This window comes from Mus caroli, unplaced genomic scaffold (genome assembly GCF_978045245.1).
Source record: "Mus caroli unplaced genomic scaffold, Mus_caroli_1 scaffold_7, whole genome shotgun sequence".
In the NCBI taxonomy this organism is placed as follows: Eukaryota; Metazoa; Chordata; class Mammalia; order Rodentia; family Muridae; genus Mus; species Mus caroli.
Window position 1 is genome coordinate 34,238,303 of NW_028227262.1, and position 144,179 is coordinate 34,382,481.

Sequence of the window (144,179 nt, forward strand, 5' to 3'; positions counted from 1 at the left end):
TAGATTCTTCCTTTTTTGTCCTGGAGGCTCATGTGGTCGGACTGCTGGGCTGACAGCAGCTCCAGTGGACAAGGACTTGATGGAGCAGGGACTCTCCCTCGGGCTGAGCCCAATTCAGGCTTCGGATTATTCCTAGAGGCCCTACCAGCCCACCAATCCCCCGCTAACACAACAACCCGATGTACATGGGGAAGCTGGGGACATTTGTGAAGAACCAGGATGGCGAAGGGCCATCCGAATTGGCCTTTGGGGCCGGGGGGGACAGGGAAGGCCTCCGGGCAGCGGTCTCAGTCAGGCACAGGTAGAAAGCAAGACCCACCGCTCCTCTGAGCCCTCGTCTTGCTGTGTCACCAAAGGATAGGGTCATCCTTACACTGTTTTTGCCAGATAGGGGGCTCAGGAGGATGCAGCATTCCTGCCTCCCTACAGGCTCTCCACACCCCAAGATCAAGGCCCTTCCTGCACTGCTCCAAACCTGCAGAACTTTGGCGCCACGCCCTCTTGTGACCCAGCTGTGCAGATGGTCCATGGAGCAAGGCTAGCCAGGGCTACCCAGGGAGCCCCGCTCTCCTTCCCTTAAAGGGAAGGCAAAAGCCTTGCCCAGGCCCTGCGCCTGCATGGCAGCCTCTCAGCTTACCCAGCACTGAAGGCGGACAGGCAGGCCTAAGTTGAAGAGCCTCGGTGCCAGAGGGACTTGCTGCTTCCACAGAGGCCTTCTAGTCCCCGGGCAGCCCTGCATTGCCTTCAACTATGATTGACCCCATCTGCCTGGGTCCCTGCAAAGCCTACATCCCAGGTGGGAGTCCCCTAGCTGAGCTGGAAGGCTCTGCTTTCTTTTTCAAATGTGGGCTCTTGGTCTTGCGCATGCGCACAGGCGCCTGGGAAAAATGAGTCCCTAGACCTAGCTGAGAGGGGTGTAACTCCAGCCTGCTGCAGTCTCTGGCTCAGGCTTCTCAGGAAGGGGCTGCAGTCCTGCTAGCGACCCCAGAGGACCCCAGCATGACTGCCTTCGGGACCGACGGTCTCTGCAGTGTCCTGCGCACCTTCTGGAAGACGTTGAGCCCTTTCTTGTTCCCTGACTCGACCGTTCCTGGGGGTCTTCTTTCTCCCGTGACCGGTTCCCGCGGGAAATCAGGATGGTCCTAGGCCTCCATGAGGCCTGCACCTCACAGGGGGTCACCTTCCTCATCGTCCCCGGGATGGGAACCAAGGCACACACCTCCTGGGGACGTCCAACTCCTCCAGGATGCTCCCAAGAGGGACTTGGAGAGAGTGAGAGAGAGAGACAGGCCAGGCCAGACAGTGTCTGTCCACTGTGCCCCCTTTCCTGGAGCCACACAGCCACTGACTGCACTCATGTCAAACCGAGTGGAGAATCAATGTTGAGGACCTACTATGGGACTGATGGCCGGCCCACACTGTGCCTCGGAAGAAGTGCCCTGTCCTGGGTGGCCAGCACTAAGCTGAGAACAAGAGGGCACCTGTCAGCACCCTTTTCTCTGGTCCCGGCTCGCAGAGAAATACAGGGATTCACACCTTGAGAATGCACCGTCCAGCTCAGTCTCCAGGTTTTTCTTGCCAGAGGTGACTTCAGCACAGCTCCAGGGAGCACAGCCATTGTCCCAAGAAGAGCAAGGATTCCTGGACCCACTTTCCCTTCTCTTCTGGCATCTCCAATCCAAGCAAGAATTCCCAGAAGCCAGCTTCCCGGTATACTAGAGTCAGAACAGGGCTCTGCCAAAAAGCCCCATAGAGACAGACAGGTGGCTAGCTGCATGAGCAAAGGCCTTGAAGCCAAGGTGGGTGCCAGGGAAACCTCTGGCTCTGACCCAGCAGGAGGCACAACAGACTCAGGGAGAAGGCTTCAGGCCAGACAGGAGCAGTGGGAACTTACTGTATTCTGAAAACACCTGAACTACACTGAGAGAGAGAGACAGAGACAGAGACAGAGACGGAGAGAGAGTGAGAGTGACGTATCAGGACACAAGCTGGCTACACACATTTAAGTCCCAGAGGTCATCAACCCATCTGAGACCAGCAAGAGGATCCTGAGGAGGTGTGTGTGTGTGTGTGTGTGTGTGTGTGTGTTTGTGTGTGTTTGTGTGTTCGCGTTTGTGTGTGTGACTGTGTTTGTGTGTGTGTGTGTGTGTGTGTGTGTGTGTGTGTGTGCGCACGCCTTAGGGCGTGTGCTTATGTGCCTGTAAATTTCGGGGAGAACTAAGTGTGTGGATTTGGGAGCCTCTGTGTGATTTGGTGGCAGTTCCCAGGGGTCTTGACCTGAGGAGGAAGGCAGCAGTTGAGGGGGGACATCACAAGGGAGAAGAGGGTGGCCATTTCCAAAGGTAGATTCTTCCTTTTTTGTCCTGGAGGCTCATGTGGTCGGACTGCTGGGCTGACAGCAGCTCCAGTGGACAAGGACTTGATGGAGCAGGGACTCTCCCTCGGACTGAGCCCAATTCAGGCTTCGGATTATTCCTAGAGGCCCTACCAGCCCACCAATCCCCCGCTAACACAACTACCCGATGTACATGGGGAAGCTGGGGACATTTGTGAAGAACCAGGATGGCGAAGGGCCATCCGAATTGGCCTTTGGGGCCGGGGGGGACAGGGAAGGCCTCCGGGCAGCGGTCTCAGTCAGGCACAGGTAGAAAGCAAGACCCACCGCTCCTCTGAGCCCTCGTCTTGCTGTGTCACCAAAGGATAGGGTCATCCTTACACTGTTTTTGCCAGATAGGGGGCTCAGGAGGATGCAGCATTCCTGCCTCCCTACAGGCTCTCCACACCCCAAGATCAAGGCCCTTCCTGCACTGCTCCAAACCTGCAGAACTTTGGCGCCACGCCCTCTTGTGACCCAGCTGTGCAGATGGTCCATGGAGCAAGGCTAGCCAGGGCTACCCAGGGAGCCCCGCTCTCCTTCCCTTAAAGGGAAGGCAAAAGCCTTGCCCAGGCCCTGCGCCTGCATGGCAGCCTCTCAGCTTACCCAGCACTGAAGGCGGACAGGCAGGCCTAAGTTGAAGAGCCTCGGTGCCAGAGGGACTTGCTGCTTCCACAGAGGCCTTCTAGTCCCCGGGCAGCCCTGCATTGCCTTCAACTATGATTGACCCCATCTGCCTGGGTCCCTGCAAAGCCTACATCCCAGGCGGGAGTCCCCTAGCTGAGCTGGAAGGCTCTGCTTTCTTTTTCAAATGTGGGCTCTTGGTCTTGCGCATGCGCACAGGCGCCTGGGAAAAATGAGTCCCTAGCACCTAGCTGAGAGGGGTGTAACTCCAGCCTGCTGCAGTCTCTGGCTCAGGCTTCTCAGGAAGGGGCTGCAGTCCTGCTAGCGACCCCAGAGGACCCCAGCATGACTGCCTTCGGGACCGAAGGTCTCTGCAGTGTCCTGCGCACCTTCTGGAAGACGTTGAGCCCTTTCTTGTTCCCTGACTCGACCGTTCCTGGGGGTCTTCTTTCTCCCGTGACCGGTTCCCGCGGGAAATCAGGATGGTCCTAGGCCTCCATGAGGCCTGCACCTCACAGGGGGTCACCTTCCTCATCGTCCCCGGGATGGGAACCAAGGCACACACCTCCTGGGGACGTCCAACTCCTCCAGGATGCTCCCAAGAGGGACTTGGAGAGAGTGAGAGAGAGAGACAGGCCAGGCCAGACAGTGTCTGTCCACTGTGCCCCCTTTCCTGGAGCCACACAGCCACTGACTGCACTCATGTCAAACCGAGTGGAGAATCAATGTTGAGGACCTACTATGGGACTGATGGCCGGCCCACACTGTGCCTCGGAAGAAGTGCCCTGTCCTGGGTGGCCAGCACTAAGCTGAGAACAAGAGGGCACCTGTCAGCACCCTTTTCTCTGGTCCCGGCTCGCAGAGAAATACAGGGATGCACACCTCGAGAATGCACCGTCCAGCTCAGTCTCCAGGTTTTTCTTGCCAGAGGTGACTTCAGCACAGCTCCAGGGAGCACAGCCATTGTCCCAAGAAGAGCAAGGATTCCTGGACCCACTTTCCCTTCTCTTCTGGCATCTCCAATCCAAGCAAGAATTCCCAGAAGCCAGCTTCCCGGTATACTAGAGTCAGAACAGGGCTCTGCCAAAAAGCCCCATAGAGACAGACAGGTGGCTAGCTGCATGAGCAAAGGCCTTGAAGCCAAGGTGGGTGCCAGGGAAACCTCTGGCTCTGACCCAGCAGGAGGCACAACAGACTCAGGGAGAAGGCTTCAGGCCAGACAGGAGCAGTGGGAACTTACTGTATTCTGAAAACACCTGAACTACACTGAGAGAGAGAGACAGAGACAGAGACAGAGACGGAGAGAGAGTGAGAGTGACGTATCAGGACACAAGCTGGCTACACACATTTAAGTCCCAGAGGTCATCAACCCATCTGAGACCAGCAAGAGGATCCTGAGGAGGTGTGTGTGTGTGTGTGTGTGTGTGTGTGTGTTTGTGTGTGTTTGTGTGTTCGCGTTTGTGTGTGTGACTGTGTTTGTGTGTGTGTGTGTGTGTGTGTGTGTGTGTGTGTGTGCGCACGCCTTAGGGCGTGTGCTTATGTGCCTGTAAATTTCGGGGAGAACTAAGTGTGTGGATTTGGGAGCCTCTGTGTGATTTGGTGGCAGTTCCCAGGGGTCTTGACCTGAGGAGGAAGGCAGCAGTTGAGGGGGGACATCACAAGGGAGAAGAGGGTGGCCATTTCCAAAGGTAGATTCTTCCTTTTTTGTCCTGGAGGCTCATGTGGTCGGACTGCTGGGCTGACAGCAGCTCCAGTGGACAAGGACTTGATGGAGCAGGGACTCTCCCTCGGACTGAGCCCAATTCAGGCTTCGGATTATTCCTAGAGGCCCTACCAGCCCACCAATCCCCCGCTAACACAACTACCCGATGTACATGGGGAAGCTGGGGACATTTGTGAAGAACCAGGATGGCGAAGGGCCATCCGAATTGGCCTTTGGGGCCGGGGGGGACAGGGAAGGCCTCCGGGCAGCGGTCTCAGTCAGGCACAGGTAGAAAGCAAGACCCACCGCTCCTCTGAGCCCTCGTCTTGCTGTGTCACCAAAGGATAGGGTCATCCTTACACTGTTTTTGCCAGATAGGGGGCTCAGGAGGATGCAGCATTCCTGCCTCCCTACAGGCTCTCCACACCCCAAGATCAAGGCCCTTCCTGCACTGCTCCAAACCTGCAGAACTTTGGCGCCACGCCCTCTTGTGACCCAGCTGTGCAGATGGTCCATGGAGCAAGGCTAGCCAGGGCTACCCAGGGAGCCCCGCTCTCCTTCCCTTAAAGGGAAGGCAAAAGCCTTGCCCAGGCCCTGCGCCTGCATGGCAGCCTCTCAGCTTACCCAGCACTGAAGGCGGACAGGCAGGCCTAAGTTGAAGAGCCTCGGTGCCAGAGGGACTTGCTGCTTCCACAGAGGCCTTCTAGTCCCCGGGCAGCCCTGCATTGCCTTCAACTATGATTGACCCCATCTGCCTGGGTCCCTGCAAAGCCTACATCCCAGGCGGGAGTCCCCTAGCTGAGCTGGAAGGCTCTGCTTTCTTTTTCAAATGTGGGCTCTTGGTCTTGCGCATGCGCACAGGCGCCTGGGAAAAATGAGTCCCTAGCACCTAGCTGAGAGGGGTGTAACTCCAGCCTGCTGCAGTCTCTGGCTCAGGCTTCTCAGGAAGGGGCTGCAGTCCTGCTAGCGACCCCAGAGGACCCCAGCATGACTGCCTTCGGGACCGAAGGTCTCTGCAGTGTCCTGCGCACCTTCTGGAAGACGTTGAGCCCTTTCTTGTTCCCTGACTCGACCGTTCCTGGGGGTCTTCTTTCTCCCGTGACCGGTTCCCGCGGGAAATCAGGATGGTCCTAGGCCTCCATGAGGCCTGCACCGCACAGGGGGTCACCTTCCTCATCGTCCCCGGGATGGGAACCAAGGAATACACCTCCTGGGGACGTCCAACTCCTCCAGGACGCTCCCAAGAGGGACTTGGAGAGAGTGAGAGAGAGAGACAGGCCAGGCCAGACAGTGTCTGTCCACTGTGCCCCCTTTTTGGAGCCACACAGCCACTGACCGCACTCATGTCAAACCGAGTGGAGAATCAATGTTGAGGACCTAGTATGGGACTGATGGCCGGCCCACACTGTGCCTCGGAAGAAGTGCCCTGTCCTGGGTGGCCAGCAGTAAGCTGAGAACAAGAGGGCACCTGTCAGCACCCTTTTCTCTGGTCCCGGCTCGCAGAGAAATACAGGGATGCACACCTCGAGAATGCACCGTCCAGCTCAGTCTCCAGGTTTTTCTTGCCAGAGGTGACTTCAGCACAGCTCCAGGGAGCACAGCCATTGTCCCAAGAAGAGCAAGGATTCCTGGACCCACTTTCCCTTCTCTTCTGGCATCTCCAATCCAAGCAAGAATTCCCAGAAGCCAGCTTCCCGGTATACTAGAGTCAGAACAGGGCTCTGCCCAAAAGCCCCATAGAGACAGACAGGTGGCTAGCTGCATGAGCAAAGGCCTTGAAGCCAAGGTGGGTGCCAGGGAAACCTCTGGCTCTGACCCAGCAGGAGGCACTACAGACTCAGGGAGAAGGCTTCAGGCCAGACAGGAGCAGTGGGAACTTACTGTATTCTGGAAAACACCTGAACTACACTGAGAGAGACAGAGACAGAGACAGAGACGGAGAGAGAGTGAGAGTGATGTATCAGGACACAAGCTGGCTACACACATTTAAGTCCCAGAGGTCATCAACCCATCTGAGACCAGCAAGAGGATCCTGCGGAGGTGTGTGTGTGTGTGTGTGTGTGTGTGTGTGTTTGTTTGTGTGTTCGCGCGTGTGCGTGTTTGTGTGCGTGACTGTGTGTGTGTGCTCGCGCCTTAGGGCGTGTGCTTATGTACCTGTAAATTTCGGGGAGACCTTAGTGTGTGGATATGGGAGCCCCTGTGTTATTTGGTGGCAGTTCCCAGGGGTCTTGACCTGAGGAGGAAGGCAGCAGTTGAGTGGGGACATCACAAGTGAGAAGAGGGTGGCCATTTCTAAAGGTAGACTCTTCCTTTTTTGTCCTGGAGGCTCATGTGGTCGGACTGCTGGGCTGACAGCAGCTCCAGTTGAGAAGATCTTAATGGAGCAGGGACTCTCCTGCACGCTGAGCCCAATTCAGGCCTCAGATTATTCCTAGCGGCTCTACCACCCCACCAATCCCCAGATAACACAACACCTTAATGTACATGGGGAAGCTGGGGACATTTGTGAAGAACCAGGAATGCGAAGGGCCATCCGAATTGGCCTTTGGGGCCTGAGGAGCACGATTGGGGACTGGACGGCCTCCGGGCAGCAGTCTCAGTCAGGCACAGGCAGAAAGCAAGACCTACTGCTCCTCTGAGCCCTCGTCTTGCTGTGTCACCAAAGGATAGGGTCATCCTTACACTGTTTTTCCCAGATAGGGGGTTCAGGACAATGCAGCATTCCTGCCTCCCTGGAGGCTCTCCACACCCCAAGATCAAGGCCCATCCTGCACTGCTCCAATCCTGCAGAACTTTGGCGCCACGCCCTCTTGTGACCCAGCTGTGCAGATGGTCCACCGAGCAAGGCTAGCCAGGGCTACCCAGGGAGGCCCGCTCTCCCTCCCGTAAAGGGAAGGCAAAAGTCCTGCCCAGGCCCTGTGCCTGCATGGCAGCCTCTCAGCTTACCCAGCACTGAAGGCGGACAGGCAGGCCTACCTTTAAGAGCCTCGGTGCCAGAGGGACTTGCTGCTGCCACAGAGGCCTTCCATTCCCCGGGCAGCCCTGCATTGCCTTCAACTAGGATCGACCCCATCTGTTGGGTCCCTGCAAAGCCTAGATCCCAGGAGGGAGTCGCCTCACTGAGCTGGAAGGCTCTGTTTTCCTTTTCAAATGTGGGCTCTTGGTCGTGTGCATGAGCATAGGCGCCACGGAAATTGGGTCCCTAGCACCTAGCTGAGAGGGGTGTAACTCCAGCCTGCTGCAGCCTCTGGCTCAGGCTTCTTAGGAAGGGGCTGCAGTCCTGTTAGCGACCCCAGAGGACCCCAGCATGACTGTCTTCGGGACCGACGGTCTCTGCAGTGTCCTGCGCACCTTCTGGAAGACGTTGAGCCCTTTCTTGCTCCCTGACTCGTCCGTTCCTGGGGCTCTTCTTTCTCCCGTGACCGGTTCCCGGGGGAAATCAGGATTGTCCAAGGCCTCCACGAGGCCTGCACCTCACAGGGGGTCACCTTCTTCATCCTCCCCGGGATGGGATCCAAGGCACACACCTCCTGGCGACGTCCAACTCCTCTATGATGCTCCCAAGAGGGACTGAGAGAAAGGGAGAGAGAGAGAGGCGCCAGGCCAGACAGTGTCCACTGTTCCCTTTTCCTGGAGCCACATAGCCACTGACTGCACTCATGTCAAACTGAGTGGAGAATCAATTTTAAGGACCTACAATGGGACTTATGGGCAGCCCACACTGTGCCTAGGAAGAAATGCCCTGTCCTGTGAGGCCAACACTTCACAGAGCCTCCTACTCTGGGAACAAGTGGTCACCTTTCAGCATCCATTTCTCTGTTCCTGTCTTTTCTTGACATACAGGGATGCAGACCGCTAGGATGTACAAAGTCTCTAGTTGTTGGCACCTGTTCATGGGGGTGGCTGTGGCAGTGGTCTTTGTGTTTTTGTGTGTTTGTTTGTCCCCAAAGTCAATGTTTGGTGTCTTCCTGTGTCCATCTTCAGCTTAGTTTTTGAGACAGGGTCACTTGCTTAATCTTGTCCTTGCAGACACAGCTAAATAAGCTGGGATACTGAATGCTAAGGACCCACAGTGTTGTCTCTCCAGCACTGGAATTACAGTTGCACCCTGCCACACTTATTTTTATATTTTTTTATGTATATGAGTGTTTTCCTGTTTTTCTTGTATGTATGTGCACTGTGTGTGTGTGTGTGTGTGTGTGTGTGTGTGTGTGTGTGTGTGTGTGTGTGTTGCTCACAGGGCCAGAAGTGGGCATCTGATCCTCAGGGACTGGTGTGAGCTCTCATGTGTGTGCTAAAGCCATACCTGGATCTTCTGAGAGAGCAACCAGGGTTCGTAACTACTGAGCTATCTCTCCAATCCCAACTTTACCTTTTATATTTATTTCATGTGTGTGTGTGTGTGTTTGTTACCTTTAGGTATGCATGTATAGCAACTGTGTGCCTTGTTCCTTAGGAGACTAGAAGAAGGGGTTGGGTCCCCTGGAACTAGTGTTTTAAATGCTTGTGAGTTGCTATGTAGGAGGTGGGAACTGAACCCACGTCCTCTATATGATTAAGCAATGCTCTTAACCACCAAGCCATCACCCTAGGCCAATGTCTTTATTTTTAGGTTCATGTGAAAGCCTCCTCTGTAAGAGTTGGAAACTCTGAGCATTGTCACAGGGCATCATATGTTCCTTAGTGGAAGACTTGTATTCACTGATCCCTCTTTGTCCTTGTCAGACCCAAGTCAAAGCTCCTTTCTCAGCATAGCCCTAAGACCCCCCAAGCTTGAGCATAAAGAGTGTCCCCAGGATGCAAGAAGGAGTAAGATGCTACTTAGACCACCACCAGGGGCAGAAGCTGAGGGCTGGCCATGGCCATCCCGTACAAAAGTCCTTTTAAAGGACATTTATAAATTTGAGTAGAAACCAGAGAGAAATCCTTGTCTGGCTTTCCTTTCCACCTGTTCCCCCAGCCTGTGAGACTCAGAAAAGTAGACAGAAAGCAACCCTGTAACAGTATCCTTCCGAATGTCATGTTTTAGGTAAGCAAAAATATCTCATTTGGACAGATCATGCAAACAGGAACACAGACACAAAAGACCAGCTTTTACAGGGGTTCCTACTTGTGACACACATAGATGTTTAACATTACATTTTAAACCACAAATCACAACCCAACTGTGGCATAAATAAAACCGGACACTCCCATGCCTTCAACAGGATTCACTTAGCATGTGTGACTAGAAGCCACACAGTCTCACAGAGAAAAGCACATGTGTCCCTTCTGAAGGTCACCCTCTGTGGACAGATGTGCTTCGTGCCAGTCACTTCTCCTGGGGAACATTGTGAGTACATGACAGGGGGCATTTCTTCCTTTTTGGAGAAGACGAGTGACAAGGAGTTGGGGCCATACAAAGTTCTCATCCCAAGTTTCTGAGTGTCAAATGATCCCAGGAACCTCCTTTTCCCTCGGCTGTTACCCGCTTCTCACGGGAGGCCTGGAGTGAGAGCGCCCTGGTGGAGTCTTAAGAAACAAGGCTCTCTTGCCTCACCTTTGCTTAAAATACAACCATGGAGAAACCACTTCCTCCCCCTCTTGACACTTGAGGACAGGTTTTGTTACTGTGCCACCATTTTAAAAGCCAAAAGAACTAAGGGTTGAAAATGATGGACTTACAAGCTGCCTAATTTCCTAGCAACTCTGAAAGACGGGTAAGGCAGGTTCCACGGTGGGGCAGACAGCTCCGGACAAAGCTCTAAGAGAGGCGAGGCTCAGAAGGACTGTGTTTTAAGAAGTGCGGCTGCAATGGAATAGCTGCTATACCTCTCCAGGTGACCACTGGAAGGGGACGGCATCCGTATACCTGCCTCTGCAGTCACATAGCTTTCGTTCAGGAAGTCTGAGTCCAGGCTAACTCTCCAGAAGAACTGTAGCCACACATTCCCACTTCGGTTACTAAGGAACTTTAAATCAGAGACTTTGACTTCCAAGGAGTATCTGAGACTCCCACAGTCCCTGAGGGCCAGGCGTCCTCAGCCTGGGTCTCTTTCAGATGCTCTGTTTTCTACCCAGGGCACAATCGCTCTGCTGCCTGCTTTCCTTCTGACAGACCCTGGGAATGCCTTCACAGTGCTCAGCCCAGGACCTTCGATTCCACTTCCTAATGCTCAGGGGTCTAGTGACGCCCATGCTTTCTTCCTCTGGCTCCCTCTTGGTCATCAGACGTTGTCTATCCACCATGTGGCATCCTTTTGACATGCCCTTAGGAACGAATGTGCAGAATTTTCTTGAATGTCTTCTTGAAGTTCTCGTTGCACAGCGGGTAGATGAGGGGGTTCAGCGTGGAGTTGATGTAGCCCAGCCAAATGGTGAACATGTGCACAGGTTCGCTGCAGCAGCTGTTGCAGAAGGCAATGACCATGAAGAAGATGGAATAGGGAATCCAGCAGAGAATGAATGCTGCCATGATAAAACCCAACTGCTTGGCTGCCTTCCGCTCTCGGTTCAAGTGCAACCCGGACACATACTGTCTGGAATGTGAGCGGAGCCTCTTCCAGGTGACTTTGATGTAGTCCAGGCCACTGTTAGACCTGCTTCTCGCTTTGACTTTGCCCAGCCCTGGCTCTATGCTGGTGTCTGAGTCTGTGGTTCGGGAGAAGGACTGTCGATCCACCAAGGTCTGGTCCTCTGATGTCTCACTGATCCGCCGACAAGTACTCAGGCTCTGCTCATCCATTTTGGGCTGGCTCAAGGTCTGGTCATTGGCCTTTGAGCCCCTGGCATCTCCCTCAGGCACAGACTGTGTCTGCATGACGTCAAGACGGAAACAGGGGCGTGTGACTGTTTCCCCTTCCCCCTCTTGGCTGAAGACAGTCGGAGAGGTCATCTTGGGGTCTTCAGATGTTGACTTCTGATCCAGCCCTCCGATAGGGTCTCTTGACGGCCTCTTCGGGACCCCCCAGGGAGACTCTTTCCCAGGTTTCTTGGCACCCTCCTTGGCATCCTCTGACCTCAGCTTGATTTCTAAAAAGGTAGGGAGGGACCCATTGGTGAGCTGGCGGTGCTGACAGTGTCGCCGCACAGCCTTGTAGATCTTCACATAGAACCACAGCATGAGCAAAGTGGGAAGGTAGAAGTTGATGATGGCGGTCATGATCTTGAACCAAGTGACATTGTAGAAATCTGTCTCACACTTATCTTCCCGAAGCTCTGGGGCCAGGGGCGTGAAGTGATGCCAGCCAAGTATGGGTATAACCCACAGGAAGGAGAAAAACCAGGCCCCCAGGATGGTAGCTGAAGCACGGGTCTTGGTTCGATACCTCAGGTACCGGAGGGGTTGCTGGACAGAACGGTAGCGATCAATACACAGGATGAAGACACTAAAGATGGATGCCGTGCTGGCCACGTAATCCATAGAGAGCCAAAAGAGGCAGAGGGGGCGGCCCAGGGACCACTTGGTCATGATGAGATAGAGGATGTTCATGGGCATGACAACTGCCCCTACAATCAGGTCTGCTACCGACAGGCTGACAATGTACAGGTTGCCCACGGTGTGTAGCTTGCGCTCACTGCGCACTGCGTACAGCACCAGCAGGTTGAGGCCCACTGTGACCAGGGAGATACTACTTAGAACCACCACCAGGGGCAGCAGCTGAGGGCTGGCCATGGCTGTCCTGTTCCCCTCACACATCTTGTCTTCAGAGACAGAGGAGCTGTTGGGAAGGCTCATTGGCACAAGGGCAGCCTCCAGTGATGGCTCCCTCCCTGGGAGAAAAGACACAAGATCAGGGTCAGAGGTCAAGTCACCCATGATGAGCATCATGGTGGTCAGACTGGGAGTGAAGCGGCTGGGGACAGTGGACACCCACCCCACCGTCAGGACCATGTATTCACTCCTGCGTTCCTACGGTCCTCACACTCCGCCAGGGACTAGTTGCTGGATTCCTGGCATTATTTTTTGATATCAGAGATACCACCATGGACAAACCAGAGAAAAAAACTCTGATCTTGTGGAGTTTAGATACCAGAGTTTAACCAGATCAGGGTGATCAGCACCTTGTACAAGTCTTATTTCAAACATGTCCTGAACACCCTGAGCAGTCTCATCATCTGGGTCCTCTTTGATGGCCCTGAGCCAAAAATGTGGCCAGAAAGAGGCTGTGGGGCTCAAAAGCATTCTCCCTCTGTGACAAAGATGCCAAGCGATGAAAATCACCCTTTCCCTCTACCCTACTCCTGAAAGGAAGTAAGGAAGGGGTGTTTGTGGTATGATGGTAGTTTGGAGGTAGTTAGGAATGTCAAGAAAACCCCAGAGGCTGCAGTTTAAGGTTCTGTGGTCATGCAGCTGCTGAAGTAATTCTGCAATCTTGCTCGTATCGTAGCTAAATGTGTTCTTTGCTTAAGTCACTGCCCAAGAATTGTTGTTGGAAGCGGGGCAGCTGCTGGAAGGGAGCAGTTGGGAAGGAGCTGATGGGGTGGAGCTGTTGGGAAGTCCTTGGAAAGAAAGCCCTGTGCCCAGCCCCGCACAGTGAGGCCAGAGGAATGCCTGCAGTTCCATGGAAGTGGAAAAGCCTTGGGGAACTCTGTGAGCCGGCTGTGAGCCCAGAAAGAAATGGCCACACAGGGAGCTCAGCAAACAGCACAGGCCTGAGAAAGGCTGCTGCAATTCCAAGAAAGGAGGGGGAGCCTTAGGGCCAGGCCTGAGGGAATGCTGGGGACTTCCCGAGAAAAAGGAGATGCCTCAGGGACCTGTGGGTTCTACGCCTGGAGTGTATGGTCACACACAGAGAACTGCAGAGGGCCCATGAGAGAGATCTCCCCCACTCCATGCCCCACACAGGGCCAGCTACTTTAAAATAAAAGAAAACAAAATACCAAAGTACTAATAAAGAGCCTGCACCTTCTGAAAAAATAAGAAAAAAGAAAAAATAAGAAAAAAAATAAAAACAGGAAAAATGTTTTCCAATGCTAGAAATCAAATCTAAAGCGTCACCCTCCCCAAACAAGTGCTCTGTCACCAAGCCACACAGCCTTAAATAAAAGTGTCCAAATGATCAGGAATTTGGTGTCAGGAGTTGCAGAGCACCCCAGTATCTGAGGACCCTTCTGAGCAGCTATAGGGTTACAGGGCCACAGTGGTTGGTAAGTACCTGTGCTGTATCCAACCCTTAGGCAGGACCTAGGCAAGAAATAAGAAGCCAGTGTGCTCTGCCCTCCTTTCGGATCAGCAGTTTGAAGAGCAGACCCACAACAGTTTCTAAAATAGGGCCAGGTGCTTGTGGCGAGAGGGGGAGGCATGCCAACACAGACCCCACCCCATCAGGCTTCACGGCCCACAGAGACTACAGAGAAAAATGAGGACAAGACCCTGTCCAGTCTCACTTCTCACCAGAGACTGTGAAAAGGTGGGGGCACACAGAGACTAGGACCCCCACTTGGCCTCGTATCCCAGCGGTGACTGACTAGAACACGGGAGACACGGGCTCCCATCTGACCTCACATAACACAGGCATCTGAAAGGAAAGGTGGAGGCATGTAGAGACAGGGGCCTGCAGAGAGGATGAGGGTGGGGACATGGATCCCTTCAGCCTCATACACTCTCCTGGTCCCCAGCAGACTGAGCAGCCTAGATTCTGGCAAGATAGCCTTATATCAAAAGCAGAAAATGTCTCCTTCCCTCCCTCCCCCTCCCTTCCTTCTCCTCTCTCTCCCTCCCCCTCCCTCCTCCCTCCCCTCCCTCCCTCCCTGTCCCTCCCTACTCCCTTCCATCCCTCCCTTCCTTCCTCCCTCCATGCTAGAAGGCCAACATCCTTCTGAATTACAGTGATGGATACAAACCAAAGCCACAGACCAAAGCCATCAGAAGGTGCAGGCTCTTTAGTAATTACAAATAGTAAAATCCAATCAAGCTCAAGTACCATGAAACAAGCCCAAGGTCAATGTTCCTTCCACATTCTGGACCACAGACAGTAAGAAGCCAAACCCCGGGCATCTCTCACACATCTGTTACAGTAATCTGAGCACCCCCACACTCAGAGATGCCAAGAATTTTACTCAAAGCCACACAGCTCAAGAGTGTTTGCCAAGACCATGGTTGAGGAATACTCCCTTTGGGTCTCTCACCTGAGTACCACTGGCATCTGGTAGATGCCTTACTCTGGGTGGGGTCTGACCTGTGCCTGGTCTGTGCAAACATCCCCAGCTTCTGTGCATGGGGCACCAGTAGCAGAAACATCCCAGAGTGACAACTGCATATCTGATGTCAGATATTCCCTGGAGTACAGAAGAAAGTGTTCCCATGGCAATGGCACATTTGTCAAGCCTAGGGCACAACAGGCATCTCATAGTAAGGTGGGCTTGCTTGTGCTGTGGGTTTAAACAGGAGGTGTGTGTGTGTGTCCATGCATCTGTGGGTCCGTGTGTCTGTGCATCTGTGCGCCCGTGTGTCCGTGCAGGTACTCTCAGAGGCTCGGAGAGCCCGTTGGATGCCAGGAAGCTGGCAGTATGAGTAGCTGAAGACTGCTGGGCTGGGGTGCTGGGATCATCTGCAAGAGCAGTTCACGCTCTGACACAGAGCCATTTCTTCAGTCCTTGATTTGGTTTTGGAGACAGGGGCTCATGTAACCCAGGCGAGCCTCCAACTCAAACTCCCTATAGAGCTAAGGATGACCCTGAACTTCTGATCCTTTTGTCTCCATCTCCTGAATTCTGGGGTGAGGGGCATGTGCCGCCATGCCCAGTTTTATGCAGTCCTAGGGACAGATCCCATGGCCTCCTGAATGCTAGGCGATTTCCCGAGTGCTGCCAACTGAGCCACATCCCCACGCCCAGCATGGATTCTTCACCAGTCAGATCTTATCTGGTAAAGCCAGGAGTTACCTGAGAAATTTAAGCTCTTTTTTCATAGGAAGCACATAACAAGAGGTAGCTTCCACATCATCTAAATCAAATGCCATCCATCCTTCTCAAAGGTAATGATCTGACAAAAACCTGACAAAATGGTGGCTTCAGATGTAGCATTCAAGGCACTTAGTACTGTGCCTGGCATAGAGCAGGTGCTCGGTTGTTTTAACTGCCATATTTTCCAACAGCCATAGCTGCCTTAGTCCAGCTAAAGAGGCCACCTTGTCTTCTTATTGCCTTGGCTTGCTTTCATTTACTTGTTTGCTCACTTGTTTGTTTGTTTGTTTAGACGGGGTTTTAATATGTAGACCAGGATGGCCTCAAACTCATAGAGATCTGCCTGTCTCCCAAGTGCCGGGATTAAAGGCACATGCCAGCAGTAACTTGGTGATGAGTACTGTTCCATGCCATTTAGACAACTTGCCTTGCCTCCCTTGGAAGCTTCAGAGTTAGTAAAATCTTTCATAGTAATCTGAAACATGAAAAAAGATGTAGACCCAAGGTGGGTAATCTCAAAAGGTCATCTCTGGCCTCTAATGACCTCAAAAAAAAAAAAAAAAAACCACAACAAAACAAATAAACAGATCTCCACTGTGTGAGTCCCCAAGAAGACTGACCTGCAGGTGTGCAGTTTGTATGTGGATGCAGACGAGTCTAGAAGGGCTTCTAGTCACCATCATGGGAGGGGCCTCATGGGTCCTCCAACCCACTAAGGGACTGCTCATCTTGGGATCAAGGTAGACCTTCAAGTCTTGGAGGAACCATTGATACTGACACCTGAACCTGACTCCGGGCTCTCTCTGGCTTCCTGTTTCACATGCTATGGCCATTGTCTTCTACACGTGCGCCAAAGCAGTGCCATTGGAGGCTACTGCACTGGGAATGTCCAAACTTGGCTTTTCGATCACCTGAATTCTGAGCTGCATCAATCTTTTGTTCTTTATACTTAGCCTGCTTTGGGCCTTTTGTTACAGTAACAGAGAGTGAGGGTCACTAAAGCAGAGACTATCATCTTAGACCACTCATGACAATATAGGAAAATTTGAAGACAAAATTAAATCTTCAAGGTGTTGTTTGTACATGTTGGTGCCAACTCTACTGACCAAAAGGCTCTGAGAGAGGGTGGACCTCTGCTACACTCATGGCTCTCTCTGGGCTGTGAAAAACATTATCTTTAATATTTCCCAAAGTGTCAAGAAATGAGATTTGACTTAATTTAATGATAGGAAAAATAGTACATCAACCACATTTGTTTTAAAAAACACAATAAAAATAAATTTCATTTGAAAATAATAAAACAATGTGCTGTATTTTTAAAAAAAACAGGTTTATTTTCTCTAGAAAGAATGAGAATTCAGGATTCCATTTGGGCACATTCTGAACGGATCCCCATTCCAGCCTACGCTATTCATTTGCATAGATGACACTTCTAGTTGAGTAAGTAAAAACATTAATTTCTTGGCTCCCATTCCAAGTAAAAAGCACCACGGGCAAGGCTGTGCCAAGGATGGCAAAGCCTCCTCATGTCTGGGAGGGCATAATTTGCACAACACCCTAAGCTTGGCAGTGCCACCTTCTGTGTGCACAGGGCAGATGCTGGTGGCAGGAGACCGCTTGAACTCTGCTGCAGAGGTCAGTCCCAGTGAAAGAAGCAGTTGGCAGGTGACCTTGAGCTTGGGCACAGGTCCTCAGAGATCTTCCGGAGGTGCAGGTCAACATCCTGGTGTCTAGGGGCTAGAAAAATAGCTCAGTAGTAAGAATGTTTACTGCTCTCAAAGAGGACCTTGGTTCAGTTCCCAGCATCCACATGACAGCTCAAAACCACCTGTAACTCCAGTTCCCGGGGGATCCAACATCTTCTGACTCTGACAGCTCCAGGCTTATCCACAGCACACATGCATACACTAAGGCAAAACAAGCATACACATACACACATGCACATAACAAAAAAAGGCATACCCATAAAATTAAAACAAATACATTTTAAAACAAAGTATGTTTCTTAGATATGATACTAAAGGTTCAAGCCTGAAAGGAGTAGTTGGTAAACCAGACTTAGAGCCTAGCATGGTGTGGGGTGTAATCCGGTACTCACGAGGCCGAGGCAGGAGGATCAGCATGAGTTCAAGGTCAGCCTGAGCTACACAGTGTGTGGCGGGGCAGCCTTGGAAACATAAGGAGATCTTGTCTCAAACAAACACCATGGGAAACTTGTGTTTCAAAAGGAAGCATAGGGCTGTGGAAGGCAGAGGATCCTTTGTTCTGTATTTGATCTGTATGTGCTATATCCAGGATATGCCCACAATGCACTGCAGCTGTGACTGGGATCATGTAGGAGTGTGTGGACAAAACGACAGTGTTGACCACATTGGGTAAACATACCATACTCACATGAATGAAACAGTCTGATAAAGACTTTCTAGGACATAGCATCATCAGGAAGGGGCCTGTGACTACAGAAAGAACTCCTCCCACACAACCATGAGAAGATGAGAAGTGGCTCCCTTTAACAAGCAGGAAAGGATCTGAACAGACATTTTACCAAAAAGACAGAAAAGATAGGAAATGCCTTCCAACTCCAGGAAAATATTTGCAATAGTGTGGATCTCTAGGGAAGTGCAAATCACTACCACAGTGACACACCACTTCGTGTCTACTGGGCTGATTAATAATTAAGAAAGAACAATAGCCAGTGCTGGATGTAGACAAGTTAGCCTCAAGGGCTGCTGGGAAAATATGAAGTGGCACAGGTGCTGTGGGAGGCAGTGCAGGTTCTTCAGATGTCTAAATATAGTCTCCTTTGGAGCTGAAATCACATGCCTAGATGCTATCCACACACCAGAGAACCAAGAACGTGCGTCCACAGGAGACAGGCATGCAAACAGCATTGTTCACAATGGCCTAGAGAAATCCAAGACAGCAGCTGGTGACTGTATCCTAACTACACAGTCTATTACTGAAAGGGTCACTGGACGCCAATCAGTGAGAAGGAACAAAGTACTGACAGGCTGAGTCACGCATGGTGCTGCGTGCCTTTAATCCAACGCTTGTGTGGCAGAAGCAGGCAGGTCTGCTTGTAAGCTTAAAGACAGTCTGATCTACACAAAAACAAAACAAAATCACACACACACACACACAAAACTCCACACAATGAAACACAAAGGCAGCAATGATCCAGAACCAGCGAATCAGAGAGAGACAGGCAAACAGATACACAGACAGATAGACTGACAGTTTGTAATGACTCAGAGTGGTTCAAGAACAGGAGGAACCTTTGGGGGAATGACAGAATGTGCTGCAGTTGATGTGTGTGCGTGTGTGTGTGTGTGTGTGTATGTGTGTGTGTGTGTGTGTGTGTGTATGTGTGTTGCCTGCATGTATAGATACGCTCCCTGTTTGAGCTTGGGACTTGGGGAGGTTAGAAGAGCACACCTTAAAGGATGGTGTGAGCTGCCATGCAGGTGCTGGGAACTGAACCTGGGTCCTCTACAAGGCAGTCAGCACTCTCAACCACTGAGCCATCACTCAGGCCCTTAGCATTTGAATCATATGACTCACGGTATAAATGACTGAACCTTATAGTATATAAAATATGCTTCAATAAAGTTGTTGAAGTTTTTATTTTTAATTCCTCCAAAGTAGAAGGATTGTAAGTTCAAGGTCAGCTTGGGCTGTGTAGTAAATCCCTACCTCAAAATCACAAGCAAACCCAAATAATATATTAAAATTTCAGTGCATTAAGAAAGAGGCTGCAGGGCCAGGTGGAGGGGCATGGGGCAGGAGGCAGAAGCTGCCCAGGGCTCTGGATCTCTGTATCTGTTAAAATCATCTTCTGTGTACTAGTGTGGGAAACAGAGTGGATTCCAAGATTCTTAGGACCATTGATTTATTTCTTTTCTTAAAAATATTAAATTTACATGTTTATGTGTGTGGGTGCCTAGGACTGTGTGTGTGCGCTGGGCTTGGGAAGGTCAGAAGAGGATGTTGGGGGAGGCTGGAGTTATAGATGACTGTGAGCATCATGTGAGTGCTACGAACCAGACCTGGACCCTCTGCAAGAATAGACAGTGCTGTTAACTGCCGAGCCAACTCTCCAGCTTCAGTGCCATCTACATGACAGCAAGCCAGCTGACTAACAAAACAATAGCTTCAGCCAGTACCAAGACTTAACTGTTGCATGGGTAGTGGTTAAAGCACAAGCCAGGCATGTGTGCATGTGTGAGGCTCTAAGTTTAATCAAACAAATAAAGTAAGTATGTACACACACACACACACACACACACATGCACACACATGTACACACACATGCAAGCATGCACACACACACCTCATTAATCTTTCTTGGTGAGGGTACAGAGTGAGTTGTCACTGCTAACTTCTGAGTTAGTCATCAGAACTCCCCCAGTATCCCCATGTTACCATGGTATAAGGTTTTAGGACAGTGGCTCTCAACTTTCTAACGCTGTGACCCTTTAACGCAATTCTTCGTGTTGTGGTGACCCCTGATGATAAAATTCTTTTCATTACTACTTTATATTTGTAATTTGTTTACTGTTATGAATCATAACATAACTATCTGATATTTGACCCTGTGAAAGGATCATTTGACCCACAGGGAGGGGGACATCAAGATCCACAGGTTGAGTACCACTGGCTTAGGAGATCATAACTGTTTAATTATCTGGACCACCTCCGTGGAGACAGATGGATGCAGGAAAGGAGTGCCTAGGGGTACATGGTCCCTAAAAGAAATATATGGAAAGTTAAACTCAGCTGTCTCTTCCCTCTGGCTTTGGACATCAGCGATGAGAAGGTGCCTCAATCTGGGAGAGGTCCTTCCTCCCACCCGTCATACCACTAGTGGCTTCCCCTAAATCAAAGATGTAGAACTGAGGCCTACAGAGCTTGACACCAACACTATGAGACCCAAGGTGGGGTGACAATGGACTGGGGTGTGACTTGGTGACAGAGCGTTTGCTGAGTGTGGGGGCCCTGGGGTCCAGCCTCAGGCTTCATAAACACAGTCCCACAGCCATGAGCGTAAGCTGCACTTGAAGAGCCACACCCCAGCACACTGACTTCCCGGACCTTCCAGCGACCTTTGCCCCTCCTAGCTCCCAGCTTTCCTCTTCACTGGAAGAGAGGGAAGAAAATAAATGCTTTAAATTAAAATGTCAGCCAGGCAGTAGTGGCGCATGCCTTTAATCCCAGCACTTGGGAGGCAGAGGCAGGTGGATTTCTGAGTTCGAGACCAGCCTGGTCTACAGAGTGAGTTTCAGGACAGCCAGGAATGCACAGAGAAGCCCTGTCTCGAAAAACCAATAAAAAAAGTCAGGAAATGGAAAATATGAACATCAATGCTAAGGTTAGACAGAACTAGTCAACGCAACTCCCAACCCAGCATGTGAGTGTCATTTCAGGATATGAGGAGTGAAGTTTCCTTCTTTCCTCAAATCCCTGAAGATTCAGCTTTGAGAAACACTTCCAAAAACCAGTGTTACCCAGGATGTTCTCTGCTTCAGGGAGGGAAAAAAAAAGATTTACAAAACTGCAGTGAACAAAAGAGAGAAGAGGTGGGCAGTGTGGGTGAGTGCACCTGGAATTGGGTGCTCCCTCATCTATCTCCCCGAGCCAAGTAGCCTGGGGTCCAACAGGCTGTCACCCTGCTCTCACACTCAGGGATCCTCAACACCACCGTGTTTGTCTCAAAACCAAAAGCATGCAAAAATGGGAACCAGTATGCCTGTGGGTGCCATCTGATGTTCCTTCACTCAGTTTTGCATTCATCCATCTGTCCATTCATTCTGTCTTCACTCATTCATTCATTCATTCACCAAGTCTTTATTGAAGGAAATCCTCCTTGTGAATAGATATAAGGACAGGGCCCAGCCCCTGCTGTCCTGCAGTGGGCAGTGGGCAGCTCTTACCAGCAGGTCTCACCCTTGCCTTCCCAGACTGCATCTCAGTGATCTGTACCTTCTACTTCCTAGTGATGGGATGGGCATGGTTTGTTTTCTATTCTTTACTAAACACAACTGGAACCCTTGGGCATACCTGCAATGTTCCTATAGTCCCAGCTACCTGGAGGGCTGAGGCAGGAGGATAACTTGAGCCCAGTAGTGTGAGAAACTTGGAGTTCACGAGACTCAATTTCAAAAGCAAATAAGCAAATGGACCAATCCCTAGAAAGTACTCTGGATTTTTATTCTTAACTGTGTGTAAGAGTGTATGGGGGGATGTGAACCTAGGTACAGTTGCTCAAGGAAGCCTGAAGGAGGCACTGGATACCCTGGAGCTGCACTTGCACGTGGTTCTGAGTTGTCTGGTGTAGTTGCTAGGAATTGAACTTGAGTCCTCTGCAAGGCCGTTCTTATTCTTAGCTACTGAGCCACCTCTCCAGCTCCAAACACTGTTTTTGTTTTCATAAGACAGGGTCTCACTATTTTGCCCTGGCTATCCTAAAACTTGCTACGTAGGTCAGGGTATCCTTGGATTCACAAGACCTGCTACCTCTGCCTCCAGAGTGCTGAGATTAAAGGTGTTCAATAGTATACCCAGACCAGACATTATTCTTAAGATAATCACAAGGCTGACAGGTCTTGGAGATGCAGAGGCCAACTCGCCATGTAACTTGGAAGCCCAAGAATGATCTGAATAGGGGCTGGAGAGATGACCCAGTGGTTAAGAGCATTGACTGCTCTTCCAGAGGTCTGGAGTTCAATTCTCAGCAATCACATGGTGGTTCACAGCCATCTGTAATGGGATCCGATGCCCTCTTCTGGTGCGTCTGAAGACAGTGTGCAGTGTACTCACATACATGAAATGAATAAATGTAAAAAAAAAAAAAGATTAAAAAAAAAAGGAGAATGATCTGAAGATGCATTTCCTGGGATCTTTCTTGGCCACATGAGGTACAGGGAGGAACCAGGAGCGCAGACAGAAAGAGAATCCTCAAGCAAAGCCCACTGTGTCTAGTTAAAGGCCCAGAAAGTAGTAGCCTGGGAAAAAATGGCAGCCTTTCGGTCTTAAATGGCTGTACTCCAGCCAAGTCCTGCAGAAGGCCCTAACTTTCTTGTCAGCAAAGACACAACCCTGCTCAGGAGTCTCTCTTCCTGCCCCCTGTGGATCTGAGTCTAGAACTCTCAGCTACTTCTCCAGCACCTGTCTACCTACATGCCACCGTGGTCCCCTCCACAGACTAAACCTCTGAAACTGTAAGCCAGCTCCAACTAAGTGCTTTACTTTATAAGAGTTGTGTGGTCATGGTAATAGAACACTGACTGAGACACCCACAGACACCACAAGAGAGCAGGTCTCTGGTTCCCTTTACTCCCCCAGTGATGGACTTGGGGAGTGGGAATCCCCAGCCTCTTCTAGTGCCAGCAGAAGCTGAGTGGGGTATCTTGACTTCACTCCTATCTGGAGCTAACGATGCAACACATCTCCCAATAATGACTCCTCCTTCTACCCTAGCAGGGACAATAGAAGCCTGAAACATGACCCAGGGTCCCCTAACATAGTCTATAAAAGTGCCTACATTTCCATAAGAAGTCACATGTGTTATAAAATGGGCATGCTATAAATAAAAATGTAAAAGGTACGGGCTTGAGAGATGGCTCAAACAGTTAAGAGTCATTCGTGCTCCTGCAGAGGACCCAGGTTTGGTTTCCAGCACGTACACGAGATAAACTATAAATGGCTGTTGTTCCAGCTCCAGGAGATGTGATGCCTCTGCTGACTTCTGTGGGTACCAGTCATGCACATAATGGAGTTAGGCATATATGCAAAATGCATACACAAAAGTTAAAACAAACAGACCTTTCTTTCTTTCTATTTTTAAGGACAACCCCCCCCCAAATATATCTTTCTTTCTAATTTTTTAAGGACATGTGCTGAGAACACAGCTTAGTTGTTCAAATGCTTCCCTAGCATCTGAGTCCTGGGATTGATCCTAGCGCTATATAAACCTGTTGTGGTGGTGCAGGCCTGCCATCCCAGCATTCCAGAGGGGGAGGCAGGATAGAAAGTTTGAATTTCAGGTCATCCATGGCCTATCCAAGGCTAACCTGGGATACAAGAGACTCTCTCAAAAACAAACAAAAATGGGGGCTAGAGGGATAGCTAAATGGCCGAGATGCTTGCTAGACCTTCAGAGAACCCAAGTTCCCTTCCTAGCACCCATGTGGGGCAGCTCACATTAACTCTAGTTCTAGTTCCAGGGGATCTGACATCCTCTTTCAATTCCAATTCCTTTCAGGAACCTGCATACATGTTCTCATTCTCTCTCTCTCTCTCTCTCTCTCTCTCTCTCTCTCTCTCTCTCTCTCTCTCTCCAAAAATAAAGTATTAAAAAGGTTAAAGACACAATAAACAAACAACAGCAACAAAAACTAGTGGTAATATACAACGGTCTCCCAATAGTTTAAATGATTTTTTTTGAAGAATTGCTATAAAGCATTTCAGAGGTCAAAAGTAGATGTGCTTGAGATAAGTGAAAACAATCGAAAGTCTCAGGAAAAACAGAAGATATAAGGAGGAGCTGAATGGAAACTTTAGGATAAAAATAATAACAGTTGAAATGAAAACTCCGTAGATGAGATCAAGAGTTGAAGGAAGGCAGGTAAACTGGTTGAGTAGCCATGTCTACAAACCCAACACGTAAGAAACAGAGGCAGGGGGATTGCCACAAGTCCAGGATCAGTCTAGTCTACCACAGTGAACAACAACAACAACAACTAAAACAAAAAGAGAGAGTGAACTCGAAGATTAATCAAAGGAAATTACTCAATTCCAACACCAGAGGGAAACAGTCTAGATTTAAAATAATTAAGCAAGCGCCAAGAAGCTATGGGACTAATAAAATGAATTTAATATTCATGTAATAATGCCAGAAGGATGCAAGATAGCAAGGATAAAAATATACTGGAGGGAGGTGCTAGATTCTCCTAAAGTCGACTCGTTCCTTTTTACCATTGCTGTGACCGAGTGACTGTCAGAAACAACCAATGCAACAAAGGCTTATTCTGGCTACTGGTTTCAGTGGGATTTCAGTACCTCAGAGGAGGGGGAGATGAGCGTGGTGGGGCAGCTCCCTGGAGGGGATCACCCCAGCTCATTCATGTGATCATGGATCAGTGGTCTTTCCCCCTAGCCCCGAGTCAGGCTCTATCTCCTAAGGTTTTCAGAGCTGCACTTGAGGGACAAGCATTCACTGCCTGAGTTTATGGAGGACATTTTTTACCTATGAGCCCATGAGGGACACTTCAAACCATCACACCATGGACCCAGCGAATTCAGAACCAACCGAATTATAGATGAGTTACAGCTCTGGTAACTCTTCGCCGAGACACATGATAATTAAATCACTGACAACTAAGGACAAAGGAAAAGATGTGGGAAGCAGCTCAAAGACAATATCTTACAATAATGAGAACATCTCTTCTCGTGAGAAAACACAGGCAGAGAAAGAAGTGGGTAGGGACACTCAGAGGCTCACAGAGACCAACAAGTTCTCAGGTAAAGAAGTTAAACAGGACTTGTATGCTGGAAACAACTACTCAGGGATTAAATAAATAAATAAAGCTGGGCGTGATGGCGCATGTCTTTAATCCCAGCACTTGGGAGGCAGAGGCAGGCGGATTTCTGGGTTTGAGGCCAGCCTGGTCTACAGAGTGAGATCCAGGACAGCCAGGGCTATGCAGAGAAACCCTGTCTCGAAAACAAAAAAATAAATAAAAGGTGGACGTGACTGGAGACATCCAGAGCTCACATCACAGACCATGAGGCTCAGCACAGTGAATAGTTCCTCAGTGAGATATAGATTCCAGAAGCCTTACATATATGAGTAAGAATGTTGTAGGGATGGAGAAACAGTTCCTTGGTTAACATTGCACACTTCTCTTTCAGAGGATGGGTATTTGGCTCTCTGCAACCAGGTCAGGCTGCTCACAACTGCCTGTAAGTCCACTCCAGGAGATCTGATGCCCTCTTCTGGTCTCAGGAGGCACTGCAGTCATGCATATATAACCACACACACACACACACACACACACACACACACGCACGCACGCACGCACGCACGCACGCACGCGCACACAATTAAAAATTAAAATTCAATGAAAAATTATCCTAACATGTATGTAAAAATGCAAAAGAACTAGAATAATAAAGACACCAAAACTTTAATTATACTGTTTTTGTTTTTGCAGCTAGAGGGCCTGGGTATGCCACAGCATGTGTGGAAGCTCCATTAGTCAGTCTTGGCATCAGTTGTCTTTACCCACTGAGCCATCTCACTAGCCTGGTTTGATGTTAAGACAGGGTTTCATGCAGCCCAAGCTGGCCGTGAACTCACTATGCAGCCTTGGCTGACCTTGAACTCCTTCACCAGCCACCTGCCGAGTGCTGGTGTTCCAGGAGTATGTGCTGTATGTGCTGCCACACCTAGAGTGGCATTGAAACATTCTGAAAAACAACAACAACAACAATAACAACAACAACAGAATCCTGCTCACCCAGTTTCGAGATGTCACTAACAGCTCTTGGCGGCTTGGGGGTGGCCATGAACAAACCGAGTAGAATGACAACTAGCAAGCAGTTCTCAGACATAGTAGAGTGTCTGGGCCCTTTACAGAAGAGCAGAAAGACTTTAGTTAATGGCACTGAAGCATCCCTGAGCCCTCAGGCAAAATAAGCATAACCCAAGCCTCATGCTGGCTTACATACTAAACTGTAAAATATGACACTATAAAACCTTTACGGGCTGGTGAGATGGCTCAGTGGGTAAGAGCACCCGACTGCTCTTCCAAAGGTCCGGAGTTCAAATCCCATCAACCACATGGTGGCTCACAACCATCCATAACGAGATCTGACTCCCTCTTCTGGAGTGTCTGAAGACAGCTGCAATGTACTTACATATAATCAATAAATAAATCTTAAAAAAAAACCTTTACAAACCTCCAAGCTTCAGGGCTTGTCCAGAGCTAGGACATCTCAGACTTGAGGCCAAAAGTCAAGCACAAAAGGAGAAAAAATGTCCATGTGGATTTCATCAAAATGCTAAACCTTGCAATAGAGCTTGCTAAGAGGAAGAAAAGGCAAGAAGGGCCTATGTGCAAGGGCCAACCACGAAGGACTAACATCCAGTGCACATAGAGAGCTCTTGCCAGGCACGGTGGTTCATGACTATTGGCCAGTACTGGGGAAGTAGAGGCAGGAGGATTGGAAGTTCAAGGTCACTGTGAGCTTGAGGTCAGTCTAGGTTACATGATATCCTCCCTCACAAGCCAAACCAAACCAAAACCAAAACCAAAACACCAAACCAAAACCAAAACACCAAACCCTCAAAACTCAGCAGTAAAGACCAAACAATCCAATCAGGAGTCAAGGGAGTGTCATGAAGAGACATTTCACCAGGACACACACACACACACACACACACACACAAAACGCCACGGGCCACAAGGGAAATGAAGATGGAAAGCATAGCAGACACTGCTGCACACATACTGTGTGTTTGAAATAAAGAACAGTGGCAGGAACACCCAAGAACTTGCAGAGACTGCGCCATGCTCTTTGCACACTCCCAATGACAACCAGAAACCACACGGACACACAGAAGAGAGTACAGCTGTGACCTAGAGTCCTAAACATGTGCTCCCTACAGCTCAGCAATGCACCCCTGATCATCTGTCCCGGAGAAAGGAAAGTGGTGTTCACACAAGAGCTCACTGGTGGGTCACCCAGTTGCTGTACGCTCGCAGCCCCCAAATGTAGCACAGGACAGAATACCACTCGGCAATAAAAGAGGAGCAAAATGGAGCCTCTGGTGTAGCTCAGTGGTCACCTGTGTGTTTAGCCTCCAAGAAGCCCTGGCTGCCATTCTGCAGCCCAAGAGGACAGGCTGCCAACAGGCACAGAGCATCTTGACAAGAGAAGCCCAGCTCAAAAGGCTGCTTACTACATGATTCTGTTTATGCAGAAACCTTGAAAGAATCAAGCTAAAGATATAGACAATAGATGAGTGATCATCAGAGGCAAGGGATGCTGGGATGCCGCCCCCTGGAAGCAGTGATGCCATCATGCTGACTGTGATGCTGGCCAAGAGCTTTGCGGGATGCTCCAATGGAAGGAAACTGAAGAAAGAGGCATGAGGTTATCCTACATGCTTTCTTTGCTCTGTATTAGTTAACTAATTGGATACTGAGCCTCATGTAGCACAGGCTGGCCTCAAACTCTTTGAACTTCTGATCCTCCTGTCTCCACACCCTAAGCACTGGAATGACAGGTGTGTACTAGCAGGCTGGCTTAAGTTAGTTCTCTGAGTATCTTACCACACACATGTATTTTTGGGGGCTCAAGTTAAAATGTATGAGGCAGCATGTGGGGTGCTGCGTTTGTAGCAGGCTCCCCACTGACACCCGTGATGCTGGGTCACCTTACAGCCAGAGCTTCTGCACAAAGCTTGTATTTAGATTGAGATCATAAGAATTGCCAAGGAAGCCGGGCGTGGTGGTACATGCCTTTAATCCCAGCACTCGGGAGGCGGAGGCAGGTGAATTTCTGAGCTCGAGGCCAGCCTGGTCTACAAAGTGAGTTCCAGGACAGCCAGGGCTATGCAGAGAAACCCTGTCACGAAAAAACCAAAAAAAAAAAAATGAATTGCCAAGGAAACGTCAATGGATGGAGAGATGAAAGAAGTAATGTACACACATAGTGAAATACTATTTAATCATAAAAAAGAACAATGTCCTATGGCTTGCCGTAACAGAGGGGGTGGGCACTGGAGATATGAAGCAAATACCCCAGACACAAAAAGGACCAAAGCTGCATGTTATCCAGCATGTGCTAAAACCAATTGGAATGCCAGGCAGGGATTACTCTGGGAGGGACAAGAGGAGGGACAGGGAGGCTGTACACTCCATAAGAGGCCCAGTTCTTCCAGGGCAGCTTAGGGGGTAGACTGGCTCATAAAGACCAGTGTGCTCTCTACTTTAAGAGTCACTACAGAGAGGAGCCTGGAGGCTCTAACACAGCCACAGAAAGAAGGAAACAGGAGTGATGTTACGTACCTGTGGTGAGAATGTCACACTGTGCCATGAGAGTGTGTAGCTACTATCTGGAAAGGCGTAGACTTCATTTAGGGAGATGGGACTCCTCACTGCCCTGACTGAATCGAGACACATTATATATGTGGGTTCCTTTGTTATTCTCTGGCCCAACAATATGCCTGAGTACGCTGATGATAAAAATAAATCTTCATCTTGAAAGATGACAATAAATTGAGAGAAAAGAATACCAGAGCAACTATGAAAAGATACATCGGGCCAAATTCTGGAGAAGAGTCCAGAAGGTCTGGCCTGGGGTTTAGGAATCCAGTCTTTAATCCCTTGCCCCTTAGCCAGGTTTGGGGCCAAGCAGTCAGGTGTGCTCTTGATCCCCAGTTTCCCTGGGAACAAGCTCCCTGTGGCCCCAGGGTAATAACTGAGCCCACAGCTTCCTGTCTTCATTTCCAGTGATTTCTTTGCCTAAACATCAGAATTGGGCACCAAGGCCAGTATCTTCGTCTGCTGATGGGCTTTTCTGTGGCTCCTGCCAGTGCCACCTCCTGGGGCTCAGCTCCAGGTCCTCCGGCAATTCTTGGATGCTGACCACTCACCCATTTCCTTCCCCTGCATGAAGGCTGCTGGGTCCAGGCTCAGATACAAACTCAAGTTCTCTCTCAGGCCACTGCAAAGGTTCCAGCACAGTGGCCTGCTTCTTGTCTCACATCTGCCAGCCCCCACATTTACCAATCAAAAAGCAATTTCTTGGAGGCTGGAGAGAATGCTCAGCGGTTAAGAGCACTAGCTACTCTTGCAGAGGATCTGAGTTCTATTTCCAGTATCAACATGACAGCTCACAACCATCTGCAACTACTGTTCCGGGGGAATCTGACGCCATCTTCTGGCCTGTGTAAGTATTGCATGCACATGTTGTACAGACACATAAAAAGAAATAAAATAAAAAGCAATTTTCCTACATCTATACCTCTCTCTGTCCTTCCATCGCCTCCATCACTACCCCTTTTACTAGAGCTGTGTGGTTCCTAGCCCACCATTTGTTTACTTTATGCATGTTGTAAAGAACCTACTTTCAAAAAGCACTTCCATTTATTTCACTGATAGAAAGCTACAGAAACACAAAGACTCTATGATGTCACTTCTTTGAGGCATCTGAAGACACTACCAACAGAGGTGGGGAGGAGAGGGGAGGCTCGAACAGGCTGTGGAGGAAGGGCAGGAGTGGAGGGGACTTGCTTCCAGGCACAGCCTCATACTGAGTGGATATCTCTGTACACAGCCAGGTAGCTGTGCTTAATGAGATTGAGCAGAACATCCCCAAAACAGCTGGATACAAGGATTCTGGGTGCCGAGAACCTCAGAAGGGTGGGTGATAAACTGACAAGATGGCAGACATGCTACTTAGCATATCAAAATATCATCTTCTACCCTAAATATGCACCGTTGTTAGATGCCAATTAGAAAAACATGCATGCAAAGCCCGGGCATGGTTTTGTGTTCTGTGGAAGCTTTCCATAGCCTTGAACGTGTTGAGAATAGTTGAATGGAACTGAGTTCTAGAGGGCTCTAGCTAGCAACGGTGAAGAAGACTCAGCCTTGAGGAAGGGAAGCTAAGCCCGTGTAAGACAAGCATCAGAGCCCCCCTCCCACCCACTCCAGAGCTTTGATTGGATGCTCCTGAAGGTAAAGGGATGGCCGGGACACACACAAGCACAGAGCAGGGCAACACTGAACACCACCACGCCAACCCAGACGCCCTCAGCTGTGGGAGCATTTGAAATCTCGTCACAGAACCGCTATTCTCATCCAAGAAGGAAGACATCTAAGCGCGTCTGAGCACTCCAGGGGCAGTCAAAGCGAAGCCCATCCATAGCTGCAGAGCTTGGGAGGCTGAGGCAGGAGGATCTCAAGTTCAGAGTGGATCTATACAATGTGGTAAGGCAGAGCCTCAAAAAAAATCTCTTTTCAAGATTCGTTTATTTTATTGTATGTGTATGAGTGTTTTTGTCTACATGGGTATTTGGGCACTGTGTGCATGCAGTATCCAGAGAGGTCAGAAGAGGGTAGCAGATCCCTTGAAATTAGATTCCCAGTTTGTTGTGAAGAGCCTTGTGGGTACTGGGAATTGAACTCAGGATTTCTGCAAAAGCAACCAGTGTTCTTAACCAGAGTCGGGAACACTTTACCAGTATGCATGAAACTCTAGGTTAGAACCCCAGTACTGAGAGAAAGGGAAGGGAGGGTCAGGGAGGGCAGGGGAGGGGAGGGGAGGGGAAGGGAGGGCAGGGGAGGGCAGGGGAGAGGAGGGGAGGGGAGGGGAAGACTGCTTGCTACTGAAGTTAAGAAACTGAGTTGAGACCCCAAACACCCATGTTAAAAAGCCAAGTGTGACTGCGCAACCCGAGTACGGAGTGTGAGAGCAAGCTGAGACAGAACAAGTACTGTGGCCTACTGGCCAGCTAGGCTAGTGGGGGCGGGGGGAGGTGAGTGAGCTCCAAGTTCAGTGAGAGACCATCTCAAAGGGACAAGATGGAGAGCAGGACACCTGGTTCCCTCCTTTGGCTTCAGCACAGGGGCACACTCGTGAGGTTCCCTGCACACATGAGCAAGTATATTCACGCATGCGTGCATGCACACTCATACACCACTCACAGAACAATATAAAAACGATTAGTAGTAATAAAGGGTTCAGGAATAATCCGATAGAAGATTGCTTGCCCAGCATGTGGGTGCCTGACTCCATGCTCCAGTGCTGGAGGGGTAAGATGGCAGGAGAAGGAGGAAGAGTGAGAGATTCAGAAGATGTCAGCGGGCTTCTACATATCCTACGAAGCCCATCTTATTAAATGTTTCCATTCATTTATTTGATTTATTTGATGAATGTGTATGGTGTGTGTGTGTGTGTGTTATAGCACATGCGTACATCAGTTCTTTCCTTCTACTGTGGGGTCCCATAGATTGAACCTACGTTGCCGCGCCTGACAGCCAAGTGTCTTCACTTGCTGACCCATCCTGACAGCCACTCACAAAGCTCATCTCCAACGTTCCTTTCTCTTCCAAGCTTTTCTGTGTCCTTCAGCAGGCTCTGAAGTCGGCTCAGACAGCGACAGACGTAAGCTACGGAAGTGAACTTTTCCTTTCTGGGGGTTCTCATGATAAGAGTCTCAAAACTCAAGTGAGAGTCCTGAGTACTAACCACTCTGAGATGGAATTTCAAGTCTCTATTCAGGTTTCTAACATTCTGCTGGGATGAATGACTGAGTGAGTGAGTGAATGAATGAATGAATGAATGAAGTCACGTGTACTTTTGTCCTCACATGAGCCTGGAAAATGAGACATTTACCTGATCTCCAGCATCTGGCTGAGTGGCTTTCAGCCTTGGCCACTCTTAATGTCACACAGGGAACTTGAAAGACTGTGGCATGAGTCCCACCTAGGACACAATTCTGACTTAACTGGCCGAGGGTATAGTCTTGACAACTCTCCACATGACCTCAATGTAGCCTAAGATTGTAATCTGCCACCCTAACCCAACACCCAGCAGACGGAGCAGCTGCATTGCCTCACCCAGCTCAGACCTGCTGGGTTCATGTTATGCTAATTCATTAATATATTCGGGAACTATTAATTAAGCAGTAACATGGTAGCAGGTGCTATGCTTGGCTGAGCTGCTGGAGATGGGGCCATAAACAAGACGCCCACCTCTCTCCCTGGTCCCTTGAGAGTTAGGGAGCATGGGGGGGCATGTGCCACCAGCTCTTCTAAGAACTTTCTGTCCTGCTGGCTAATTGGTCAGGCTCACCAGCCATCATTTCTCTGGCTGCAGGCAGTCGACCTCACTCCGTTTGGACTGTTTCCTGTAGTAAAGGTTATGTAAGGATAGATCGTATTCACTTAAGGAGACAGGGACTTCCAAAGACAGAGTGGCCTCACCTCGACGGCCCCACAAGCTGCAGTAAGACAGGCAAGTCAGGTGGGCCATTGCAGCTCCGTGCAACCAATGTGGTGGGTTTACACAAAGCAATGGAAAAGCCCCCAACAAAAGCCCCAGCTTGTAATTGTTGGAAGATATTCCTAGCAGCTACTGTCTCGGCACTCTTTCCTGGAAACTCTCTACATAAGCTGGGGGCAGCACACACCCCTGAGCCCAGAATGTTGGGCGGAAGGAAGAACCAAGAGCGTCTCAAGTTTCAAACGAGTCTCCATAGGGAGGAAACCTTGCCTCAAAAAATAAACCAAACCATACACACTGGAGGAGAGCAGAGAGGCCGATGCCTGGCCCTCACTGCCCACTGAGAGCAAAGTCTCCCCTCAAACCCTCAGCTGCTTCCTCGCTGGCCTGCCTCTTCCATCCTTCCTCCATACAGAAGCCAGACAACGTCCTCTCAGCCACGACACCAGTCACCTCTGTGCCCAGCTCCAAGCTCTGCTGGAGGATTATTGCTGTCAGATTATAATGGAACCCGGCTATACATAAACGAAGGTGAGCGCCCGTGAGACGTGAGGCTGCATCTGCCTGCCACCCAGGACATTACAGCCGGCATCAAGTTATAAATATGCACACAGAGGGAGACGCATATTTGTAGTTATAGACACAGGTGCATTATCTGAAGTCACTGAAAGCTCTCTTGGAGGGCTGAAGAGCTGCTCGGCAGGGAGGATCATGAACCTGTAACTCCAGCTCCAGGGGACCCAGTGCCATCTTTTGCCCTCGGCAAGCACCTGCACTCCCTCCCACATGCATGTATCCCCTCCACAGACTCACACACACACATGTGATTTAAACAAAAACATAAATCTTAAAGACCTATTTTTAAAACCCTACTGGGGTCTTACAGAGGCAGGGTCCCAATGTTCCATGAGTACCGCGCCACAGTGCCATTGGCTCTGACATCTGCCTGCCCTCAAATCTCCCTCCCTTCTCCCCAAACCTCCAGTCTGCCTCAGTGTGGCCTTTTCCTCTCCTTCCTCTTCCCTTCCCCACCACAGCCACTCTGTGACTGATCCTTGGAAGGATACCAAGTCATTCATGCGATGAATCAACCTGGCTTTCCCCAAGAGTCTCTTTCCTGCTCCCTACTCCCACTAGAGACATCAAGACAAGCACATGGAGGGGCCCAGGGCCCAGACAGAGGCTGCTCCCCCACAAACACCTTAGGACACCTAAGCTTCCATACCCAGTCCCGTCAAGCGCACCTCGCCACCTACCTGTGTCTATGCTATTCTCTCTGCCAGGAAATGCCAAGGCCTTCCCTTGGCTCCTAACGCCCAGCTCTGACATCACTTCCTGTTGGGTATTCCTTGACCTCACAAGGCAAGTTCACCTACTTCCTTCTCTGGGGTTTTCTCAGTTCTGTATACTTCAGTTCTAAGCCTTATCAAGCTGGGCTGTAATTGCTTAATTGCCAGGCAGACTTGCTCAGACTGGGGGTGTTGACTGGAGAGGGCTGAGTCATGTCTGGGTCTTTGGTGCCAAGAGCTTGGGATGCTCTTCCTAGGGTATTCAGAGGCTTCAGAGGCTGCCTGTATCCTGCAAGATGGTCCTTGTCCTCTCTTCCCTGCTTGTCCTCTGAAGGAGCCCAGGTCTGACCCTGGGGCCTTGCAGGCCCGCTTTTCAAGTGGTTCTGAACAGTCTGGCACCTCAGGAAGAAAAGGCAGCTTCCAGACAGGAAAGGTGGGAATTGTATCGTCCTCAGACCGCACCTGACCCTGTCCATGACTTCAAGGGACCTGTGGAATTCTGCTGACCCTAACCAAGTGAACTCCAGGGTCCTGGACTTGGGACAGCCCCCAAAGGCCTTGGAGGTACAGATCTGATTCTGGCACAGTTTGATGACATTTTTAAGTGCTGCATCTCTCATGTAGCTCTGAACACCAGCAGCCACTGGGCCCTTCCACGCCATCCTCACCTTATCTCAGTGTTCCTAGGAACAGTCACACTAGGAAGGCAGATTCTGCCCCCAAGCCTCACTCCCACCTCAGCCTTATCCTTGGCCCTGTACCATCTCTGACTTAGCTAACCCTCAGCCACATTTTTAGAGGAGGTGCCACCCCTTGTCTCTACTCAGTTACAATGTGGAGCCTCTGTGAACTGAAGCAGGATCTGAAGACACCTCTATACCATTGCCTCTGACAGACACATCCTTAACCTAAAATAGGCCAGAGAGGCGCCGAGCCTGTTCTTCTGCCTGGGTGAGATGCCTCCTTTCTCCCTGACCTAAACCACAGGATGGGAAGTGATCAGGTCCCTGACCACAGGCAGTACCAATTTCCACTAGCTCAAGAACACTGGCCTTGGCCAGCCAGAGGACCCAGCACTAACCAGCCTCACACTGAAAGAGCTCAGAAAAGATGATGGCAGAGGGACATGACTCCTTTCTTTTGCCTGCACTTATTTGGGGTATGTGTGTGTGTGTATAAACAGAGGTGGGGAGATGTCTCAGTCTTTACTCTCAGAGCCTCATGGGCCCCCTATTGCCTCATAATTTTATCCCCTTCTTCCAACTTCTTTGTCAAGCAAGGCTAGAGAGTTTTTCACCCACTTCCCTCTGTTTGGGTAGTGCTACTGCTGATTCCTGTTGGTCTTTCTCTAAAACAGATCAAGGAGAACTGTTGCGCTCAGAGGGTCCAAAGCCCCATGTTCTGGCTCCTCCCCATCTTCCTTGCTCCGTGATCCCCCAGAGAGCACTCAGAGCAACGTGGAGAAGGGCTTCAACATCCCCCAGCTCAGAGGGCGGCTCCCAGGAACATCTGCACTGCCGTGAACAGCCTGGAAGTGGGAGCTCTCCCAGACACACTTGGACATCAGTGACTGAGCCTCGAAGTGCTTAAAGGGAGGCAGGCAAGGCAGCTTGCTGAGAAACAACAGGCTGGACCGACTCAGGATGGAGAGAGGATTTCCCCGGTGCCTCCAGCCACACTTGAGCAGGGGGTCTCTTGCTCTGTCTTCTCTTTGAGTGGCATCTGGCTACAGAGTCCGTTGCAGTCAGCAAATTGAGCCGCTGTCCCTTCCTGTCTGCAGCTTTTGAAACAGGCTCCCCAACTTTTCTCCATCCCCCCCCCCCGTGCCTTACGCTTTCCAGAATTCATGCAGCAGTTAGAATCGCACAGTGAACTCCCTTGGAGAGGTCAGAGCTGGGCAGAAGAACGGTAGGCCAGCAGCCCTTATTTGGATGTTTTAGTTAAAACTCAACAGGACACAACAACTGTTTGGCTTCTCAGGGAAGTGGTTGCAGATGCTGGGAAGTAGAAAGCAATCAAGAATGGCTCCCAGGAGAGCCTCCCAGAGCAGGGAGGTTACCACTTCAAATATTCAGGATGTTATGACCCCCTGTCCCAGCCCAGCCCTGCTGCCCTCATACAGACCCTGAGTCCAGCTATCTTGGAACTTTCTAGTCTCTGAGCCAGGGGTGGGGCTCGGAGAAGCTGCCAGCTGACTGGAGCACCTCCTTGAGATGTTTCCCTGGAACATCAGGTTACATAAGGGTAACAGGATGGTTCTCTGAGGCTTCGCAGATAGGGAAGGACTCTATCACACAGCCACAGCTTTGGACCCTGTCAGAGGAAAGTCATGTATACTATAGCATCCATTCACAACAGCCAGATGGAGAAACGGCCCACGAGTCACAAGAGACAAGAGTGGTCACAGTGTGGTTCCAACATACAAGATGTGATGGTTAACACTGACTGCCGCTTCACAAGATGCAGAAACACTTTAGGAGGCAGACATCTGGGCACATCTGTCAGGGAGTTTCTAGATTAGCTTATCATATGTAGAAAGTCCCATCTTAACTGTGTGTGTCACCATCTTATGGACCGGAGCCCCAGACTGGATAAAGAGGGACAGACAGCTGGGTACCAGCCTTTGCCTCTCTCCACTTCCGGATTGCAGATGCACTGTGACCAGCTGCTCCATGCTCCTGCTGCTGTGTCTGCCATCACTGCCACGATGCACTGTATCCTCAAAGAGAGCTGAAAATAAAGCCTCCCTTCCTTGAGCTGGTTTTTGTCAGGTGCTGGGTCAGAGAAAAGTACCTCACAGCGGAATGCTATTTGGTCTTACAAGAGCATCACAAGGTATTCTGCCATGTGCTATACAACATGACATGCAGGGGCAGTTTCACAGATAGCCTAGTGACAGAGTACCTGCTTAGCACATGCAAAGCCTGAGGTTTATCCCTTGCAGCGACCAAAAGATGGTCCACCTTACAATTCTTTAAATTAAAATTTTATGTGTCTGTGTAAATGTATGGCACCTATGTAGGTACCTGGAGAGGCCAGAAGAGGGCACCAAATCAACTGGAGTTACAGGTGATTGTGAGGCATCATGTGGGTTCTGCGAACAGAACTCAGGTTCTCTGTAAGAGCAGCAAGTAACCAGTGAGCCATCTCCCCAGACCTAAGAGCACAACACACTCTTGTAGGCGAATGAATTCTCAGAGAAGAATGGATAGAGAAAGCCTCAGGTTAGAAACGGGGTGGGGAGAACAGAGAGCTAGGGTCGAAGGGAACAGAGTTCAATGTGGGAAGGCAAAGGCATCCTAGAGAAGAGCAGGGGAGGCAGCTGCATGTGAACACACTTGATGTCACTGAACCACGCTGCGGAAGTGCTCAGAATCCTAAGTCCCGTGTTATGGACTTGGAGCCACAGCTGCAGAGTCAGGAGAGGCCTGCAGCATTGGAATGGGACCTTCCACCCATGAGCTCTTCAAGGTGAGGACATTTTCTAGAGTCCTGGGTAGCAGAGAGGCAGGAACTTAAGTGGATCCAGTATATGCTGAAGGCACTCACTCTGCATGACGTCACCCTCCCTGTATGCAGCCACTGACACTGTGCCCACCAGGACCCTCCCACATATGCCCCGTCTCTGAGGATCTAAATCTAGGACCCAAGGACTGGACAACAGTCTGGAGAGAAGGAGCATTCTGAATGAAATCCCAATGTAAAATGTGTATGTGTTATGTTTTGTTTAATAACTGATGTGGAGCCCTCTTGAAAAGCACGGCACATAGGGTTGGGCTGTGTCTCCATGGCAAAGGAACTGCCTCACACACATGAGGTCCCAGATTCCATGCCTGAAGAGGACAGAAAACAAAATGATGCATACAGACAGAACACAGAAACACAGGGGAAGATGGGATGGGAGCAGCAGGCAGCCATTCCCAAGTTGCTATAGTAACCTTGAACTACCTGTTCTGAGCTTGCCATAGTGACCTTGAACTCATCTGTTCTTTAGAGTTTGACTCAGGCTGTACGGGGGTGAGCAAGGTTTGCAGTTTAAGATTAGGAGGGAAAGCCAGCTTGAGTTTGACACACAGGGTGACAGAAACCAATTTACTGGCTCAGCTGTGTGTTGGGCACATACTTTCACCTGCAGGTGCCCACGGGAGGCTTCGTCATGCTGCACCTCTTACTTGTCACAGCATCCCAGGGGCTCACGAGTCCAAGGTCTATTCCTATGTGCTCCTGTTACAGCGATCAGGTCACTCAAACTCAGTATCTCTGTTCATGATGGGAACTGGAGTCATGGTACTGGGGCACATGACTTCAGAGGCCACTTTGCCGAGAGCACAGAGCAGGCCACAGGTCAGGCTGGAGCTAAAGTGGTGTTGCTGACCTCATATTCAAGGCCTCTGCATACTACCTAATCAGCCGGGCTTACTGGAGGTCAGATGTGGAACCTGAAGACTTCTTTGCATTGTCTTATTAAGTTCCCGCCACAATGCCAAGAGGTAATTACTGTTACTCTTCTAGACAGGAAAGCACAGCATGGAGAGGTTAAGCAGTTTGCAGAAGGTCATGGAGCTGACAAGAGGGCAAATTCAGATTTGGATCCAAGCCCTTGTGATGACTGTTTGATGACTTTCTTTCTTTCTTTCTTTCTTTCTTTCTTTCTTTCTTTCTTTCTTTCTTTCTTTCTTTCTTTCTTTCTAGCACTGCCTTCCTCACTCCAAAGGTTGTTTTTGTAATAAATCATAAATACTGCACAAATGTAACATATGAATTCATAGATTATTATAAGATAAATACCTAGAAAGGAATGTTTGTCATCCATCACCCCTCCCCCCATGGCTCCCACAAGTGACAGTTATTTTGACTTTAAAGACTCTTAATGTCTATAAAAATGCACCTCAAAGGACTGGAGAGATAAAGAGCTTGTCCTGCAAACACGGGGACCACAGCATTCCATAAAAGCCAGCTGTGATTCCAGTGCTAGGAAGCCAGCTGTGGCGGTATGCACCTGTGAGTCCAGTGCTGGGAAGCCAGCTGTGGCAGTATGCACCTGTGAGTCCAGTGCTGGGAAACCAGCTGTGGAAGTATGCATCCGTGAGTCCAGTGCTGGGAAGGCAGCTGTGGTGGAATGTACCTATGACTCTAGAGCTGGGAAGGAGGAGGCAGGTGGGTGCCTGAGGCAGTCAAGCTAGCCACTCTAGTCAGTTAGTGACCTCTAGGTTTACCGAGAGATCTTGCTTCAAAAAAGTGGATAGCAATAGAGGAAGATATACGACTCAACCTCTGGCTTGTGCACATACGTGTGCACATACATGACCATGTATACACAGGAGGGCAGGAAGGAAAGGGAGGGGTAGAGAAAGGTAGGTAAATAGGTTGGTGGGGGGGGGAGAAAGAGAGGGAACCCCAAGGCTTTATATTCTTGCCCATTTAAAAAACTTGATAAACCTTTTAAATTGTTGAGGTGCTAAGACACTAGCTAGTGTAGCAAGTCCTCTCCTGCTGAACTGCACCTCAGCCTTTAATAAGATTTAAAAAAAAAAACTTATTTTGAATGTATGAGTGTTTCCCTGTATGTATGTATGTATGTATGCATGAATGCATGCATGTGCACCACATGTGCTAAGTGCCTTTGGAGACTAAAAGAGGGTGTCATAACCCCGGAACTGGAATTATAGATGATTCTGAGCTACCATGTGGGTGCTGGGGGCAGCAAGCGCCCTTCCCATGTGGCCTTCTCTCCAGTCCCCTTCCAGGTTGTTGTAACATGTGAGTTCCTCTCCGATCCATTTCACATCCTTGTTCTTTCTGGGTAGAAAAGGATGTAGTTGGGCTGAATAGAAAGGAATACAGTCTGGTGTACAGACCTGGGCTCACTGTCACACACTGTCCCGCCCCCTATGGGCTCTACGGGTCAGATCTAGACACCAGTTCAGACTCAGGTCCGGCACCTTGGGCAGGAGCTTGCCCCCTCTAGGAGGCTCAGGATGCCTGGCAGTCTCACATCCCCAGCTCTTGGAAGTGGTTGGCACCTCACACAGTTGTCTTTTCCTTTGTCCCCTTAAAACCTTTTTTTTAAGTAATATTTTGACAACAAATGTGCCCTCTTCACCCTGCAAACACTTGGTGCAGTGATGTTATGTATCCGTATTGTGCAGCCAGTTTCCAGAACCCTCCACCCTGAATAACTGACATTCCACATTTATTAAATAACTTCCCAGCCCCCCTGCTTCTGGCAACCCATCTGCTTTCTGTCTCTAGCAACCTGACTTCCTCATGTAAGTGGAATCACACAGGCTTGTTCCTCTTATGACACGTTGGTTTTATTGTTATTTTACATCTATCTATCTATCTATCTATCTATCTATCTATCTATCTATCTATCTATCTACCTATCTATCTATCTTGTGTGTGCATGTGTGTGTTATGTATGTATGTGGTACACCATGCCACGGCATGTATGGGAGGTCATAGGATAACATGCCAAAGTCACTTCTTTCCTTCTGCTGTTTAAGTCCTAGGGATTGAACTCAGGCTGTCAGGCTTGGCAGCCAGTTCCTTTACCTGCTGATCTAGCTCTCATTGGTTTGTGACAGGCTGGTTTTATAGTCTACCCACTTTGCAGCATGTGGCAGGGTTTTCTTCCACTCACAGGCTGAGGAGTGACATTTTACTACATCCAATATAAGAGACATGTAATCCTAACACTCAGGAGGCTGAGACAGGGATTCTCTGGGTCAAGGACAACCTGGGCTACCTAGCAGAGACCCTGGCTCAAAAAGCCCCAAAGAACAACAAAATCACTAAGTATAAACAAAGAGAAGCTGAACTGTGAGCTTGGAGGACCTGAGAGTTATGCTGAATGCGGGGACAGTCGATAAGCAAGTGGAGGGGGCAGGGGAGGGGGCCGACCACAAGAGCCTGGGCACAGCTCTTCTTTGAAGGTACCCTGCTCACTGAGTTCTCACTTGGGGACGTCCATTCTTGTCACTATTACTGCTCTCAGATTTCACAGCTCTCTGCAGTGAGTTATTAACCTCATCGCACATGCCAACTGTTCGGAGTTAGAAAATTCTGCTCTGCTATATTCCCTGGCAGGGGGGCAGTCTAGTGCCAGCAGAGGCCAGCTCACTGCTGCAGGGGAGGGTGCAAGAACACCATCTACCTGTCCTGCCTCCTAATGACAAAGCAGCTATCTCTAACTCATCTCTAACCCACCGCCAGATTCCTTCCTTCCGAATCTAGATTGTGGGCCCAGAAACCTACTGTGAGTGACTTGACAAACCAACTGGAGCTGAAACACAACCGAAACCTACCAGAAACTGTATCTTCCACTTCTCTTCAGTTACAGAATTTTTCCCTCTGAGTAGAAAATGAGACAGAGACACGGAGGCAGAGCGCTGAGCCTGCGCTGCCCACTGACTTGGACATAGTAAGGCACTGTGTGTTGGTTGTGGGCATAGATGAGTGAAGGGGTGGATGGTAAATGCAGAGGGAGCCTTCATTCTTCATCCCTCGTGAAGGACTGGCCCCCAAGTCTATTAAACAGTGCCATACCTGGTGCCAGGAAATGCCACCACCATCGACTGCTTTCTTCTGGATGTAATACTTTTAGGTGACCCTGGTATTAGAATAACAAGCTTGAAATCTTTTCTACCACCCTCCAGTGGGGCTGTGACAGTGAGCAGAGCTATGCTCAGGCACCTGCCTTCTGGCTGCATAGCCCTCTCCTCTGAGCAGGCTCAGAATCACTCTGCCCCTTTAAGTTCAATTGACCGTGCTTCCCAGAAGGCACCAGGGGCATCTCCTCTCCCACAAAGGAAAAGCATGCCTCCCTTCATGTGTGTTCTGCTCTCCCTGCTCCTCATGCTGAATACTTCCTTCTGGAAGTATTTCAGCCCAGCCCCACAGGACTTCCCCTTCGAAGTCTCCTGGTTCACATAGTGCCACCCCCTATGCCACCATCCCACATGCTCAGGGGCCCAGCTCGCCACACCTGCCCAGAGAAGCCTTTGCATTTGAGCCACATGGGCAGACCTCTGCCATCTCTGAACATGACAGTCCTTTGGGAGCCTCTTTCATCTTCTTTAGCATGCTCTATCTTACTTTGCTGGTCTTGGTAACAGTCTAATGACGTTTACTGGGACTGAATATACTGAGCATCATGTAGACCAGTGACTAGGATGTGTGTGCAGCTATGGTTTGAATGTCTGTGTCCCTCCAGGCAGCTTGGCTGAAACTTAAACTCCCAAGGCAATAGCAATCAGAAGTGGATCTATACTAGGGTGTGGCTCAGAGGCAGAGCACATACCTGGTGGCTTTGAGGCCCTGGGTTGGAGTCTGAATGCCAATATCAATAAATGCTGATAATGGTAAGAAGAAGATATGGTACCTTTGGGAGGCCGAGGCCATGCCAGTTACTTCCCAGACAGAGTCAATCTTTACAATCAAGGCTCCAGAAAGTCTCGACTCTTTCATCTCTTGTGCCACACGAGGGAGGGCAGTCATTGTCATCTGAGGAAGGGGCCCTCACCAGATAGGAACTTGCCAAAACCTTAATCCTGGGCTTACTAACTCCACACTGTGAGAAATAAATTTCTGTTTGTTATAAATTACCCACTCTCAGGCTATTTGTGACAGCTATACAAAAAGACTAGAGGTAGATAAACTTATCTTGTCTAGCATGCAAACCTCTCTAACCATGCAGACCTCTAACCATGCAGATCTCTCTAACCTAGCAGAACTTTCTCACCATGCAAGGCCATTTTATGAATGTACAGACTAAGGATCAGAGATGCTAATCACACAGAGCTAGTCACACAGCTAGTAAAAAACCAAGCTAGCCAGCCAGCCAGCCAGCCAGTCAAGTAACCGTTATTATGGTCCTACAGTATATTAGACATGTGGGAACATAAGAGAAGTCCTACTTATAAATGCTTTTATTCTAGTGGGGAGACATGGGCCACAAAGAAAAACCCCAGTAAATAAATAATGTGCTAGGTAGTGAAAATGCTAAGGGGTACTGATGGACTGAAGTGGCTGAGGTGAGATGGTGGCATCCAAGCAGGGACACAAAAAATGAGGGAATCTATGATACTAATACCTTTGGAAAAGAACATTCCAGAAAGAAGACACGGTCAGTGCAAAGGCCCTGGGGTGAACATGCCCTGGCATGTATGATGAACAGCAAAGAATTAGGTGTGGCCAGAGCTGACAGTGAGTGGAGTGGAGACAAGGTAAGAACTTTGGTTTTGACCCCGTCAAGGGAAGGAGCCCTGGAGGATGATTTCTAGTGCCCACACTCTTTTTTTTTTTTTTTTAAAGATTTATTTATTTATTATATGTAAGTACACTGTAGCTGTCTTCAGACACTCCAGAAGAGGGCATCAGATCTCGTTACGGATGGTTGTTAGCCACCATATGGTTGCTGGGATTTGAACTCTGGACCTTTGGAAGAGCAGTCGGGTGCTCTTATCCACTGAGCCATCTCACCAGCCCCTAGTGCCCACACTCTTGGTGGCTATGTTCTGTGAGTGAGTGAGTGAGTGAGTGAGTGAGTGAGTGAGTGAGTGAGTGACTGACTGACTGACTGACTGACTGACTGACTGACTGGTTGTATTCGTGAACATCACAAGGAATCTGGGGCCTATTCCCATCAAAACCAGCAGGCTGTCATCTATCCAGGCAGTCTGAAAACAACACCACAGAGACTGGGTCTGAGGAAGCAAGAACAGGAAGCCACTACAGTGAAAAGACCCTCCACTCAGCCACAGGGCCATGGCCCTCCCCACGGGGCTAGGTGGAGTCCTATGGTGGCCTTCAGAGAATCATCCTCTCGGGGCCTTCCCTGAGCCGTGTGCTGTGAAATCTGCTCTGCTAACGAGAGACAGCAAGAAAAGGCAACATTTGCGGTGACTCACCAGCAAGGGATGAGAACTGCATCCAAGCTGGGAAAGAATCCATTTGAAGTGACACATTTGCCTCAGAACAGATAGAACGCCTTTTCTTTTTCCTCCCCATTTGAAGGAAGGCAGAGCCCTGCAGACAACCACCTCACAGCGGGGAGAAACTGGCATCTGAGATTCCTGCTGCAAATCTCTCGGAGGCAAAAAAAAATATAACTGTGGGTCTGTGGCTGGCACCAGGCTCACAGTGATATGCCATTTGATGGCCGGATGCAAGCATACCCTGCCATTCCTCCCCAGGATGGATTCCACTGCACATGTTCTGATTGGCTGTCCATTTGACCCAGCCCTTCTCAAAGCCTGTAGTGTGTGAGAACCTGCTGATGTGGGCATCAGAGTTGGGAGGCCAGTGAGAGCTCAGAGTGAGGGAGGGCACCAGTGCTGACCACAGGGTCTTCCTCAGTTTTTCTCCAACTCATTTTTTGAGAGAGGGTCTCTGGAAGAACCCGGAGGTTGCTAAGCTGGAGACTAGACTGGCTGGCCAGTAAGCCTGGCATCCCCATCGTCCCCCTTTCTCCCCAATGCAGGGCTTACACTCAATGTTTATGTAGGTACTGGGGATTGAACTCAGGACCTCATGCTTGTTCAGCAAACACGTTATGATCAGGTCAGCTCCACATCCTGCTACTTTTTCCATTTCTTCCAGGATTGAGGATGGAACTCAGGGGTCACACATGCTAGACAACTGCTTACCGTCTAGCTAACTCTGCGTAGCTGTGCTTGTTACAGATGTGTTCCTCGGATTGTCCGGGCCCCAGGAGTGAGAGGTGAGGGGTATTTGGTATTCCACGCGATTCTGGTTTACATTCTAGCTTCTGATGGGCTGCTCAGACACATCACACTGAACAGACGCTCAGCTAATGTTTACTGACTGAGAGGCTAAGTCATGGGCTTTGCGAGGGCAGAGTCACATCTGTCTCCATGGTACCCTGTTCACTAGATCCAGGCCTTCACCTCTAAATAGATGGGCAGAGGATAATGGCAGGTGCTTCAATGTATTGCTTACTATGTACAAGCAACATTCTCTCATTTTGTCTTGAAGGCAGCATGACAAGGTAGAGATTAGCCCTATTTAAGAGACAAGGAGAAGGGGGATGGAGAAATGGCTCAGTGCTAAGAACAATGGCTGGTTTTCTGTAGAGGACCTGGGTTCGGTTCCCAGCACCCACATGGCAGCTCACAACCATCTGTAACTCTAATACCAGGGGATCCACTACTCTGTTCTGGCCTCTGTGGCCACCAGGCACACATAGTACATACAAGCAGGTAAAATGCATACACTTTAAGTCTTTAAGAAGAAAGTGGGGACAGGAGAGATGGCTCAGCAGTCAAGAGCACTTGCTATTCTTCTAGAGCACCGGAGTGTGGTTCCCACAGCCCATTTCAGGATGTGCACAAACATCTGTAACTCCAGCTCCAGGGAATCCGAAGTCTCTGGCCTCCATAGGCACCCACATTTACATGCATATGTCTTCATGAAGACATACACCTACACCTTTGCAGAACTAAAAGTAATAAAAAATAAATCTGAAAGGGAGAGAGAATGGAAGACAAGAGAGAGATAGGGGCAAGGAGCAAGGATAAAGATACCCAGAAAGAGGCAGAGCTAAGATGCTTCCTACTAACGTTTGGTGGGACCATCTTGTATCAGCATTGGAGTGGGATTCAGGAGATCAAGCCCAGGTCCCAACTCCCCGAAATCCAAGTCTTCCTGGGCAGCAGGACTGATCAAGGAGCAAGAGTTTGTCCCTAAGGTTCCTTCCCCTCCAGCTGAGCCCACTGTCTCTCCTGTGAAATGGTGCTAATAAGGCTCACATATGGTGAGAGGGGCCTGTAAGGCTGGGTGGGCCACACTGAAGAGTGTTTCCTTACCACAGAACCTGACACACTACGTGTTCAATAAATAACAGGGCTCACTGGCTACCACTAGAGAGCCAAGAGAGCCCTCCTTCAAAACAGTGATCCATCCCACCAGCTCCTGGACCTGCCCTGTGGACTGGGTGCTATGACTCCTTAAACACACATGTTGTAGCCTGTGTGGACAGGATTAGGAGGAAAGATCTTTAGGGAGTCATCAGGCTTAGAGAAGGTCATTAGGTGGTCCCATCCCAAGATTAGGGTCCTTGTAAGAAGAGGACAAACTCACCAGTTTTCTCCCTGGCTGTGTGGGGATGCAGTAGGAGGGAGGACTTTGAGAGGCTTCCACATTGGCTCTGACCATGAACCTCCAGCCTCCAATACGGTGACAAATGTCTGCTAAGCCACCTCTGGGATGGCACTTTGTCAGTGGCCTGATAGACCAAGGTGGTCTGAGAGCTGTGGGGCAGCGTCCAGATGCTAGGGAATGCACACACACTCAGTTCCAACCTACAGAGCAGCTTCATTGTCAAGCAAACAAAGAAAAGAGTGAAAACTCCCCAGGCAAATCAATTGCTCTCAAGTCCCTCTGATAACAAGTATTTAGGAACTGGGTGTTTTACATTTTAGCATTTGGGTGAGCAGCACAAGGCAGGGAGCACTGGGGAACAAGGCAGGGAGTACTGAGGTGGGGATGAGCAAGGAGCACTGAGCAGGACAAGGCAGGGAGCACTAGGGGTGCAGGGCATGTAGCACTGGGGAGGACAAGGCGGGGAGCACTAGGGGGACAAGGCAGGGAGCACTGAGCAGGGCAAGGAGGGAGCACTAGAGAGGACAAGGCAGGGAGCACTAGGGGTGCAGGGCAGGGAGCACTAGGGGTGCAGGGCATGGAGCACTGGGGAGGACAAGGCAGGGAGCACAAGGGGTGCATGGCAGGGAGCACTGAGGACAAGGCAAGGAGCACTGGGGGGACAAGGCAGGCAGCCCTGGTGGGTGGGTGGGTGGGGGAACAAGGCTTCCACTACTTCCTGCAGAGCGGCAGTCTGTAACTTTTAGTCCAAAATGTAAAATGTGTCAGCCCTTTGGCCCAGCAAGTCATCTCTGAGAACACCTCATGCCACATGGCACCCGAAGATATTCAGTAGAGTGGCAGGTTGAGAATCCGACCTGAAGTTCTAGGGCAAGGAAGACTAAGGTCTAAATCTGAGATTAACATGACCTTTGCAGAGATTGACATACACGTCCCATGGACTACGCTTGTACAGAGACTGACTCTGTCTCCCATTCACTACATCTGTAGGCAGAGGGTGGTTTTGTACAGGGTTCTAGCCTCTGAGAGAAGCTTCGTGTTCTGGAGTGCTTCAGACTCACAGACTATTAGACACACTATAGAGAACGGCCATCGTGGGGCTGGAGGAACAGCAGGATGGGGACAGTACACAACTGTATCTGGCTTCTGTAGTGCCGCGGGGAAGTGTGACTGTCAACCCGATAGGAATCACAGAGGAGACAAGCTTGTGGCAGTTATGTAGGTTAGGTTGTGGTAGGAGGTCTCACCCTGAAAGTGGGTAGCACCATGGTATGGACTGAGGTCCCAGTGTGAATAAAATGGAGAAAGTGGGCAGAGCAGCAGCATCCATCTCCTGCTTTCTGGTCACGAATATGATGTGACCACACAGGCTGCTGCCGACATAGCCTGCCCACAATGAACAGTGGGAACTGTAAGCCAGATAAACCTTCCTGCTTGTGTCAGGCATTTCACCACAGCAGGAAGACACTGACACACACTTGCATGGGTGTGCCTGCTTGCAGAAAGCCTACAAAATGCCCTCTAAAATATTCACAGTGGCTTTGCTTTGGGGGAAGTATTTCAAGTGCTTTTCCCCAAAACTTTCCATTAATATGGTGTCAGGGGGCGGGAAGCTAGGCATGAAAATGAAGCAAGTCAACTTAAAATTGATTTAAAGGAAAAGATCGAGGAAGTAATAGAACAGACAGGAAAAGGTGTGCTAAAGCCGGGACACATTTGTCAGACACAGCTTTCAACTCTTCATCCGGCTCTCGCAAACAGTCCACAGAGTGGACATGCACCTAGGTGAGAAGAGTGTTCTCCTTCAACATGCCACAGCTCTGGATGAGACGTGACACCCACGCTTCCTGACAGCTACCAGGACCCGAGCCAGACCGGATGTAGGGGTAACCATGCTTCTCTCTTTGTAGCATTATTAAAATAAAAGTGTGTGTATGCCGTGTGTGTGTGTGTGTGTGCCTGTGTGTGATTTGTGTGTGTGTGTGTGATTTGTGTGTGTGTGTGTGATTTGTGTGTGTGATTTGAGTGTATACCTTTGTGTATGTGTTCATACACAGCCGTGCACAGAAGTGCAGTGTCTGCAGAAGCCAGAAGAAGGCAGTAGATGTTCTAGAGCTGGAACTGCAGGTGGTTGTGAGCTACCTGACATCGGTTCTGGGAACCAAACTCATGTCCCCTGCAAGTGCAGGACACACCTTCATTGCTGAGCCAAAACACTAACTCCTCTTTTTATCTCTGAGATAAACTTAGACAGCCTCAAACTCACTATGCAGTACAGGATGGCCTCAAACCCTTGATCCTCCTGCCTTGGGTCCCTTTGACATTTAAATAGATCTTCTTATGTGCATTTGGATTTACAGCATAACCTCACTGGATGTGTATAGGCAGTAACTATGTAGACAATGGTTACTATGGTAACAGAGATTAATATATTCATCATTTCATAGTTACATATTTTTCTGACAAGAGCAGCTAAAAATCTACTTACAGAACAAAAGTCCCTAATCCAGTGCACCTTTATGCCACGCTACAGAGAAGAGGTCTGGCCCCACTAGCTCAACCGTGTGTGCCTGCTGTCCATGACCTCTGTGCTCCCCCCTATCCACCACAGGGGGTAACTAAAGTGTCCTCCCATACCTTTCCCCCCACCCCCATGCAGTTCTTTACTTCATGTACAAGTGAGACATGCAGTATCTGTCTGTGCCTGGTTTGTTTTACTTAGCATAATGACACATATCTTCCAGTTGGGAGGGTGAGAGAGGCATGAATGGCTGCCAACAAAGAATTCTCATTTCATCTGTTCATTCATTCATTCATTCATTCATTCATTCATTCATTTGTTCATCTGTCCATAGGCTGTTCTCATGGCTTGGCTGCATGGCAGTGCCCTAGCAGAGACTACAGGTCTCTTTCTAAAGTGGCCATCTCTCCCACTTTGGTTCTCAGTCTTCAAGGAGGATCACCTAAGCCATAGTGTAACTCTAACGTATGTTTTGTTTTGTTGTGACAAAGTCTCTCTATGTCCTGGCTGTCTTGGAGCACACTTGTGTAGACCAGGCTGGCTTTGAACTCACAGAAATCCACCTGTCTCTGCTTCCCCAGTGCTGGGACGAAAGCTGTGCACCATCATGCCTGGCCTTATTATATGTTTATGAGAGGTGGGGTGTCCCTCTGCTGCTCAGGACAACCTTGATCATGAGCTCAAGTGAGCTCCCTGCCTGACGGCAGAAGCCAGGACTACAGGTGAATACTGTCCTGCCTGGCTTTATTTTAAAGCACATGGGTTTTTCCATAACGGCTGTGCCCATTTACTTCTCAAATCTTCCACATTGTTTTCAACATTTGTGGAGCTGCTGTCTTTTGACTTCTGGGTAACAGCCCATGTTTACTGACAGAAGCCAACATCTTGTCATGCATGGCTTTAATTTATGTTCTCCAATGGTGAGTGGTGTTTCACAAACCTGTCAGCTGTGACACATCTCTTTCAAAGAAGTTTATGCCAAGGACCTTTGTCCACTTTTTTTTTCACTTTTGGAGCCAGATCTCTATGTAACCTGACTAACCTGGACCTTGCCGTATAGACCAGGCTGGCCTCCAACTCCGAGATCTGCTGCTGTCTTGTGAGTTCTGGAATTAAGGATATATATCTCCATGTCTGGCTCTGTATTGTGCTGTAAGCTTCTTTATACGTTTCAGGCATCACCCCTCATCAAATGTGTGGCTTGCTGTCACTTTTCTTCCATGTTGACCTTTCACCTGCTCACTGGTTTCCACATCACACGCAGCTTTGGTTGGATGCGATGCTGGGAAGAAATTGATTGACTTACTGTAGGCTGAGTCATGGTCCACAGTAAGGGACTTCCCTTGCTTTGTCTCTGGGGAGGTTAAGATGGCTTCCCTGTATGGGTAAGCTGAGAGTCAGGTCCACTCACTCATATGTGGACATCAAGACTCTCAGAGCCCATTATGGATAAGACTGCCCACTCTTCATAATGACACAGTCAAAAATAAGCTAAGCTTGTCTATGTGAGTAGACTTCTGCTCTCTAGTCTATTCCAGTGATGCACATTGCTGCTCTTACCTGTATGCCATACTGTTTCTACTGCTATAGCTTTGTAATATCCTTTAAATCAGAGAGCCAGTTCTTCAGCCTGCTCTGAGTGTAGCTCTGTTACTAGAGTGTCTTGTTGGTTTCGTTTTGCTGGGTTTTGGTGGCTCTCAGATTTGAAAGCTGTTTTGTTTGTTTGTTTTTTCTATTTTTAGGGCAGAACGCCTCTCCTGTTGATCTTGCAGCTGCTTTGTATGTCTTCAAAATGGTGGCAGGGGCAAGGACTGGGGTGTTATGCAGAGAAGGGCTAGCATTTCCTCACACATCTTCCCAACCACCCCAGAAGAGAGGGAGCCCAACTACCCCCTGATAGTTTACTGATGAAGAAACAAAGCCCAGAGAGGTGAAGGTTTTTGTCCATTGTCACATAGCAAGAAAGTGGAAGAACTCAGAGTTGGATCCAGGCCAAAGTGATTCTAGAGCCCACCACCCTCACCCTCCAACACGTTCTCCCTGAGGCCGCCTTCCAGGCCAGCCCAGTCTGGACCCTGGACCCTGTCCACTTTTACTGTCTCCCCACCACTGTCATCCCATCCATCCTGAGACTTCAGTCACTAAACAGCCACACAACTGCTACACCTCATCCCTGCCTGCTCTCTGAGGACATTTTTCCCCACACAAACCTTCCACACTCCCATTCCTCCCTCAACACTGAGGCCAAGGGCAGCTTGGTTGACCTCTTCCTTGACTTCTCCCTAGGAGGACACAGGTCACTCAGCGCTTCCACAGACCCTCTGCCTCAAGCTCCCATCTGCTGCATGTCAACCCCTTCTGCCCCCACCTGCATGTCTGCGTGCTTCTCCTTTGCTATGCTCCTGGATTCAGGGTCTCTGGAAAGCTGCTGTTGAGCAAGAGGTTTCTGGGAACCAGAAGCATGCCGACTAGAAGGTTTAAGGATATTTCTGGGACTCAAACAAGCATGGCGTAAGCTTCAACATGGCATCTTCCCAGCTGTGTGACTCTGGGCTAGCCACTCTGCCTCTCTGAGCCTTAGTGTCTACAGACCATGAATATGAAACAGCACCATAGGTGAGGTACTTGGCTAGGTGACTACACCACAAAGCACAGGCTATGATAATGGCAGTGCCAGTTTCGTGATTTACTTGGAAACAAAAATTGCCACTGAGACATTGGAAACGAGAGCTGCTGGACACAAGCAGGCGCTAGGAGTGGTTCTGGCTTTGGTACTCAAAAATCTGAGAAACAGCCATCCCAAAACAGCACCTCAGACATCAACTCCTGGACATGCCCAGGCTCTGGTCACAAGAGGAGACCTAAGAGCCTGGGGCTAGAAGACAGCACCAGTCTCAGGGGACAGAGGCCTGGCAAAGCTGATGACAATGGCCCCTACGCACACAGATCACTGCTAAGTGTTTTACACACATAATCACATTTCATCTGCATGGCCATCTTCTTGGGATGCGCTAATATTATCCCACATTGGGATAACATAGGCCCTGAGAGGTTCATAAACTTGCCTGATGAGGCACAGCTAGATGGTCTGGATGTGGGGATGGTCTGGCTCAGGCAGACCCTGCAGGTGGGTATGAAGAGGCCGGAGCTTGGTGAGCCTCGCCCCGGGGATGCTGTGAATGGGCTTTTCCTGCATGCTGTGTCCTCTTCCAATGTGAAGAGCTCCTCCCCAGAGGCGGGCCAGATGTGACCTGTGTGGCTGTGCACTCAACCCCCAACCTCCTCACGGAGGAGAGAAGCCGATGAGAGAGACCTGGCCTGGCCAAATTGCCTCCAAATTGCTTCCTTCATTCACTGTACAAATCTGCATCTTAATTAGGCTTAATGGAATCCAATTACCAGACCCCACATTTCCCTCTGGGATCCTAAGCAAGGATGCCACAGAGACAGGCCAGAGGCCAAAAGAATGGGCTGGAGGGAGCTGGGCTGGGCTGGGCTAGCCCTGTAGGCCACTTCACACCTGGGAAGGGAGGGGTGGTGGGCAGTACTGAGGACTGCAGCTGGTGCTGTGGGCTGATGAGCTGGGGCTCGGAACAGGTGCAGGCAGGAAGCTTGGTTCTCCTGCCAACCAGCACCTCTGAGCCTCTGTTGTCTTGTCTTAAGATGGTGCCTATGATATGGTGGTCATCACTGAAGACTGCTGAAAATCCCGTGCACCAGCATCCCATGAAGCCTCTAGCATGTGCTTTGTCCTCCTTCTCCACACCCTCTCTCTGCATCCTCAATCCCACAAGGCCATGCAGAGCCAAGTCCTCCCTCGGAGATGCAATGACCTCATCTTGTCCATCTTCCCTCCCATGCTCTGGCCACATACACTCCCGAGTCCTTGGAAAGCTCTGAGCTCCTCCCAGCCCTAAGGGCTGTCCCAGGAACCCCTGGCCCATCTCGACCTTGTCCATATCTCAGTGGATCTACATCTCAGCACAACAGTGTCACCTACAGGCAGACTTTCAGGCCCCAGACCAACACCCTCATATCCCCCATATCCCATTGCCTGTGAGCAATGCCATTAGTGGCTCTCTGCCTCCTACCCAGTAAGCTCTGTGAGCATGTGGAACAGCACTGCTGTGGCACCAATGAAGCTCCTGGATTGGGGATTTGTAGAAGAAGAACTTCTCCTCAGGACCCTGCAAACACCTGACAGGAATTATTACTCTGCCCCCAGGTACTACATACAGAAGGACTGCACAATCTGGGGCACACAACAGACTCTTGATAGACAACATCCCCTTTCCTTTTGCATAAGGAGAGTAGGGAATGGGAGTGTAGCCAGCTTGAAAGGCAGCTCTGATCTTATCCAATGCAGCTCCATGTACATAGAGAGAAGTCACTGTTGTCTTAGAATACCAGTTGTTTCCAACATTACATATAGATGTAACAAAACCCCAGTCAAAGTTATAACAAGCTGCTGTGTGAATTTATACAGATGGACCCTAAGGTTTCTATGAGGCAAGAAATCCCCAGGAGAGTCAATATGGTACTGAAGCTGGGCAGAGCTCCTGTATGTGGGATTGTTCTTCCAGGAATTTCCACCTATTATAGGCTGAAATCTGCTGAAACTGTGGGCCAAAGCAAACCCAGCCTCCCTTAAGTAGCTTTTATGGGACATTTTTGTTACAGCAATGCAAAAGTGAGCACTATGGGAAATTGCTACCAGGAGTGGGGTGGTCACTACAACTAAACTTCATTATGTTGTTCTTAGGGCTCTGGAATTCAACTGGTTTTCAGGAGAAATGTGGAAGAGCTTGGTGTGGGCTAGAGAAGCCCCAGAATTCCGTCAGCTCTGGGGTGACATCTGTGAGACATCAGAGTGTGAATAGAAAAGCTGGGTGTCAGACAGCACACTCAGAAGGCCCAGATGGGAACAGGGACTCTAGAGCTGATTTTAAGTCTCTGAACAGATTTTCAATTTTGGATATTTTTTAAAAGAATTGTTTATTTTTATTTTATGTAGGAAGGTGTTTTGCCTACAGGTATGTATGTGAAGCATGTGCATTCACACCCACAGAGGCCAAAAGAAGTCACTGGGTCCCCTGGAACTGGAATTACAGACAGTCGTGAGCTACAGTGAGGTGCTGGGAATTAAACCTGGGTTCTCCAGAATTGCAGCAAGGGCACCACTGACCAACCTCTCCAGGTCCCTGAATTTTCAAATGTTGAACAGTGTTGAGATTTGGGGTACTCAAAGTTGAACTGAATGCATTCTGCGTGATTTGATGCCCATGAGTCTCAGAGTGGCCAGAGTGGAATGTGACAGTTTGAATCTGAAATGTCACCACAAGTCCAGGTCTGGGATGTTTTCTTCTTAGTATTTTGGGAGTGCTACTACTTGGGGAGACTGTGGATCCCAAGGGAGAAGGGCTTAGATGGAAGAAACAGGCCAATGGGGATGGATCCTTAAGATTACCACTGAGCTCCTGGTTCCTCAGAGCCTTCTGTTTCCTGGACTGCCATGATGTAAGAAAACTGTTGCCATGGATTCTGCCATGGCCCCTGCCACCTCCGAGGAATTCACTCTGCCATGATTCCCAACTATGATAAACCAAAATGTCCTCAGGCTGTGGGACAAAAGAAACAAAGTCTATCCTCTCTTCAAATGTTTTGTTGAACATTTTGGTCATAGTAACATAAAACATCACTGAGGGTAGCTGAGGTGCCAGGGCTGACTCCCAGTTGTGCTTTCGTCCTTCCTCCTCCCTGTTCAGGCCTGGGGCTGCCTGAACCTTGATTGCCTTGCTTTCAGTCTGCACTGTGTTCCTGGATGGACCCTCTTGTTCTTAGCCCCAGCCTCTTCTCTGCTCGGAGAGTCCCACTCCACAGTACTCATGTCAAGTAGCACAGCTCACAGAAGAGGAGGAAGAGAGAGTGAAGGCACACTTGGTGATGGGCCTGTGGCTGCTGGCTCTACAAGAATTGGCTCACCAGGAGAACAGGGTGACCAGGTGAAAAGAAGTGAACATAAAGACACATAAAGCCCGAGGAGGGGTCACAGAGTCAAGGACTCTTTCACAGAGAGGTGACCATCATTCATCTGGCTAGGGACATCTGAGATGGAAGGCTTGGTACCTGAACCTCCACCAATCCAAGATGTCTCTATGCCTGTAGTTAAGGCTCCTGGCATGCAGCTGGCTGCCCTAGCCTATAGGAGATGGTAGCACATTGCAGGGCCTCTTCTATCCTGAGCCCCAGGCTGTGCTGTAGGCCTGGAGCTCAGGGGAGTTAATGCCCGAGGAAGGACACTCACTCAGATTAATGCCCGAGGACAGACACTCAGGGGGGCTGAGTGTCTAATTCCTTCTATGTGCCCCAGTTTCTAGTAACTTTGTGTCACAAAGTGGTTAATGGCTTTCAAGTCTTCTTCCCCCAGGACAGGGCCGTTTAGAGATCTGGTGCAAAGTAGGTGCCCCTCAGTGGTGCCAGAGTCAATGATGGAGGCTTTTGTAGAGTTGCTTCTCAGAGCCTTACACATCCATATATGATACCAGGACTGCTGCCCTTGTGGTAATGGGTGTACTTGGCATCCAGCTTCCTGTAAACAATGGCTACCACACACACACACACTCACACACTCTGAGCATGACCTGCAGACCAGTGTCTCTTTGCCTCATTAGAAATGGAGTACCCAGGCCCTACCACAACCCACTCTCCTGGACTTTGCTCATAAGGTGTATAGATGTCTAGGCTTTGTCAAGCAGCAGACCAGGACCAGCTTATGGAAGCTCCTGCACCATCTGTGTCCCTGTACTTCTTTTCCTCTGTGCCTGCCTCTTTAGTCTGGGGTGCCTCTCCTTTCTTCTAGGTTGCAAGCTTCCCAAAATCTGGGCAACTCCGACTGCAACTGCGAAATAAAGTTGCACCTGTCATATAAAGGCAAAGATTTATTTTTCTCTAAAATTATCCCCCAGGAGAGGGTCAACTTTGTCTTTCATAATACACCAAGCCCACAGAACAGGAAGCTATTCTATTGAATGCGGCATCCGCTGTACTGAAGGGGACACTGTGAAAAGCCCTAGCTCGGCAGCTTGCTGCAAGATGGAAACAGGCTCAAGACACAGCTCAGAGGGTAAACCCTCTAGGGGCCTTTTCAGAACTCCTCAGGGAAGGTGGTGGAATGGGGGACATGCAAAAGGGTAGTGCCAAGGCCAGTAGATTGGAGGACAATTTCAACGTGTCACTGTCACATAGCCTGCACGACCCCTGTCTCCTGGAAACCATTTCTGGACACGCGGCTCTCTTCTGATAATCGAGACATAACCAACGTGGGAAGATGTCACATGTGTACTTAGTAGTACACGTGCATCTTTACCTTGACAGCTTTGATGACCATGTCTATGACAGAGAGTTCCACATGACCACGAGGACCTCAGGGCCATCCCTGCTAATCTCCACAGAAGAACTGAAGCCCTCATTTAATAATCCACCAGGAAAAACATCCTGCTGACAACTTAACTAGCTGTGCCCTTAGAAACAAGCCTTCCTTGCTCAGTGGAGCCCAACCCTAGCTACTACCTTGACTCCAGCTCTGCGAGAGGGTAATGAACAGCACCTACCTGGAAAGTCACACCCAGGACTCCGTACCCACAGGAACCCACACTGCAAATGGATATAAGCTAAGTCACCACAAACCATTAATTGGTTTAATGAAAATTTAAAAGTTGGGGACATAGCTCAGTAGAAGAGCATTTGTCCGGCATGTGAGAGGCCACGGTTCAGCCTGGAGCACCCAAAGAAACAAATGCATGAATCTGGTAATGACCTCAGCGCTGGCTCGGATGTTTACTGTGGGCACATAATAGACACCATAAAAACAAGTAAATAGACGTAGTCTGATCTAGAAGCATCCTGGAACTGTGACTTCACAGCCCTTGGCTGGAGGTCACTGTAAACATGGCCTGAAGACCACCCAGAAGAGCACTGTAGTGCATACCTGTACTGGGAGTCATGGAACACATTACAGAATCAGCCGGTGAAGATGGGCGACAGCTCACCGCAGGCTCCCCTGCCTGTGTGCCTTCCTGACACCACAGCAGTCACCTAGGTGCTTGCTGGGAAGTCCATGGGTACCAGCTTTGTGGCTGGGAAGTCCCTATTTTGATCATGCTACTAGGGAAACATTTGGGGAGACAATGCTAAGGTTCGGACAGACTCCCTCAGTGGGGCCTGTGGGGCTTCCTGGTACCAGCTGGTGACTGCCCTGTAACTCTCAGGTCTGCTCTCTCCTCACCTGGAAGTGAGGACTCTGCCCTCTCACTCTGGTGGTCACTTATTCACCCCCAGTTGAGGTGTCCAATGACTTGTGGCCCCTCCTGACCCCTGTACCCTCAGCCTTTCTCACCTTCTTTGTACTATAGAGAGTGAGAGGCCTTGAGTCAGGCTTCAACAGAGTCCCCACAACAGTGACAGTGGCCACCAGGTTACCCTTAGCCTTCACACTGCCTGTACTCACACAGCGCCCACTCAGGCCTACAGGCTTGCCCATGGCTCCTGTGCGTCCCCTTCCCCCACCTACAGCCCAGCCAGCTTCCAGCCCTAGCCCACTTACCCATGCTCCACACACACTTTTTTCTTTGCTCTCCAATTGCCATCTCCCCAAGGCCCCACTGCCAGGGTTTTCTTTACTGATGGAACAAAAGGGAAAGGGGCACAGGGATGGCCAAGAGAGCCATCTCTCATTGTTCAAGTAATTACTGCTATTTTTGAGCAACCATTTAGAGCTTAGAGTGGACTTGCATGTGGGTGGCAGGGCTGTTCTTGGAGGCAGAATAGGACAACGAGATCTTTGAGGTCCAATGCTTGACCTAGGGACAGGAGCTATGTATGGCTTAGTGAACGAGCATCTGCCTGGCACACATAAGGCTCTGGGGGCCACCCCTAGAACTGCATTAAAGAGTGAGCACATTTATGCAGGAGATGCCCAGCCCTGAGCCCATTCTAACATCTGGGGACCAAGGCAAGGTGGAGCATGGGTGGACTGTGGTTTGGGTTGTGGGTCTGGGAGAGCCTGGAATTGAGGCTGTGGGATGCAGCAGCCAGGGAAGGGTTCAGTAGGAGAACAGGATGATCAGACTGGCATCCTGGGCAAATCCCTTCAACAAATCACAAAGCATCCGTGGACTGAGAGCAGAGGCAAGGGAGGCAGATGAGTTAGAAAAGAATCCCAGTGTTCCCATGGGAACACTAAAGACACAACTAAAGCAGAGAAGTGAGAACAGAGGTCGGGATGGATGTAGGAGACATTCCCAAGACAAAGATGGAATGAATGGCTATCCCAATATTACAGGTGTGTGGCTAAGGTGGGGGGCCCATTGCCGGCACAGGTGGCCAGGAAGAGGCCAAGCTAAAGTTGACCCGTCCCCAGAGGAGCTGTCAGGAGGTGTGGATACTGGCCTGGGCTGGCAGACATGGGCTGAGGACAAAATCACTGGATGCCCAAAGGAGGAACCTAGAGCCTGGGCTCACCACCCAGCTAAGAGGTGACAGCAACTTGAAATAGAAATGATGGCAGAGGATCACACAGGTGAGACAGAGAAGTCAGTTTTGGTTCCTGAGAGGAGGTGGAACAGCTTGGAAGAGAGAGATAGGGACCTGGCCACGCCTCTACCCAGAGTCAGTCTTGAACAAAGATGCAAGTGTGAACCATTTAGCTGGGAGGCAGCCATAGCAGGCAGTGGGCAGTTATCCAGAATCTGGGAGGAAGAACAGGCCAGAGGGTGAACCACAGAACTCTCTTTGTAGACTATGCTGGCCTTAGAGTCACGGAGGTCAACTGTTCCTACATCCTGAGTGCTGGGATTAAGGACAAGTGCCACCATACCTGGCTGTTTAGGGTCCAGTTCACTGGAGGGATCATGTGGTTTTTCACAAGGGCAGTGGCCTGACATTTCATATTTGAGATGGCCCAGGAGGTCTCAGAGGGCACCAGCATTAGCTCTGCCACCAACAGAGGAGCACCTACTATGTGTCAGGTGAGTAAGCAGACATTCCATAGTCACTGTGGAGGGAACAGCTGACAGGAGTAGACAGTAAAATCCAAAGACCCCCGAGGGACACTGGCAAAGTGCATCTGTGACAAGTGCCCTGTGTGACTGTGAGTGGCAGGGAGCATGTGAGGAAGAGGAATAGAGGAGGGAAGAACCAGGCACGGCTGAAGGAGGAGGCCACTGTGGTCCTAGCCAGAGCCAGTGGCAGTCAGGACTGCAAAGCAAGGCAGCATGCATGTCAGGCAGGACCTAGGGAGATCTGTGTTCATACAGAGTGAGCCTGTGCACTACAGAGCACTGGGGAGGGAGCCCCCACACCTCTACACTGTGCAGAGATGGCCAGGCTGCAGCACAAAGTGGGGCAGGAAGGACTAAGGTGTTCAGTCACTTCCCTGAGCTCCTGGGTGGAGGCTTGCTAGAGAGCATTTCAGTCTCCTGGGGACCGAAGACTTGAAAGGCATTGACTGCTTTGTGACACGAGGTCACTGAAAACTGGAACATGTGGTTTGAGATCGGAGATAGAATTAGACACTTAAAAAGTCATGGGGGCTGAGAGTGTAGCCATTAACAGCCCAGAAAGCTTGCCTTCCGTGCAAGAGGTCCTGTGGTTGATCTGCCTTCAAAAGCTGCCTCTGGTTGCAGCCCTGCCTGACACTCGTCTCTGCTGCCTTGATTTACCTTGTGATGCCTCTCCAGCCACGAGGAATTCTTCAGATGAGGTAGTTTCTTATAGCTCAGAGAGTCCTGGGGGATTCTTCAGTACCCTGAACTGTGTTGACATAATACAACAGTTCCAGAAAGGCAACCTGCAGGCACAAGGTCAGAACCTCTAGACACCCTGGATGGATGTGACCCATCGCCATGGCAGTCACTTGGTTCTGATAAGCCAGGGCAGGGGGATGCTAGGTTGCTGTCTTTGCCTTGGGTGGGCTGGGGTAGAATTTCTGAACAGGGTGGGCAAGTAGGCAGGGTGGCTGAGAGAACGCGTGGTAGGCAGGCCTATCTGTGGCCTGATTTGGTTGTCTAACTTCCTACATAGGGCTCTTGATGCCCAAGTCATATGGAAGGGTGGGTCTTGAATCTGATCTGCAAGCAGCTTGGGCAAATGAGACTCTTTGCAGAAAGAAAACCCATTCCAGAGAGATAGCTCAGGGGGTGAGGTCACTTGCCTTCAAACCCAATCTGTACAGTGGAAGGAGAGAACTGACTCCCAAAAGTTGTCCTTTGAACCCCCCCAAACCCCTGGAGTAGCACACATTTGAACACCCACTAAACACATAAAACATAATTTCAATAAGAAAAGTAGAAATACCTTCCCTCCCCACCCCAGAAGCTGCTCAATCCTCAGGAACACTTGGGATTCGGTTTTCCTCCTTTTGGCTTCAGGCACTGTGGGAATTCTGAAACTGAAAGGCTTCTCTTCAAAGGAAATTGTCTCGGAGAAAGTCAAAGTGACCTCACAGAGTTTCCAGCTGCATGCGCAGTGTTAGCAGGGGAAGAGGGGGTGGGGGGGGAGGGAGAACCCACTACTGATGCTCTGGGGGGCAGGGCAGTCCCGAACAAGACCACACATCCACACCCCTGCACAGGACCTCCCATCCACACCTCTGCACAGGACCACCCATCCACACCCCTGCACAGGACCTCCCATCCACACCCCTGCATGGGGCCGCCCATCCACACCCCTGCATGAAGCCACCCATCAACACCCCTGCACAGGACCTCCCATCCACACCCCTGCACAGGGCCACCCATCCACACCCCTGCACGGGGAAGGCCCATCCACACCCCTGCACGGGGCCGCCCATCCACACCCCTGCACAGGACCTCCCATCCACACCCCTGCACAGGGCCGCCCATCCACACCCCTGCACAGGGCCGCCCATCCACACCCCTGCACGGGGAAGGCCCATCCACACCCCTGCACAGGACCACCCATCCACACCCCTGCACAGGACCTCCCATCCACACCCCTGCATGGGGCCGCCCATCCACACCCCTGCACGGGGCCGCCCACCCACAGGTGAGCATGGAAGTGACACCAGGAATCACAGCATCTCTCTAACACAGAAGTTACATTGTAGTGACTCAGGACTTCTTACCAAAAAAAGAAAACACCCTACACACACACACACACACACACACACACACACACACACACACACACGCACACACACAGGCACACACACTGTGAAGCTGTGTCTTTATCAAAAGTAAAAAATAAGCATATGGGACTGGTGATTCCACAGCTCTTAGTGCTCAGCGGGAGACCTAACTGAAGTGAGGGTTTGCTTGGAAGGTGTAAGTCCCAGTGCGGTGACAGTTAAACAAGATGCAGAGAAACTTGCCATTACGTCCTATCTACAGCTGGGACCTGCGGTGTCCTGTGAAGGCTCCCATGCCAAGCTTAAAAACAAATATGGAGCTGGGGCGACAGCTCTGGGTAAGGGGACTCCTGTGTAAGCATGAAGCCCTGAGCGAGAATCCCCAGCAGCCATGGGAGCCAGGCATGGCTGTGTGCACCTGGAACCAGAAAGCTGGGAGAGTGGAGACTGTGGATCCTGGGGCTTTGCCTAAGTCAAGAGTGAGTGAACATCAGTGGGTGAGCCTGCCTCAGAGCGGTAAGGCTGGGACTGAGACTGACAGAGCAAGACACACAGCTGTACACAAAAATGCATATGCTAAACACATGCATACATACACAGAGTCAGAGACACAGACAGACAGACAGACAGACAGACATAAGGGGGAGAGACAAGAGAGGAAGGAGGAGAGAGATGGGGAAAGGGAGAAAGGTGAGAAAACCTTGCCCAAATGCACAGTGTCAGAAAGGTCAAATTGGCATTTGAACCTAGGTCTGCTTCCCTCTGGCCTTCTGATTCTCTAACGATGCCACCCTCTCCTCACCACAAACCACACCTCCTCCTCTAGAAAAATGTCCTTCACGTGGACACCTCATGAGGACACCTCCTCTTTCCCCAGTTTGGGCACAGCCATTTTACCCCTGTTAGTGTTCTGTGTATGCACATGCGTTTACACGTGTACATGGAGAGCCACTCAGTAAGCGGAAGGTCCAAGACCAGACGTGTTCTCATTTCCTCATGAAGTGATGAGAAAGCACAAGGCTCCACTAAGCAGAAATCTCACCACTGTAGCCACCAGAACAGACACCTGACGAGACTGCCTTGAGCCTTTACCCCCTGCTCCCACCCCACTGGTATTCTGAGTGTTATAATAAATATTTAATCTCAATTGGGAATTCTACCCCATCTTTGATCATTCAGTTCCCAGATTAAAGATACAAAACTTTTATGTTTATAATAAGCCTTAGACAGCACTAAAGTGGGGCAGATATCTTCCCCCTATGACAATAACCCTGAAATATAACTAGCCATGTTCTGCCCAGGCTGCTCTTACTCCAACTGGCCAGCCCTCATGGCCACATTTTTATGATTCACCTACCCCATGTCATCTTCCCCTCTCTCTATCTTCTCTCTACTCCACTTGTGGTCCTAGTCAGACCCCAAGCCTGGGAAGTGAAACCCCACTCACCTCTCTTCTGCCGAGCTATAGGCTGTTTAGCATCTTTATTCAGCCAATAGTTTTAAATTAAGGAGCAACTTGATGTGTGTGTGTGTGTGTGTGTGTGTGTGTGTGTGTGTGTGTGTGTGTGTGTGGATTCTCTAGTCCCTGAGGGCAACCCGACCTTGGGGGCCAGTATTTATCATTATAATACATAGCAACAGACCAAATCTCAACACCTGCTATTTGTGTCTCCTGCATTCCTATGTTGAAATCCCCCTGCAAAAGAATTTGGAGATGGGACCTTTGGTGAGGAATGGTGAAGGCCTCAGGAATAGGATTAGTGTCTGTGGTGTTTTGAATGAGAATGCCCCCCCCCCCCCCCCCGCGCGCGCCCCATAGACTCAAGTCTTTGGTCCCAGTTGGTGGTGCTCTTTGGGGAAATCTAGAAGTGTAGCTTTGTTTGGAGAAGTGTGTCACTGGGATGGGCTTGGAGGTTTCTAAGCTTTGTGCCATTCCCTGTGTGAACTCTGGAACTCTCAGATTCCTTCCCCTCTCCTTCCTTGACCCTCATCTTCCCTCCCTCCCTCCTCCACCCTGTTTCACGCTTAGGGTTTAATGTGAGCTTGCAGCTTGCTGCTCTAACCACTAGGCATCTCTGCTTCCACACTTCCTCACTGTGACGGGGAGTTGGACTCTTCTCCCTCTAGACAGATAAATTCAAATAAACCACCCCCCATTCAGTGCACTGCCTTAGGCAGTGGTGTTCCGGCACAGCAATAGGAAAGTGACTAATGATGTGTCGTCCTCATGAAGAGGTCTGAGGAAAGCTGTCTTATTCTTTCTGCACGTGGGGACACAGGAAGAAAGCGCCTTCTGTAAACACCAAACATGCTGCCACCTTGACCTCAGGCTTCTCAGCCTCTAAAAATGTGACAAAGAAATCTCTCATTTTTAAAAGCCACCAGTCTTACAGTGTTTTGTTACAGCAGCCTGGAGAGATTAGGAAACCTACTTTAAAAGTATTGAACTCCAGACAGGAGCCTCTGAGTAGAATACCAGCAGCCTGCAACCCGCCATCAGCATCACTGGTGTGCAAATCAAAGAGTTTAAAATTCTTTTGGATGCTGGGCATAGTAGCACATGCCTTTAATCCCGGCACTTTAGAGGCAGACACAGACAGATCTCTGTTAGTTCAAGGCCAGCCTGGTCTACAGAGCAAGCTCCAGGCCAGCCAGGGGTCCACCAGAAAACCCTGTCTGATAAGTAAATGAATAAATAAGATGAAATACTTTGTAACCATTTTCACCTACGTGGGGAAGAGCACATACAGGAGACCTCTAAAAGGATTTTCTATGATCAGTGTGCCCTCAGGAAGAGTATGCTGTGGGACTTACAAATATGAATGTTGACATGTTGATCTTCACAGCCCTTAAGTGTAAGTTAGGAAAAAACTATTAACCAGACCAATCAAGAAATAGCTTGTTCTGAAGAAGTAACAAAATTCTAGGCCTTTAGGATGAGGCTTGGGAATGTGACCTTTGTGACTCTTTGCTCAAGGTATGCTAATCATACCTTGATAGCGACATTCCTTCCTCTACCTACCTGCTTCCTGGGTTCAAAGAGTGTTCATTGGAAACTGCCATGCAAATGTGCTATTGTTAGGGGCTCTTAGAAACTGAGAGTTAACCAAAACAATTACCAGGTATTCTCTGTGGACTCTTGTGACTTTACACTTCCTTGTAACTCTTAACTGGTATCTTTGGTATTTTTCCAACAACGCCCTCCCCACTTCCTTGAGTTGTGGTTTCTTCCTTTAAATACCCCCTTACTCAGCTACTCGGGGCGCCATAGTCCTCTACCCCTGCGTGGTGTATGACCATGGGCCCGAGAACGCTCTCGAATAAAAATCCTCTTGCAGTTGCAGCAAGACCGTTTCTTGTGTGATTTGGGGTGTCGCCTCTCCTGAGTCAGAACGTGGGGGAGTCCTCACGTTGTGGGTCTTTCATTTCTACCTCCTCTTCATGGCAGACACATAAAACACCATTGGTAATACCGTGCAGCCAATAATAACCCAGCCGGGACTTCTCTGGCTGGTTTAAAAAGAGAATCAAGTTAATGAAAATGTGTTCCTACCTCTAACATCCTTTGGAGAGAAGAACACAGCCAGCAAAGCCCAGATGGGATGCAGGTAACAACAGAGGAGCAGAAGACTGTGTCCCCTGCAGATAGGGCCATCTCCTGGGACACTGTCTCACTGCTCAGTTGATGTGTAGGGACCTGACTGGACCACTGAGATCCCTTTCCAAAAACGACACAAAACCAAGAGCCTACCACCTATCAAGGAAGTATATGTACCTTCGCCCAAAGACCCAGAATGTTCTGGTAGCTCCACTGACTGCAGTACCATACTTGAGGCCGTCTTCTGCCTCAGAACTGTGGGAGCTCAGTTTAGTACATTGCCGTCATCAACTAGAGATGATGTCAGCAGCTACAGCACAGACGAACGGTACAAGGACCGATGGAGCTGAAAGAGGCAAAACCTACGGGCACAGGCCGAGCAGATCCATTATGTTATACAATGGCTGTGGCAGCTGTGGAGAGGGACAGAAGGGGAGGGGACCTACTCACACACCAAGCTGGGAGTGTTCTCTTCCTCCTTCTGGATGCTTGCTAGCTAGCTACACAGTGTACATCACTGGTTAAAATACATCCTGCGGTGCACTCGGCCTGCAGATGGAGGCATTTGTGCACGTCACGGTTCAATAGAGAGTGCCACTGTTGTGATTAAAGGCCCATGAACAGGAAGCTCGCTGCATCCGTCAGGGAATTTCGGGTGGAGATCGTTGAGATCGCATCTGAGGGAACAGGAAGTCCAAATGCTCCATCTTTGTTCCCTACTGCTGCTAAGCTGGCCTCTTTCCCCTGTACTAAGAGGCTAGCACTGTACTGGATGCCCACCCTGTAGGGGTTATCTGGAGATCATTTGTGGCTCTGGCCTGGAACTACTGTAGCATTCAGTGATAATGTCACCAATACCAAGGACAAGATGACAAGATGTCTGCATCTCGGGACACTTTGCCTCCACTCCTTCCCTTATGAGCCATTCGTCACTTAGGAGGGTAGGCTGGTGGCTCACGGCTATGAACATCAATGGAGGAAAGCAATATGGCAGCTTGAGGACCCCAAACCAGTCAAGAGCCTGTCAGTATCCTTATGCACTTCCTCCTGCCCAGATCGTGGCATGCCACCCACACTTTCCCTCTTTGCCCATTTAAAGAAAATGCCCTAGGAGGCATCCTGTACATCTGCCTCAGAGAACTCCCGGTGATCCCTTGAGCCTGGGTGTGGAAAGCGAAGGTGCAGGCAAGGCATCACCTGTGGCCATGTGCTCCTAAGAGCTCACAGATGTGCTGTGCCCTGGCTTTTGCCACTGTGTCACCTCCTATGGGCTTTGCTCACCCTTCAGTCGCTCAGCAAGCATCTAGGGTTGGGCTGCAAGGGCCTGGGGAGCAGCCCTGAACTTGGCTTTGAGGCGTAGGGTGGGGCAGGGATCACAAACCAGTTTGAGCAATCTGAAATCCTCAGGAGAAGTGTTTCAGTTTCCAAGGTCTCCACACTAGGGAATTCTGTCTATGCAGAAGCATCCTTGGGAATGGAACCCAAGTCTAAACTCAAAGCTCAATTATGATTCCTGTGCAGTGTTTACACACAGGCCAAAGGCAATTAATTCTGTACCTTGTTCTTGGTGCATCTATAATGGGGCCGGGAGCTGTGTGTGACACAAGGCCAGGCATGGAGCTCTACACCAGTGGCTTCGTGAGAATCGTGATGTTCTGGATTTAGGGGCCTGGCATCTTCAGATGCTTGCTTATGCCAGCTGGCTGCGTGCAGACAATGGGACAGTGGCAATGGTCAACTGCGGGACCATGGCAACCAGCGGGGCAGCTGCCTTGCAGCACCACCAAGTGTGCCAAAGGGATGCACCCATCGCTGGAAATCGCTGTCGTGTGTATGAATTTTCAAGAGTACTGGAAACAAAATCTCCTGTGAAATTGGAGCCAAGTTCATTTATCCAATTCCTTTAGGTGTTCATTTGCAACTCCTGGTGAGAGGCCATGCATGATAGGGCATCACCAGATGATTTAAAAAAAAAATACACGGTAGTATTTGGTCTGGCAATATGGTTATTTGAAAAATATGTCCAGGTTTAAAAACAAAAACATGTATTGTATTACTCTACAATAAGTATTCATGTGGAAAAGAGGGGAAAGAACATAAACAAAGAAATTAAAAATAGTGCTGAATTATTGTAACCCTATTTTCTGAAGCAGACATTTGAATGCACTCTGACGTTTCCTTCTGGTTTTCCTCTATGTTCACCATAGAAATATCGGTATCTGTGTGTGCAGCTATCTAAACAGCACTTGTCTGTGTGGCTTTGACAGTCTCGATTTTATAACTTCTGCTTTCCATCCAAAGGCACTGTGATTCCCCCCCCCCCATCTCAAAATTCTGCAAAATCCCATTGTTTTTCCATGGTTATACAAATGCCATCATGTAACATTACCATCATTTACAAAATAATTGCCTCGCTACTGAGCATTTAAAGGTATTGTTTGTTGTTGTATTGAAACAGTTTCTATGTAGCTCACAACATTATTATTATTATTATTATTATTATTATTATTATTACTATTATTGTTGAATCTATATAGCCCACACTGGCCTGGAACTCAGGGTCTTCTCAACTCGGCCTCTCAAGTGCTGGGAGCATGTAACGGAGAAATGCTCAGGGAAGCTAAATGTTCCCCAGGTTTCTGTGTTTGCTGGAAATGTGGGAAACGCTTTTCTTGCTTCTGTTCTTTCCCCCAGAATGTTTTTCAATTCTATTCTACAGTCTTTGTCAAAGGAGACTCAAAGGCATGTCTTTCCGTTGACTTTCCATGTGAGCACCCCAGTGTCTCAGGAGCCCCCTCATCCTTTACAAAAATGTCCAAGATGACAAAAGACATCATTTTCTCAAGCAATTCTGCAGAGGAAAGGATGTCTAGGTCACCAGTGGGATGTAGAGACCCAAGACTGGATTATGTCAGGCCTCAGCGTGTCCTCCACCCAGCCCCAGAGTCTGCGAAGAAAACGGGTCTGAGGTTAGATACATATGTCAGAAAACTATAGTTCCGGGGGACTCCCAGGAGACGGGAGGGTTGGGGAGCTCCCTCTGCACAGACAGAGAGAAACTTTGTCATGAAGACAAGAGGCTGAGTCTGTCTCCTGGCATTGTGGAGATCTCACACTAGATAGGCAAATATTCCCAAAGCTAGGAAGTTCTGAAATTTGAAATACTTCTCTCAATATTTGGATGAAGGATCCTTGCCACCAGGAAACCTCAGACTCTGTCAGTTCATGTTCTCTTCTGACAACTGTCCTTGATCCACATTGTCACCCGAAAATGAAGATAGGCTCAAGAGCCAGCATCCAAAAGGAGAAGCTGAGGCTATGAAAGGAAAGAGGGGCCCGATACTGTCAGCACATCCCATGTGTCTGCTCTGTTTGTTTATCCATCAATCAGGGCACAGTCAGAGAGAAAGACTCTGCAGCTTAGGGGAGATCCTGATGCTGTGACCACAGCCCAGGATCTCCTTCTAGGGCCATGGCTACTCTACTGGCTGGTTGTGTGTGTCAACTTGACACAAGCTGGAGTTATCACAGTGAAAGGAACTTCAGTTGAGGAAATGCCTCCATGAGATCCGGCTGTAAGGCATTTTCTCAATTAGTGATCAAGGGGGGAGAGCCCACTGTGGGTGGTGCCATGCCTGGGCTGGCAGTCTTGGGTTCTATAAGAAAGCAAGCTGAGCAAGCCAGGGGAAGCAAGCCAGTAAGAATCATCCCTCCATGGCCTCTGCATCAGCTCCTGCTTCCTGACTTGCTTGAGTTCCAGTCCTGACTTCCTTTGGTGATGAACAGCAGTGTGGAGGTGTAAGCTGAATAAATCCTTTCCTTCCCAACTTGGCTTCTTGGTCATGATGTTTTGTCCAGGAATAGAAACCCTGACTAAGACAGCTACCCACTCCCAAGTTCAGGAACACAAATAAGCTCTTGCTCCTAACCCCTTCCCTCCATCCCGCTTCCTCTTCCTTTACTGCCCCCCCCCCTTCTCCTTCCCTTCCGAGGAAGACATTCCCTCAGACTCCTCCCCTCCCACAGCTGCACACTGAAGCTCACAAGGATAAATGGGCGTTTGTTTAAGAACCCGCAGTGCCCACCTAAGGCATTTCCCCGCACACCATGACCACTTCACACACTCACAGGGTTAGCTGTCGGACAGACCTACAGGAGGAGGGAACTTCTGGGTTAAAGGAACAGTGCATATTGTTACACAACCTCAAAATCCTAATGCCTCATCGAACTTGTCCATCTTTCTCAATCCCTGGAGGTTAGAAGCCTGCCTCACTTTCCTCTAGCTTCTGCTCCAGATAATAAGAGCGAAGGGACATCCTTCCACCTTCCATGTGGGACACCCTTCACTTCCTTCTCTATCCCAGTTCTTTGACCATTTCAAAACTCATGGGGAAGATCTTTTCTTTATTGGTTGACAGGGGCTCTTTACATATTAAGAAATTTAGCTCAAGGCTGTGTGACCTGTGTTTATGATTATTTTTCCAAGTGACTCATCTGTCTTTGGACTTTGCTGGTAGTATGTTAAATTTTAGAGTTTATTAAGAAAAACCAAACCTGTCTTCTAGATTGTTATACCTTAGGGAGGTTAAGCCTAGGGCTGTATTTGGCTTTGGGCTTTGCATCTGCTCTTACCTCGCAACAGTGCATTTAGTAGCTTAGTTCCTTCACCTGCAGGTATGGTGCCCCCACACCCTTCTCCAAGCAATGCTCTTATCCTCGAAAACCTTGAGCCTCCCCCTAAAAACTACAGCAGGCTACACATACTTCAGTCTCTGAACAATAGTACAGACATTCCCATTTTTAGTAGCAATCAGATTTAGATGGTTTCTCTTCAAGTGTATTCCTAGTATACCTGGGTATAAATAATAGAAGTGCCAATCCAGCCTGAACTGGTTTTAGGTAAATTTAGATCTACAGTAAAGTAAAAACCTGTCCTTGGGTGAACTTTCAGGGAGAATCCCTTACTTACCATCCGATGCTCATGCGTGCATATGATTAAAATCAGATGCATCAGAGAGGGGGTGCGCACAGTAGGGAACTAAGTACACAGCCCTACCTCTCATCAAAAGAGAGACCTACCCTCACCACGGCCCTTGGTAACCAAATACCTCCTCTTGCATGCAGTCAAAGGAAGCCCTAAACAATATTCAGGGCTCTGGAGTCCCCTCACTGATTATTAGACATTGTGACAACGTATCTCTAATCTGTACTACTACTTGACTCTGAATGATGTATCTTCTTTTGCCACACTGAGTAAGCCTTAGCTAAGAACCTGGAAAGAGCCTGTGCAGACCTGACCATGGTAACATCCATATAGACTTCCTCCTTTCAGGTGTGGGAATCCACACCCTACCAGACCTATGGTTTTACCATCCTGTTTAACCTCTGTGGTTTAGTCAGGAGGCCCTAGAGCTGCTACAGCCCCTTTCTGAGCACCTCACCTACAAGTCTGTTTCTGCCTGTCCCTCTTGCCTCTCTAGCTCAGAGCAGGCATCTTCACAACGACCATATTAACCTGCAACAAGCTTGTGACTCGGGAGAGACCAGGGCACTCTCCTTGTAAAGTTGGCCCTGGGCACCTAGATCTGGACCAGAGATGGAGAGGTGGCTTCCTCTTCCCCCAGGCCAAGGAGAACCACCGCTTGCAAGCAGTAAACCCAGATCCTCCCTCTGTCCCTCAGAGTCAGGGGTCAGTACTATGAGCCACTCTGAGCTGAACCCAGCCTTCTCTAGACTCAGCTTGCCTCTCAGCACCTGTTTTCCCTCATTGTGAAAGGATAATGGTAGAGCTACTGCCATGTCCTAAGGCTGGTCAGGAGTGATGGTTACACAATCACAGTTACAATGTCTAAGAGTGTTGGCATGGTGACCCCACCGCTCTCCCTCATGTTGAGGCAAATAATGTCTATTCCTTCAGCTACACTTGGCAGGAAATAAGCCATCCATCTCCTTGACAGCCCTAATAAATCTAAAGTCCTAGGTTGCCACACCCCAAGTGCACATATCTCCCACGGCAGGAGAAGGAAAGGGTGGGACTCTCCCAAGCCCTCCTAGACCTCAGGGCTCTGGGGCAGAAAGGGCCTTAAAATAGGGCTAGGTCTTGTTGGGAGGAGCGAGGACCCAGGCTATGCAGTCCTGAGAGCTGTGGTGAAACTGGGTGGAAAAGGAAATGCCAGAGGGTGGCTGGAATTGGGCAGAGACCCAGCCCTCTTCACGGCACAGCACTGAACAGATCAGACCCCAGACCAGTGGGGACACTGGGTGTGGGCCAGAGCTACGTGTCCATCTGTTACTCTTAGTATTCAGTGAACAACTCTTGCGGTACCAGCTTCACATCCAGGAGGTACACAGCAGGTGCCAGGGACAGCGAGGCAGATGAGACAGTATTTGCTCCAAAGGCCCCAGTACACACATCGTCCGCAGTGCCCGGTGTGGTGAGGGTTGGAAAGGAAGCCACTAACTCCTTTGAAGAATTAGGGAAAGCTTCCTGGAGGAGGTGTCTGGTGAGACAGAACCCGATTGATACTGCCTGGGCCGGTGATGCATAGAGACCCGCTAGTGCACATCCTAGCACTGTATCCAGGCCTCTGCTCTCTCTGCTGAGCCTCTGGGATGCCCGGGATGTCCTCGGGCCCAGGCACGAGACTGTTTTCATGACCCCCAGGATAGCTATCTGAGGTGGGTATGCAGGGAACACCGGCCATCTGTTGCAAGTGTTGTCTCGTTTGATTCTTTAGTGAGCACTGTTTCCTTGGATTAAAAACTCAGTGCAACCGAAAAGCAATGTCAGAAGTCCCAGGGAGAAGTCCCCTGCCAGTTGGTCTGTCCCAGTAAGTCCAATTGGAGACTGTGACCTGGGCTCACTGGGAGACATTCCCCCCTCTTACTATTCATGCCTGACTCCATGGAGAAGGGTTATTGTTCTGGGAATAATGTGTACCCATGTAGGGAAAGCTCATGTCCATACTCAGGTAGGGACAGGGCAGGAAGCACTTCATCTACCTGTTTAGGAAAAAGGGATGACACTCAGCAGAACCAAACAGTTCATGTTTAGAGTAAACTGGTGCTGCCTCTGAGCTGTGTGACTTGGAAAAAGCTGCTCAGTCTCTCTGTGCCTCAATTTCTTCATCTGTACAATGGGGACAATAGCAGTACCTGACATGTAGGTTGTGTGGGGACTGCGGAGTTTGTGCATGTGATGCAGCATGTATAGGTAGCAGTGCTGGCCAGCAAGCATGCTTCATGGAACTGCACCCTTATGCTGAGGTAGAACACACTAGGCAACGGCTCTGTCATTGAGCTGCACCCCAGTTCTTCATGTTCTAATCTCTGCATCCAAGTCTGCACTCCAGGGTCTAACCTAGTGGGCGTCAAGTGTCTGCTCATTTCAGCATCCAGGCAGGAGTCTGGCTGCACCCTCACCGTGAGGCTCCTGCAGACCAGGCAGCACCTATGCCCTAGGACCTATCCAAGACTATCCAGCGACACGCTAGCTCTGGGAAACGCAAGAGCCATTGACACCTCTCAGACTCCCTGGGCTTCAGGGAGGGTATGTTTCCTTGATTTCATCAGAAGATCTTTGAATTCTTTAGCCCTGAGCACAGGAAGAGGGGCAGAGTACCTAGGAAGCCCTGTGAGTCAGACGAGGGAGGATCATGCATGCACGCGCATACACATACAAATGTGCCTCTGGGTTGGTCCAGCCTAAGTTTCTCTCCATGTGTGTCTGGAACTCTGGGTACAGGTAAGTCTAGACCCCAGGCAGAGCTGAAAGCTCAAAAGTCCTCAGCCTGCGTGCACCTTTCCTGCAACCTGCGGCAGCTCCCACTTCAGACACTACCCAGTATCCTGCTTCGGCCTGAAGGTCACTTTGGAATCATGCCAGCCCTCCCCAGTCCATCGTGAAAGTGCACACATGCCGATCTCCATAACTTCTGCTACAGACCCAACAGACCCTCAGACCCAGGGCTCTGCTCACTCAGCCTCCCTGCCTCGTCATTTTTGCAAAGGTGGGCTGGGCTGGACATGATGGCACCAGAGCTTTCTGATGAATGGAAACAGTGTCTCAGGATGGGAACACATCAGGGATGCAGGGATGGGGTGGGCCTTCCATCTTCCTCAGGTTTCCTCCACAGTTCCCAGAATTTCCAATCAAAGAGCAGTGATGAGCATTGAGAGGAAAAGAGAGGGAAAAAGGTCCTCGTTGGGATTTCCCAAGACTGGGTGTGTCCTGGGATACAGGGAGTGGCAGCCGAGAAGACAGATGCCAGACACGGTTATGAATCATAATGCAAATATCTGATATGTGACCCCAAAGGGGAGGTGACCCACAGGTTAACAAGCCACTGCCATAAGGGCTGAGCCTCCAGAACATGGTGCTAAGACATGCACAAAACTAAATCCATCAACATTCAGTTATGAGCAGGGATGAGTGTATAAGGCCCCGCCCTCCCTGAGAACTGACTGGCAGCTAATGGTTGCTTGGGGTGGAGTATCATTCTGGTGGTGTAGCCATAGGTAGCCTGCCCTTCCTTGGGTAAATGACCCTCCCCCAACCCACCCAGGTACATGCAGGCAACTCTAGCTAAACGCTTCGGAGACGAAATAGACATGGAGTGAGAGGGGGTTCAGGGGGAAGATAACGGGGGAAATGATCAAAGTACATTGCATATTAAGCATGGAACTGAGAGAGATAAAAATAGATGGATACAGGTTAAAATAAATAATAAAATAGAACGCTGGGTCGAGTGGCTGAAGGCACAGGTCACGAAGCACCTAATGTCGAGTGACTCTGCTCACATGAAGCGTTCAGAGCAGGCAGATCTGTCTGGATGACTGGCACTGGTCGGCAGCTGCCACAGAAAGGGTGGTGTGGTGTGGTACAGGGGGTAGGCGGGGCTGTAGTAGGTGAGAGCTTGCTTTGCGGGGGTGGGGGGGTGATGAAAACACTCTAAATTAGACTGTGTTTAAAGTCACGTATCACTACGAACAAGCTGAAAACCACCACATCACGCACTTCAAATGGATGAGTAGCTGGGTGTGTGAACTGCCCCTTAAAACAGCTGCTGAGTAGAAAGGGTTCTATAAACTTGATCTAAGGACAGTGAGTTCGTTTAGAATGAAGTTGGGACTCACAATTCCCCAGGCTGAGTCCTGACCAAGTGATCCTATTAAGAGAGGGCTTTCTGAAGGAGCTTAAAGAAGCTGGGGACCATTCACAAGTGACATGACATTTAAGTCGGGTATGAGGGGTGCAGGGAAGCTTGCCAGCAAAGGAGCGAGAAGCCTGTCATTCCAAAGTTACTTAGCATTACACAGTAGGACTAGGACTAGGACCCCTAATTATGCTCAGGATAATGGGTGACTATCACATTGGCTCTGGTCTCACTGTCTGGCCTTGAACTCATAGTGATGCTTAAGTCTCTTGAAGTGTGAGGATCTTGGGTATGCGGCGCCACACCCAGCTACATCCCTTTCAAGCTAGATGGCCCTGTAAGAATTAAGGCAGTGTACTACATACGTGGCCTCGGGCCCAGGGGCAGGCAGACACTCAGGCCTCTTCTCCTTTCCCAGCCCAAAGAAGACCTGAGCTCAGGGAAGGGAGCATAGCTGCAGGGTGAGCCGCAGCCCTCGTTCATCCCTCTGTGAGCCTCAGAGTGGGTTTCAAGGGTGTGGGACTCCATGCCTTCTCTAGAGGTCTGTAAATGGCCAGAGGAGATATTCTGAATTGCCACAATGATGAGGGGGTTGCATATGACCCCCAGTGAATCTCTACATTACAAGGAACTGTGTGTTCCCCAGTGTTTCCTGGCCGTGATGTAGGTAGAACTATCTATCAGCTTGTAGTTTCTGAGTCCAGAAGCCCAATTCTATTTCCGTGAAGCCACAAACCTGCTGCATACTTTAACCTGCTCAGAACGTCTGAGCTAGCTCTTGTGTGATTGGCAGGAAGCCTGGGTGTGGCTTGGGCTGTGTCTCTGGATCCCATGCCACATCTGTAAGTAGGGAACTCCTGACTCTGTGAGGCTACAGGCCTCAAATGGCTACGGAGTGTGAGGTGTAGGCAGGCCACCATCCATACGGTGAAACACAGTCATTTTGTGATGGGTGGTTTCCTTCTGTCTCCCTTCACTGGTGGGCACCACATTCCTGCCACTCCTGCAGGGTGCAGTCTGTGGGCAGCTGGGAGAGACACTGGCTGCATTTAGGGAGGATGGCACAAATCACATCATGGAAAGGGGCGTGGTCTGAAACAGAAGCGCTGGCTCTGTCTGTCGGAATCCTGCTTCCTTTCTGTGGTGACAAACATCTAGCCTAGAGGTCAGGAGTCATGTCCTCAAGCCAGATAGATCCAGTCTAGGGTTTACTAGCTGAACACTCTAGGGACATTAGGTGATCTTGATAATCCTGAACTGTTTGTAACATGGGCTGCCATGGACCCAAAGGCTTGTAAATGGGCACAGGAGTTGTTTCTATGGAGACCCCCATGTTTCTATACAGACCAAAGTTAAGTCTCAGCTGCTTTATTTTTGTTGTTAGTATTTTCCCTGCAATCCTACCCTGACCTGACCAGGCTACGGTATCCCCTCAGTTCTTGCTCACCAGATGCCTATGGGGAAAGGGCTGGCCCAGATGGACCAGGGAGCAGATATGTCTGTACTGGAACCATCTGAGCTCCATCTGGAACCAGGCACAGCTCCTGGCTTCCTGCTAGGATGGAGGATGTGGGGAGAAGGGCATCTACCACCCAGAATCTCCCTAAACTCCATGCAGGGTCCTGAATCCCCCACCACTACTGGGGTCCTGGAAAGCCCTGGGCCAATCCTTAGGCTTTGGATTTGTAGGGTCTCCTCTCAGGATTCTGCACTGATCTGAAAACTCTTGGGATGGGCCAGGTTCCTGCCCACAAGGCTCAGCCCAGCCCTCAGCACAGGAGGCCACTGCTGTTCCCTAGGATTGAACCTCCAAGGACTTCCACTTGGCTCGGACAAGCCTCCAGATTCAAAGCTCATAGCACACGGACTTTGGAGCAGACGGCATTAGCTTGTCTTCTCATCCTGGTGTCTCTGTCTGTTGTCACTCAATGGTGTTCTCCTTCCTAAACAAGCTAAGGCTAAGATCAGCCCCAGTGGCACTCACCTCCTGCCATGGGTGACACACTCCAAGGTCTTGCGCCTTTCCCCATGGCCACAGAAGCAGAGGACAGCTACTCAAGCCTCAGAGTACCCTGAGCTTTCTCTTTGTCCTTTGACCTCCAGCTGTGACATGAGCAGTCCCTGGGGTGGTGACAAAATTGGCACTCCATCAAGAGCTGGCTGGGATCCCTAGGGAGAAACCATTACATCTGCTCTGAGGAGGTCATGGTCCAGCCAGGGTAACACTCATGCGACTGTGGTTCAGAGTTGTGTGTTGAGATGGTGCCAGAGGCCTTGAGCCTCCTTGGGTAAGGAAGGCCAAGCGATTCTGCCTCTGCCTAGGTAGGATGTGAAATGGGAAGTAAGAGCTAACACTGGAGTCAGGCATTGAAGGATGGACAGGCGCTTCCCCAGGACATCAGACTCGCCCCTTCAATCCCTAGGCTAAAAATTCTGGCCACTCTTAGCCCACACCTTTCTTCCTGAGTGACAGAGGATAGGGGAGGGATCAAGGATGAAAGACAACTCCTGTTTGGACTGAATCCTACCCAAAGTCAGTGGTTTCCTCAGACTGTTTCCAAAGCTTGAGTGTCTCCCCAGATGAGTATCACAGGATACAAGTTCCCTGAGACACCCCGCCCCGCCACCGCCGCCTGATGTTATACAACAGAAAACAATCAAAAATCAAAATAAACTCCAGAAATACTAGGTCAAATAAAGCAAAGTAACTTTATGAAACTTTATGACAGGACTTCTCAGAGACTTTAGAGAAAAAATAAAACACAATTGGTGTGTTTTAAATGAATTTTTGAAATAAAAATATCATAGCAAGTATTTAACATACAGTGAACCGATATCTTTCTCTGAGTCTTTCTAGCTGTGTACGGGTCTATAAGGTCTCATAAGTTCATGTCAATAGTACTGCCATTGTTCCCATTTGACAGACAGGAAGAGTGAGGCAACTCAAGAAAGATTTCACTTCCCACAATCCAATGAGACATAGTAGAGTTGAGACTCAAAGCCAGACTCTGTCCAACCAAGTCCCACCCCTTAACGGGGGTGAGGAGCTAAGAGACCCTGAGAGAAGTCTCTCAAGGCTATCCAACAGAGAACCCCTTTCCACTCATGCTCCCCAGAACAGCTATGGCAAACACTTCTAGGAGACTCTGAAAGCCATGAAAGGCCGCTCAGAGCCCAGCTTCTCCTTCCTTTTCCCCACTCATGCCTGTAACCAATCACCCACAGACACCAAGGACGGTGGATTTGGGTTCACGGCTTTGAAACCCAGTAAGACCAGCTGGTGCTGTTGTTTTGGACTTGAGGTGGTGCTGAGGCAGGAGCAAATGGCAGCATTAAGACAGTCACCCTTGCCCAGGAAGCAAACAGAAAGAAGGGAAAGTTGCCAAGGTCTCTCAATCCCCTTCCAGGGATAGCTTCCAAATGGCCTACAGAGCTCCCACTAGACCCTACCTCTTAAAGGTCCTGCCACTTCCCAGGGGCATCATGGTTTGCAGCCAAGCCATAAAGACACAGGCCTTGAGGTGGGTCACTTACCCAAAGCATAGCACTGGATGGCTCATTGCAATGGAGAGATGGCAGGCTAGACCAGGAAATGGGGATGGTATGGCATTAATTCTGAGTCTAACAGCAGCAGGTCCCAGCTCTCTCCAGGTTTGACCTCCTGCACTCTCTGCCCTTAACCTTGACCAGTCACTAGCACAAGCAGGGAGATTTGGCTGAGGCAGTACCATCCCATGGTCTGAGTTTGGGACTGAATAACAAGGGGGGAAGGGAGGAACCACTGAAACTTTTCTCCAGGTGATGCGCTTTTCTCATCTCTGCTTCCTGACTGTCTTAGTTGTTTTGTTTTGTTTGCAATAAACCATTCTGACAAAAGCAACTTAAGGAAAGAAGAGAGATTTACTCCAGTTCCCAGTCCAAGGTGCCGTCCACCATAGCAGAGGGTCACAGTCTGAAGCAGAGACCTGTGCGCAGGTCCCTCTTCATTCAGTCCAGGACCTGGACCGCAATGGTGCCAGGCACATCTCAAGTGAGTCTTTCCACAGCAATTGATGCAATGAAGAAAATCCCTCAGGGCTAGTGAGATGATTCAACCAATAAACACACATCCTGCCAAGCCTTAAGACCTGAGTTCAAACCCTGGGACCCAGCTCGTTGAAGAAGAGAATTAACTCTCACAAGGCGTCCTCAACTTCCACGTGTGCATCATGCACACACTGGGGTGGGGTTGGGATGGGTTTCTGTTGATGTAATAAAACTCTGACCAAAAGCGAAGTTAGGGAGGAAAGGGTTTATTTGGCTTACACTTCCAGGTCACAGTCCGTCAATAAAGGAAGCCAGGGCAGAAAGCCAAAACAGGAACTTGAAACAGAAACCTTGGAGGCAGATGCTTGCTGGCTCTCTCGGGTTCAGGCTCGGATGCTTTCTGTACACCACCCAGGACTATCTGCCTAGGGATGCTTCTACCCACAGTGGGTGGGGTTCTCCTGTATCACTTAATAATCGAGACACTCACAGGCCCATCTGATCTAGGACAGTCTTCAACTGAGGCTTTCCTCTCGGATGACTCTAGGATGTGTAGAGTTGACAATTAAAGCTGAGACAGACAGACATATACACACACTAAATAAATTATCAAGTAGATTGATTTTAATCTTAAAAATAAAATCCCTCGTAGGTGTACTCATAAGACAACTTAATCTAGACAACCTCCTCCTGAGACTTCCTCTCAGATGTTTCGGATCCTGCAAAGCAGACAACTGAAATTAACATCACATTGGCTGAGGACAGGATGTGACCAGCCACTCCACACTCCTTCTGCTATGTCTATCCACCTCAGTGGACTGTATCCCTCTGAACTATGAGCCAACATAAAACCAACTCTTCTCCCTCCCTCCCCTCCTGCCTGCCTGCCTGCCTGCCTGCCTCCCTGCCTCCCTGCCTGCCTCCCTGCCTGCCTTCCTGCCTTAAAGGTCTCAGTAATGAAGAGAATAATAGCATACTGCACAGATAACAATGACACAGAGCTGCACCTAAAAACAAAAAGAAACAAAACAAAACAAAATCCAAAAAACATTGAATCTAGCCAGGCGGGTCCAAGAACCAATCCATTAAACAGATTAGAAAACTGAGGCTCAGGGAGGCCATTCCTCTGTCTTACAGCTCAAGGTTCCAACATGGTCTTGGGAGTCCAGGCGCTGAGTTCTAGAGGCTACAAAACTTGAAGCTGACTTCTTAAATGGGACAGAGGAGGCCCATAAACAATGGACACACAGGAAGGATTCAGCAAAAGCTATGTGATGGGTTGGTGAGGAGAAGGGGAAACACTTCTTGCTAGAATGAGGTGCCAGAACAGGACAGGGCACAGAAGGATGCTTGGATGAAGAGACCAGGCAACAGCATAGAATCGCTCCTGTCTGCACACTGTGACAAGGGCACCGGAGGACCGGAGGACTTGATGGCATGTTAAAGGTGTTCAAGGGAAGTGACTGCACAGGCTCTTACTGAGCAAAGGGGCAATGGCAGGTGGGCAGCAGTCACCAGATGAGTCACACCCTGGCGCCAGTCTGCATGAGTCCTGGATCCCTCCATCTGCCTGCCCCGACTTAATTCCTCAGAGCCTGTCACTTGGCATAATGAGCTGGTGAGAGCAGCCATAGGGTGAGCAAGGGAATGACGTCCCTCCCGCCCCCATCCCTCCTCTGGGCCTCTTCTGTTTCTCCATCTTTTCGTTTCCATGACAGCATCTGGCAACGAGATGTCTACTTCGGAATGCTGGCAGGGATGGTCCACAGGGTAGAGGCAGAGGCTGCAGAAGGGAGGGTGGTCTGACCTCCCAGACTCACTATCTGGGTACTACCACCTAAGACTTTACAGCTACCATTCCTACTCCTTACTCGAGCCAGGAGAGGACGGATGACGCAGAGAGGCACCAGGGCTACCCAGTTCTGCTTATAGAACATGTCAGAAGCCCACCTCATCTCACACCCTCTGGTCACACCCTGCTCTTTGTCCCATCTGCCTCACTCATTGGAACAGCACCAGTGTCCCAGTCTATCTGATACTTCTTGCTTTCTTTCTTCATTGTTCCAGGTGATTAGAGCTAGAACAACATTTGACACACCACCCGTTGCTGGTGGTCCAGAATTTCCCTGTGGCTCTCAGGGTCATCTAAACAGAAGTCAAGACATCACAATGACCAGGGATGTCCTCCATTGAATGTTTGATCTCTCCCATGGCCACCTTACTCACTATGCAAATTCATTCATGTCTTCCTCCTCTCTCTAGAACATTCCAAACTACTTCCATCCCAAGGCCTTTCTAATGCCTCTTCCCAGAATAGTCTTCTTCAGGAGTGCCCCTCCAGGCTTCCCTCAATCCAAACACCCGCCTCTGACTCTCTAGGTAAAGAGACCTCTGGTCCTCACATCCCAGGGTCCTTGGTAGTACCTGTTCACCTCTTGCAAAATTAAGTGGGACATAAGAACTTGTCTTTCTTAATGACTTCCTAGAAGAAATTCATGTTCCTTATTGAACAGTCTCTAGAGAAAGGCTATTTGGGCAGGATCTGGGGGATGCTCCTTGATACTCTCTGTGAGATGGTGGCCATTTCTGAGGACAGGGGCCCAAGACGTTGGTGTCATATACCACACACCCCAGGCCATTCACCTATTCCTGTGCAGGGACCCTCCTACCCTCATGCCTACTGCTCAATCCCCTGAGTACCATACTGTACAGTAACCAAGGGCCTCCTTCTTACCAACCCCCCCCCACACACACACACTTGTGCGCGCACACACACAAACACACACATACACAAGAACAAAGTTCTAGGTGGGCAGGACCTCTTGTCTAGTCCATTCTTGTCCCTTATCAACCAGTACTTTGGTCCCCAACACTGAGGCAATGAAATAATCCTTATTGCTGAATTCTGTTGAATGAATAAATGAGTTCTATGGGTCACAAGGCTCCTCTGGAGGGCGGCTGAGCATGTGGCTCTGTCACCCTAGTCACTAGGAACAGGACCAGTCACAGTCAGTCATCCATTGGCTCTATATGGTGTGGTTGGGTAAACTGTGTCCAAGTGGTCCCTGGATAACAAAACTAAGTAGGAGAAAAGAAGAGGAAAGGAGAGGAGAGGAGGGGAGGGGAGGGGGAGTGAAGGGGGAGGGGAGGGGGAGGGGAGGAGAAGAGAAGAGAAGAGAAGAGGAGAGGAGAGAAGAGAAGAGAAGAGAAGAGAAGAGAAGAGAAGAGAAGAGAAGAGAAGAGAAGAGAAGAGAAGAGAAGAGAAGAGAAGAGAAGAGAAGAGCAGATATATAAAGCTGTGGGGCTGCAGAGGCACAGGGCCATGGACCATGAACAAGAGACATCACAGCCAGCAGTCGTCCAAGATGAAAGGTGTCATGGGTCAGCAGAGGAGAGGACACAGGATATCAAGGACTCGCAGAGGAAGGAAAAGATGTAGCAGGCCTAGAGAATCGAGGGGACAACAGGAACTGTGGGACAAGAGAAGTCTCAGGGTGGCAATGGCAGCAGGTTAGAATCTGGCCTGGGTAGAGCCTTCCCATCTCAGCAGGGAGCCCAGGAGTCAGCACAGGAGTAGACAGGCAGAACGGATGCTCAGTAAACACATAGAGAGTGATGGAGAGGCATGCCAGGAGCAGAGGACTGGGCAGCCAATGGTCATCTTGCTTTCCTGCCCTGGCTTTGGAAAACAATACCTTACTGCAGAGATGTACTGTAAATGGACCCTTAGCTCCCCACAGGGTCTGCCGTGTGTAATAACACTGTTTGGTCTTGCTCTTGTCCACTTATCTGGGCAACCAGCCCTTACCCAAGCCAAATGCATGATTTTGGCTATTCCCAACCCCAGCAGGGAGAATCAGCAGCCCGCCTGGCAATGCCATGGCAAGGGACACCAGACAAGAGACTTTTGTGTGCTTTTCACTGGTTTTTAAGCAGCTTTGGTGAGAAATAAGGCATACCCCCATGACATTTACCATTTTTAGCAGGGGAGGGTCATCTTGCTACTCTACCATAGGCTGGCCTCAAACTCAGGATTTTCTGCTTCAGCCTCCTGACCACTGAAGTGCAGGCACAAACCATTTAACAACATTCACCTATTTCATATAAATTTTATCACAATAAAATATTTGTAAATTCTCACCCACATGGGAACATGGGATGAGTAGGTAGAGAAAGTGGGAAGACATGAAACTAAGGATATAGTTCAGCCATATGCAGGGGAGATCTGGCTGTCCAGTGTGGACCAAGCAAGCAAGTGAATGGTGCCAGGCCAGCAGTCACAGAACCTGTGGTTTGAATTCCAAATTTTACTTAGCACACCTGGGAAGGATAACGCAAGAGTGGCCTTAGAGGTCAGGAGACCTGGGCTCCAAAGTTAGCGCTGCCACCAATAGGAGCTGTGCCCTGGAGAAGTTCCCCTCTGTGTTAGTCAGCTTTCAATCGCTGTGACGAAAGAGCAGAGGCAATCAACTTAAAGGGAATGAGAGATACCTTGGCTCACAGAGGTTTTAGTTCATGGTTACTTGGCCTTGCTTCTTTGGGCCTGTGTTAACACCATAAGCAATGACAGTGGCACATACTGTCACTTCAGGGTCACTGTCTTTGTAGTGGCAAGAAGCAGGGGATGTGGGGGAGGGGAGGAAGGGGCTTCAGGTCCCACTATCTCTTCAAGGACATGTCCCGGATGGCCTAACATCCTCTTCTCAGGCCTCAACTCCCAAAGGTTCTATGGCTCCCAACAGCAGCACAGGCAGGGGCCTCGAGGTGACACACACTGACGATCCAACTCTTTCGGCTCCCAGCTCATCGCAAAGATGCAGATAACAGCAATCCCAACCTCACAAGGTTCCTCAGAGGGTGGATGAGGCGACACTCAAACGTGCAGCATCCTGCCCAACTCCCAGCAGATGCTCTGCACACACCATTATCACCCCCGCCTCGGGTCAGGTGATGCTGGCAAGCCTAATGAGGGTAATTTCCCCAGGAAGCACGGATGTAGAGATGCTCAACTTGAAAACAAGTGTTCTCAGAGTGGCATTCAGAGTCCGTGGGGCACAGCTCTGCATCTGAGATAAAAGGGGCAGGGCACATTCAGAAACAAAACAAAACAAAAGAAAAAAAAAACTGACTTCTGCAGGGATTTCTCTCCAGCCAATCACTGAGAAGCATGGGACTAGCCACTGAGGTCATCCTTACCTTTTGACACCAGAGGAGCAGGCCAGTCCAGTGTCAGTCCTGAACCTGTTCTCTGGGTCTTTGATTCGCCCCAAAGCACTTCCACACAAAGCTCAGTTTTGGGCTTTCCTGTCAGTTCAGGCTTTTCCCCTACAGAGATATCAGGAAACAGCCAACATCAGGTTTCCCCAGAACCATGTGCCCAGCCTGGAGCTCAGGGCACGGGGTACACACACACACACACACACACAGCCTCTGCAAACGCCCATGTTTCACTGTTAGGAGAGGGTTAAATGGCCAAAATCAGCCTGACTTTCTACATGAAGACCTGCAAGAACCGGTTAAATGTGGCCATTCCTAGGCCTGTACCAGGCAGGTGGCATCACACTCCAAGTGGCTTTGTGACACAGTAGAAGGGAGCCAGAAGATCCCAGTTCAAGCTGTGGCTTGGCTACACAGTAGCTGTGTGCAGCTGCTGAGCGAGTCGCTCACTCTGAGTTTCCCTTTGTATCGTCCTCTCCCTGTGTCCCTCTTAGTTATCTACCTTGTTTCCGATCAGGATAGCAGGCCATAGCTGTACAGTGTCCTTGAGGCACAGAATTTCCGGATACCCACAAACAGCCTCCAACTCCTATTCAACCTTCGTGAGCCTCAGCTGCTGACCCAGGCACTGTCTTCCCTATTGCTTTTAGACAAGCCGGATTCTGTTTGGTCCCTAGAACTTCAGAGGGAAGTCTCCTGTGCAGGTGCCCATCAAAAGGCCTGTGTAGGCATCTAACTACTTCCTCCGAAGCCTCCATAGAGGAAGCAGGTGGAAGGAGCAAGTTCATCTGAATGGGAAACTATATAATCTTTACTCCTTCGGGAACTGAGAGACAGCTTCTCACACTCCACATCAGCATGCATTGCACACCCTGTGCCTGCAGCCCTCTGTGGAGAGGAGAAGTGTAAGGGGATAAGCAAGCATATTTTGTCTGTGCATAAGAAGATCTTTTTAGGAGAAAACCAACCAAACAAGAGTTCCTCCAGTTTCCACCTCTGAAACACTAGAGTCTGGCTGTGTAGGCAAGCTGGTTCTTCCCATTACCTCATAACGAATCCACTGTGTGACAGAGGCATTCAGCAAGGTCCATGGAATCAGGCAGAAGTACAGGACTCCCCCCTCAGTCCCTCCCACTTTCATCACACCCACCCTATCACAGCCGCACTCATCTCTCTACACAGAGCATCCCAGCCTGTCCCACCAGGTTCCTTTTCATTACTTCCTGCTAAGTTCCCAGGTCACCGCCCTCTGAAGGGCATACACCCTTCTAGTCTCTCAACCTTAACTAGCACAGCTCACCTCACTCCTTCAGTCATTCACTCGCTCATTCATTCATTCAGCAGTCTCCTGAGTATCTCTGTATTTCCTGCACTGTGATGGATGTAAAAGTATAATAAGGAGCCAGTCACCACCTGTGTCCTCAGACTGCTCACACCCGAGGAAGAATGATGGCGACGGTGAGAAATACAGTGTGATAGACATAGGTCCAAGGGGGGGGCTGCTGTGAGGCCAGGGAAGATCGTAGCCCAGGCTGTGGGTGATCAGGGTGGGCTTCCTAGAGGAAGGCACAGCTAGCTTGAGTCCTAGAGCTGGGAAGCAGGAGAGGCATGTCTGTGTCTACGTGAGTACATATAATCATGTGGCCAGATATGACTGCGACTCATCCCTAGTACAGGCTGGCAGTGTAGACGGTAGAGCCCCTGCCACACATCCAGCTCCCTGAGGTGAAGAGGCCTAGCAGAGCCAGGTCACTTACTTTCTTCTGTGCAGTTACCAAGCAGCCTGGTCAGAGTGGGCCTGGAAGCCACAGTGTGGCCAGGACGCTCTGCTGTCTGTGATTTCTGTCCTAGGTAGGTTTCTATCGCTGTGATAAAACACTACCACCATAAGCTACTTGGTGAAGAGAAAAGGGTTTATTTCAGCTTGCAGCTTGGAGTCCAGCACTGAGGAAACCAGGGCAAGAACTCAAGGTGGGAAGCTAGAGTTAGGAACTGAAGCAGAAGCCATAAAGAAACGTTGTTTACTGGCTTGCTCCCCATAGCTCACTGCTTTCTTAAACACCCAGGACCATCCGGCCAGGGCCCTCCCCCATCAACCAGCAATTAAGAAAATGCCCTACGGACTTGCTTACAGACAAACTGATGGAGGCATTTTCTCAATTGGCATTCCCTCTTCCTGGGTGACCCTGGCTTGTGTCAAGTTGACAAAAAAAAAAAAGTAACGGGGACACTGTGCATGCTGTCCGTGTGATTCTGCCATTTACTCTCATCACCTGCCAGCACATTCATCAGCGTCATCTTTCTTGCTTCAGCCTAGGGCTCATTCCTTGTAAGGGCACTAGATGTCATCACTGGGTTTGGAACAGGAGGTGACATGGTCAGACTCTACCCTGGAACAATCTCCGGTAGTAACGATGGGCTTTGGGAGGCACCGGGGAAGGTGACAGGGTCCAGTGAAGGGAAGTGGAAAGCTATGCTAAAGCTGAGGCAGGGAGGATGCAGGGGATGGGCTTAGCGATCAGTGGGATGCAGCCACCTGTCACCTATGGCAACTACCCTATCTCCTAAGGGCCCCAGCCCCTGTGTGTCCAGGCCCCACTGCTGCCCTGCAGACTCCACTCACTGAGCATGCTCCAGCAGATAGAGCCCCATTCCTAGCTCCCCGAAGTGGGCAAGTGGCACCATGCCTGCAGAACTGTGAATCCCCTGCAGAGGCTCTGCCTATGAGGTTGTGTCTAGTCTACCCTAAGTGCAAAACCAAACTGAGTCCCCACCCCATGAAGAAAAGAGCCAAACACAGTGAACTTAGCCAAGAACACGGCTTCAGCACCACCCCTAACAATGGCCGCTTGCCCTTGCCCCAGCATGCCACCTGCCCAGTGTTCCCTCACTGACTCCTAACAGCTGTCCTGCCTCCTTCTCTCGGTGGCTGTCTCCCCTTGCCTGGATCTCCACAGAAGTTTTCCCATGTCTGCCCATGCCTCTGATGTGTCAGCCACCACCTCCAGCCTCCGTGGGTGCACGAACGCTCACCTCCCCAAGTGGTTGAGCAAACAGGATGACCTAAGGAAGAGAAGTGCCCAGGGCTCATTTCCTGGCCTGTCAGTGGGATGGTGACCCTGCATCTTCAATCCTCTGCTTACACAGGTAATTAGTCAGCACCCAACACCTTGGACTGACGTGCCTCCCCACCCTTGCTGAGCCAGCCATTTCTCCCATTTACTTTCCATACAACTCAATACACAGACACACGCTCACACTCACATGGATCGAAACGGAAATGTGCAAACAGGGCAGTGCATAGGTTGCCAGGCTCTCCCCCAAGAAGGAGGGGCTGTCTGGCCAGTGCCCAGCACTGCTGCACCTGGGCAGGAACCCAGCCAGTTCTGCCTTCCAGCCACTCACTCTCGGCCCCGCTGATTGGCAATCACGGTGACATTTTGTTCTCCAGCTGCCTTGCCTTTTATCTTCCTCCAGTTGGACAGAGCTTTAGCTGGGCAAAGCCTCCTGTGCACCCAGCCCCCTACAGGAGAGGCGAGGGAGGAAACATCGTCTATCTCATGTTCCTGACTTACTAATGGAAGGCCTCAGTCAAGCCCGGTGCCAGGTGCTGTGAGAATCAATCGATAAATTACCGACAAATATTTATCAAGCTCCTGAAGCAATCGTGAAAAGGGTTTGCCTCCAGCCAGGGTTTCCTAGGCCATTCAACTTCACAGTCTGAGAGGCCCTGCATTAAACAGAGACATCGTGGTGGGCTACACAGCTACCTGTTAGCTTGCATTGGATAGGTTTTTATTGTGCACCTACTAGGTGCCAGCTGCTAACAAAGTCATTGCAGGTGAAGGGATACCAGCAAATACTGTTCCCATACTATAGGTTGCTGGGAGCTGTGCAGATAACCAAAGAGAGACTGGTCAGGTCACAGGTTGGAGCAAGACAGTCATCCCTAAGGAGGAGCCAGCTGGGGTCTGGGACACTGGGCTCTCAATAAGGCTATAAGATGGGTATCACCATTTTACCCCTTTTCCAGATAAGGAAACTGAGGCCAGGGAGATTAAAATGCTTCCCTGGAAGCCAAAGTTTGGAGCCCAGGAGCCTGAAGAGGTGACCTCAGTGGTTAAGAATACTTGCTGCTCTTCCAGAGGATTTCCAGCACCCACTTGTGAATTCATAGCCATTCAGTTCTAGGGGACCCGATGCTCTCTGTCTGGTCTCTTTGCACACCAGTATGAACAGACATAATTGCAGCCAAACAGGTCCAGGAAAAGACCCAGAAGTCCCAGTGATGGCCACCAAACCCACCTGTCCCTAGGCTCTAGCGTGCCTTACCTAGGAAACCTTGGCAAACACCAGTGGTGCTCAACAACTTATGGACTCTGAGCTGCTTCTCCACAGAAAACACTAATGTCACTCAGAAAGGGCCACACAGGCCCTGACATTCAGGAACAGGGCCAAACCATTGCAAACTGACAATCCAATAAACCGATAGCTGACTTCCTGGAGGGGGGGGGGTCCAGGCAGCTGCTTATTAATCAGCTTATTTAATACACTTATGCCCCTGTTGTCGATGCTTTTCAAATATTAATTCTCTCAAGCTTCATGACTCATTTAATACTCATAAACGATGCTGGCAGTAAATTGTCAGGCATCACCAAGGGACAGGGATGTGACATGATTCATTATGAGACACGTGCCATTCCATTGCCACACAAACACAGCAGACTGGCAGAGGCTGCCACATACCTAGGCTGTATAGCATGAACCACTGCCCCCAGCTGCAAGTCAGCACAGCCTGTGAGTATACCACAAGCGCCAGCAACACACAGTGAGCGTTCAGACATCTAGACATGTCTAAGCTAACATGGCTGCACGCCTGAAATCCCAGCACCTGGGAAGCTGAGGCAGGTGGCCATCCTGAGCTACACAGAAAGATTATCCTGGGCTACAGAGCGAGACTCTTGTCTTCTTTAATAACCAATCAAGCAAACAAACAAATACCATAAATAGGAGCTGGAGGGATGGGATGGCTCAGCAGCTAAGAGCAGAGCACCTGGGTTCTGTTCCCAGGGCTCACGTGGCATCTTAGAACCATCAGCTACTCCAGTCCCAGTGGCTCTGATGACCTCTTCTGGTCTCCTCTAGTACTGCATGCATGGGAGGCATGGCCATATAGGCAAATTTTCAAAACACATAAAGACTTTTTTAAGGGGAGAAAAAAAAATAAATAAATAAATAAATGAAAAAAATCCAGATATAGAAAAGATGCAGTCAAAATATATTAAATAAGATGAAAACTGGGCCACCTGTTGCTGCTCCTATGGTGGGATCGATCCTACAGGGCAGAGAATACTCTGAGAGCCTGTAAAGCCTAGGGAAAGTTCTATTCACTGCCAGAGACTTCGGGAACATTGTACATGACGCCTCTGTAAGAATGGTCATAATACTTAAGAAGTATTTATTTTATGTGTATGGTTGTGCATGCATGTAGTCTGTGCACTATGTTCTTGCCTAGTAACCATGGGGACAAGAGAGCATCAGATCCCATTGAACTGGAGTTACAGGTGGTGGTGAGCCACCATGTGACTGCTGAGGATTGAACTCAGGTCTTCTGCAAGAACAACTAACACTCTTACCCACTGAGCCATTTTACTAGCTGTGTGTGTGTGTGTACATGTGTGTGTGTGCATATGTGTATTAGTGGAAATTGTTGTGGGTGTGTATTTTAGTAGAGGTTGTTGGTTTTGTGTATATGTGTGTTAGTGGAGGTTGTTGGTTGTTTTGCGTGTTGTTTTGTGTGGAGGTTGTGTGTGTGTTAGTGGAGGTTGTTGGCTTTGTGTGTGTGTGTATGCGTTACTGGAGGTTGTGGGTTTTTGTGTGCATTTATATGTGTTAGTGAGGTTGCTGGTTGTATCTGTGTATGTGTTAGCGGAGGTTGTTGGTTGTGTGCATGTGTGCGTGTGTGTGTGTGTGTGTGTGTGTGTGTTGTTTTTGAGGCAGAGCCTCACGTCTCCCAGGCTAGCCTCACACTCACTATGTAGCCAGCAATGAGCATGCACTCCTGATTCCCCCACCTCCCTGCAGCTGCTCTCATGGGCGTGTGCTCTCATCATACCTGGGCTTAATTGTCATTATAATTATTTTACCTTTCAAACATGTTTGTTAAAATATAAGGCATAAACACGTATGTGAACTGAGGCCTTGCATATGTCCCACTGATTGATCTTATAACATCACTGCCTGTGGTGACAACATCTGTTCTGCCTCATGGTAATCTTAGGAGATACTGACCTCCCTTCAACCCATCTTTGCTCAAAATAGCATTATATGGCACAAGACTGTACTGTCACACAGCTAACTACACCGGGAGGGCATCAAGTTACAAATAAGTCAGGACATTTGACCAGGACACAATCTGGAAGGTGGTGGGCCCAAGACAGAGCCCTGTGTCCCCAGCCCTGAGCCCTGGCTGGATTGGCAAGTGGCACTGTACAGCTGAATCTGTGTATGCAACAGTCTCTCTTGCCCTTTCTGCTTCAAATATGCCTATTCTTAGGGAGAAACAGGAATGGCCTGATTTAAATGCAAGATCATCCTTCCCCTAGATTCATACAGGGAGCCTTGGGAGACACTGGCAAGAGCCGGGCCATCTGCAGTTCTCCAGGGAGGCTGAAGCCAAGTTACCCAGAGAGCCCAGAGAGAGGTCCCTGGGACTGCAAAAACCACGGTGAGTGAGACCCCCAGGGACAAGTCTTATTCAAAGCCCTGAGTTCATATGTGTGGCCCGGCTATAACTCTGTGCAAGGGACAACAGTGTGCATTTCCTTAATGAGGATCAGTGAGCCTCTTCAAGAACAGAGAAAAGCCAGCGAGCAAATGAAAGAAGCCCAGCTAAATCAAGAGACTACATGGAAATTGCCTAGAAAGGCAGGCATCTGGGAGCTTAAAATACATTTGGTAGCTATAAAATGCACCTGGGTAGGCATTTGGTAGTTATAAAATACATTTGGTAGCTATAAAATACACGCTATACAAATAGCCCTCAAGTCTGCAGCTCAGTCCCTCTCCTCCGTACCTCCTCGGTACCTACATAGACCTCAGAAGGCCTCTTTCTGCCTGCTAGTCCACCTGTCTGCCTGTTTCCAGCCAGCAATGGCCACCAGGCTTGCTGAAACGAGTATGAGGTTTTTTTTTTGTTTTTTGTTTTTTGTTTTTTGTTTTGCCTGACCTCTTCTCTACCTTGACCTTAAGGGTCACTGAGGATGGTTCCAAGTTCAGATTCTGTGTTGTGCTTTCTCCTTGAAAAACCACACCCTTCTCATACCCACCAGGCTTACAGGTAAAACAACTACACACACACACACACACACACACACACACACACCTTTGCCCTGATGCCCAAAGCAACAGTTCCTTGGTTAAGCTCTTTGAAGCCACCTCGTCTCCTGCCTCTACTGACTACTCAAGCCAGTGGGACAAAGCAGAACAGCCCAGCCCAGCCCAGTAGCCTGCGGCCAATGTCAGTTGTGACTCATGCTGCTGGTGTTCCTACAGCTGCGTGGCATTCCACTTGTCGCTGGGCCTCCAGAGACAAAGCCATCCAGCTCTGATACAGGAAGCAAGAACGGGAAGAGACAAGGGAGGAAGGAAGATTCTGGAGACAGAACGAAGAGGCAAGAAGCCAACCGTTTCACTCTGAAACACAAAACCAATGATGATAATTAACTAGCACCCTTGCTTTCCCTCATCTGGAAGAAGTAGGTAGTGACCACCCATAGTGTCATTATAGTGACTAAGAAAGACGATCCAAATCAGTACAGAGCCTGGCACATCCAGCAAAGAGGACCAAGGAAAGATTCTAGCTGAGAAACTCAGCCAGATCTACCCAGAAGAGTGAGAGAGGAGGTGGGAATGATGTCAGGAAGAGATACAGTATTAGGTCAAAGGTCCTGCAGAAACTAGCATGAGAGGAGAGCCCCTGCCACCAGCTGGAAGAGGATGGATGTGGAGGAAGTCAAGTACCTGGGTCTCTGGCTGTCCTAGGGAGTGATGAATCACCAGCCCACAGCAGCAGGAGCAAGCTCAGGAGGAGACCCAACTGCAGCCCACAAGCATCGGGTTTCACTCGTGACTGAGTCTCCTCCCTCTGGGGGTCCTGCGTTGGCAGACACCTCATGCAATGTGTGTGGCTGGGCTCACCCCATGCCACTCAGGATGGATGGTTGGCAGCCTCTGTCCGTTTCTGCGCTAGGCAGTCGGAGCCTCTCAATGTTAGTAAGTTCTTCTGGGATTTGGCTGAGCTGGCTTTCTTCCCCACCCTCCACGTGTGTGTCCACCCAATGTGGCCCCACCGGTGACCTCCGGCAAAGACCGGAGGAAGAACAGCTCCCTGCTTCAGCAACTGCTTCCTGCACAGAAGAAGGTGAAACCCATCCAAAGTCTGATAAATAAGCTTGACTATGTAAATCACCAGGCATTTCACCCGTGAACTTGCATTACCGTCTGATGGTAAAAGATCAGCCGTCGAGATGCTGCAGGATAATGAGAGGTAGGTTTATGCCAAAGAAGCAAAAATTGGGGTCATTTATCAAGTTAAAATGGCGGGGGAGAAAGATCGCATGGTCAGGCTGACCTAGGAAAAGCATCTGTAAAAGTCTACTTCCATTTATGACTAAGAAGAAAAGAAAACCCCAGAAAACCAGACATTGGGAATGTAAGGGACTTCTTTAGCCTGACAGTGATTTACCACAAACCTAGAGTCAAACCATACTTAACCTGCAAATTAGAACAGCTCCTACACAGGCCTCGCAAAAGGCTCAGTGCCCACAGGACTCTTTAATTCATCATACTGAGGACTTAGGACGAACAGGAGAATTAGAAAGGGATGGAGTTGCTCATTGTATCTCCGATCACTGTACACACCATGCTTTCTAACGAATCTACTAAGACAGTGTTTAATTAGTAAGAGGGGTAGCCAATATCTCTGGTTGCAAAATCAATTTTGCAAAATGCAAATGTGCTTCCTGGAATAACAAGAAACCAACAGAACTTTAATTTAAAAGATATAAACGTCTAACAGATACAGCAGCCTCAAGCTATCAAGTACCTGGGAACATGTCTAACAAAAGATGTATTCATCAAAAGAAAATTAAGAGCCTAGCTGATGGAGACATATGCCTTTAATCCCAGTACTTAGGAGGCAGAGGCAGGTAGATTACTGAGTTGAGACCAGTCTGGTCTATAGAGTGAGTTACAGGACAGGCAGAACTACATAAAGAAACCCTGTTTTAAATACATATATATATATATATATATATATATATATATATATATATATATATATATATATATAAAATCAGAGAGAGGGGGGAGGGGAGAGGGAAGGAGGGAGAGACAGAGACAGACAGATGGACAGATAGACATGGACAGAGACGGAGAGGGACAGAAACAGAGACAGAGAGGAGATAAATTATTATGAATTTATTCTCTTAAAATAGTTACAGAGCTCTAACAAAATCGTTACAGAAACCCTACAATGAAAAGAGTTACAATGTTCATGAAAGACTTAACACTACACATTCCACCCTCTAGAGGGCAACAAGGAGCTTGACAATAACAACGGGGACTTGGAAATCAGAGTAAACTCTAAACTCAGTAAACTCTGGTCTTCCATCAGGGGCAGTGATCTGGGGAGACCTAGGTAGCCTTGGATGGAAGGTCTAGAAAGCCCTGACTCACAGCAGGGTATCAACATGGGAGAAGCAGGGATTCCTGTAGGAAGCAACTCAATGACAGCAACCCACCCAGAGACCCATCGGAGGCAGAAGCAGGGATACTGGGGACCCTGCTGCCTAGCATCCCTCTGTTGTTTGACTCCACCACTGCCAGCCACAGCACAGAAGGACCTGAGGTTCCATCTCACACTGCTTTTAGACTCTGGTGTGTATTTATCTTGTTTGTAGAAATCGCTAGAAGCATCCACACTGTTCCATCAATTCTTTTGAACCTTACTTTCCTCCCCTGAAAGTAAGAACAGGTATTCCTGCCTCCCTGTTAGGAGGAAACAAATACTAAAACACTCTTGTAGAGTGTTGTCTAACTACAGGGCATTCTTCTGGCTTGTACTATTGCTTCTTTGTAGACTGTGGGTAAGAGAATAACATTCTATTTCCTAGACAGGACAACAGTATCCTTCCACTGTCTGTCTCTGTCTCCAAAGGCATCACTGAGTCCTTTACTCTGATCCTAACATTTCATCAATTAGTTCTCACAGCAAACGCTAGGGGAGGTGTGTGCTATCCAGCTCCATTCCACAGAAGAAAAAGCCAAGGCTCAGTTCTCCATTAGGCATCCATAACTGCCTTTCGTAAGAAAGACACAGTCCCTGCTCTACAGAGTCATCCTCTAGTTGGGAACCCATCCACACCTCACAGATGAACTGGCAGACCCCACATCCAAACTCAACTCCAGTGGACTCCAGTGGCTACACTTTCAACTCATCCCCGGAGTTGCCTTCATCCTCCTCTCCCACTCCATCCTCTTTAACGACACAGTGGTTGCTAACACATTCTTCTAGCTGAAACAAGGTGCAAAGGCCCTTGCCATGAAAGCAAGTGAGAGCTGTTAGCTTCTTCGGTCCATGTGATCCTCCTGCAGGATCATTGGAGAATTACCAAGGGGTTGATGAATGCACTCAAAAGGCGAGGCACCCCACTCCCCACCCCGCCCTGAGCAGCATCAGGAGCATTGTCCCCTAAGAGTGTGTGGCTGAGTCCTCTGCCACCATTAATGGCAGAAGTGAGTCACTTATAAGTAAGATGCAGAAGCTTTGTTATAATTACATCCCGAGACTCAGCAATGCTCCGCATCACTGTGAAAGAGAGGGCAGCGGGTGACTGGGGCTTGAATGATCCTCTGCCAGGTACGGCTTTCAGATAAAGCGTCTTGGATCAGGAGCAGTTACAGCTAATGCCCAGCCTGAATGCTAATGAGAGTTATTTACAATTGCATGTAATTCTTTGCCATTTATACGCTCAAGCCGCTCCCCCCACTCTTCCCGTCCTTTCTTTGCCTGCCTATCTGAGTTAATCTTGAGAAACAGACACTGGTAAGGATGATTCATGGCCATTTCACAGATGAGGATACTGGAGTCCACGGTTATTCAGGACTCAGGGACGGAAATGAGTTTCAACCTTGAGTATGCTTCCCTGGGAGGGAGAGCCTGCAGAACTCTTTATGCTTTCTCCTTGCTCGGAAGGCATGTGGTATCCCCACAGCCAGCCGCACGCGCCCAGAGGCAGTAGCTGGTGTCCTCTGTTGGGACAGCTATGGCCAGATCTTGCGTAATAGACCGATAGACCTCACACATGCCCTTTAACCCCGTGACTGTCAACTTGTGCCTCTTCCTTGGAGAACCCAAGCAATGACCACACAGTTCAAATCCAGGCTGAGAGGCAGGAAACAACTTCTCGGCCCTCCAACCCAAGACTCCCCAAGCTCACCCCAGTCTGACCACTTCCGTTTAGAAAACGTGTGTTTGAAAACTGTCCCGGATCCATACCACACAGGAGCACAGAGCTGAGCCTGCCAGCGGAAGGAGACAGATCTGGGTGGCAGTGAGAATGACAGCAATGTCTGGAGCATCCCTGGGGCCTGGCCCCGAGGTGGCTGGCTGAGGAGTCCTCTACCTGTTAGAATTAGAGGCTACAAGAAGGACCTTTTTACCATATACAACATCTAACTAGATCTGCCCCATTTTTACAGCTGAGAAAGCCATGAGGCTTGGGGCTGGAGATGTAGCTCAGTGGCCGAGTATTTGTCTAGCATGAACAAGGCTCCCCAGGTGGATTCCAAGCATCACAGAACAAAACCAACACAGCAAGGGGTGCACAATGTCCAGGAGCTCAGAGGCTTGCCTTGCTGGGTCTGTCAGTGTCACAGTGACAACTGCTGCATGTACCATGGCACTTTGGTGAATTACAAGGTATCTTTGCAGTGCTGTATCAATGTGACACGGTTAATTCTCCCGATACCCCCCCCCCCCGTGCAGGGATAAAGGAACCATGAACATCTCCAATCAAATCATGGGGAAACAGATATAGGCATAGAAACTTGTCAATGGCGCATAAGAGACAGCATGATGACCGGACCCAGAAATGTACCTTCAACCTATCCGCCATGCCTTGGTACTGAGGAAAAGCCTCGGTGCTTCTGCCAGGCGTTCCTTGACTATAGAAAGGAGTGTAGGCAGGAGAGAAGTTCACACACAAATGCCTCCCCACAACCCTCAGCTCAGGGCTGGGGACCCCGTGCAGGCCACAACTGCCCAGTGTTGGGGGAGGGGTGCTAGGATCGTGGCAGGTAGCACAGCTCTGAAATCAGAGATGGGGAATACCCAGGTTTTGCAGGTCTTTGACATATTTCAAAACAGCATCAGTCAAACCCTGTCCTCCACCAGGAGCAAGGTTCTGGGGGCAGCTAGGTGGCCCTGATGGAAGGTCCAGCAAGTCCTGAGATACAGCAGAGTATCAACATGGGCGGAGCAGGGATTCCTAGGAAGCTACTCAATGACAGCAACCCACCCAGAGACCCATCGGAGGCAGAAGCAGGGATGCTGCGGACCCTGTTGCCTAGCATCCCTCTATTGTTTGTCTCCACCGCTGCGAGCCACAGCACAGAAGGACCTGAGGTTCCATCTGCCTCTTGAGTTTCACTGATAATCTAAGATACAGGCAAGATTGGTTGGTACTCAATCCACTCCACCACGGACCAGCTGGCCGACTCTAGACAATCTATTGAACCTCTCTGAGTGTCCACCTGTCGCTCAATAACGGTACCTTGCATGGCTGCTGTATAAACTATGTTAATCCCTAACCATCTCATAACCATGGCGGGGGGGGGGGCTTTTTCTCTGTCTCCAAGGATTGCGGGTGACCTTCAGGCCCCCAAGAGTGTCGGATCTCCACCTACTTTCTCCTTTTTATTCCAGTAAAACACTTCACCCCTGGTTCAGGGTCCTGCCCTTCCTCCTTCCCACCCCCACCCCCCAATAACAGAACGCGCTCTCAGAGCAGTCAGCCTGGGGATCTTCCAGTTCCCTCAGCTCCATTCCGTCTGGAGGTGGGAGCCCCCTGTCGGAGGAGAGCCACCCTGCCTGGAACAACCCTGTGTCTCCATCGCCCAGGCAAGCAAGCGCCTTAAAGGTGGCTTCTGTAAAGACCAGTTGTGCTCTGATTCAAGACTCTAACTTTCAGAGCAACACGGCGTAAATTGCAGAATTTGGTATTCCCCTAACGCTCTCTCGGAAAAGGCAGCCCTCAAGGATCTTCTCTGCCATCAGAACACACCCTGGCCACAGTATCAAGTCTTCTGGTTCGGCCAGGAAACGACGTTAAAGCCGGCTAGGAAAGGAGGGAGCGCTGGCTCAGACGCTTCTCATACCCAGACACCTGGTTTGGGTTCCACCTAGCTAAGAAGCTTGGATTCATCCAATCCAGTCTCAAGGCTCTTCTCTAAGAGACAACTTTCCCTCCCCAAGCCTCAGTTTCCTCCTCTGTAAAGTGGGTATACTAGTAATACCTGGGTCTCGGAGATTCAGAAGGATTTGAGATAGTGGATGTCCAGAGCTTGGCACGGAGATCGCACCTCAACCCAGAGTCTGTGTCCACGGTTAGCATCAAAGCCAAACCCTGAGGAATCTCGGGGAGCCGCTGAGGCGGCCCCCTGGCCCAGAAATCGGGAGGCGGACTCTAACCGGTGAGCCCGGCCCCAGCTCCGGGAAGCCACAGGTGTTTGCGCTTACGGGCGTAGCAGCCACAGCTCCGCTACCCTGCCCAGGCCGCCAGAGCATCCGGCGCGCCCACCTCGTGCGGCCACCTGCGGGATGTCCCCACCGCCCTACGGGGGCGCGGAGCTCAGAGCTGGGCCTGAGCGCATCCTCACTCTCCTCCTGTCGCCCGCCACCGGGTTCCCGCCCCTGCCCGCGCTGCGCTACGACTCACCCGCGCCAGCTCCGGGGAAAGTTTGGCGGCGGCGGCCAGACTGCTCGGTGCGGTGGCGGAGGCGGCCGCGGGGGTGGCGGGAGCACGCGGAGGCGGCCTCGGGGGAGGAGCCGCTGAGAGGCCCGCCCACCAGCAGCCCCAGGGCACCCTCCCCCGCCCATCTTCTACCGCCGCGCCCCGCATCTGTGGCGGAGCCCTGAGCTTGGCAAGAAGCCAAGGATGGATCCGAAGCCTGGCGACAGCCCTCCGCCACTGCCACCGCATGCTAACCCGGGGGCACGCAGAGCCACAGACCAGACCTCAGATAAGGAGGAGCTGACAAGATTCTTCGCAAATTCAACCACAGGTGGACCAAGGGACTAGTTGGGTTTTTTGTTTTGTTTTGTTTGTTTTTTGTTTTGGTTTTTTGTTTTTTAAATTAGTGACACTGATTGATACGGATCACCAAGACTCCGGAGGTTTAGAACCGCACAACCACTGTTTCTCTGGATCCTGAAGAATGAATGCGCTCTCGCCCTCTCCCTCCCTCTTTCCTTCCTTCCCTCCTGTCCTCATCCTGCAAGTGCTGTGCTGAAACTCAGGGCCTTGCGCTGAGCTATCCCGACCTTGTTCAACTTTCATTGTACCATTTCACTTAGGAACCTGTGCCCGGCTAAGAGGGGAAGGCGAGGTGTGTGCGTGTGTGTGTGTGTGTGTGTGTGTGTGTGTGTGTGTGTGTGTGTGTTAGGGAAACTTAAGGAACTGGTTTTTTTGTTTGTTTGTTTGTTTGTTTGTTTTTTGGGTTTTGTTTTTCTGAGCTAGGAGAGGGCGTTTCTCCTTCTTTGCTAGGGAAAACCCTTTTAACGTACAATTGTGGCTTCAGATGGCAACAGTCAGGGAAGGGAGGACAACTGAGGAAGAGAAGTGGCTCCTCTTTGCTATGACACCGTGCCCCCTAGAAGGGGCTCATCCTCCCACAGTGGTATGTAGTTGTGGGAATGCAGGCCCGGCCCCGTGTGGCTCAGTTCCAGACTTGTATGGATGCCTTAGTCCCCTCCTCTTAGCCCTGATTTAAATCTCAAACTACACCAGAAAAAAGAAGCAGTCATCAGCCCTATTTACAGGGCTGATGGGCAGGTTTTGTAGCTTCTACTGCGTCCTCACTGAGAGAACTGCACTTCTAGCCTAACCAGCCCAAGTCCAAAGGCCAAAGTTTTTAACACAGTGGGGCGGAGGACAAGTTAATGATGCCATTTACACAAAGGGCTTACTTGGTAAGAACCTCGATGTAGTCCTTGACCTTGAGCCTGTCTGTGCCTGCCTGGAAGGTGGGACTCCAGACTCATTTGAAATGCCCTTAGGAACCCAGGCAACAGGTGGCTGAATTCAGAACTGCTGGCAGGCCTGGGTGCCAACTCTGCCAGACCCTGACCCTCTCTGACCTGTACCTCCGGAGACGAAGGAGCCCAGGAATCCACAGCACGTTCTACTTCCAGTTGCTACTCTAGGGCCTCCATATGTATACTTTTTGGGACTAATGCACTGTTTGGAACTGAAGGAGTGACCAGAATCGCACCTGTTATAAACTGTAAGGCAAGATATTTCCTCTTCACAGCTGTGGAGTGTACAGGAGTCGGAGCGTATGGCAGAGAGCCTTGGAAATCATCTCTTTTCTTCCTGAAAGTCAGCAGTGGCCCGATAACTTGGAATTCTGCTTGAGAAGGTTTCACTTCCTAAGGCCTATTTGTGGTCTTGTTCTACCCATGGGATTTTTAGAAAAATCAGCATTTTAGAAACAGTATGTCAGGCATTATTTGAAGCCTCTATTGTTTTGGGGGTTTTGTGTTTTGTTTATTTTGGTGTCATTTTGTGACTGACAGAGCATAGGGTAACCTGGGCCACGTCTAGCTGAAGTCAGCCAACTACCAAGAGATAGGAGCAAGTGAAAAAACAAGACTAGTCCTCCTGTCCTCCTGTCCTCCTGTCCTCCTGTCCTTCCATCCTGTGGAGGCTCTTCCCTGAGAGGAGTCAACTTGCCTGTTTCTCAGAGCAGCTCAAAGGGAGGCTCTGTCTTCATCTGGTTTGCAAATGAGAAAGCTGAGTGTTCTTGATTGGCTAAGCCTGAGTCACATGCTGATCTAGTCTAGTCAACTGCTCCTTCAGGATCTTGAGATTAAAAGAGGGCAAGAGATGGTTCCCCAGATTTAGGTGTGATGAGCAGAATGTGGCATTGGATCTGGGGGTTGCAGGAGTCCCCTCTCTCCAGAACAGTTTTTGGGATTGGGTCAGTGTGTGTGTGTGTGTGTGTGTGTGTGTGTGTGTGTGTGTGTAGGTCAGGGCAGCCTTTGGCACTGGTAGGTACTCAGTAACCGAGTGACCTCCCTTCCTTCCTCTTCTGGAAAACAGGAACTGTGGCTCACCAAACCCAGGCCAGCTTCTCCCTATTCACATAGAGAAACTGAGGAAGATCCGTAGAAGGGACTTGTCCAAGGTACCCCAACCTTGTCAGCCATAGAAACATGACTGACTGGGTACAAATCCCACCCAAAGCTGTCAGCTGTCAGTCAAGTTGCAGCTCCACCCCCCACACACACACTGGTGAGGAGGGAGCTGACTGCTTTCATAGACAAGACTGGAAACTCACAAAGCCTTCCCAACCCAGAGGAAGTGAGTACCACTTATGTTGGGCTCTCAAGTCATGCCACAAGCTCTAGACAACGTAGTTCTGGGCAGAGTGCCCAATCAGCTCCCCACCCATTAGAGCTTACATCAGCCAGTTCCTCAGGGGACAGCACACTCTGGGTGCTGAGAGACCCCCAAAGGTGTTCTTATGAAACTACCCAGATTAGACAAGATGGCTCTTTGCTTGACTGCTCCTCTGCTTGGTTTGAGAGAGCAAAGTGCATGTTACAGGACCAGAGTGGGGAGAAGAGCAGGCTGTCCTTCAGTCATCAATGTCAGCCTTTCAGTAGGCTCTCACCCAAGTCCCAGTCCCTGGCCTTAGACAGTGTTTCAGTTTGGATCTGGAATGTCCTCAAAGGCTCATCATGTGTTCAAGCCTTGGTCCCCAGCTGGTGACACTATTGGAGAGGGTGGGGAATAGGAGTTGGGGCTCAGAGGGAAGAAGCAGGCCTCTGGGAACAGGATCTGATGGTTGTATTTTATCCCCTGCTCCTTCCTCTTAGTCTTTCCCTCTCTCTTTGCTTCCTGGGCACCATGATATAAGCAGTCTCTCCCTCCCCAATGAGCTTCTGTTGCTTTGAGCTTCTGCCTCAATTTGGGCCCAAAATAATGGAGCAGACCATTGGAAGCCATGAGTTAAAAAAAACCCTGGAAGCCATGAGTTAGAACAACCCTTTCTCATCCCAAAAGTTGACCTTTTTTCCCAGAAAATTTGTCACAGTGATAGAAAGCTAAAACTGGAAGTCTTATTCTTCCACTTCAAGGTTGACAAGATACATGTTGGGGAATAAGTCTGTCTATCTATCTTACTGTTTGTCTGTCTATCTGAAGGGACTCTAGCCAGCTCAAGCATGGCAACATGGCTTTGGCAAGTCTTGCTCTTTCCCCCTATTCCCTTTGCCTTGCTAAACAACTGTTAGATTATATCCCCAAACCTAACCACCAAGGTCTACTCCCTATCTGGCCACTTCCTCCTCTTGAGGCTGACCACCAAAGTCCAGCTATCCAAGTACTGAAGGACAGCAATAAGAAACCCTCTTTGTCTCACCTAATTAATGTGTCTGACTAAATTAAACACCTCATCCTGGCTCAGGGTTTCTCTTTATAAACTGTCACTTGCCTATGGCATGTCTGTCTCTTCTCTATCCAGAGGCAGTCCTTTGTTATCATCCTGCCTCTGCCTCTGCCTCTGCCTCTGCCTCTGCCTCTGCCTCTGCCTCTGCCTCTGCCTCTGCCTCTGCCTCTGCCTCTGCCTCTGCCTCTGCCTCTGCCTCTGCCTCTGCCTCTGCCTCTGCCTCTGCCTCTGCCTCTGCCTCTGCCTCTGCCTCTGCCTCTGCCTCTGCCTCTGCCTCTGCCTCTGCCTCTGCCTCTGCCTCTGCCTCTACCAGGCAAATATCCCTTCTCCCTCTCTCTATTCCCTTCCCCTTCTCTCTCATCCTCTATTTCCTGTTTTTGTCTTTTATTCCTTGCCCACTGTCCCTTTGGGACAAATAAATCTCCATTGTGCTGAGAACTTGGTCTTGGGGGTCCTGAGCTGATATCACACCCTCCACTATCTATCTATTTGAGGATGCTGAGATAAACCCATGTCCTTGATCACGCCAAGTATGGCATATACCATACTGGGATGAGTAGATCTGTCCCATCCCCCTCCTCTTACATGCATGGTTTTGGTGTGCAGTCTGTGACAGAGTTTAAGGGACAGCATTTCAAGCAGAGGAAGTCACCAGGGAGCAGAGCACAGGGCTGGGTAAAGAAACATAGACAGTGGTGTCAAGCTGCCTGCACCCAAATCCCAGCAGAGTCCTGGAAAAGCATTGTGCTACTTTGCACATAAGCCTCTTCCCCCCACCCCCATCCACAAATGAGGATGATGGCATCCAGCACGTAGAGAGGGTTAAGTGTCTCAGTTCCACAGAACAGAATAAATGGCCTCACAAGGTGGGGACTCCATGAGCACAGACTGTTGTGTGCCTACGTAGAAGGTGGGACACATATATGCATGTTCAGTGTCCTAGGGTCACTGTACACCATACAACACAGGATTTTACACATGTGGATGCTACCCATGCCACTCTCTTGCCTTTCTCGTCTTCCCTCAAGGTCCTTACAGTTGGTATACAATAGTCTCCATAATTCCTAATCTGCCGAACCCTGGGGCGGGAGTCTCTGACCCCACGTTGGTATCTGTGGAGACATCTTTGTTCCCATCCACACAGGTCACTGCTAAATTGTCCCTTCTTCTCTCTCTCTCTCAGCAGTCTCAAGGACACATTGCAAGCTCCCCAGGGAAACTGTTCAGCTCTGTGGCAGCTGGAGCTCAGAGAGCTCTGGGGGAGGCAGGAGGGCTCTATGTACCCACACAGCCCTGCCTGAGAGGGGTACTGTTCTCTATATTCTGTTTTACTGAGACTTGTCTAAAGATGGTGAAGTCTCGCCCCAAATCAGATCATGTCTGACAAGTCCGACAGTCAGCAAAGGAGGTTCCCAGATGGAAGGGGAGTGACCTGTAGCAGAGCCTCGCAAGCTTGGGAGGCTCTGGAGAGTGGTGATTAGTTAGAGCTTGGGAAGGAGGACCATGGAGGTGGGAAGGAGATGCTCACAGGGCCTTAAGTAGCTCCGGAGATGGGAGTGAGGCTGAAGCATGTGGAGCCAGGGAAGGAACAAACCGAGGGCTAGTATGGAGAGAGAAGAGTCCTGGAATGCTGGCAGAATGCCTTTGGGAGCTGGCAGTGTTAAGCTGCAAGGGGGGGGGGAGCAGATAAAGAGATTCCTGCCAACATGAAGCCATTTACTAAGAAAAGATTGGGGGAGGGATACTTGCAAGTGTCAGGGTGAGCAGTCTGTTGTATCCCCTCACTCCCAGTCCCCTTATGCTTGAGGAAGAACCCAATTTGTGCTATGGAGAACCACTCTGCTCTTTGCTCCATTGGGCTGTAGGACTCTGATCTGGCCCAACCAACACATCCACTTCTTGGGTCCCAAGGATTGGTTCAGAGACTGGCACACATCAATTCCAAGCCAAAGGGAACCAGTCCTCAGAAATGCCAGTGTTCTTGGTAATGAAGACTGTCTTCTCTGAGGGTTTGCTCAGCAGGCAGATGCTGGAACTGCTAATAGCCACTTGGCCACCAAGGCAGGGTGAACCATCTTGAAGACACCAGCACTCAAACAAGCAGAAATCAAAGGATGGAAGAGCATACGCAGGGTGTTCCTGTTGTGAGCCCAGACCCAGCAGTGCCTGGAACCAGACGGACTTTTTATGAAACGCCACATCATCGTCTTAGAACAGTCCTGTTTAGACTGGGGTTGTCTCTCTTACTGGGAGTATTCTAATGAATACAGATCCCTTTCAAAAGACTTTATGTGATCACTGAGCCTCTTCTTGAGATAATGGAACATTCTAGAAGTGGACAGCAGGCAACGGCTGTGCAATGCCAGGCTTACGCTGTAAAGCACATGGTTACAATGTTTAAGTTCTTAAGTTCCCACAACTCAAGGCACATTCTTTAAAACTTTTTAGGATGAACGTAAGAGAAACAAGTTTAAGGGCCCATGAAATCCTGAGGTGGCATTTGAAAGACACCAGACAAAGCCTGGGTGGGCATGAGAGAGCTGGATCTCAGGTGGAAAGCCCTGCAGACAGGAAAAGAAGAGAGACAGTGAGGGAATGTGAGGGGCCAGGCTGACCTTACCATGCAAGGGGACCGGAGAAGAGTCCAGAAGGGAGACCAGAGTACCAGCCACTGTGCCTTTTGGAGACAGAGTCATTTGAGGTTCCTATGCAGCAGAATGGATGTGAGCTCAGGGACTGGCAGATGGTTCCTGGATATAGCCTGGTGATGTCCCTTCCTGCCCTTTCCTAATTCATAAATCCTCCCCACGCTGGGACATCTGGCAGTCTTGGCCAAAAAATAAGCCAACAGTACCATTGCCCTCTATAACCCACTTCCCACACAGTAGAATGAGGACCCTATGCTACACAGCTGCCGGTGCTCATATAAACCCTGGAGGTAAGCCCACACACTCCCCAGGACCACAAGGACCCATGTCACTGAACCTGGTGTCTGTTCTGTCATTGTATCTCAACCTCTTCATCACTACCTCACTGCCTCACGCTCATCCTCAACTCTCTGCATTCTCACAGGTTCTTTCAGCTTCTACCCTACCTTGGCGGTGCCCTGCTATCTCCTCTGCCAGGGAAACTCAGGCCTCAGCCATGCTCAGGAACGCCTCCTCAACACTAATCCTTTCTCACCTGGGGGAGACTACGCTACTCCAAACCCTTCTAGGCCTTGCTTATGGGATGGGGATCACAAGTCCTTCTGAGAGACTGCCCAAGAAGCTATATAGGAGGCTCTCTGCAAGTGCCCATGATGGACTGGTGAGTATGTAGATCCCCTATGTCTGTCACCTTGCCTTCCAGGTCTTCTTTTCTCTTTTCTTTTCTTTTCTTTTCTTTTCTTTTCTTTTCTTTTCTTTTCTTTTCTTTTCTTTTCTTTTCTTTCCCTTCTTATTTTTTTCTTTTTCTCTTTTCTTTTTTGGTTTTTCGAGACAGGGTTTCTCTGTATAGCCCTGGCTGTCCTAGAACTCACTTTGTAGACCAGGCTGGCCTCGAACTCAGAAATCCGCCTGCCTCTGCCTCCCAAGTGCTGGGATTAAAGGTGTGCGCCACCATGCCCGGCTGCCTTCCAGGTTTTCTTGGCTGGCTATAGTCCACATGAGTATTTTACTCCATCTGAGTGTGGGTAACTGTTAGGTAGGGGCTCTGTCTGCATCCATAGAGGTGTCTAACAAATGGCAATGGAAGGAACACTTTGCACGTGGGAAGTTAGACCCCCAAAATGAAGGAGCTTAGCAAAAGCACCCTGGCATTAATGCTGGAGTCTGGTCCCAGTTCTAAAGCCAATTCGTTTTCTACAATCCTCCCACATTTTTCTGTGGTTGGATTTACCAGACTTTTTCACAGTAGTTTTTCTCTCTAGGGCAGAAAGAACAATGAGCTAGCAGACAGAAGAGATGGGAGTGGTTGAGACTCTGCCACCATGCACCTTGTAGCTTCTAGATTCCTCCTGAGAGAGCTCAGCAAATGACTAAGCAATTGTTTGCATGAAGATGGTAGGTACTACTCAGGCAGTGGTTTTGACTCAGAGTCTGGGCCAGGCGATCTGACTTCAAATCCTGCCATGCTAGTGGTTAGTGGCTCTCCATCTGGTCTCAGGCAATGACAGAGACAAGCCTTGCCTGAGACACAGTGGCTTTTACCTCCCTCCTACCTATGTGCTTGTGGAACCCATGCGAAGAGGGATGACCTGTGTGGCAAAACAACCCTTCTGAGTGACAGCATGTGACGTCTACATTCTAGATCATAACAGAGGACTCTCAGGAGCTCCATAGAAAGGGCCACCATGAAATGAATTTAGCCACTATGCTAATGTGTTCTACCAACATTTAGCACCAAGCTGGGGCAGACAAGTGAGCCATTGCAGCAGGTCCCTTCAGTCAACTTTAGCTTTCAAAGCCAGAAGGCGAAAACAGGAGAGACTGCTAGAAGCACCCAGTAGGGCTGCTTCTGAAATATCAACTACTCAAACTACTGCTGTGATCACCCCTATGTGGGTGATCCACTGAGCAGCCAAGGCAATAAGTCTCCTTATCTCCATCCTGGGCACTTGCAGAGAAGCCTCCTATATAGCTTCTCAGCTAAGCTCTCAAAAGGACTTGAGATTCCCCATTCCACAAGCAATGACTGCTGGGGTTTGGGGTAGCACAGTCTCCCTCTGCAGAGGCCTTGACCTGAGAACTTTGTAGTTAGGCCTGAGAGTTAGAGCTGAGACACCTATGACTTCAGGCAACACAGCTCTAGGGACCCAAGAGGGAGAGAGGAATTTTGGAGTGTGCATTCACAGCCTGGGGTGGTAGAGAATGTTTGAGAGACAGAGACCTTACCTGAGAGCCCCTGACTAACTCCCAGGGAAGCTTGGAATTAGTTGGACTGTGTATGCCTATTTTCCTGCAGAGAGACAGCCCAGCCTACACAGTAGTAAAACCTTTCAAAAGAGCATGGCACTTTGCTCTTAGGAAGTCTCACACACCCTTAGCTATGTGGCAGGCCATGAGATCAAGAAGCTAGGCAGTCAGCAGACATCATGCAGCAGTTTTCTCTGAGATTAAACCTTCCATGTTGGAGGGAAACTTAAAGATGGGGAGGTAAAACAGAAGGATGTTCTCTATTAAAGGGTCCCGGCATTAGGAAGGTTGTGCGTCACTGCTCTAAGGGGAGGCAAAATGATAGGAAGCTCCTTAAGACCAGAAGTAAACAAGTCAAAGTAGTTCCAGGAAGTCCCTGAAACTGACTAGAGACTTCCTGGAGGAAGGCTAGGCTTCTGCTTGACCAAGAGTATATAAACAGTCAAGATTGCTGAGAGTCTCTGATAAGCTCAGCTGCCTAGAAAAAGCAGAATTCAGCCCAACTGCCTAGAAAATGCAAAGAGCTGCCTGAAAGCAGTGTAGACCAACTGCAGCACTATCCTAAGTGCCTAAGGACGCTGTCCACCCTGCTAAGCTGCCTACAGGCTGTGCAGTGTGCTTCAGGCTCCCAGCTTTTGTGAGCTGTCGTCTATGCTGGGGTGGGCTTTGGTAGTGCATCTGTCTTTGAGACATTTCAGCTCCTGTAAATAACCCCAATAAAACCCATTGGTTTACCAAACTGGATTTTGATAAAATTGTGGGCCTCACCATTTAGGGGTGAACAGACATAGGTATGTTGCATCTCTCTGGAAAAAACCTATCACAAAGAACTTTCTTGTGTTCTATGAAGGTGAAAGGGAGGCTGGAGAAACTGTGTGACTGGCAGAACCACACAGCCTGTAAGGACATCATCCAGGAAAAGTCATACTTTTTTGTTTTACAAATAATTTAGGACAGTGAGAAGGCAGATAGGGTTTCTCCAAGTTGGGAAGGGGTGACTTTAAAAAAAAAAAAGATGTATTTATTTGTTTTATGTATGTGAGTACACTATCTCTGTCTTCAGACACACCAGAAGTGGGCATCAATCAGATTCCATTACAGATGGTTGTGAGCAACCATGTAGTTGCTGGGAATTGAACTCAGGACCTCTGAAAGTGTAGTCAGTGCTCTTAACCACTGAGCCACCTCAATGAGTGAGGAGTGGTTTTGAAATGGAAGGCAATGTTGTGGATTGCCCTGGGACTATTGGTATTTTGATGTTAATTCTGCTTCCTCAAGAGGGCCTGCCCCAGTGAGAGGGAGGAGAGGATCAGGTGATTGATTTCAGGTGAACTTTCTCCCCATTTTAACTGGCCAAATAAAGGCTAGAGCCTGTAATGGGGCAGTGGAAGAGAAAGGTGGGGCTCGAGGTTTTAGAGAGGAAGAAGAGAGGAAAGAGAAAAAAAGGAGTGGAGGAAGTGGAGGAGGAAGGAGGAAGAAGAAGTGGAAGGAAGATGGAATAGAACCACGTGGCCTGGAGGAACTGCAAGTACCAAGGGGTCTCATAGCCGGGAAGAAGAATAGTGTAGTGGGAAGTCTGCACAGTCTAGGTGTGCAGCTTATAAATGCTGCAGCTGAGTTGTGTGGGGGTTTTTGCACAGGCTTATTGGGGTTGGAGATTTACTGCAACCTTGGAGTCCCTGGATGGATCTGAAGGGAGAGAGGAAGTTGCTGGGTTCCCAGGGCTTGCTGGGCCACAGAGGGTAAACAGTTCTAAAGCAGAAAGAATGAATAAGCTGGGTGTGTGGCAGAGGTGTGGCTGGAGACCCCAAGGGTTAGCTGAAACTGCAGCTGCAGGGCGTGTGCAGGAGAGAACTTTGAGCCTGGGCCCAGAGTCACTGAAGAACGTCGAGACGGGGTTCATTGTCCTTGTTCAGTTGAAACCATCTCTGCTCTCCTGGGCTGTCTGGTGGACGGATGGGGTTTCACTAGCTTCAGCAGATGTGTTTGGTCTACCATCCCTCTTCTGTCAGAGGGGCTAGCAGAAATACAGATATGAGTGGAAACCCTGGTGTCCCACTTCAAGCTACCAACAACCTCTGAGCTGTTCACTGCACACAGGCACCAGGCCAAAGGGGCTAAACCCCAGCTTGCCCTTTGATTTTTAACCATATGTCAGCAAGGCTTCATTTTCCAGAGTGATTGCAGATTGCTTTTCTTTTATTACTTAGAAAAATAAAGTTTTATGAGCTAAAGTTCACGGTACTTAAAATCTATAATTGAAAATATTTTTGAACATAAAAGTCAATGGCTCTGGTATAGTTGCACCTTCAATTTGTAGAATAATCCCATCACCCCCACAATAATTCTTTAGCTCTTAATGCTCCCTCGCCCAATGTCTAGACACCCAAGGATCTTCTGTGGAGATAGCATCCTCTGGTTTGTGGGTGTTTGTGGCTACTTCTTCCATTTAACATGGTTGTTTTCATGTTCTTTTTCTCTCTCGTGAATCAGCGCCTCGTCCTGGTATGTTCTGGTATGTTCTGGTATAGAAGCTCTACTTTGGGTGAATGCATCCATTGGCTGATGGCCTTTTGGCTCTCATGAATAAGGACATTATGCACATATGAGCAAGCTTTTAGGTGAACTTATACTCCCTTCTCTTGGGTGTAGAGTTGGGGATAGAGAGTGCTCTTGGATCATCTTGAAATTCTGGTTGACTTTCTGAATCACCAGGTTCTCTTCCAAGGGAATGGCATCCTGCTACCCCAACTTTCCAGCTGAACAGGCATCTAAGACTCTGAATGAGAGTAAAGTTATGGCTGTCAGAACCACAAGCCAATGGCAGGCTTAATGTCAAGTAGACAGTTAGGTGCTTGAGATATGTGGAGGGACTTTGGGGGTGACTGAAGATGAAGCCTAGGCCACAACCGTGCAGTTACAGGCTTGAACGTGCACCCAAGTCATCTCAGAAGTAGGGCCCAGGGCAGGTTCACATCACTCTCTAAGGGCTAGAAGCAAATTGAACTGACCTGCTTGGATGGCTATGGGATCCTCAAATCCAAATGCTGGAGATGACTTTTAGGTATGGAAGTGCATGGCTAAAACCCCAGCAATTGTATAGTGGAGGCAGGAGGGGATCAGGAGCTAAGTCATCTTTGTGTACAAAGCAAGTTCAAGGCCAGGCTGGACCACATAAGTCTCTGTCTCAAAAAGGCGAAAGAAAGAAAGCAAAAAAAAAAAGATTAGAAGAATCAGGGAAGTTGGCTTCAGCCTGCCCCAGGTGACACTGTTGGGCAGTGGCTGTGGGAAGCAGACTCTCGGGCACATCTCAGGTCACAAGGTCACTACAGTGAAGGCTGTGTGTGGCCACTCTCCATGTTTTCCCTGTCTGGAAGCCAAAGCCTGGCTTTCTTGCTGTCAAAGTGCTAGGGGCAAGCCCTTCTGGCCACTGTGGTTTTGGACTTGGTTCCTAAGAAGGTTCTAGAAAGAAGGACCTCTTGACCTGGAGCTTGGACAAGGAGGCAGCTTACTGAGCTCCAGGTGAAGGAAAGGAGATTCAGGGAAGCAAGGAAAAGATAGGGAAAAGCAGGCAGAACTGAGGTCAAATGAATGCATGAGCCAGGTCTCTGGCCACCAGGGCAGGCCCTGGTGAGGTGGGTTCTCCGGCTGTTTCCTCCTGGTGTGTCGGCCACCTGAAGCATCTCCCTGCTGAAGGCCATTGCATCACAACACTGGTCTAAAACATGGCTTCCCTTCCTTCTTTCTTTTCCTCTCTCTCCCCCTCCTCCCACCTCCATCTTCAGCTTTTAATTAAGGTTACATTTTTCCTTGGGTCTTTATCTCTTCTCACTTCTCTTTCAGGCTTGCTTGGTAAAACCACATCTCTGGTCGCCTTGTCCCCACCTATGACGGAAAACAAGCCATGTTTTGGGGTTTGTTTTGTTTTATCTTTTTGTTTTCCCCATTAGCTTTCTCGGAACCACCTGGGCTCACTTGAGATTCGTGGCCTTGACTGTTTCAAGACTCCACCACGCTGCCTCTCCTGCTCTGGTTTGTCTGCCTCTGCCTGCTTCAGCCTAAATACTGCCTCTCTAGATCTCACCCACCCCTTCCTGCTTCCGGAAAATCAAAGCAGAATGTCCCTGGACTTCAAGGTTTGCCCGCCACTCTGCCTTCAATGTGTCCTCCTAAATTCCTTGTGTTTTGGAATTAAGAAGATTCAGTCCTCAAAAGCAGGCATGAGGGATTTGGGAGTGGAGTCTCTTAAGAGGCTCTCTTGAGAGGTTGCAAGGGAAAGACCCCCATGACAGCATCAGTGGCTTTGTTAGAAAGACCCGAGTTGGTTTCACCGGGTTCTACAAAGGAAATGAGACCTTATGTCATGCTGGCACTTTGATATTGGACTTCCCAGTCTCCAAAGCCATGTCCCAGATAAACTTCTATTCATTATAAGTTGCTTAGCATCAGCTGTTCAGTTATAGCAACAATAGGAGACAGACAAATACCCCTCCCCCTTATGACATACTCTGCCTCCCACTCGTTGCTAAGGTTGAACTGACCATGAGGTTGTGTGTCTGGGCCTGGACCGTTTCCATCTCTCTCATCTGCTAAGAAACATCACTCTAACAATTCTCTGTCTCTCTCTGTCTCTGTCTCTATCTCTCTGTCTCTGTCTCTCTCTCACCACAGCATTGTTCTTTTTAACTTTTGAATCATTATTAGCCAGCACACAATCATGCGGCCATTTCTCCAAGCTTTGAAACATCATGCCAATGAAAATCCTTTTGACAAAGCATTTCCCAAATATCCCTTCATATGTCTGTTTGGGGTCATGACTGTTGTGCAACAGTGAGCTTATAATGATGGCTTTAAAGCCACTATCATTTTATTCTGCCTCCAGCAGTCTGGCAGGACTCGGCTGTATGGCTGCTGTGATTCACATGGCATCAGTGGGGCTATTGCCTTCTCAGGTCACTACTGGGACAGGCTGGCTCTGGCCAGTGGCTGGAGTTCATCTGGAGTTGTTAACATGAAGCTTTGAATGTCCCTCTTCAGTGGCATGTCCTATTTAGAATATGGCCTTTGTTCAAGACTGTGGGCACTGCTAGATCTGCTTAAGGCTTAACTTTGCAGCAGCACTGTTATTTTGGACACATTTCCTTGGTGATAATCAGGCATAGGTGTGACCCTGATTCAACAGCAAGTGACGACAATAGCCCTTGCATACTAAGAGGTGAGATTTGTCAAGGCCACCTAGTGCCCCATTACCCTACTGCTCTCTGCAGCAGAACTTCTCCGTCCCTTCCATTCCTTCCTTCCATTTCCTTAAACCCCTGCTGGTCAGGTATCCACTTCCCCTCTGATCAATGATGTTCTTTGTTAAGGTTGCCAGTAGCTACCACATGGCAAGATCCATAGTAAGGTCTCAGTCTTCACACTACTGGGCTCAACACAGTTGCCTGCTCCCCTCTTTGCTGGCTTTAGGACCTCAGTGTCTCCCCCTTTTCCTCCTGTTTCAAGGGCCCAACCTTCCCGGGTGATTTTTCTTGTTCCTTCCTTTGCCTAACCTCTCAGTGCAGGGGCGACCCAACACTCAGCCCTTCATGTTCCTCTCTTGGCCAATCCCACCACTTGAAAATTCCCTTCATAGCCATGGACTGCATGGCTGCATTGACCATAGACTTGGTCAATATCTTAGATTACTTCCTATTGCTGTGATAAATACTGTGGGAAAAAGTAATATGAGAAGAAAGGGTTTACTTGGTCTATACCGCAGGGCACAGTTCATCACTGAAGGAAGTCTGGGCAGGGACAGAATGCATTTGTCATTTGTTTGTAGTGACACTGGTATAAACGGACCTACTGAGTGGGCTGCACAGACAGTTACGTGTGGTGCTTGGCACTTGGAATTAACAATCAACAATTAAGTTAGAGAGTTATGCAATGACTGTACCATATACAGCAGAGTAAGTCTCTTTCTTGACTTGAAAGCAAAAGTTGACTGAAGCCTTGTGGTGGTGGCTACAGCCTTCAACATCCTGTTTACTGTTCCCCCAGATTACCTCAGAAGGCCACATACAGGGAGTGAGTGACCCAGGCCATCTAGGTCTGAGGAAGTGTCCTCTAAGATGTTTGCAAGTGAAACAGCTGTGATGTGTTTGTCAGAACGCACATCTGTAGGCCATAGCCCTTCCTTGTGTCCTGACATCCCTCACCATCTTCCTTATTGTGCTGATCAGGTTTTTGGTTGGTTGGTTGGTTGGTTGGTTGGTTGGTTGGTTGGTTGGTTTTTTTGTTTTGTTTTGTTTTGTTTTGTCTTGTCAACTTGACACAAACTAGAATTATCTAGGAATTGAGACTGTCAGTTGAGGATTTGCCTCCATCAGATTGGCCTGCAGGCAAGTCTATAAGGCATTTTTTCCTTGACTGGTGGTGGAGGAGTGTGGGGGCATCCCTCTGTAGGTGGTTCCATTCTGGTTAGGTGTGATCCTTGGTATATAAGAGAGCAGACTGAGAAAGCCACAGAGAGCAAGCCAGCGCTGTGGCCTCTGCTTCAGGTCCTGCCTCCAGGTTCCTGCCTTGAACCTTGACCTGGGAGTTGTAAGCTGAAGTAAACCCTTACCTCCCCATGTTGCTTTAGGGCATGGTTCTTATCATAGGAATAGAAGAAACCCTAACTAAGGCAGAACTTGGTGCTGGAGAATGGGCTACGGCTGTGACAGCCGTGACTACATTGACTTTGCCTCTGGTTGAAGGGTCGATCTGAACCTCCAAGGGTATGACATGACATTGCCGTTTCTAATAAGCTTCTAGGGGAGTCTAGTGTGCAGCTGGGCCAGAGCCGTTTCATTGCTGCCCTTTATCAGTTGCATCGATCATGAACTTTGCAGCTGCAGAAGAGCAGATTTAATTAGAGAAGGCGGAACATTTGGGGTGAGTGGATGACAGTGTCTGGACACGTCCAAGGGTCTCACAAGTCCCATCTCTCCTGTTGTCTCGGCTTGACTTGTTTTCAATTTAGCTGATGTCACTAGTACAAGTCATGTTCAGAAGGCTGGGCTTTGGAGGGGAAAGCAAAATTTAGGAGGTCGAAAAGGAGATAAGAAAAAGATTAAAAACTCCCAAGGGCTGAGATCCAAAGGAAGGAGCTGAGGGCTGGGGCTGGGGAAGGAAAATAAATGATGCTTTCCTGAATTAACTGGGTAAGAGAAGATATTTTTTGGATATAAGAAAACTCTAAAAGACAGCATTGTATTGCTGTGAACCAGGGAGGAACTGCTTCTAACAGAGGGGACAAGAGAAACAGACTCGGCCCTTCTCCTCCAGGGCCAGGTAAGGATGGATGCAGTGCTATGGGAATTATTGGTTCAGTCCCTGTAGGCAGAGCCAGAATCTATGGGACCCTCTAACCACATTTGAGTGATGGCTGTCACCCGAGCAGGAGGGAACAGGGAGAGGGTTGTCAGGAACAGTATAAACTTCTATGTATGGCTAAATCCCAGCCACACCGAAGGGAGACCAATAGCACAGGCTGGGTGCTAGGGGGGCCTTGCAGAGAACAAGAGGCCTGGTTCTCTATTGCCAGAGGATCTGGAGTGGTGGACCAAGAGGCAATATCTGGACACTGTCATCTAGTACTTCATGCCCAGCTAAGCATCTGACAGGGGCAGCTCCACAGCAACCCTTAGGTGCTAACACAATAACCAGAATGTTCAACCAATGACTGAGCTCAGTCTGTACAGAAAGTGTTGGGGTACACCCAGTGGGCCCACCAGAGAATAAGACAGACATGACCCAAGCTTCCAGGAGCAGGGGAGACATGCCACATCATGTGTGCCTCAGTTACAGCTATGACCTTCCAGGAGAGTCTCCAGGAAGCAAGTCTGGATGTGACTTAACCTTCAAACCAGGATCTTTTAGGTAGTGAAAGTGGGCATCACAGCTTTGATTAGACAACTAATTAGCACTCACCGGGGCTGTCCTGGGCCAATGGGGCACACAGGTGCCGTGGCACGAAGAGACACCAGCTCCCCTTGAAACCAAGTCAGGCTTCCTCTAGGAAGGGACTTTGAGCTGAGACTTAACAGATGTGTAGGATTTGATCAGCTGCCTAGGTTGATTTTGTATATTGTCAGCCTGTGGACGCCTCCTGAGTGGTTGTCATTGTGATATTGGTGGGTCGTTGGATAGGTGATGTTTCAATGTCATAGTAAGTCCCTTATGGGAAATGTCATGCTTGTCTGACAGCTCTGCCTGGGATTCTTGTCAAGGCACCAACTGGAAGCATGGGTCAGCTGGCACATCTGCCGCCTCTCCTGCCTTTTGTCATGCTGCTCAGAGCAGAAGCTGGAGACCTGGTGGCTTCTCACCTAGCCCCCTGTCACTATCTTTTCTGATGTTTGATACATCTGTTTTACCCCTGTCTTACTATGATAAACATACATAATATAAAATTAACCACTTCTAGGCATAGAGTTCCACAGCATTAAGTTCTGCAGCCAACACCATCAGTTTCAGAATATTTCATCTTCCCAGGCAGCAACTGTCCACATTAAACACTAACACACTCTCTTCCTCCTCCAGGCCCTCATACCCACCGTGCTGTCTCTCCTTGAATTCAGTTATTCCATATTGTGGATGTGATCTAATGCTGCATGTATTGTGTTAGTCTGGTTCCCCAAATTGCACAAGAATCCGCATGTCTGCACTTTAGACACTGAGGGACCCTGTCCCTAGCTAGTTTTGATTGGTAAATAAAGTTGCCAGCAGCCAATGGGTGGGCAGGGAGACAGAAGCAGGATTTTAGGATCCTTCCCCCAAGGGACTGAGGAAGGGGCAGAAAGAAAGAGAGCCACTATGCCAGAAAAGGGGTAGAGACCACGCCTGAGGGGTGACAGACAGAGAACATAGCCATCATGTAGGTGATGGGAAATTCAGTCTGAGAGGGCTGTAGGTCTGGGTCCGGACAGCCAAGATGGAATATAGGTTTTAGTAAGTCCTCTTGTAACCGTATTATTTGTCAAGGGAGAACATCTCTACCCATATTATAGTGTGTCTGTCAAACTCTCTTTCCTGTTCAAGGTTGGATGGCATTCTACTGTGTGATTATCAGCACGTTCCAACCACCCATCAAGAGTTCCACCCATCAAGCTTCCATCTCTAGCTGTTGTACACAATGTTGCTGTGAACACCAGCATAAATCTGTACACGCCTCTGCTTTGTTTACTTCCCCATGGCTGTAACCAAATACCTGAGATGTCAACTCAAAGCAGGAAAGGTTTGCTGTGGCTCCCAGCCACATGAGCTACAGACCCCATTGATTATGAACTTGTGTTGAGAGAGTTCAGGACCTCATAACAGCGGAGTATGCTGTTGCAGTTATTGACTTTATGGAAGCCAGGTAGGCAATAGAGTTGGGCATGTGGGGACAGGTATGGACCCAGTGACCTGCTTTCTCCAACTGAGCTCTGCTTATTAAGAGACCACACACATGGTAAGTCCATTGGTGGGGTTAGCACCTTCACAATGCATTCATCTCAGCCGAACTACCAAGTCTTCAATCAGTGAGGCTTTGGGGGAACACGGCTGTTTTCATTCCGTGTGGGTTTAAAGAGCATGACAGCCAAACCATGGAGTGGGTCCACCAAGCTTTTCCCAGGAAGGATTGTGCTGTTTCCTGTGATAGTGGCACCAGGTGACAGATCCATCAACCATGTGCAGGAATTTCACTTTCTTCATACCGCTGTTAGCAACCGTTGAATCACTTTACCTTTTGTAGGGACCTGTATTAGTCAGGATTCTCTAGAGTGACAGAACTTACAGAGTGAATCTCTATCTAGAGAGAGAAAGGGGATTCACTGGAATGACTTATAGGTTGTGGTCCAGCTAACCCAACAATGACTGCTTTAAATCGGAGGTTCAAGAATCCAGTTGTTCTTCAGCCCAGGAGGCTGAATGTCTCTCTCAGCTGACCTTCAGCATATTCTGGAATAAGTTGGCTTGAACACCAGTGGAGGATGGATTTGCTAGTGAGGTGGGAGCAGGCAGGCAAAGAGTAAAGGCTTCCTTCTTCCATGCCCTTATATAGGCTTCCAGCAGAAGGTGTGGCCCAGGTTAGAGGTGTGTCTTCCCACCACAAAGATCTGGATCAGAAATTGATCTTCCCACTTCAAATGATCAAACTAAGCAAAAATCCCTCGCCGGTGCGCCCAACCATTTTTTTCTTTTTGTTTTTCTTTTTTCTTTGTTTCTTTGTTTGTTTCTTTCTTTGTTTGTTTCTTTCTTTGTTTGTTTCTTTCTTTGTTTCTTTCTTTCTTTCTTTCTTTCTTTCTTTCTTTCTTTCTTTCTTTCTTTCTTTCTTTCTTTCTTTGTTTTTTGTTTGTTTTAGTTAGTTCCAAACAGTCACATTGACAACCAAGAATAGCCATCATAGGATCTTTCTTTTTTTCCCATTTGAAGAGGATTGTTGATTTCATGTAGCGACTTTGAAGAAGAGTACAGTGTCCCCACAGTCTTTAGCCATTTCCCACCAAGAGTGACATGTCACACAGTTACAACATCTCAAGCATAACAGTTTAAGCAAGTGCTAGTGTCATTTAGTGCTTACTAATGTACATGGTGTTTGTGTGTGTGTGTGTGTGTGTGTAGATATTTAAATTTTATCACATGCAGAGATTCATGTGACAGCCACATCAGTTAAATTCCCAAGATATATAAAAAATATTAAGCATGTGGGGAGATTTTAAATGACAGGAAACTAAAGTGAGCACCTGTGCACTGCCATCCAGCGTCAGCTCTCAGCATCAGTCTCCTCCTGGCCTCCTCTCTCCTCCCTGGCATTTCAGTACCTCAGAGGCTTTTCATCATTCCATCTGCAGCCATTGCAGAAAGGCAGGAGATGGGGCAGAACTGCTATGGCACCCTTAAGCACAACCCCTGCTCCCAGACAACAGTAACCCCTAGACATTCCCACCTAGACGCCACCCACCCACCCCAACAGCAGCAACCCAGCCATATCCTAGGCGAGGGAAGCACAGACTGCAAAGGTATTTACTTGGCGTGGAAGACGACAAAAGCCACCATTTCATGCCCTACAGACAGCCCACCGAAAGTCTTGCTGGGGCTGGAGAAATGGCCCTTGTTGCCCTTGCGTAGGACTCAGCTTTGGTTCAGAGCACAAACATGGTGGTTCGTGACCATCCTTAACTCCAGTTTCTGGGGATACCTAATTTCCGAGTCCACCTGGCGCACATGGGGTGCAATACATATATGCAGACAAAACATCGAAATGCATTAAATAAAAAATAAATACGTAGAAAGTCCTCTCCCTTTACCTTCCAGACAGAGTCTCCGTACAGCCACTCCCTGCTGTGTTGGTGTCCATTGGCTATAACCAAATAGCTGAGAGAAAGTCACCTTAAGGGAAGACTGGTTTGTTATGGCTCTCGCCTGCAGAAGTTTCTGTCTACTGGCAGCAGGCTCATTTGTTTCTGGGCCTGTAGTGAGGAGGTTCATTTACCTGGCTCTTATCTCAACGTTCTGGAAGGTTTTAGAATCTTCCACCCAAACCTGTGCAGCAGCCTCCAACCTAGTACACTGTCGCCCTCTGCCTGGCGGCAGCCCAGAGAGACCCTACTGCAACCCTAGTTGCCTACTCCTCATTGCTCAGAACTTCCGGCTTTCAGGCATTCAAAAGTGCATACCAAGGATGCTCCCCACACCTTTGTCTTCTAATTTCTTTCTCTTTCCCACTAGGGACATCCAGGTGCCCTCCTGCTTTCTGACCTTTGGCAGTCTGATCCTTCTGTTTGGAATGCTCATCTTCATATGCCACATGGTCTAATGGATGCCTCCTTCTTGTCTAGGCTCAGACCCCATGTATAAAACACCATAACTTGGTATGCATGGGGGGTTGGTTCCAGGACCTCCTTGAGTCCTTCAAATATTCTCAGATACTCATGTGTTATATATAGTATAGTATACATCCTCAGAGCCATACACACCCTCTCATATATGTTTGTATTTAATTTCTTTGGAGAGCTTTTTTTTGTATTGTAGTTACATACATTTTATATGTAAGTTTAACCCTTCTTCTCCCCCCTCCCCGCTCCAGCGCCTCCTGTGTCCTCTCTACCCCTTCTCAAATTCATGACCTCTTCCTTAATTACTTTTTGTAAATGCTGCTTTTATTACCTCAGAGGAAGAGCTAAGATGAGAGCTCTACCCAAACCGTGTGAATACACAGCTTGTGCTCATGATCCCAGAGTGTTTCTATCTAACTCTCCCTAGGCCTAGGCCTGGGAGCTTCTAACCTCCATATAATCTAATCTTCTGCCAACCCAGATCTTGAAGGTTTCAGCTTCAAGTCTCTGTCTACTAGCCTAGGCCTAGAATGTTTCCGCTTCCAAGACTTAACTGCTGCATAAACTCACCCTTTCTAGCTCTTTCTGAACTCTGGCTGTCTGGTTCAACTCAACTAGCTATTCTGGCTCAAGCTTCTTAAGCTGATTGATTCAAACTGGCTTCTCTTGGCTTCTGACCGAATTGCTCTGCTTGGAAACACTGCCTCTGAGCTTCATGAACTCAACTGCTCTGCTTTGAACTGAGCTCAACTGCATTCAACTGAACTGCTCCAAACTGAACTGACCACAACTGAATTGCACTGAATTTCCTTCCCCCACCTCTCTCTCGCTGTTCCTTAAGTAGCCTCTCTTTCCTGTCTTTTCTCATAAGAGTTGGGTATTCCTATCTCTGACTCATTCCGTCAAATCTCCCTCTGATTCATCACATTATCTGCCTCTCAATTCGATGTCATTGTTTGGGATTAGAGGTATGACCCAAAGGCATGTCTGTATTCCAGTCGGAAGGATTAAAGGAGTGTGTCATGCCTGCATTCTAGCTGGATCATATCTTTAGATGTGATCCCTTGCCAGAGCAGCCATGTTGCTGGATTAAAATTCCTCTACAATTATTGTTACACATACATGCACACTTAAAGCCTACTGACTAGTGGGTGGGTGGGGGAGGGTGTGGGGGACTTTTGGGATAGCATTGGAAATGTAAATGAAATAAATACCCAATAATAAAAAATTAAAAAAAATTTATATCCTCTTTTAAAATATAAAAAAATTAAAGAATTTAAGATCCAAGCAAAGAAGTTATGTAGATAGTCAGAAAGATGTAGATGAAATAGAGGTAGAAGAGGAGAGACACACAGATAATATAGAGAAGCATAATAAAAATAAAACCTATTGACTCCATTTGGTGTTGCTTGTATGTACATGTGTTTAGGACTGACCACTTGGAATTGGCCAGAGAACTCATCTCTGGTGAAGACTGATCCTTCATTTCTCAACAGTCATTATTGCCTATTTCCTCTACCCATGTTGGCATGTTAATTGGTTTGTCATTGTGATAGTCTTGAAACAGATGCCCTGGTCCTCTGGCTCCTACAGCTTCTGTCTCCTCTTCTTTGATGTTGCTATGTGTAGGAGTGTGTTGTAGATATATGAGTTAGGGTTGGGCTTCCCATGGTCTATTCTCTACATTTTGACTGCATGTAAATCTCTGTGATGGTCTCCATTGGTTTCACAAAGAAACTTCTTTAATGGGGGGGGGGGGGGGTGAAATCTACACTTACCAGGGAAAGTGGGTGCAGGTTCCATTGTAAGCAGACCTGCAAGTGCAAGTGTTGAGATAGTTGAGGGATTTGCATCTCCAGATGACTGCCTGTGCCAATACAGTGTAAATCCTCTGCAAATACTGATTTCACTCCAGCTGGAGGGGAATAGGTCTGCTCGGTGCTGATGGAGGTTTAATTCTCAGAACAGTTTCTGTCTGAGGTTGGGTGGACCTGGGGATTTGGAGACCAGGGACGCTGAGCCAACCACAACTTATATCTCCCTCTGCATCCACCTGATACCTTGCTCTGCGTCTCCATTGCTGATGGATGAGAGGCATAAACAGATGATTCCATGGGCTGGGCCCATGAGTACCTTGTGGGATGAATGGAGTGAGTGAGGCCAGGTTCCTGTTCCCTGCTCCCCCAAGAATTACCAAGGGCCTCCCTCTGGTCACAGTCACTGTTTAAACATTGCAAACTCTTCTTCAGTGGCCCACTCTCTGGTAGAAGCCCAACCCCTGTGCTAACCTTGTTACTCAGCTTGCCCTGGAAACTCTGAGTCCATCTGTACCTATTCTCTCTCTCTCTCTCTCTCTATCTGTCTCTCTCTCTCTCCATTCCCCATTTCTTCCTCCTCATTATTTATCACCTTTTCATGTGGTACACGTTACACCTTCCTGCATTACTTGTCATCTGAATCCTCTACCTGGGCCAGCCCTGTCCTATTGCACAATCTGTGTAACTCACAGCCCCAGCAGTCTCCATTCACAGACTGTGATGCGATACAGCAAAGGCGACTCTTGGTGTTGTACAACAGTGGCCCTAACACTCAAAAATGTGAAAGCCATTGCGGGGGTGGGGGAGCTGTTTCCCAACTGCTTAGAAATAAACTTAGCTCACTCTGGTCTCACAAGGTTTTCTTTAAGGATTATCAATCTCTTTTCCTCCCAAAGAAAAGAGGATCCTTACCTAGAGGTATCTAGGGCTCTTCATAAAATCCTTGAGGGTAGTGTGCTGGCTGGTTTTGTCAGCTTGACACAAGCTGGATTTATTTGAAAAGGGGAACCACCAGGCAGTGGTGGTGCATGCCTTTAATCCCAGCACTTGGGAGGCAGAGGCAGGTGGATTTCTGAGTTTGAGGCCAGCCTGGTCTACAGAGTGAGTTCCAGGACAGCCAGGGCTATACAGAAAAGCACTGTCTCGAAAAACAAAACAAAAAAATAATAATAAAAAGAAAGGAAGAAAGGGAGAGAGAGAGAGAGAGAGAGAGAGAGAGAGAGAGAGAGAGAGAGAGAGAACCTCAGTTGAGAAAATACCTCTAGACACTCGCCAGCTACCCACAACACCCGCCACAGGATCTTAAGACTTCTGGTGAGTGGAGCACAGCTTCTGCTCCAATCCAATTGCGCGGGACCTGAGACTGCATTAGTTAGGGAAGCAGAAACCGGCCTGAGTAGGACCACAGGCCTCATCCGGCTGGATCAGCGCCGGGGTAGCGGGAGCGCAGGGTTGCCTGACACCCGCCAGCTACCCACGACCCCCGCCGCAGGATTTTGGGACTGCTGCTGAGTGGAACACAGCTTCTGCTCCAATCCAATTGCGCGGGACCTGAGACTGCATTAGTTAGGGAAGCAGAAACCGGCCTGAGTAGGACCACAGGCCTCACCCGGCCGGATCAGCGCCAGGGTAGCGGGAGCGCAGGGTTGCCTGACACCCGCCAGCTACCCAAGACCCCCGCCGCAGGATTTTGGGACTGCTGTTGAGTGGAACACAGCTTCTGCTCCAGTCCAATCACGCGGGACCTGAGACTGCTCTGGTTGGGGAGAGAGAAATCCGGCCTACATAGGGCCACAACCCTCTTCCGGTCAGAAAAGCACCTGTGCAGCTGGGGCGCAGGGTCAGCTGACACTCACCAGCTACCCACAACACCCACCACAGGATCTTAAGACTTCTGGAGAGTGGAACACAGCTTCTGCTCCAATCCAATTGCACGCGGGACCAGAGACTGCATTAGTTAGGGAAGCAGAAAAACGGCCTGAGTAGGACCACAGGCCTCTTCCGGCTGGACCAGCACCGGGGTACCGTCAGCTACCCACGACCCCCGCCGCAGGATTTAGAGACTGCTGGTGAGTGGAACACAGCTTCTGCTCCAATCTTTAAATAGTGACAACGATAACAACTAACCCCAGAGATTACCAGATGGCGAAAGGTAAACGTAATAATCTTACTAACAGGAACCAAGACCACTCACCATCATCAGAACCCAGCACCCCCACTTCGCCCAGTCCAGGGCACCCCAACACACCGGAAAAGCTAGACACGGATTTAAAAGCATATCTCCTGATGATGATAGAGGACTTCAAGAAGGACTTTAATAACACACTTAAAGAAATGCAGGAGAACACTGATAAAAAGGCAGAAGACAATAAAGAGGAAGCACAAAAATCCCTTAAAGAATTGCAGGAGAACACTGCTAAAGAGTTACAAATCCTTAAAGAAAAACATGATAACATAATCAAACAGGTAGAAGTCCTTACAGAAAAACAGGAAAACACATCCAAACAGATGATGGAAATGAACAAAACCATACTAGACCTAAAAAGGGAAGTAGACACAATAAAGAAAACCCAAAATGAGGCAACACTGGAGATAGAAACCCTAGGAAAGAAATCTGGAACCATAGATACGAGCATCAGCAACAGAATACAAGAGATGGAAGAGAGAATCTCAGGTGCAGAAGATTCCATAGAGAACATCGGCACAACAATCAAGGAAAATGTAAAATGCAAAAAGATCCTAACTCAAAACATCCAAGAAATACAGGACATAATGAGAAGACCAAACCTACGGATAATAGGAGTGGATGAGAATGAAGATTTTCAACTCAAAGGACCAGCAAACATCTTCAACAAAATTATAGAAGAAAACTTCCCAAATCTAAAGAAAGAGATGCCCATGAACATACAAGAAGCCTACAGAACTCCAAATAGACTGGACCAGAAAAGAAATACCTCCCGACACATAATAATCAGAGCAACAAATGCTCTAAATAAAGATAGAATACTAAAAGCAGTAAGAGAAAAAGGCCAAGTAACATATAAAGGCAAGCCTATCAGAATTACACCAGACTTTTCACCAGAGACTATGAAAGCCAGAAGATCCTGGACGGATGTTATACAGACACTAAAAGAACACAAATTCCAGCCCAGGCTACTATACCCAGCCAAACTCTCAATTAACATAGATGGAGAAACCAAAGTATTTCATGACAAAACCAAATTCGCACATTATCTCTCCACGAATCCAGCCCTTCAAAGGATAATAACAGAAAAAAACCAATACAAGGACAGGAACCACGCCCTAGAAACAACAAGAAGGTAATCCCTCAACAAACCTAAAAGAAGACAGCCACAAGAACAGAATGCCAACTTTAACAACAAAAATAACAGGAAACAACAATTACTTTTCCTTAATATCTCTTAATATCAATGGACTCAACTCCCCGATAAAAAGACATAGACTAACAAACTGGCTACACAAACAAGACCCAACATTTTGCTGCTTACAGGAAACTCATCTCAGAGAAAAGGATAGACACTACCTCAGAATGAAAGGCTGGAAAACAATTTTCCAAGCAAATGGCATGAAGAAACAAGCTGGAGTAGCCATTCTAATATCTGATAAGATTGACTTCCAATCCAAAGTCATTAAAAAAGACAGGGAGGGACACTTCATACTCATCAAAGGTAAAATCCTCCAAGAGGAACTATCAATCCTGAATATCTATGCTCCAAATACAAAGGCAGCCACATTCATTAAAGAAACTTTAGTAAAGCTCAAAGCACACATTGCACCTCATACAATAATAGTGGGAGACTTCAACACACCACTTTCACCAATGGACAGATCATGGAAACAGAAACTAAACAGGGACACAGTGAAACTAACAGAAATTATCAATCAAATGGATCTGGCAGATATCTACAGAACATTCTATCCTAAAACAAAAGGATATACCTTCTTCTCAGCACCTCATGGTACCTTCTCCAAAATTGACCACATAATTGGTCACAAAACAGGCCTCAACAGATATAAAAATATTGAAATTGTCCCATGCATCCTATCAGATCACCATGGACTAAGGCTGATCTTCAATAACAAAATAAATAATAGAAAGCCAACCTTCACGTGGAAACTGAACAACACTCTTCTCAATGATACCTTGGTCAAGGAAGGAATAAAGAAAGAAATTAAGGACTTTTTAGAGTTCAATGAAAATGAAGCCACAACATACCCAAACTTATGGGACGCAATGAAAGCATTTTTAAGAGGAAAACTCATAGCTCTGAGTGCCTCCAAAAGGAAACTAGAGAGAGCACACATTAGCAGCTTGACAACACACCTAAAAGCACTAGAACAAAAGGAAGCAAATTCACCCAAGAGGAGTAGACGGCAGGAAATAATCAAACTCAGGGGTGAAATCAACCAAGTGGAAACAAGAAAAACTATTCAAAGAATCAACCAATCAAGGAGCTGGTTCTTTGAGAAAATCAACAAGATAGATAAACCCTTAGCCAGACTCACTAGAGGGCACAGGGAAAGCATCCTAATTAACAAAATCAGAAATGAAAAAGGAGACATAACAACAGATCCTGAAGACATCCAAAACACCATCAGATCCTTCTACCAAAGGCTATACTCAACAAAACTGGAGAACCTGGATGAAATGGACAAGTTCCTAGACAGATACCAGGTACCAAAGCTGAATCAAGATCAGGTTAATGATCTAAACAGCCCTATATCCCCCAAAGAAATAGAAGCAGTCATTAATAGTCTCCCAACTAAAAAAAAGCCCAGGACCAGACGGGTTTAGTGCAGAGTTCTATCAGACCTTCAAAGAAGATCTAATCCCAGTTCTTCACAAACTATTCCACAAAATAGAAACAGAAGGTACTCTACCCAACTCATTCTATGAAGCCACAATTACTCTGATACCTAAACCACAAAAAGACCCAACAAAGATAGAAAACTTCAGACCAATATCCCTTATGAATATTGATGCAAAAATCCTCAATAAAGTTCTTGCTAACCGAATCCAAGAACACATCAAAACAATCATCCATCCTGACCAAGTAGGTTTCATCCCAGGGATGCAGGGATGGTTCAATATACGGAAATCCATCAACGTAATCCAGTATATAAACAAACTCAAAGACAAAAACCACATGGTCATCTCCTTATATGCGGAAAAAGCATTTGACAAGATCCAACACCCATTCATGATAAAAGTCTTGGAAAGATCAGGAATTCAAGGCCCATACCTAAACATGATAAAAGCAATCTACAGCAAACCAGTAGCCAACATCAAAGTAAATGGTGAGAAGCTTGAAGCAATCCCTCTAAAATCAGGGACTAGACAAGGCTGTCCACTTTCTCCATACCTATTCAACATTGTACTTGAAGTCCTAGCCAGAGCAATTCGACAACCAAAGGAGATCAAAGGGATACAAATTGGAAAAGATGAATTCAAAATATCACTCTTTGCAGATGATATGATAGTATATATAAGTGACCCTAAAAATTCCACCAGAGAACTCCTAAGCCTGATAAACAGCTTCGGTGAAGTAGCTGGATATAAAATTAACTCAAACAAATCAATGGCCTTTCTCTACACAAAGAATAAACAGGCTGAGAAAGAAATTAGGGAAACAACACCCTTCTCAATAGTCACAAATAATATAAAATATCTTGGCGTGACTCTAACTAAGGAAGTGAAAGATCTGTATAATAAAAACTTCAAGTCTCTGAAGAAAGAAATTATAGAAGATCTCAGAAGATGGAAAGATCTCCCATGCTCATGGATTGGCAGGATCAACATTGTAAAAATGGCTATCTTGCCAAAAGCAATCTACAGATTCAATGCAATCCCCATCAAAATTCCAAATCAATTCTTCAATGAATTAGAAAGTGCAATCTGCAAATTCATCTGGAATAACAAAAAACCTAGGATAGCAAAAACTCTTCTCAAGGATAAAAGAACCTCTGGTGGAATCACCATGCCGGACCTAAAGCTCTACTACAGAGCAATTGTGATAAAAACCGCATGGTACTGGTATAGTGACAGACAAATAGACCAATGGAATAGAATTGAAGACCCAGAAAATAACCCACACACCTACAGTCACTTGATCTTCGACAAGGGAGCTAAAAACATCCAGTGGAAGAAAGACAGCATTTTCAACAAATGGTGCTGGCACAACTGGTTGTTAACATGTAGAAGAATGCGAATCGATCCATTCCTATCTCCTTGTACTAAGGTGAAGTCTAAGTGGATCAAGGAACTTCACATAAAACCAGAGACACTGAAACTTATAGAGGAGAAAGTGGGGAAAAGCCTTGAAGATATGGGAACAGGGGAAAAATTCCTGAATCGAACAGTAATGGCTTGTGCTGTAAGATCGAGAATTGACAAGTGGGACCTCATGAAACTACAAAGCTTCTGCAAGGCTAAAGACACCATCAATAAGACAAAAAAACCACCAACAGATTGGGAAAGGATCTTCACCTATCCTAAATCAGATAAGGGACTAATATCCAATATATATAAAGAACTCAAGAAGGTGGACTCCAGAAAGTCAAATAACCCCATTAAAAAATGGGGCTCAGAACTGAACAAAGAATTCTCACCTGAGGAATACCGAATGGCAGAGAAGCACCTGAAAAAATGTTCAACATCCTTAATCATCAGGGAAATGCAAATCAAAACAACCCTGAAATTCCACCTCACACCAGTCAGAATGGCTAAGATCAAAAATTCAGGTGACAGCAGATGCTGGCGAGGATGTGGAGAAAGTGGAACACTCCTCCATTGTTGGTGGGATTGCAAGCTTGTACAACCACTCTGGAAATCAGTCTGGCGGTTCCTCAGAAAATTGGACATAGTACTACCGGAGGATCCAGCAATACCTCTCCTGGGCATATATCCAGAAGATGTCCCAACCGGTAAAAAGGACACATGCTCCACTATGTTCATAGCAGCCCTATTTATAATAGCCAGAAGCTGGAAAGAACCCAGATGTCCCTCAACAGAGGAATGGATACAGAAATTATGGTACATTTACACAATGGAGTACTACTCAGCTATTAAAAAGAATGAATTTATGAAATTCCTAGCCAAATGGATGGACCTGGAGGGCATCATCTTGAGTGAAGTAACACAATCACAAAAGATCTCACACAATATGTATTCATTGATAAGTGGATATTAGCCCAAAACTTAGGATACCCAAGATATAAGATACAATTTGATAAACGCATGAAACTCAAGAAGAATGAAGACCAAAGTGTGGACATTGTGCACCTTCTTAGAATTGGGAACAAAACACCCAGGGAAGGAGTACAGAGACAAAGTTCGTAGCTGTGATGAAAGGATGGGCCATTTAGAGACTGCTGTATCCAGGGATCCGTCCCATAATCAGCTTCTAAACGCTGACACCATTGCATACACTAGTAAGATCTTGCTGAAAGGACCCAAATATAGCTGTCTCTTGTGAGACGATGCCGGGGCCTAGCAAACACAGGAGTGGATGTTCACAGTCAGCTATTGGATGTATCACAGGGCTCCCAATGGAGAAGCTAGAGAAAGTACCCAAGGAGCTAAAGGGATCTGCAACCCTATTGTTGGAACAACATGATGTACTAACCAGAACCCTGGAGCTCTTGTCTCTAGCTGCATATGTATGGAAAGATGGCCTAGTCGGCCATCAATGGAAAGAGAGGCCCATTGGACTTGCAAACTTTATATGCCCCAATATAGGGGAATGCCAGGGCCAAAAGAATGGGAATGGGTGGGTAGGGAAGTGGGGGGCGCTAAGGGGGACTTTTGGGATAGTATTGGAAATGTAATTGAGGAAAATATGTAATAAAAATATTAAAAAAAAAAGATTATACTTATTTTATTAATAAACATAATTACAGTAAAAAAAAAAAGAGAGAGAAAATACCTCTATAAGATGGGACTGTAAGTGCTACCATCCTTGGGCTAGTGATCCTGGGTTCTTTAAGAGAGCGGGCTGAATGAGCCATGAAGAGCAAGTCTCTTCATGTCCTCTGCATCAGCTCCTGCCTCCAGGTTCCTGCTCTGCCTGAGCTCCTGTCCTGACTTTCTTTGATGATACACAGTGATTTGGAAATGTAAGTCAGATAAACCCTTTCCTCCCCATCCCAACGATGGTAACCCTAACAAGTACAGGTAGCAACTGTATCTTATTGCTTACCCAATGTTGTGGTTGTTGTCTGACATGCCAGATAGGACTGACTCAGTGGTGCCATTGTGGCACCAGGCTGTATGGCAGCTTCCAGCACTCAGAAGTCTTATGTGTGCTTGGTTCCCACCCTCAAGACTCAGCTGTGAGCCTGGAGATGTGTCTGGTCCAGGATGTGCCAAGGGCATACTTTTGAGCTACCAGAAAGGTCTGAATGAATTGCCTTTCCCTTTCCATGTCCCCCTCGCACTATATAACTCAGAACAAACTGGACTTGATCCTGAGATGAGTTCCCCAAAGGGGAGGTCAGAATGATCCTGACCATCAAGTTGACCCTGAGGACTTGTGAGAGGCCAGTACTAGATATGAAATTTCAGGCTGCAGCAGGCAAACAGGCTGCCCCTTCATGTCTTCCCTAACTTTTCCCAACAGCCTTGTGAGCAGGAGCAGTAGCCTCCCTTGCCTTTGTGTGGTGGTTTGAATATGCTTAGCCCACAGAGTGGCACTATTAGGAGGTGTGGCCTTGGTAGAGGAAGTGTGTCAGTGTGGGAGAGGGCTTTTGAGACCCTCTTCCCAGCTGCCTGGAAGCCAGTCTTCTAGTGTCCTTCAGATCGAGATGTAGAACTCTCAGCTCCTCCACTGCCATGCCTGCCTTGCCTCCCACCTTGATGATAATGGACTGAACCTCTGAAGCTGTAAGTCAGCCCTAATTAAATGTTGTTCTTTATAAGAGTTGCCTTGGTCATGGTGTCTGCTCACAGCAATGGAAACCCTAACTAAGAAACCTTGCCCTGCATGGCTCCTTTGTTCTCATCAGATGTTGGGTCCAGTCTGGCCAGCTCACTTGCCATCTCTTGGCAGGGTGGCTTTCTGTGCCATGCCCTCCTCCCTCCGGGGGCTAGGGCCCAGAGGCAGCCGTGGATGTTCTTTGCTTGATTGAAAGTGCTGTGGGTAGCAGGAGAGACTTGAGAAAGGACAGTGATGAGAGGAGCCATTAGGTACTAATGCCACCCACCATCACTGCACAGCCTGGCCGGCTTCTCTCAGGCCAGCTGGGTTGGGGTTAATTAGCTTATGGACTTCTTCACTGTGGGGTGTCTCCTTAATCATCTGCCACCTGCCCCTCTCCAGTCCAGCAGGGATGAGAGTTCTGGTAGCAGAAACTGACCTCCGGCCAGTGGACCAAGGGCAAATCTCAGAGAGCTAAAGTCACATGCCCCAGTGGCTCCACTGCCAGCTCCCATAGAGAAACTGAGGCCCATGGAGGTGGGGACTGATCTGGGGTCCTTTTTGGGGTGGCAGAATCATGAAGCAGCCTGGCATCCTTGGATTCAGGTCTAAGGCCGACTGTCTTGAAATGCCTTTATTCGTACTGTAGACTGAGCTCCATTGCACTGTGTTAAGAGGCCAAGGCTTCACAGATGACTAAGTCGGAGGGAGATCCTCCTTCCACAGGCTCACTCTGCAGCGGAGGACACCCCACTGAAAAGGCTAGCAAGCAAATAAATGGGTGATAGCAGAGTGTGGACGAATCTCAAGGGTGGCAAACTGCAATACCCAGGATGATCATGGACTGCCTTACTCAGGGAGTGTGGTTTAATGCATTTTGCTTCACACCAAGACCTGATTGTCAGGGCAATTGTATTCATGAGATCACAGGATTCATGTCTTTCTCCAAGACAGAGAACTGGTCTTCATGAGCATAGGTTATTCTCATAAGAGTAGGTACTTGCAGGAGGTGCCTGGCGACCTCCCTTGGTCTCTGGTACACAAGCTGCCTGCTGGTCCTTCCATTTTCCCACTACGTAGGGAACTCCACAAGTCACACCAGAAATAGGATCTTTGACTGCCTGATCCTGGACTTCCAGCATCCAGAATAACAGCTAAGCAATGTCCCTTATTATTTACCTGCCTCTGGGTTTTGGTTGCAGCAACACAGCATGAACCAGGACTCCAGGGCAGACACCCGGGAAGTCCTTTCTGAGGAGATAACTAATTTCCCTAAGATAACAAGCTTTTCTTTATCAATTCTTGGCTAATAAAGAAGGATGACATAACAGGAGACAATTATACTTTCACAGCCCCCAGTGGCAGTGTGGAGACAGGTTTGGGGAGTTAAGCATTGCAAACACCACAAAGAAAACAGCAAGACCCTGTGTCCCTTTACAGTGTGGTACCAAAGAGTCTTTAGAAAATCAAAGGTAAATCTGGGGCTAGGGAAATGTCTCAGTAGGTAATACCCATGCAAGGATGAGAACCTGAATTTGAATCCCAGAGCTCATGCTGCTGACCCCACCACCCAAAAAACCAAAGACTAAGCACAGTGACAAGTGTTTGTGACCCCTGTGTTGGTGGGGAACAGACAGGAGAGTCCCTGGGGCCCTATGGCCTGGCTAGTCCTTGGCGCCTGAGGGACAAAATTAAATTTGCCCTCTTATATCCCCACGTGCACGTGTTTGCACACGCACACACGTACACGCACACACGTACAAACACACACAGGCACACATGCACACACACATGCATACACACATGCACACATACACACACACACATGCACACACACGCACACATACACAGGCACATACATGCACACACACGCACGCACACATGCTCACACACATGCATATACATGCACACGTGCACACACACACACACACATGCTCCTGTGAGACTGCTGAGCTCTCTGGACAGCACACCTGTGGCCCAATTCTCAGTCTCCAGGTGACTCAAAGGATGGAGAGACTCATTCAACCACACACCATGGTGGTCCAACCAGCAAAATCCAGACTGTGGGACCCACTACAGGAAAGATGGCCAGCATTTTTTCCTTAAAGAAATATAATGCATTCCATCCAATAGCTGACTGCGAGCATCCACTTCTGTGTTTGCCAGGCGCTTCTGTGTTTGCCAATTGCTGGCATAGCCTCACAAGAGACAGGCCCCAAGTGAAGGAGCTAGAGAAAGTACCCAGGGAGCTGAAGGGGTCTGCAACCCTATAGGTGGAACAACAATATGAACTACCCAGTACCCCCAGAGCTCATGTCTCTAGCTACATATGTATCAGAAGATTGCCTAGTGGGCCATCATTGGGAAGAGAGGCCCCTTGGTCTTGCAAACTTTATATACCCCAGTACAGGGGAACACCAGGGCCAAGAAGTGGGAGTGAATGGGTAGGGGAGCGGGGGTTGGGGAGGGTATAGGGGACTTTCGGGGTTAGCATTTGAAATGTAAATAAAGAAAATACCTAATAAAAAATTGGAAAAAGAAAAAAAAAGAGAAATTTATAAGGTAATAGAAAGAAAGAAAGAAAGAAAGAAAGAAAGAAAGAAAGAAAGAAAGAAAGAAAAAAAGAAAGAAAGAAAGAAAGGAAGGAATAAATAAATAAATATAATGCAGTGTAGGAGCTGGAGAGATGGCTCAGTGGTTAAGAGTACTGGCTGCTCTTGCAGAGGACCTGAGTTCAAGTCCCAGTACCCACATAGCAGCCACAACTGTCTGTAACTCCAGTCCCTGAGGATCCCGCACTCTCTTTTGGCATACAAAGACACCTCACAAATACGATGCACAGATAAACATGCAGACAAAACTCCCACACTCATAAGACAAAAATAAAGGCAAAAATGAAATATATTATAGGACCAGTGAGATAGTTCATCAGGTAGAAGAAATCCATGACCAAGCTTTACAACCTGAATTGACTCCCTGAGACCTGCATGGTGGGAGGCGAGAACCAATTTCCAGAAGTTGTCCTCAGTGTGCCACATGCACACACCCCACACACACATGCACGCACACATACACACATGCATACACACACACATGTATGCACACATGCACACACACATGCACACATATATACACACAGAAATTATTAAATAAATGTTAGTTTTAAAAAATAAAGTATATTTTAAAGGGGGGAAACTGTCAGAAAAGACACTTGAGACTACCGGAGTCTCTCTCTCCAAACTTTATATGCCCCAGTACAGGGGAATGCCAGGGCCAAGAAGCGGGAGTGGGTGGGTAGGGGAGCAGTGCAGAGAGAGGGTATAGGGAACTTTCGGGATAGCATTTGAAATATATATAAAGAAAATATATAATAAAAAAAATAATAAAGTGAGCCAGCAAGTAGAAAAAAAACTACCAGAGTCTTCAAACACATGGAAAATAGCCACTGTGTGTGAATTTAGTTTAGTTCCTGGTTGAAACAAACCACCTAGAAGACATTTTATGGCATCTATGAAAGAAGTTTCTACTAAACAGTGAACATTCAATGGTGCCCAGGAATGACTGGTATTTAATGTGATAATGGGACTGTGGCTGTTTTTAAAAGTCATTCTCATTTTTAAAAGATGCACTGAAATATTTATGAATGTATGCCAAAGTAATACATCTGGAATTTGCTTCCAACCAACGTCTGAGGGGAGGGACAGATGGGAATAAAATGGAACCAAGTTGATAACTGTGATGTGTATCACATATTCTGTCTATTTATATACTTCCTGGAAGTTTGTGGATTAAAAAGAAATGAAGGGAATTGGGGTACTTCTGAGAGACTGTGGATAGTAGAGGCCACAAAACTCCAGAAGGATAGGGGGTCTGTCTACCTTGATCAATAGTAGGCATCTGCTGTGGCTAATATGGAGAGTGGCCCCCTAAAGGTCAAGAAAATGAGATATTATGCATCCAGACTGGAAAGAAAGAAAACCATCACTGTTTGTAAGCGTGCATGGCCTTGCAGATGGAAAATCTGAACTAATGCATTAAAGAGAGTGGAGGTAATGAATGAGTCCAGGCAGGTCATAAAGCAGGTCAATGTATAGAAGCCAATGCTACTTATGTACACTAGCAATGAAAACCCCACCAATGAAATGATAGCATGATTTCATTTATAGTGAAAGGCTCAGAATACCTCGAATGAACAGAGAGACAAACCACATGAACGCTATGGGCTTGGCTCAGCAGGTTGGCTAAAATGAGGATATGACCACTGCAAGGTGTGATTGAGGAGAGGGTTTATTGTAAATATGAGACAGACGTTAACTAGAGGCATCTGGAAGGGTCTAGAGCAGAGAGAGAGAGAGAGAGAGTAGCAGATTGAACATGGCCAGCAGAACAGACCGGGCCATGAGAGGGGAGGTCCAGGGAGCAAGGGAAGAAGGGAAGAGTGAGCAGAAGAGAGGGGAGAGAGTACACGGGCAAAATGGATGGGTTATGGATGAATCAGTAGTTGGGGGAGGGAAGCAAAGCCCTGAGCTGGAGAGGTTTAGGGTGGGAGGCAGGATAGGAAGAGCAGAGCAGAGGAGCCACAGATACTGAGTAACCCTTTGCCAGTGTGCACCACCTGAGCCATTTGTCCTAAGTTTCTTTGGGACCTGACACAAGCAAAGGTGTTCCTCACCAAATGTGGCAACCTGAGTTCTATCCCCGGAACCCACATGGTATCAGGTGAGGACCAACTTCCTCAAGTTGTCCTCTGACCTACACACACACACACACACACACACACACACACACACACACCATACCATGGTCTGTGTCCCCTATGCCCAATAAATAAAGGGAACACTAAACTGTTTTGAGAAGATTTTCACCTTAGAAACTATGAAGGGAAGCCTCCTTGAAAGCAATCAACAATGCTCCACACAGAGAAAGACGCCTGCACTGGAAGACTTGGTTTTGTTAGGGCGTCTGTGCTGCCAAAATCTACTAACTCATCAATACCCCTCTTACCAGATTTAGACTTCCCTCCTCTTTTTCTTTTTGAAAGAATTGACAAACTGATTCTAAAATTCATATGGAAATGCAAGAGACCCAGAATAGAAAAAAAAAAGAAGAAGTAAGTGAGTCACACTTCTCATATTCAAAAGTTCCTGTGCCGAAGACAGGCGAGATGCACAGGCACAGCACATAAACCAAGGAAAGAGAACGGAGACACCCTCCATTGTAACCAACTGACGGTGCCAAGACATTCAACCAGAAAGAGAGTCTTCTCACCCAATGGAGCTGGGAAGACTGGCTTCATATGCCAACCAATCATCGCCCTCAAACGAGTCAAAGTGGATCATGGACTGTTTACAAATTAGACCACGAACTATTTGCCTCTTAGACATGATACCAAAAACATAATCAACAAGAGAAAAATGAATACATTAACTTTTATCAAAATTAAAAGCTTTAGTGTACTTTTAATTAGGGCTAGCAGGCCATGGGTGCTGGGTGCAAGAATGATGCTATCTCAAGAGAATATGGCTGATCAAACTTTTTTTATTTATGTGATTTCCTGTTATGAACATATCCCATCTATGGTGAGAAAGACACGGACGGACAGTGTGAAATCCAGGGGAAATTTAAGCTGAAATGCTACCACATGGAATGCATCGTGACTGCTGTCTCCATGGCCACAGAACTCCTGGAGAGGATGCATCCTCTTATAGCAGGCAGCTGCTGGCTGGAGGTGTTGGCTCAGCAACAGACTCCTGCTATGGTGCTTCGCTGTCACATCAGAAGTGCACAGGAGTTAATTTCCACTCAGTCCTTGTTTTAAAGGACTGTGTGTGTGTGTGTGTGTGTGTGTGTGTGTGTGTGTGTGTGTGTGTTCCAGTGCCCAAGGAGGTCAGAAGAGGCCATCAGTGAAGCTGGCCTTAAAGGAGCTTGTAGACTGCCTGACATGGGTGCTGGGGACAGAACTCAGTCCTCTAGAAGGGCAGTGAACGCTTAGCCTCAGCATCATCTCTCTAACTCCCAATCATTCACTTTTAAGAAAAAGATGGTTTTTAGAATATTACAATATTTTCAAGTGGAAAAGTGGTTAGCAAAAAATAAAAAAATAGAGACTGGCTGAATGCATGGTGATGCTACATGACTGGCTGAGATCTGGGGGAGTTCCAGGCCAGCCAGAGTAACATAGGAAGAAACTGCCAAAAGAGGAAGGAAGGAAGGAAGGAAGGAAGGAAGGAAGGAAGGAAGGAAGGAAGGAAGGAAGGAAGGAAGGGAAAGTGAGGAGAAGAGATGAGCTCATGTCAACCTTATAACAAAGAGGGCAACAACACAGGTGTCTGTCAACCAAGAATGGATGGGCACACTGTGGTAGATAGAGCTGTACAATGAGGTAGCACTCCAATAGAAACCAGACTGTGTAGACCCAGTGTGTGTGAATCTATTTGTATGCAGAAGGACAGGTACATCTAATTCATGGTGATAGACATCAGAACAGTGACAGCCTAAGGGACTTATCTGGAAAGGCACAGAGATGCATCACAGGGTGACAGAAACATCCCATGTTCCCAGAACGGTGTTGATAACCTCTGTCAAAGATCAACATTTGCACACCCAGGACCCCTGCAGGTCACTTGCAAGATTTGCTTTCATTTATGAGAGACAGATGAGAGACTAGAGGGTGCATATGTGCAGAGAAGAGCCATGCATTCAGGGCTAAAGAGTCTATGGCCTGAGGGCTAGAAAGAAGGCTTGCTGGTTAAAAGCACTGGCTGCTCTTTCAGAGAATCCCCCGATTCAGATCCCAGCACCATATGGTGGCTCACAACTCCTCTAACTCCGGTTGCAGAGGATCTGATACCTTCTTCTAACTTCCAAAAGTACCAAACATGCACACGTATATCTGGGCACATACATTTTGCAGGTAGAACACTCATATACCTAAAACAAAGAAATCTATTCATTTCAGGGGGCCAGATGATGAGCAGGTGGGGTGGGCATAGGACTCTGGATCTGCCTTTGTTTGTGTTTATTGCCCCCGTGTGCCTCCTAGGCAGACCAAGTAAGGCTTCTGGGAAATCTCATTTAAAGTGTCAGCCATGTCTGCCTGTGGCCACTCCAGGATTTCCGACCATGACATAAAGTCCTAGCAAGGACAATGACTCACCGTGGGGGTAGAGCCAAGGGGAGCTGAGGAGGCAGCGGAGGCAGAATGAAAGGACACAAAGATTTGAATTTTGGGAACAGACCAAACCAAAGACATTCAATGTAAGCTCAGTTAACTCTTCTGTAAATGACGTGGGGGTTGTTTGGGGACATCAGGTCATGCCCCTTATGGAAGGCGTGGTGAACTGGCAGGCTAGGGAGGGACTGAGCCAAACACGGAGTCGTCCGGGTGTAAATCTGACCTTGGTGTGATCGCTTAGGGGCTGTAGAATTGCTTAAGCTTGACCTCTGTCTCCTGCTTCAGCTGAGATGGGCCCTAGAGTCTGGGGGTTTCTGTTCTGAATAGCTCTCTAGAAATAAGGAGTCTGGGCAGTTGTGAATTCTTAGCAGCCAATGAACAGGTAGTTGAAGGTGTGGGTACCTGACTTACTCTGAGTGGAAAAGACCCCCTACTAGAGCTTTTGTGACATGGAGCAGGTCATGAGGAAGTGTTAACTGTGTTTTGGCTGCATAAGGAAAAGCACCCCATCCCAAAGGGAAGTAAACCCAACTATTGTAGAGTGGAATCACTGGCCATAAGCTATGGCTGAAGTTCTCAACAGCCAGAAGCTGGCAAGGGCCATGCCCTGGTGCCTGCATGAGAAAGCTGGGCTTGCCTGGAGAGGGGAGGGAGTAGTGAGAAGGGCCCTTTAGGCTCTTAGACCCTGGAAACCTGCTGCCTGCTCCTGCCAATTTCCCATAACATCTGCTTCCAGATGTTCCCACACACTGACCCTGAATCAGCTTTGTGTCTCATGGGTCCACCAGTCACAAATTCCCACTCTGTCCTTCTCTGTTTTTTGTCATGTACACTTAGAAGTATGAATGCTGACCCTGGATATGCCAGGATCTACTCAACCCAGAGCCCCTCTGAGAGCGCTTTCTAGAAACAGCGAGCTGGTCCTGTGCCTGGATCGTTCATATCTTCATGGAAGGAAAGACAGTAGACTTTTGTGCTGGTTAGTTTTTTTGTCAACTTGACACAAGCTAAGGTCATCTAAGAAACTGCCTCCAATGGATGGTCAAATGACAATGCTGGCAGGCACTTTCTTTTTCTTTTTCTTTTTCTTTTTCTTTTTCTTTTTCTTTTTCTTTTTCTTTTTCTTTTTCTTTTTCTTTTTCTTTTTGCTTGTTTTTAATAACAAAAACAAGCTTATTTTTTGGCTTATTTTTATTTATTTGTATAAGTGTTTGGCTGCATTTTTGTATGTATACCGTGTGTGTGTAGTGTCTGTGGAGGCCAGGAGATCCCTTGGACAGCTGTGAGCTGCTATGTGAGTCTGGGTCCAGGCTCTCTGAAAGAGCAGTCAGTGCTATTAATAGTTACGCTATCTCCCCCATTTCTTCATTATTGACTGATGTGGGTGGGCCCAGCCCATATTGTGCCATGATGCCCCTGGGCAGGTGGTCCTGGGTTATATATGAAAGAAGGCTGAGCAAGCCAATAAACAGCATTCTTCCTCATTCTCATCTGTTTCGGTTCCTGCCTTGGCTTCCCTTCATGACAGACCACAAAAGATTAAGTAAACTCCTTTTCTCATGTGCCTTGTGGTCACGGTGCTTACCACGCAATAGAAATCTAACTAGAATCAGATGGACCTCGCTTTGACTCCAGCTCTGTCATCTGCTAGCTGTGGGATCCTGCTCAAGTTGTTATCCATCTCTGGCTGCTAGCTTCCTCTTCCTTAAAACATGCTTATCCTAACACCTCTGTTCAGAATGGGTAAGGGGAGAAGTAAGAGCTTTATCACATTGTGTGTCTTGCAGTATGTGGTAGACATTTCCTGCACGCAGACCCCTTCCTGTCTCCTGAAAGAGTCATGATGCCCCTAAGGGGCAGCTTGCATGGATTCACCATGGTACCAGGCCACTCATCCTGTCTGCCTGGACTTGGGGGTTTTCTTCAGTTCTGGGTGCCTTGTCCTGCAGGCTTCTGTTTCCTGTCCGAGTCACTGCCCTTCAAAGGCTCAATTGTCTGTTGTCTTCAGAAACCTCGCTCTCATGGGCACCTGGTCACACTTTCCGAGCAGCAGAACGGTTTCACTAAGTTTTTGCCAGGAACTGGTCTTTTGTTCACAGCCCAGAGAAGTTGACAAGTGGGGTGGGGCATCACCAGTGTGGTCTTCAAAAGGACTAGTTCTGGAAAGAAGGTGGGACTCAATCTGAAAGTGATGGACAGATGATGCCAGGTGGCTCCCAGGGGCCACAGGCTGAGCAGAGCCTGCGATCAGACACATCAGACACCAGACATATCCACCCATTCCGTTAAGGACTCCTACCATGCCAAGAAAGGCAGGGTTGGTGACAGGGCTGCCAAAACCAGATAACAGTTCTCATAGCTGCGGTGGGGGTGGGGGGACGGCTACCAGCCATGTCCCCCATTTCCACTCATGGTGCTGTCTGATTCCACGAGACCCAAACAGATTTCCTTAACCCCCATCCTGGAAATGGCACTATTTTCCAAAGCACAGCCACACCAAGAACGGCGCTTATCATGCCAGATCGGGTCATTTTTCCTCTTCTAGGAGCATGATTATTCCCAAGAGGTAGCATGGCTAATTGTTTTGTAAAAACTTGCTGTTAGCAGCTTCCTCGTGGTTTCCATTATATTCACAGTTTTAGAAGCAACACACATGAGGTAACCATTTACATGTTAGGATATACTGTGTTCACAGTATATAGTGGATTATAATGTGAATATGATAAAGGACTGATGAAGGATATTAAATGTTTAATTTTACTTTCGGGATAGCATTTGAAATGTAAATGAAGAAAATATCTAATAAAAAATTGAAGAAGAAAAAAAAGAGACTGGAGGCCCCAGGGAGTTTAGAGGTCAGGAGGGGTTGGGGTGGGGACATCCACGTGGAGATAGGGTGGTGTGGAGAAGAGGTGTGGGATGTGGAGCAGATGGAGGGTGGATGGGAGGGGGGCAGGGATGGATTATGGAGTGTGAAAAAATATATTAAAAGTAAAATAAAATTTTAAAAAATAGAAAAAAAATAAATGTTTAATTTAATTTTATTTTATGTATATTTTGCTACCATGTGTGCATATGTACCATATATGTACCTTGTATCCTCAGAGGCCAGAAGAAGGTCCTGGATTCCCTGGAACTGTTACAGATGGTTCTGAGTTGCCAGGTAGGTGCAGGGAATCAAACCCAGGTCCTCTGGAAATGCAATCAGCTCTTAACCAGTAATCTGGCTCTCTGGTTTCCAGTTTAATTAAATTTTCCCTGTTTATAACCCTGCAAACTCTACCTGAATCAAGGGCTACATCGTTTCCACCATACCCAAAAGGCCCCTGGGACTTTTCAATTAATAGCCCAAATCCCACCCTCCCTACCACCATGTTAACACCACCCCCAGTTTGCCACCAGGGCTGCGTTCTGCCCAGTTTTAAACTTCATATAATGAAACCGTATGGTCTGCAGTCTCATTCAGTTAACATAATGGTCCATACATGTTGCGTTATCTATTGTCATTCTGTTATATGACCGCGACTTGCTAAATTGGTTTCCAGGGGACAAACAAAAGCTGATTGTTTTAAGCAGGGCGGTCATGGAGCATGCTAGATTTCAAGGAGTGGAATATGAAGGGTGAGGGATGGCAAGAGGGTTTAGAACATGAAGGTGCTTGCTGCCAACCCTGACAGCCTGAGTTTGATTCCCCAGGACTCACAGTAGAAAGAGAAAAGCTCTTACAAGTTATCCTCTGACCTCTACGTGTGTACTGTGGTGTGCATGTCTACACACACGTGCACACGCACACACAAGCACTCTAACTAATGAAATAAGTAAATGGATTTAGAGTTGAATGGGAGGAAATTTAGAGAGCATGCTCAGCATCCTCAGTTTCTGTGTGAGCTTCAGAGAAGGGAAGTGACTAGGCCAAGCCCAAGGTTACACTGCCTTGTGAGGCCGAGCTGAGGTTAAGCCAAATCTGCTTCTCCAGGCAGCTGGAACTAGCTTCCCTTGTTTTGGCTGGTTGGTTGGTTTGTCTTTGGTTTTGTTTGTCGTTTGTTTGAGACAGGGTTTCTCTGTGTAGCCCTGGCTGTCCTAGAACTCACTCTGTAGACCAGGCTGGCTTCAAGCTCACAAAGATCTGCCTGCCTCTGCCCTCTGAGTGCTGGGATTAAAGGTGTATGCCACCACTGCCTGGCTGGAACTACTTTTTAAAGATATTTATTCATTTATGTGTATTCAAGACCCCCCACTCTGTGTGTGTGTGTGTGTGTGTGTGTGTACTCACCTACCTGCAGAGCTAGAGGATACTCAGATCCTTTGAAACTGGAGTTGAAGGAAGTTGTGAATCAGCTAATGTGGCTGCTGAGAAGCAAACTTGGGTCCTCTGGAAGAACAAGAGCTCTAACTGCTGAGCCAACACTCCAGTCCCCTGCCTTTATCCATTCTTGTCCTGTCCTGTCCTGTCTGTCCTGTCCTACCCAGTCTTGTCCTGTTCTGCCCTATTCAGTCCTGTCTAGTTCTGTCCTGTCCTATCCTGTTCTATCCAGTCCTGTCCAGTCCTGCCCAGTTCTGCCCAGTCCTATCCTGTCCTGTTCTGTTCTGTCCTGTCTTATCCTATCCAGTCCTGTCCTTTTCTGTCCTGTCGTGTCCAGTCCTGACCTGCTCTATCATCTGCTGTCCTCTCCTCTCCTCTTTGCCTTGCCTATTTTTTTCCTACCCCTTCTCTCTACACCTCACTTAATCTATTAAATAGGTACACAGAAGCAATCCTTTACAACCTAAAAGGCTTGCAAGTTTTTCTGCACACACAATATGTTCCCCTGGGAACATATGATAAAATTTATTTCTGAGGTGTCAAAACTGTGTCTGTTATGAAGTAACAGACACAGATTTATAAATGTTCATAAAAGAGAAAGAAGAGCAACTAATGATTCATAAGAAACAGACTGTTTGTATCAGCGTTCCTGTGGTGAAAACCCCAAACAAGGGAAGCCCTCAGTTCTCAGCTTGCTTTGCACAAGGCTGAAATCTGGATGCTCGTGTGTATTCCAAGCCTGATTTCACTATTTTTTCCCACCTTTTATGGCTGTAGGAAAAAAAGTTAAGTCAGATATACCAGGGTTCATATTATGGTCTCTGTTTTTGAGGATTTGTTATGTCATAGCTTGCTTTCTAGTGCTCTGATGAAACACCATGCACGACTAAAAGCAACTTGGGGAGGAAAAGGGTTATTTCATTTTACAGCTTGTAGTTTGTCAGCCAGAGAAGTCAGAGCAGCAACTCTCGGCAGAAACCTGGAGGCAGGAACTGAAGCAGAGCCTCCTGAGGAATACTGCTGCTTACCAGCTTCCTCCTCAAAGCCAAGCTTTCTTATAGCACCCAGGACTACCAGCCCAGGGGCAGCACCACCCATATCAATCAAGAAAATGCACTATCGGCTTGCCCACAAGCTCGCCCAGCAAGCCAATCTAGTAGAGGCACTTTTCAAAATTGACTCTAGCTAGTGTCAAGTTGACACAAAACTAGATGGCACAGTTACTACATAGTTCACTCGTATGAACTTCAATTTCCCCTGCAGACTGGGCACAGACAGTATCAATTATCCTGCCATGATGCTAGGGGCATCTTTTCAGGCACAAAGTAGATACTTGATGCATCCTCTTGGGATAAATTTGGATATTTGGATTCAGGAAGAGTTCCTTGGGGGAGATGAGGTGTGTCTGGCAGAGGAAAAGCAAGGAAATGGGAGTCTTGTCTGTGGTATGTGGGAAGCCATATTTTTCCTATAAATTTTGGCATTTTTCTTGGCAAGAGTTGTGTACCTTTCAAGTCTCTGGCGCCTGGCTCTGTTTATCTGCTCCCTCATCTCAGGAGTAAAGGACAGGAAATGGCCAGGTTTGTGAAGTTTAGGCCTCAGTGTAACTGGTAGTTAGGGTCTAGGCCAACATTCCCAGGTTCTTGAACTCTTTATTTAAGGAATTGAAATGAAGATTTGCACAGATCACTAAGGTAGCAAGATGATTTTATTTAATCCAAAGCAATAATACAGATCAGAAGGAAATTAGCTGCCAAAAATGACAGGGGTCACATGGATGAGGCTGCTCGAGGTCACTGGTTATTGTATAGGGTTTTCTTTTCAGGGGTTCAAGAGAAGGAGGAATTTGGGTTCTAAGGGGCATAGCAAGGAAGTTCCCTATTTTGATTGGCAGATCTGCTTTACGTAAGCTTCTGCCCACTGAGCATGCCCCTTTCCATTATGCATTCAATTTTAATCATATATGCAATTACTCATAGGCATAAGATGGTAAATAGAATATTCTCCCTAAAAGTTCACTTGTAAGACAGTTTAGCCCCAAATTTGTTCAGGACAGATTGACCATCCTACATACTGGTCTATACTGGGAATGTGTTTGAATAGAAATGGAAGAGAAACTAATTACATTATTTAGAGAGGGCTATGTGTGTAGCTCAGTGCTGGAAGGAGGTCTAGGTTACCAGGCACATTGTTAAGAAGAGAGATGTGTGTACAGTGTGTGCATGAAGGTCTAGGTTTCCATGTGCATCATTAGAAGGCTGTGTATAGCCCAACTGAGCGGAGTCCTAGGTTGCTGAGCCATTCCCTATGCTTGCCTTTCTCAACAGATTAAGAGTGGGGCCTTGATAGTCACATAGCTGGGTCTGGATCTTATTCTGGGGTCCTAGGTAGGTCTATTTTCTGTTTCAGTGATAAAATATTATGACCAAGGCAACTTATAGGAACTTTTATTTGGGCTTGCAGCTCCAGAGAGTAGATCCATATTGGCTGGAGCAAAAACCCAAGAGGTCACATCTCAACTGCAAGCATGAAGCAGAGAGTGGGGTGAGGCTGTGAGCTCCCAAAGGCTGCCCCAGCAAGGCTGTACCTTCCTGGGTTCCATAACACCCCCCCCAAAACAGCAGTACCATCTGGGGACCAAGTGTTCAAATACAGGAGCCTATGGGTGACATTTCTCATTTAAACCACCACGAAGGGCAACAGTGTTTGACTCTCCAGGATTTTGGTGGCTTTAAGAAAGAGGCCTTGAGATTTGGAGGTCTTGGGGGTGGGTTGGTGTTCTGGATGGGCTGGGGTAGGAATCCCTGTGCCTAGAGATGTGTGGTGTGATCTTGTGCGGGTTAAAGTTTCTCTTTGAGCCTCTGTTTCTTCCTCTGCAAATGAGGAGGTTCACACCTGTTGGGAGAATTGGGAGGATGGCATGGCAACCAGTCCTTTCCCCTACCGTCTAACAATGACTGAGATGTTTTCAGATTATGCCATTCCATGGACCTGGTGTGTTACTGAATCCCTTTCATCAGACTCTGGGGACAGGTGGCTTCAAGGAAGCTAACCTGCATCTAGGGGGTCTCTGGTTGACAGAGGCTGTTCGCAAGTCTCATCCTCTGAGTTCGCTGTTTCAGTCATAAGACAGAATCCCAAGTGTCAGAGGATTAAGTGGCACAATGGCAACACGTTAAACAGAGTCCAGTCAAGTGCACTGGCTCAAGGAATGGATTCTGGACTCAAGTGGGGTTTGAATTCTGTCTCTAGTATTTCCTAGCTGTACTAAGTTAGGAAATTGCTTAAGCCTTGGGCCTCAATACCTCTACGTGTAAAGGCAGGACTTAGCCACACCAGAGGATGTTCCCATAACACAAAGACAACAGACAGGAAAAATCACAATGACTGGCAGTTAACCAGACCTGTGTGGTAGGATGTGGTGTCCTCTGGGGAATGGGACTCCATGCTCTTTAACTTCCCTGTCTGTCTGTCACTGCCATGGAATTGGACCTTAATCAGTTAGAGAAACATAATTGGATTTTAGTTTGGCTCTTTTTTTTTTTTTAAATCTCTAAAAAGGTTCTCTTTCTGGACGGGGACACAATAATTGAAAAGAATGTGGATTCAGACCAACCATGGAATTCTGAGTCATACACAAGTCATGTGACCATGGACAAGTCACTTCCTCTCCATGGAGTATCTTCCTTCTCTGCAGAATGTGGATAATTATGGCAGCACCGCCGGGCCCCTGTGGGTGTGATAGGACTCTGGAGGCTAAAGCCCCAGCCAAACTCTCTTTGGCTCAGGGCCAGCTCTTGAAGTCTACAGCTTCCTGGCTTGAAAGCGTCCACAGAAGCAAAGCTTTGGCCCAGGAGTGCCCTGTGACTCCTGGCCAGAGGGAACCAGAATTTGCAGCTTGTTCTATTGCTCTCCCTCAGCCCAGATTCCTGGCTCCTCTGCTCTCCTCCAGTGGTGATGGCCTAGCCTGCTCAAGGGCAAAGCAGACATCTAGCCTTTGGTGCCTCCGCCTGGGCAACTTTGAAACCCATACTCTTGTGTGAGCAACATCATCCCTCTGACCCTCAGTCTCCCCTTTGGGGACTATGTTAAAAGTGGTTCCTTCCTCAAAGGGTGCTTAGCTTGTGCATGGTGATCAGGACTGGCATGAGGTGACCACTGGTCATCTACTCCAGAACTATCTTCCAAGCACCTACTGTGTGCTCTGTGCATAAGTGCAAAATGGACAGACTCATCTCATCCTTGGGGGGTCTCTAGCCTAGTTGGGACAGTAATATGAATAATGACATCCAAAGTGGTAAATGCCCTCTTGGTCTGTTTGGGAATAGCTGGAATAAAAAGTGTCCAGTATGGTGGCACACACCTTTAATTGCAGCAGGCAGGAAATAGAGGTAGGAGGATCTCTGTAAGACCAACCACTCAAGGCCAGCTTGGCCTACATAGACAGTTCCAGGCCACCAAAGGATATAGGACAAGATCCTGTTTCAAAACAAATTATAATACAACACACACACACACACACACACACAAATGCATGCATGCACAGTACCACCACCTCCACCAAATAGGCTGTATTGATTGCTGTATGGCTAATTTTGATTGTTATCTTCATAGACTTTAGAGTCCCTACAGAGACAAACCTCTTGACCGGTCTGTGAAGGATTTCCCAGATTAGGTTAATTGATCGAGGCAGGACCATTCCATGACAGAGTCCACAAAAAATGAGAAATCCAGCAGAGCACTACTCTCCTGTTCTCAGCTGCAGATGCAGTGTGACCAGCCACCTCCTGCTCCCCAG

The 144,179-nt window shown here is 48.5% G+C and overlaps 1 protein-coding gene across 5 annotated transcripts; it reads right to left on the reverse strand.

Moving 5' to 3' along the window:
* Positions 1-9,715: 9,715 nt before the first annotated feature.
* Positions 9,716-96,714, reverse strand: Hrh1 (histamine receptor H1). 5 transcript variants are annotated; one of them, XM_085840152.1, is made up of 3 exons: positions 96,678-96,692; positions 75,419-75,555; positions 9,716-12,452 (listed from the first exon to the last, which is right to left on the reverse strand). In XM_085840152.1, exons 2-3 carry the CDS (start codon positions 75,462-75,464, stop codon positions 10,951-10,953), a joined length of 1,548 nt encoding a protein of 515 aa, XP_085696278.1. In that variant the 5' UTR covers positions 75,465-75,555; positions 96,678-96,692; the 3' UTR covers positions 9,716-10,950. The 5 variants fall into 5 exon arrangements, 4 of the variants coding, with proteins under 4 accessions (XP_085696278.1, XP_029334681.1, XP_029334680.1 ...); XM_029478821.2 differs by lacking the exon at positions 75,419-75,555 and having other exon boundaries at positions 96,678-96,714; XM_029478820.2 differs by lacking the exons at positions 75,419-75,555; positions 96,678-96,692 and adding an exon at positions 96,256-96,612.
* Between the last annotated feature and the right edge of the window lie 47,465 nt (positions 96,715-144,179).

Coding starts and splice junctions, on each gene's coding strand:
- Hrh1 (XM_085840152.1), bottom strand. CDS start 75,464: ATGGGGAAAGGCGCAAGACCTTGGAGTGTGTCACCCATGGCAGGAG. Junction 12,453..75,418: donor TGTGTCACCCATGGCAGGAG/GTGAGTGCCACT, acceptor CTTTTCTCCCAG/GGAGGGAGCCATCACTGGAG.